Source organism: Chelonoidis abingdonii, chromosome 1, assembly GCF_003597395.2.
Source record: "Chelonoidis abingdonii isolate Lonesome George chromosome 1, CheloAbing_2.0, whole genome shotgun sequence".
Lineage (NCBI taxonomy): Eukaryota > Metazoa > Chordata > Testudines > Testudinidae > Chelonoidis > Chelonoidis abingdonii.
The window spans coordinates 100,980,503-101,114,850 of NC_133769.1; the positions used below are offsets into that span (position 1 = coordinate 100,980,503).

At 45.8% G+C, this 134,348-nt stretch overlaps 1 protein-coding gene across 2 annotated transcripts; it reads left to right on the top strand.

The window, feature by feature from the left end:
* The first annotated feature begins 21,728 nt into the window (after positions 1-21,728).
* Positions 21,729-121,425, top strand: MYH9 (myosin heavy chain 9). 2 transcript variants are annotated; one of them, XM_032781744.2, is made up of 41 exons: positions 21,729-21,929; positions 41,608-41,957; positions 49,321-49,477; positions 64,997-65,024; positions 65,873-65,966; positions 72,951-73,043; positions 73,801-73,864; positions 74,577-74,675; positions 76,444-76,587; positions 78,582-78,677; positions 80,702-80,820; positions 87,481-87,633; positions 91,551-91,724; positions 92,326-92,499; positions 93,086-93,200; positions 96,204-96,397; positions 96,884-97,005; positions 97,500-97,569; positions 101,495-101,655; positions 102,537-102,645; positions 103,612-103,743; positions 104,375-104,581; positions 105,458-105,595; positions 106,689-106,812; positions 107,667-107,838; positions 108,444-108,656; positions 109,109-109,253; positions 109,852-110,058; positions 110,620-110,724; positions 112,636-112,788; positions 113,187-113,435; positions 113,930-114,142; positions 114,908-115,120; positions 115,491-115,652; positions 115,973-116,101; positions 116,415-116,503; positions 116,696-116,819; positions 118,383-118,591; positions 119,091-119,199; positions 119,559-119,731; positions 119,926-121,425. In XM_032781744.2, the coding sequence occupies exons 2-41, from the start codon at positions 41,625-41,627 to the stop codon at positions 120,041-120,043; spliced, it is 5,883 nt and encodes a 1,960-aa protein (XP_032637635.2). In that variant the 5' UTR covers positions 21,729-21,929; positions 41,608-41,624; the 3' UTR covers positions 120,044-121,425. The 2 variants fall into 2 exon arrangements, with proteins under 2 accessions (XP_032637635.2, XP_074924627.1); XM_075068526.1 differs by lacking the exon at positions 21,729-21,929 and adding an exon at positions 22,029-22,179.
* Positions 121,426-134,348: the final 12,923 nt, after the last annotated feature.

Here is a 134,348-nt window from a genome sequence, read left to right on the forward strand (position 1 = left end):
GTGAAACTTGGGGGTACCCAAGACAAATCAGACTTCTGAAAGGGGTACAGTTGTCTGGAAAGATTGAGAGTCACTGGTTTGCTTCACAGTGGATACCTTTGTGTATACAGAGCCACCACCTAATCAAAATTAAGTAATTAACAAGCGATTGCAAAATCTACAGGAAGGAACAAACAGCAGTGCTGGTTTATGGACAAAAGAGCACAGGATTGTTTTGACATATCTGGGGTTGCAAAGGGCCATTCTGGTGTGCTTCCCCAGGGGGTCAAGCTGCCAGCTGGCTTGTTTTATAAACGATGGATCACAGCCGGTCTGGCTGTTTGACGCTGGGAAAGGAACCTTGAGTGAGTTAACCTTTACCAGAGAGGGTAATGCCTTGTTCGTTAAGTTTCGGCTCTAGTGTACATGTTATTCTTTTATATGTACTGTATATTCATTAGCCCATTCGTTTATAAGCTGACCCCCCAAGATGGATAGGTAAAAATAGCAAAAACTGTATGACCCTTTCATAAGCCGACCCCATATTTCAGGGTTTCGCAAACTTTGGCTCCTGGCCCATTAGGGTAAGCCGCTAAGGGGCCTGGACATTTTGTTTCCCTGGAGCGTTCACAGGCACAGAGCCCTTCAGCTCCCAATGGCCATGGTTTGTTGTTCCCAGCCTGTGGGAGCTGCAGGAAGCACTGTAAGCTGAGGGACGTGCTGGCCGCCACTTCCCGCAGCTCCCATTGGCTGGGAACGGCGAACCTCAGCCACTGGGAGCTGAGGGGCGATCCAGGTAAACAAAACAACAATGTATTAGATATTCAATTCAATAATTCCATAGAGCTTAAAATCATCAGATTTTGGTGTAGACCCGTTGATAAGCCAACCTCCACTCTTTGATACTTCACTTTTTTTCCCAAAAATATTTGCCTTATGAAGGAGTATATACGGTAATCCTTTATTTCCAGTATTTCTGCTACTGTCATATGAGTCTCTGTTCTTTGTTAAATAAATGTAGACTTATTTTTGCTATAAACAGATCTCAGTACTGTGTTTTAAGTGGAGCTCTGTGGTGGAACTGGTAAACTGGAGTGTGCTATTCTTCCTTTGGGAGTAGCAGATCTGTGGATTCCGTGAGTATCCAGTGGCCCAGGGGCTGGAGATGCTTGGAGGACTTGGGGGTTAGAGTGAGACTATTGCTAATCTGTGAAGAAGGAGCAGGGCCTGCAGAGGCCTAGAGAGGAGTGCTTGTGTTGCCAGAGGCTGGTGATGTTGGGGAACAGAACCAAGGCCGGCACAGACACTGGTTTTTCACACTAAGGGTAGGTGGCAGTGAGGTCCCCAGGGTCCCCCTGGGAAGCGGCACAAAATGTGGCACGAGCAGATACCTTCAATCACTCTCTCTTCCCTGTATCTCTCCTCTTCTGACTCCTTCCTTTTGTTGCTGTTTCACTGGCGATGTTTTCCACAGCCTTGGGGAAGGATCTGCCTGCTGCTTCCTGTTTGTGGGTGGGAGCGAAACGTAGTTGTGATCCAACAGCACAACCTCCAGCCTTGATCTTCCCAGCACAGCAAGTGCACTGCGGGGCATCTTGGCTGAAAAAAGCAATCTCTGCCCCCAGCAGTTTTCACTCCTGAGTCTGTTTCTATTGCTCCTTTCCCGCTCCCCTATTGAGGAACTAGTGTGTTCACACCCAAGGACAGGAACGTAGGTCACTTCCCCTCTAAAGAATGGCCATGTAGTTTTGTTTCCTGTGATAGCGGCAGCGCTGGCTGTTGGGAAGGGCATCTGCCTCACCAATGTGCCCACCTTCCTTCTGCTAAGATTCCCACCCCATTGGTGGCGTGCAGTGCACATAGGATTGTAGGTGATGGGCATGGCTAAATGTGTCAGCCAGGTGGTTTGAGGACACTGCATATCAGCAGGGAGCAGGCTGTTGTAATCCCACAGAGAAATCCCTGGCGCAAATTCAGCCTTCTGGGGCTGACTGCTCCTAACTCACCTGTGATTTCATTGGATTTTGTAATCCGAGGCTGAGCCTAGCCAATACTTGGTGGAAGATCTGCAAGGAAAATTCAGATGCGGGTGATTTAGTAGGAGCGTCTCACCCCATTGAGTCAGTACTTATGTCCTAGCATGGTGCTGATGTGCCCTACTCTGCATAGGGTGCCATGCTTCAAATGAGTCATAAAAACAGAGACTTGTGACCACTTGCAGTTGTTTCAACTCCTATGACACTTTTTTGGCAAGAGGTGGATGTGTTAACCTTGTTGTCCTGGCTAAGTTTCAGTGTGGCTACTATTTAGATCCTGCCTCCCTAAATGCAAGTGCAGGTGGATCGGGTGGTGGTCTCTCCCTGTGTGTGCTGTTACTGTAGGTAGTTAAACAGCTGCCTTGTCTCCCCGCCACCCCCCAGTGGTGGCTGTGCTACATTGATCAGCGAAGTCATTCCTCCAGGTGTGTCTCTGTAGTTGTTACTGTACATTGAGCTGGATGGCGGTACAGAAACGTTAACTATTATCTCTAAGGGAAGCAGATGAGAGAGAAGGGGGAGGAGAGGATGGTAAAACAGTCTCTTAGGTACAGCCTAGTGAGAGGGAAACCATGCCCTCCCACCCTCAGTCCTCATTCATGCAGAACCAACAGGGGTCCACTGCAGATTGAGTTTCTGCAGACCCCATCAAAATAATGTCTCTTGTTTCACTTCTTTTCTTCAGGATACGAGTGATCCATTCTAAGGACAAAAACAGCTATTTAGAGCTAGAAGGGGCTTTTCTCACTCTCCTGTAAAATGATAAATTAAACCTGTTTTCTATATGAAGGGAGGGAGGCGATAAAACAACATTTAGCACTGACTAGTAGTATGCAGTATCACCCACTAAACCCCCCAAACACTCCTGTCCAGTAGGCTGAGGCACAGAGAGATTAAGACCCCGATTTTTAGAAGTCTCCGCTCAATTTGGGCGTGTCCAGGTTTGGATGCCCCACTGGAGACACAAAGACTGAGATTTTCAAAGTGACCCTTGGTTCTGGGTGACCAGCTTGAGACAACTCAGAGATCTGATTTTCAGAGGTGCCAAGCGGCTCCTCCTGGAGTGGTGGGTGGACAGCACTTCCGAAAATTAGGCTCAGAGCTTCTCAACCTGGGCTCTCAGAAACAAAGGCTTATCTAACCGAGAAACCTGAACCAATTTAGTGAAATCAGCTTGGAGACGCATTTAGTTAACTCAGTGCATCCCACTTGCATGGAGGCTCTTATTTTGGTTCCAGAGTGCCTTATATCAGATTTGCTTACCTCAGTAAGGAATCAGCTTATGCTAAACAGATAAAGCATTGCTGAACAGAAATAAGAGCATTCACATACGTGGGTTGCACTGATTCAACTGAATCACATTTTAAACCGACTTGGTTAACTTTTCTTGTGCAGACATGGCCTGAGGCGCTTAAAATTGGTGGCCACTCTTACAAAAATGTGGGCCCTCGGACCTGATTTTCAGAGGTGATGAGCACTAGCTGAAGTCAATTGGAGCTGCAGGTGCTCAGCAACATGGAAAATCAGGCCTTAGTATCTTGTACACACTAGTGTCCCTCTAGTCCAGAAATGGGACAACTATACTTGTGCTAGCATTAGTGTAGAAAAACCTCAGGCCCTTCTGCCACCATGTCATACAAATCTGCTCAGATTTTTGTGCCATGATTGGAAAATTAACCTTGGCCCTGTCTGAACTAGTGCATAGTGCCCCTGCAGCTGTGCCGTGACTGGAATAGATATGCAAAGGTCTTTAATTCATACACACCCGGAGGCCAGAATTTTCCAAAGAGCTCAGCTCCTTTTTAGGCACCCAAAGACGTGGTCAGGTTTCCAGAACAGAGCACCATATTGACAGCTGAGCACTTTTGAAAATGTGGCCCTTATTTTGGTACCTTAAAGGGACTGGAGCTCTTTTAAAAATCTGACCCTGCTTGTGGGTAGTGAGCATTTGAAGAGTTGGCCCTAAATGCCTTAAGTTGGACACAGGGCCGGCTCCAGTGACTTTGCCGCCTCAAGTGGCAGGGAAAAAAAAAAGCCTCGATTGGCAGCAATTCAGCGGCAGCTCTACCACTGCTGCTTCGTTCTTTGGCGGCAATTTGGCAGCAGGCCCTTCCCTCGGAGAGGGACTGAGGGACTTGCTGCCAAAGAGCCAGACGTGCCGCCCCTTTCCGTTGGCTGCACCAAGCACCCGCTTGCTGCGCTGGTGCCTGGAGCCGGCCCTGGTTGGACACCCAAAAATAGGGGCAGCTTTTGAAGAGTCGGGCTGGAGGGATCTGTGGCAAAGTCAGAGTTAGGAGCTCTTAGTTTCCACTCCCTTTTATTACTAGCCCTTCTGTCTGAGTGCATTTCTAAATTATAGTTGCAAACTTGTGCCTCACCCTGACTGTGGGAAACAAGAGACCCTGGAATGGGGGAATTCCACTGTATGGTACTGGCAGCTAGAGAGCTTCCAGCACCAGTGAATGAGTGTCCGTCTCTCTTCTCCCTCCGTCCCTTGTCTGAGATGGCTCTGCCCTCTCTTGTGTTTGGGGGATGGGACAGGAAGGCCCTCTCTGCTGGCAGCCCACTAATTAGATAGGAATGTCATCTCCAGCACAGATGTCGACTCTGACCTCCCTTTAACCTCAGTGAAAATCAAAACAGAGGCAATGGAGCTTGGTTTTTAAATAATAATAATTAATAACGAGAATTTGGGAGAAGGGGGAAATCTGGCTCTCGGACAGAGGGGGTGCAGGCTGTTCAGCACCCATTGTTACTGCCTGAGCTGAAGAATTGGAAGGGGTTGGCTCTAGCTCCTGACCCCATCCCCAGGACAGGGAATCAGCACCATTAAATGTTCTGGTGATGGCTTCCAAGGACTGGTTCTGATGGCTGGGTGTGTGGCCGCTGCCTTCTCTCTCCCAAACAGCCATCCTGGTGTAGTCACCCTTTGCAAGAGATTCCCCTGGTTTGTGGTTATTGTGCAAATACACTGGCTCCTGCAGTCCATTTTCTGCAACAGATGTTGCCCAAGGTGATTCATTGTGGCCTGAAGTCTTGCATTGATCCAGTCCTCCACCAAACACAGTGGACCTGGTTGATCCAAGACATGGGACAGTGTGGGCATTTGGAGCTAGGAATTCCCTCTGTGCCTCACATTGTTGCTGGTTAAAGGTTCTTGGTGTGAGGCATATGGCCACTGTGCCAGGCTTCAGGTTTGGCACTTCACACCTGAACTGCGTTGTTTCTCCTCCCTCTCCAGCCAAGCTGAACTGCCACAAGTTCAGCAGCCGGTGTTTCTAACGTATCTGGATCAGACTAGAATGAAGCTGTTTGCCTGCATCCTGAAGAACTTCTCTGAGTCACTTGTGAAACCAGTGTCATGTAACTTAGCTTTATTGCACTATTGTTTTTCTTCTACAGAAGCTTCCTATCAGTTCTTTTCCGTCCTTTCCCAGGTCTGAACTGGCCAAGAGCCTGACATGCCGCACCTTGGGCTCCCTAGAACTGCGTCCCTGCATCCTTACAGAGGCCAGTTTAACCTGGTTCTCATTTTTAAAAAGTACCCGCTTCTGCTTGGCTCTGAGCTCCAGATAACCTCTACAATTTTTACAATCCCCTTGCCAGCACTTTGGTACCAGTTTGCTCTGATTCCAAACTCCAGGTACTCTGAGACCTGCAGTCTCCCTGCCCTGTCCAGCCTCTGCCCACCTGGAAAGACAGTCTGTACCATCTTGTCTAGTTCTATGCCATGTCCATCCCCCTAGTATCTAACAGCCTACAATCCCCACTCTGCATTCCCTCTGTCCTTCTCACTCTGTGCTTCCCTTGCCCTGAGTTCCAGCTCTGAGCTCTTCTCAGCCTTCCCAGTTCCCCACTTTGTCCTCTCTTGCCCAGAACCTTGACCCCAAGCCTTTCTCCACTGATCTCACAACCTTCCCCTTCCCTTGAGCTTGTTTCACTAACCCCAAGTCCCTCCCATCCTTAGCTTCCCTGGAGTCAAATTGCCTAGGTTTCTGCTAGAGAAATGAGAGAAAAATCTTTACAATGACGTTGTGTTTGCTTTTCAATCAGTGATCAGTAGTAGCTCATTCTCTGTGCTGTTAGGGCCAGGACATCACAGGAAGCACAACTGCTTTTCATTTATTTATCCCACAGCCTCCCCACCCAGTGAGTTAGAACCTGGGACAAGTTCTGGGTTCTTTCTTTTAAAATTATGGCATTGAAATTATTAGTTACTCCACGAAACAATGTCCCTCTGCCATGTACATTGGCCAAACCGGACAGTCTCTATGTAAAAGAATAAATGTATACAAATCAGATGTCAAGAACTATAACTTTAAAAAACCAGTTGAAGAACACTTCAACCTCCCTGGTCACTTGGTTACAGACCTCAAAGTCGCAATATTACAACAAAAAAACTTAATAAACAGACTCCAACAGGAGAGTGCTGAACTGGAATTAATTTGCAAATTTGACACTATTAAATTAGTCTTGAATAAAGACTGGGAGTGGATGGGTGATTACACAAAGTAAAACTATTTTCCCATGTTTATTTTCCCCCCCTACAGTTCCTCACACCTTCTTGTCAACTGCTAGAAATGGGCCATTTTGAATACCACTACAAAAAGTCTTTTTTCTCTCCTGCTGATAATAGCTCACCGTAGCCCACTGTTTCATGTTCTCCGTGTATATATATATATATATATCTTCCTACTGTATTTTCCACTGCATGCATCCAATGAAGTGGGCTGTAGTCCATGAAAGCTTATGCTCAAATAAACTTGTTAGTGTCTAAGGCAGGGGTACCCAACATGGTGCCCGCAGGGGCATCTAAATGCGCCCACATACTGTCTGGTGGTTGAGCATCCGCCGAAATTCAGCGGCATTTTGGCGGCAATGCCTCTGGATGACGCTGCTTGCCGCTGACAAGCAGCACCATCCAGAGGCATCACCACCGCAATTCGGCGGCATTTTGGCAGCTGCTCGACCGCTGCCACAGTCCTTCGTCTGGTGCCTGCCAGACGGAGAAGGTTGGGAACCACGGGTCTAAGGTGCCACAAGTACTCCTGTTCTTTTCATGAATCATTTGTGTGTCTTCTATGACATCACAGTGGTGATGTGTCACTCTCCAGTGACACCATGCAGAGAAGACTGTTCTCCCCCACCACTCCACCCTACACCCCGGCCACAGTAAGGCATGATCTGTGTCTCTGAGCTTCAGAGTTGTTGGAACATAGTAATAACTGACAGGTGAGTAACTGAGAAGTTACCTGACTAGATCTGAGCCCGCATGGAAACATACCCCCAGGTAACAAAAGAGAACTGGATCTCTGTGTGTTCAGCTGCAGAACAGCCTGAAAAGAGACAATCTGCACAGACATTCATATATACACATACTGAAATACCGAATGCATTCACAGCACCCATAGGGACAACGCCTCAGCTGGCATAAACCAGCACACCTCCACTGACTTCAGTGGAGCTGTGCCCTTTTACAGTCGCTGAAGATCCGGCCCAAGATTTACAGTGTATCCATAAACACAGACTCCTACTATATCAAGACGGAGACCCGTATAATGTATACACATAAAGAAACACATGTCCATGCACACATACAAATACAGTGTATGCACACGCTCAAACATATTCACAAAGACACACTCATGCACATATACAGGCACATATGCTGTTAGGCAAGAGGAGATGTATACCAAAAATTATTTACGCCACTTCTCTCGTTTTCTGTTCTCGCAGAATGGTCCTTATGTTTCTCTAGCCCCATCTGTTTGGCATTAGACTCTCCTTAATTCAGATATGGGTCTCAAACACCTTTCCACTCCAATGCTTCCATGAACAGCTCTGGGGCTACAATCCACATTTCCACCTGCAGAATTTGACTCTTTCTGTCACCATTGGTGACAGCACTCTTTGAAGGAATTTACACATGATGCCTCTGGAAGGCATGCATGCTACCGTAGAGTATCCACTGCAGGTCCCTCTTAGCCTTTATTTGTTAGAACAGTCGAAGCACAGATTCATTGGTTTAAATTTAAACCGATCTGGGTTATCTGCAACTATGGCGTGTAAACCTGGGTAGCCATTAAAGGCTACAGCCTGCAGCATAAGAGCAAGTCCTGGACAGATGTAGTGTTGAGGTAGCTAGAAGAGAAGTCTGTGCTAGCACTTTTACTGTGCTTCGGTTTCCCCATCTGCAACATGGGTGCTGAGGATCAATGAATGTTTGTAAAGCACTTTGGCTGGAACTTTAATTCCGTGCTTCTGCTGGCCTTTCCCTACCCCCTTTACCAAACTATCGCCAAAAAATATATTAGACCACCCTCAAACTCCCCTTCTGCACAAGCTTTTCACCACTCCCTACACATTTAATTGTCGGTGTTTGGTGTACTAGTGTGTTATGCTGGGAGAGGGTTGTTTGGTACAGCTAGGGGGTTGAGTTAAGGCTGCAGTATGTGGTTTATAGCATACAATAGTTATGGTAGGTGTGTGCCTGTGGGTGGAGTAGAGAGTATATGCTGTTGAGGTGGTTTAACTTTTCAGTCTTTGCTTTTGTGCCAGGCACAGGGTTGCCAACGTTGCATTTCAAAAATAGGGGACTGTTTTCATAGCACCCCATCCCATACCGCCTGCCGATATTATATTATTAATAATAATGGGCAGTGTGTAATGGAGGTGCAGGGTAGCCAAGCCTCTCCAAATCTCATACAGCTGGGGGCGGGGCAGTGGCAAATTAATGCATGGGCCCTGAGCAATTTGAGGGCCCCGGAAAAATCTTCCCTCGCCATGGCCCTGGGGCTGGCCTGGAGGAGCTCTCACACAGAGCTTTTCCAATCAGGCTGCAGCAAGGAGGACCCTGGGTGGGGGAGGAGGAAGAGGGGGATGGAATGGGGGCAGGGCCACAGGGGAAGGGGCAGAACAAGGGTGAGGCCTCAGGGAAGGGGCAGAACAGGGCAGGGGCTCTGAGCTTGGAACTCTGCTGCTGCCGCCCGCGGCCAGAGGGAAGGGGCTCCGCCACCCATGATAATAATAATTAATTAATTAATTAATTAGCAGTGCTCACCTACATTTGCCAGGAGTATGTCTTGCTGCTTTTTGCAGCACTCAGCAACTCCTGATCTTGTTGGACAGAGATAAAAAAGAAAGGACATCCCTTGTAATGGGGGACTGTTGGCATGTTGCCAGTGGCAACCCTAGTCTGGCATGTTCTGTGTGTAGCAACAGTACCTGCTTCACTATGACTGTTGTCTTTATAATTTACTTGTAACTAATCTCTAACACAGTTTGGTCAGCCAGCAGTAACAGGGTCAGAGTGTGCATAATGGCAGCTCTGCCCAGGGAGATCATGAGGCCCCAGCATGCACGTGCCAGGAAGGTTTGGATCAGCTAGAGTGCAGGTATGTGATCAGATTGCCAGCTGCAGCCTTGCACGCAGTGTCTAAAGAGTAAAGTTTTCCTTCTGATTGTTAACGCAGTATCACGACCGGATGGGAATTGCTTTCCGATCTCTGATGCTGGGGCTCTCCAACCCACTTCCCCAGATACTGTGCAGGTCACAGATGAGGTCATTTTGCTGCTATGTAGCTGCAGTCTGCTGGAGGTATGTGGGGGCAGAAGGAGGGGAAGTAGGGGTGGGCGGTTTCTTTGTGTTTTCAGAGATTTGAACAGCTGGATTCAGTGAGGGTTCCCAGGGCTTTTCCCAGGAACTAGCTCTCAAGCATGTAGCATGGGAGCAACATGTACGAATAGTGGCCCTCAAGGCTCTGCCTCTGCTGAGCTCTGTGAAAGTCTCCATTGCCCATATAAGGCTACAGTTGTCACAAAGAACCATAAATAGTTGTGTTGTCATTACCTGCTGCCTTATGAGTATGTACTAATTAGGGCATCTTTGCAAGTCAGGTCCTCCTTCCTGTTTGGAGTGACCTAGTCTCCTCTCTCTACCAATGCTCCATGAAGATAGTATTTTCCAAAATAGCACGGATGTCTATACACACACTCACACAGAGCCTGATTCTCTGTTCTCTTTGCCTTGTGCAATCATTTCACACACAGAGAGCCTGATTCTCTGTGCCCTTTGCCTTGTACAATCATTTCATACACACAGAGCCTGATTCTCTGTGCCCTTTGTCTTGTGCAATCACTTCACACACACACACATACAGCCAGATTCACTGTTCTCTTTGCCTTGTGCAATCATTTCACACACAGACACACACACAGCCTGATTCTCATTCTCCTTGCCTTATGCAATAATTTAGAACAGAGCAAAGTAGATTTAAAATGCTACCAAATCAGCAGGCGCACTGGGGTCAATGCGACAAGGTGGAGACTCAGGCCCCCACTCTCTCACGGGATTAGTGTTTTTATTCAGCGACTGTGGTGCCTGTTGCCCTTTCGCCACTGGCAAGGATGGCGCTTTTGTTCTTTAAGTGAGCTGTTTTACTTGTGGGGGAGGGGACAGGACAAGAAAGGAAAAAGCTCAGCAGGCACAAAATTAAACAGCAGAGAAGAGAGAGAGAATAACAAGCCCTTAAGTCCTGCAGAGGAAAATATGCTCCCCAAAGGCTTATCCCTCTTTTGAAGATGCAGTGTGTTCCCGGTGGTGTGGCCAAGTACAGAGGAGACCAAGTACAGAGGAGACCTCCTATATGCATGGAAAGACACACTCCAATAAAGAAGATGATCCAGTGGTTAATGCAGTAGCCTTGGGCCTGGGAAATTGTTACAATCCCTGCTGTACCACAGATGTGCTGTGTAACCTTGGGCAAGTCACTTATCCTCAGTTGTTCATTTGTAAAATGGGCTACTAGCACTGCCCTACCTCACAGGGGTGTTGTGAGGAGACAGGCACTAAAGATTGCGAGACACTTGGATGCAATGGTAGCAGTGGCCAGATAAGTGCCAGATCCAGAAACAGAAAGGCAGTGTAGTCTGAGAATCAGTGTGGTCTAGTGGACAGGGCACTGGAAGTCAGGAGACCTGGTGGGCCAACTCACTGGCCAATATGTCAAATATAGTTCCCAAGAGCAGCAGAACTTCTGTCCTCTTCTTTGGGGTTTCTTTCTGTAACAAAACAGTGTCAGTGCATCTCAAAACAAATCTTTCCTAGACTCTCTTAATTCCTCCCTGAATGTCAGGGCCTCCTGCCTGATCTTTCCAAAAGCTCTTCTGGATCCTTACCCCAGCCTCGCATCTCCCTGCCACTATGCTGTTGTGTGACCCCTGGTTATCTCACTCAGCCAGAACCTTGACCAGGCCGTTGGGTCACATGCATGTGTCCCATGATGAGGGCACACTTACACCTGGGTGGTATTCCCGGTCTACTTATGTTTTGCTGGGTGACCAAAGGCAAGTCACTTCCACTCTTGTGCCTCTGTTTCTCCTCACACCCTTTATCTGTCTTGTCTGTCTAGACTGTAGACTCTTTGGGGAAGGACTGTTCTCTCACTATGTTTGTACAGCAGCAAGCACAATGGGGCCCTGATCTTTGCTGGAGGGTCTCTAGATGCTAATGTAATACATATAATAATACAAACCGGGATAGAAGTGCTCCTGTCATAGGTGCCCTAATACGAGGAGGAATGGGAAAGCTCCTGATAGGGGGAGGCAATGGGTTGACCTTCTGCTCAGGGAAAGGCAGGATTGTTCACAATGGGACACACCCCAACTAAACGGAAGGATAAAGATGCTCCCACTTGGGAGTTCTGATGTTGTGGATGATGAGTTTGCCCTAACCTTAAATAACAATCCTTTCCATATCCTCTTGCAGTCCAGAAGCCATAGACTCTATTATGACCCAGTGCCCTTAACCAGGCTGAAGGCCCTGTTGTGCTGAATATTGTGTACACACATACTCTCCCCCTCACACACTCCTCCTCTGATTTCTGGGCAGCTGCATGGATGAAAAGGGAACTTTTTGAGCCCAAAAAGTCAGATGTGGGCACATTGCATCTACTTGTGCTGTTTGGGGCATCCAGATACAGGAGTCTTTGGAAACGTGTCCTTAGAGGAGTTGGGAAGCAGGGTGTGGTGCTACACGTCCTCTCTTCCTGACTGAATCATGAAGCAGCTCCCTCATGATTCTGGGTCAAAGGGTGTCACTCCACCTTTCCTCATAAACCAAGGTTGGAATACACCTAGCATTAGGACCTGGCGGTTTTCATCCGGGTTTCCTGGCTTTGGAGTCACTGCTTTCAGGTGAGAGGAGTTAAAATCCCCTTTGAGCACACAGGCAGCCCCACCCTCTGCACCACTGTGAGCCCAGTTCCTCGCTTGGAGGGAGGGGAGGTGCTAATGTGTGTGTGTCTGGCACTTCTCTTCTTAGACAGTCTGGTGCCAAATGGTGAGGTCATCGTATGTTATCAGGATTAAGCATTAGTTTGCAAGGGGAAGGCAGAGGCCACTCCTTTCCGTGTTGGAGCTCTATGCTGCTGTGTGCCTGAAGGTGTGCTGAGCAGCCACTCAGGGAGCAGGGAAGATGAAAGGAATACACTGGGTGCCAAACAGCCAATTTAATGGAGAGTGATGGGAGGGGTCACAGCTCTCAGTCACCCTTAGTTTTCTTCCTCTCCTCCCAGGGGGCTGCACCGAGGCCATCCCAGGTGCACAGAAATCCAGTTCAGGTTCTTCCCTTCCCCACAGAGTCCATCCCAGGAAACACAAAATCAGGACTCTCTTTTGAAAGGAGACTTTTAAAGGTGGCCTGCAAAGAACCTATATCCTTTTGTCCTTTATGTTGCAAAAGGGAATTTTGAAATTTTTCTGTCCTTTCTTTTTCTGCTTGATTTTTACATTACAAATCCCGGTCTCGTCTGCCCTTGGAGACTCTGCGGTGCGTGGAGGACTAGTGGCATAATGGCATGACAAGAAAGTCAAAGTTAAGCTATTAAGAGGGGAAAGGATACTCTTTAAGAGTCTTTGGGTATTTGTTAATTCCGGTGCCTAATTAACACTCCACAAGGAAGCCTTGTTAGAGGTTCCACACTCCACCTGAACATGCTCCGAAATATCCCAAGAGATCATCCAGCACAATGGTTTTCAACCTGTGGGCCATGGACCGTTGAGGGGTCCACAGACTATATCTAAGATTTCAAAAGGGGTCTGCACCTTTATTTGATATTCTTAGGGGTCCACAAACGGAAAAAAGTTGAAAACCACTGCTCTAGCGAAACCAGATCACAGCCTCAGCATTCCTAATATTCCTAAGGTAAAAAAAGAAGTGGAATCCACACACACTTTTTTTTCTTTTTTTTTTTGCAGGAGAGGAAGAATCCTTTTAGACCTTTACTTTCTTAAGCAAAAAATGGCACAACTCCAATGTTTTACATATCCCTTGCGGGTCCCGTTTAACACTAGGCTCATACTCTGTGATGTGTAGGAACTCATACGGTGGTGGTTGTGGGGCTGTGGATGTTTTTTTGGATTGTTGTGTTTGGTAGGAGAATTTTTGCAAAAAAGTTGAATCACTTGTTCATCTTTCTGCTTCTTCCTTCCCACATCTAAAGGGGTAGTTTTTTGAAATTCAAAAGCTGTGCAGCAAGACAATAGGTCTTTATACATCTACATTCATTTATGAAGACTCAAAGAGCAGTATAGGCCTTTGGGAAGTACGTGCAGGTACTTAGACTTCATAGCTGTAAAACTACATTTCTAGGAAGCAGAGCAGCAAAATAAAAGTGGTTTCAGCATGCTTTACATACATTGAAGTTATGAATAAACAGACAATGGAAAGAGGGAGTGGAGAAGAATATTTCCTGACTTAGATTTATTGATTCACTGGGTGGAGGGGAATTGGCTTATCTTTTTATTTTGTGTTTTGCATCTTCACCACATTTTTCTTAGCCCCAAAAATAATCTTCCAAAACACCTTTATCATAAACCAGAGTAGAAAGTAGCAGACCTTGGTCCCAGCAGGAGTTTATTCACCTCCTTCCCCCAGTTGTGGAATGTCCCAAGACCAACAAAAGGCCCCTGACTCCATCTTTTCCGTGGCCTTGGTTCATCCAACACTCTCATACTTCCTGATATCTGAGAAATACATGTGGAATTGGTGTTGGCCCCAGGCTCTTCCAGCCCAGGGACCAATGGGTGCCTCACTACTCCTTACAGGGGCTGTGTGTTTATTAAAACACTCAGGATGCTTTCTTCATTCTAGGCTTGTCACTGGAAATGGAAGCCGCAGGTGCTTTGATAAATGGAATTAAAAGGTCAGGTGGTTTAACTGGAGCTTCTATCGGCCTCTCTGCTGAAAGATAACTTCCTGCAGGGAAGACACCTCGGTATATCTCCGTCAATATCACCTATCTCCTAAAGTGATAACTCCTCAGTGGGTCTCCAGAGCTATCTTTCCACCTCCCACAGTGCTAATGCTTCTGACTTGAATGGCAATACTGTCAGTTCAAGCATCTGTTGTCCCCAGGCTGCCTCTGCACATCTGACAGCACACACTAGTTGAAGAGAACAAGGAACAGTTGCCTCAGCTCAGCTGTACTCAGCTCCCCACTCTAGCCATGTGTTTCAGAAGGAAGGGAGGGAGAGGAATAGACGACTGGGCAGTATAGAATGGTCTAAGCTGATAGTGGGAGGCAGGAGAAGTTGGCATTGTGGTAGGAGATTAGAGGAGGCTTGCTAGAGAGCAGAAGAAAAGTCCCAAATGTGGGAAGAAATCTTGGCAGAGAAGCAGGTAGGATACTTGAACAAAGCATGTAGTGACTCCGGATGCATAAAGCTTGCAATGTGTGATACCAAGTGTTGGTGGGAGTGTTTACAAGACCTGCAACATAAGCAGTTCAGCTGCATGCATAAAGTATGTAGCATCCACTGACAAAGAATGCAGCTTAAATCATTCCCACAGTGGAGGGTGAATACTTACTGGGAAGGAATACTGAATCACCCTTCCACACATAGACACTAATTGGTTACCAGAGTTGTAGCTCTACCTTTGGGACTATACCCAAAGCCAAAAAGAATGGCTTTGATTGGACCAGTTTGATTGCTGGCAGCCAGAGGGAGTCTCTTTAATTGAGGATAGCTGTGAACTACCAAGGTTGTGATCCCCAGCATGACAGCAAAGTCATGATAAGACTCAAAATGACTCCTACAGTATTGGAAAATTCCTCACTCCTGGGACCTTTGGGGCACACTAGAATATTTCAGGCTAGTCTCATTTTGTCCTCGTCAATAGGATAGAATGAAAACCACAGAGCCATTTTAATGTGTGCAAATATTTGGTCTTAATTACCACTGAAGGTTAAGCCCAAGGCAAACACCAAACCTAATGTTAGCTGCGAAGGCAGTGTCAACAGAACAAATGGTCATATGGCAATCTAAGAAAGGAGAGGTGCCATACCAAATCTAGGGGCACCCTTCCTTCCACTCCACTGAATCCCAGGACTAACTTATTTTCCTCTGCTCCCACTGTTTGAACCTTGGGAAGAAAGAAAAGAGATTAAAAAACAAACAAACAAACCCTTCTCCAATTAGATTCCTTTCTTAGCCTTTCAGTCATAGGCCCATAGAAAATAACCGAGAACAGTGTAAGAAATCGTTAAACACCATTCATGTTACTGGGTTATTGGACTAGAAAGAACACAGTTATATCTGCCAAATGGCACCACTTCAGTCAGTTCTCTGAGTCTCCCTGTCTAGTGACTGGACTTATTGTGCTGCATTTTACCTCATCCAAGACTCAGCCTACAAAGGAAGGTAGTGGCTCTCACAGAAATCTCCACATAGCCCAACCAGGCTGAAGAGAGAGAAGCAGCATTTAGCTGGATCTTACAATTACTTTAGAGTCTGTCATTTTTCTCTGTGTCCTGTTAAGGCAGGCAAGTTTGTTTGCCATCCCAGTTCCATAAACATGATGGCTGGGGAGTGGGGGAGAGGGGGTTGGAGGTTGGGAAGGGATATTATTCTGCTTTTCTCAGCTTTATCCCTTTGCTGAGTAAGAAGAATGCCCCCACATCCTTCTAAACTCAGGAATCTGAAGCATTTCTTACCCTCTCTGAGAAAGGGGAGGAGGAAGAGGAGGTGTCTGAGATGCTGAGAAAGATCCTGAAACAATTGTAAAGCCACAGAACTGCGAGACAGCAGTGGTGAGATGAGGATATGACGTACAGGCCTAAGATTAGAGTGTTTCTCACTGGCCGATTTGCTACTGAAATAGGTATTAAGAAATAAAGAGCCACTATTCTTGTCTTATGTTATGTAGTCAACAGGATGTGTTCTAGAGATGTTCTGGGTGAACCAGAGGCAGGTAGACAGCTCACAGCCCAGGTCTAGTCTTTGGCACATAGATGCCTTTGCTGGGTGATCCTTACCTTTGTTGGCCCTTTTGTGCAGTTTCACTGGATGACAGCCTTGCATGATATTGAAAACCAGGTAGCAAATGCCGAACAGCAAGAAAATGGGGCAAGAGGAGCTGGAAATGAGAATGAGGGGGACAAACTGAGGTAAAAAACAAGTACTGTGCATGCTCTTAGAGCTTACAATAATGGGCACATTAGAAATCTGTAGAGTAGGTTAGATTGTAAGCATGCTCTGAGACATTCTTGTTAGTGCGTAGGTCAGGAGTGTGGTCTCCCCAACTTTACATCATGCGGATATAATCCCAACACAGCATTTGGAGGAAATCATAAGCTCCAAGAACAGATTTCAGGTCATCAGACCTGACAAGATTGTCCTCTGCCTGAGATGGGAATACAGCCTTCATTTAAGTGTATTTCTCGAGAAGATAAAACCATGTTTCAGTTGTGTCAAGGTACAACTGTGCTGTAACATTAGCCCCCAAAATGGTAGTTTCTACACTGTAGTATCTGTGCCATCTGCTGGGGAGGACTGCTGGGGTACAGGGGAAACACTCTGGATGTGTGACAACAAGGTTCTCCTGTTAATTGCATCCCACTCGACTGAGAGCAGAGATGTTGGATGCATGTGATATTCTGCTGTGGACTTTGTCACTAATGTGTTAAGAAAATGACCACAGTTTTCTTCTTTGTTAAAGCGGAAGCAAGAACTGTGGTGATGGGGTAGGAGTTTAGCAGGTTATGAAGAATCTTTCTATTCATTCACTTAGCACAAAAGTGAGTGGATTGCGGGGGCACATTTGATAGGATTTTACCATAGACTGGCATGAAGCCGCTGTATTTTATAGGCAGTATGCTGCATTAAAACTACAGCACATCATGCACATTCCCTCTGGCCTCAGGAGTGACACACTAGGACAAGCCATTGAGCCCACAATTTCTGTACAGCTTTGCAAAGTGCTCCTGGCCCCCCGCCATAACTCAAGTGACCAGAACCAAAACTCAAGCTCAGGTGACCAGAAGTCAAACCTAGGTCATCTAAAGTGCTAACCTCTAGGACATGGAATCAGTCTTGTTTTTAAGTTCATGGTTCTCCTCTGCCAGTGATCAAAGAGCTGAAATCTGGTTCTTGTACTGGAGAGGAGTGGAGGGGCATGGGCATATATAGGAAAGGGAAGTTGTGTACTCTCTAACAGTTGATGACTTTCCCCAAAAGATTTGGCACTGAATAGATACAGTTCAGGGCACATAGGGAAAGAGAGAGTAGCAGTAAATGAAGAAGTTCATAATGCATGTTGTTCCGTTCTCCCATGCATCTGCCTCCAAAGTCCTGTCTCCTGTTGTTATCGTGTGTGAACTCAGGCTATAACCTGCACCTGTAGCAGCCACCAGCACTTGCTATAGCTTTATAAAGCCAATACTGAGCATTCTTGAGGGACCTTAAATTTTAGACTTCCAGTGAAGTTCCCTTTGTTGGTATTTCAGACACCACAGAGCTCTTACCAATACTATGTTGTGACATTCTGCAGCTCTGTACACGTGTGGTTTCTTTACAAAGTCCCTGTGGTTAGCATTTAGCAATACGCCTTCTCTGAGGTAAACAACTTTACTCCCTTGTCTCTTTTCTTCTCTTATTCTATCAAATTTTGGCTAGTAACACTGCAAAATAAAAGCAGAGATTTTATCTGCAAAACATTAGGAAAATGTTTTCATTATTAAAGTGTACTTAGTTGCTGGTCAAAGATGCTGGCCTATTTGACAGGCTTGGAGACTGAATCACCTGTTTATCTCAGGAATGGTACAGCTTGTGCAAGAGAAGTTCAGGCACACACACACACTCTCTCTTTCTCTCTGCCTTGCCAATGAGCCTCAATCCTGACCTATCTTAGATTAGCTTAAGAAAAAAGGTTGCACTTAAAATATTTGGCCCAGTGCCTTACATGCCTGACACAGCACATTAAAGCCATTGAGATATCTGAATATCTGACCTGGTGCAATATATGCACAGAGCATGTCTGGCAGCCTGCCTCATTACATGCACTGAGCACACTTGGTCCAGAGCATAGTCACGGACTTCCAGAGAACAATCAAGTGGTTGCAAAGCAAAACACCCCCAGAACCGTGTGCTTCTAGAGTTGGATCAGTCACCATGGTGCCAAATCCATTAAAGCAAAACGAAGGGCAAGCTTAAAGAGAAATCAGAGTTGGGCAGGATTTGTGTTTATAAGGGAAGGAAGAAGGGTATTTCCATTTTTTATGCAGAGCAATACTTCAGTTGAAAAACAAATGACCATGGAGTACCCCTTGACAGTCAATATGTATGGAAGATTACATTCACCACATTAGACAGGAAATCTTTCATAGATGATGTGATTGCATTTCAAAATGTACTGGGTTGGTGCTATTTGGGAGACCTGGGTTTGATTCCTGAACACAGGTGAGAGGAGACAGTGTTTTCAACAATCCACAATCCCTGATAGAGTGAGGTGTCCTGGAAGCTGATTGGTTGGTGAGGAGACAATTGTAACTCTGGGTGCTAATTGCCTAGGAGAAGATGTGCTTCAGAATTCTAAAACCTGAATGCTGATTGACTAGGAAAGAGGTGTTTCCAGACATGGGGTAATTCTGGATACTGCTGGTTAGTTGTTGAGGAGGTGATGACGTAAAATTCAGATAAAGACAGTGGCAGATTGTTCTTCCAAAAGGATGCTGTTTGCACAAGTTGTCCAGCAATAAACGTTCTGATTGGAACTAGTCAGAAGGATCAAATAAAAATTGCATGAGCTTTTGTGACATAACAGGTGCACTCAACTTGCATGGCTTCGCAGGAAAACTTTTTGATTATACTTTTGTATGGATTCCTCCTTTTCAGAATGACTGCTGCCACCACAAAACAAAAGTCTCTGTACAGTGTAACTGGCATGCATAATCTGGTGCTAACAAATAAACAAGCAAAGGAAACTAGCCATTTCAAACCTGAATCACCTTACACACAGAAATATTAGCATTAGAGAACAATTAAGAATGTTCAAAAGAAATTCAACATTTTTCCAGGAGGGAAAAGAGGGTGCAAAATTGCAGTAACTGTGGTCCTAACTACTCTCCTCTCTATAGTCTTCTCCTTTCTCAGCCAAGTGGTTGGGAAGGCAGCTTCCTCTCATTCTTTAATAGCTTATTGAACATTAGTATCTTTGACCATTTTCAATCTCAGTTTCACTCCAGCCATAAAATTTAAATTACTTTCCAGTAGTAAACAGCCTTTTTTTATGCTGCTACTGATGGCTCTTTCTCTTTTCTACATGCATCCTTGGACATAATGGACCATTCCATCATCTTGGGCTACATGAATACTGTTGATTATGCATATGTCCCTGGTTTCCTCTTGTCCTACCTCCCTTGCATTCTCTGTCTCTGCTGGTAGCTCTTTTTCTATACCAAGACCTGTCCTGTATGAAGTCCCACAGAGTTAAATTTTCAGCCCTCCTATTCTTTTCCACCAGCATTCTTCTCACTCATCTGTATCTTTAACAATACCACTTTTATATCCCTGTTACTTAGCTGCACATATCTTTCACCACCTTTACTCACTGCTCCCACTCCACCTTTTGTGGCGTGATCAAGTTATCTTTTTGTAGCTTTGTTTCAACTTCCTTAGATAAATCTAAGACAGAAGTGCTTCTCTTGGGCAAGAAATGCTTGCTCAAACACATCTTCATTTCTTCTAATTCTTTTTTCAGTTGAAGTCTCTCTCATTTGCTTCTTCTGTAGATAAGCTTAGTATGATCCTTGATCTTTCTTTATTTTATATTGTCTGTGCCTGTGAATCTGCCTACCTCACAAGGCTGTTATGAGCTCTATATGGGTAGTAGCTTGTATTTTTATTTACCTGCAAAGTGACTGATGCATATATAGTAACCCCAACCCTAATAATTAATAGCTAAGTATTCCTATCAACACTCCTGCAACATTGTTCATGGTTCACTGACACTGTTTTCTGAAAGCCTTAGCCATTCTTTCTCACCTCTCATCTTGGCTATTACATCCCCCTTTTCTGTGGCCTCCCTGTATCCCAGGTCTCTAAATTTCAGCAAGTGAAGAGTGTTGTTGTCTATGTTCTTGCATGCACAAGAATGCAAAACCACATCACCTCCATCCTTCCACAGCTCTGTTTCTCCATTCATTTTGTAATCCCTTTCAATGGTCCCTATTTTTAAAGACCAATTGTAAAACAAAGAAAAATTGATTTGTGCCCTTTCCTGCTCCTTAAAAATGGGTTAAGAATATCTGATATATAAAGCTAGTTATTTTCACATTAGAATTAGGCTCTGCTTTCTTTTTCCTAGACAATTTTGGCAAGATCTTTGGAGGACCAGGAATATACCCCATCAGAGGAGGCTGAAACCTGGGCTGTAATTCTGCCAGCCCCCAAACGAGAAAGAAGGCAGGAGATATTGAGGCATACACTGTATAAGAAAGGGAAGACACTGGAAACCACCCAGTGAAAGAAAGGGTCTGCTTAGGCTGGCACTGGCCAGTGGGTTGTAGTTTTTAAAGTGACTGGCAGAGAATTGTAATTTTTACAGATGAAGAATTCCAGAATAGCCTGGAGCTGCCCAGCATGGGCCCAGTACCCCTGGCCCAGGGATCTCCCAGCTGGCCCTGGCGAAGGCAGGGCTGGATCTAGCAATTTCGCCGCCCCAAGCACAGCGGCACGCCACGGGGAACGCTCTGCTGCTCGCCAGTCCCACGGCTCTGGTGGACCTCCTGCAGGCGTCCCTGTGGAGGGTCCGCTGATCCCGCAGCTCTGGTGGACCAGCCGCAAGCGTGCCTGCGGATGCCCCACCGGAGCCGCGGGACCAGCGGATCCTCCGCAGGGACGCCTGCAGCAGGTCCACCAGAGCTGCCTGCTGCCCTTCTGGCAACCCCGCAGAGCGCCCCCTGCGGCATGCCGCCCCAAGCACGCGCTTGGCGCCCTGTGGCCTGGAGCTGGCCCTGGGTGGAGGAGATGCCAGAGGAAGGGTAGGGCCATGGGACAGTCCTGGCGCTGCCACCCAGGGGCTCTGTGGGGTGGTGAAGGGGATTGTGGGAGCGTAGCTGTGCCTGTGCTTCACAAGGGCTGTGGTGACTGCGGGGCATGGAAGAGAGGCTACTCTCTGCCCTCCCCCTCCCCCGCCTATCACCTCCTCGGATCCTCCCCGCACCAGCAGGAGACACTCGGCAAGCCGACGCTAGTCCTCATTGGCTGGCCAAGTTGTCAATCTGCGCCTTCCCAGACTGAGCGCCCATTGGCTGGGCTCTTCAGTCTCGAGCGTTAGACCCCCCCTCTTCCTAGAGGCGCCTCCTCGACCTCTGTTGGTTGTGGGCGGAGTCAATCAGAAGCAACCCGTATTTCTATTGGTGGATGATATGGAAATGGGGCGGAACTGTGCCTTGGCCGCGGCTGCTCCGCCCGGCTTGAAACCTCGCAGTGCCGGGGAGTTGGAGGTGTTAAAGCCGGAGCAGCGCGGCGGGCTAGGGGTGAGTCTGTGCAAGGAACGGGCCCCGAGGACTAGTCTCTCACCGTAAGGAGCAGGCGCCGCCGCCGCGGCTCTTCCCAGGCTTTGACCGGACTCAGGTGAGGTGCGGGCGGGGGCGGCGCGGGCGGGGACGAGGAACGCAGCGCTCGCGCTTGGTTCTCAGGGTGGCGCTGGCCGCTTTGAGAGTAGGCAGGGTCGGGCGGGTCTGCTCCGGTGCCTGGGAGCCGCTTGTCTCGCCAGCTGGCTGGGGCCCGGGCAGTGGCTTTGCCCGGCTTGGCGGCAGAGCTGTTACCTGCCGTCTTCCCCCCGGCCGGAGAGCGGACACGGCGCAGCCGCAGCGGCACGGAGGTGCCCCCCCAGCCCCCCCGGGCAGGGCAGCGCGCTGGCAGGCCTGGGCGGGCGGAGCACTGTGTGCCGCGCCTCTCTCGGGGGGGGCGTGTGGCCGCGGGCCGGTGCCTGCCCGGCGGTTTGGGTGGGGCCGCTCGCGCGGGTTACTTCACCCCCCCTCCCCAGCGCGCGAGTAACGGGCGGGCGAAGGGAGCGTTTGGCAGCTGTCAGGGCTCCCGCCTGAGTCACGGGCTGACAGTCCCGCTGCAGACATTGCAATGGGCTTGGCTTCCGCCCTCCGAGCCAGACTTCCTCATTCGCCGCGCTCCGGCTAGCCCAGCCGCGAGGCGGGAGTGACGGGGCAAGATGAAGCTTGCAGTGAGCAAAGGCTCGGGGAGCGCGGGACTTTCCGAGCCCGTCCCAGCGCACCAGAGGGAAACCCTCCAGCTCTGTTACCAACCTGCCTCCTCTGGGAGTAGGAAGAAACAAGCTGCCCGCCCCCCTTGAGGTTGAAACGTACCCAATGGGTTTAATCAAGAGTGCTCCTGTCCTGACCTGCCTCGCCGCCGTGTGAAATGAGCCTTAAAGCAGGATCTTGTTCTGCCGAATACACTGTAGTTTCATGATGCACTGGTCAGGTTAAGGAGGCAGTTCTCACAATGGCTACTGGTACCCTCTTCCAGCGCCATCCTCCTGCTGAATCGCCTTTGTGCTTATCTGTATTGCTTTCTTCCTGTTTGTGAGTCTTTCTGGCCCGGCCGCACCCAGAGTGGCTTAAGAACCTTAGGGTTTTTGTGGGAGAGACTTTATCAGGTCTGTCTTATCTACACTGATGTGCTAAGTAACGCATGATAGGTTTGAACTTCGAAACTGAACGGATGTTGTCCTAGAAGGAGTCCAAACTAGCAAGCCATGAGGTCCTGCCCTTTTCTGTAAAGAGGGTGCAGAGTAATTTTCATAGAGGTGTGAAGCTTTATGAACCTTGGTTCTAAGATAAAGCACACATCCGTAACTCTTCTTAAATACAGTTTCTTCCCTTAAGCATAGGTGTGATGCCTTTTGAGTTACTTTTGAGTTAAAAGTAAAAGGTGTGTAATCAGTTAGTGCTTGTGTAAAGATACTTTCTAACTTAGTCACCAGGTAACAATGTGATTAAGCTAATATATCTGTGGCATTCCAATGAAAGCTGCAAACCTCGATGCAGCCTTGTATTGATTCCTATGCCCACTTTCTGGAGTTCTGGAGATGTGACAAGCAAATGTTTCTGCTTTGTGGGGTGTTTAGAAGGGTAATATTTGGAAGAAAAGACACTTAATTACTAAAGTACCCCCACTTACTTGTATTAAGTACTTTGAAGTTGTGCAAGGTAATGCTAACAGCCCATGATACTGCTGGGCTATGTGAAATTGCTTCTGAAGTTACATATGTGGTAAACTGTACAGTTTACCTAAAATCATGGAAGCTTTGCATCAATAGAGGCAAGTTAGGGTGCCTTGTTTCTCCTGAGCCGTCTGGATTACTTCAGTATATGTGTATAGTCTGCAGGCAGATGCTACAAAAAATTATTTTGTCTAAGATTTTCAGTAGTTTTGTTGGAATCAGTGTAAAATCATGAATGGTACCAGATAAATCATTGTGAAATTTCTTGACTTTTTTTAACTGGATATGACTACTAACAAGGTTGAATTTCTTATGTAGCGTCCTCTCTGTGTTTAATTTGTCTTGCCAAGAGCTGATATCCTACATTCTTAGGAGAAGGTAGTGACCTTGTCCTCAGGCTTGCATGGCCATATAGCACACATCTGTTCTTATATAAATAATAGGATGACTGATACTTGTATTAGGTTTTTCTGCTGATTACTCTTATTCCAGAGGGACAAACCCAGGTCTTGATGAGTTTCTGTTAGAGCAGTCTTATCTCACTCTCCAGGTTATTGATACTTGGAGTATGGTTCTGCTTACTTAATGTCTGGTTCAAGTTAAACTTTCAGTAAAGTAGTTAGACCCTTGTCAGCTTGACATCTTTATTCTAGGAGAGGTGGTTGTGGCTGTTGAGACTATACAATTTTTCTCATCCTTTCTAGATCTCTTCTGATTGGCTGCCTTAAAATGGGCTAAACAAAACAAGTCGATGTACTGTCACAACTAAGCCTACATTGTGAAGCAGCTTATAAATAATGAGAAGGCCAGGAAATGGTTTATCCGCTATCAGAGGGGTAGCTGTGTTAGTCTGGATCTGTAAAAGCAGTGAAGAGTTCTGTGGCACCTTATAATCTATAAGGTGCCACAGAACTCTTTGCCGCTTTTATCCACTGTGTAGCACTAGGGAAGACACTATACATATCCCTTCACTTTGGAGACTTCAGTCATCTATGGATATGTCCACACTGCAATTAAAAAACGCAGCTCTAGGACCGTGTGAGGGTTCCAGAGCCTGGGCTGCAGCCCAGTGTCTGCACTGCACTTAAACAGCCCCTTAGCCTGAGCCCTGTGAGCCACTGAGTTTTTAATTGCAGTGTAAACCTACCCCATATGTCCTCCTAAGCATTTGTTTCCCTGGTATGAAAAATGCCAGGGGACTGAAGGTCTTGTGTTAAAACTCTGTAGTAAATGGCAACTAGTACCTCTCTAAGTTGCAAGTTTTTCTAATGTTCTCTGTGTAGTAAAAAGCTGCAGGTGTTTAAAGCAGTCAAGCAGGCTGATAATGCAAATGCTCATAGTCTGACTGCTGAGGCCTAGCATTAGTATTGTAACAGGCAGGATGAAAGCACAAAGCATGATTTTATTGGTCTTGCTTTAAAAATGCTATATTAAGTGATGCAACAAACCCTATTTCATAGTATAATTCTCTTCCAAACCATCTCCATGAAGGTGAGAACATGAATGTACATGCCTGCATGGCTAGCTGTTTGAAAATGTGTGAGAGAAAGCTGCTATAGTGTCTAAAATATTTCAGACACTGATTGGATACCAGTCCGTGGGAGGTGTCTGTCTGTCTGTCTCATGACCTTCTCAATATGCTGAGTTGCTAGGAGATGAACAGTGTGTCTAGTTTGTTCTGAGTTTTGCTACCTCTAACCTTCTGATTAGGCTGGAATGACTTTAAGACTCTTGAGTATGAGTAGCCTTCTGAACCTTTCTTTTGCCCAGGATTATGTAACTTTTAGGAATATATATGACTTTACCATGGTGAGATCATAAAATGGACCTGCTTGGAGGTACAGGCACACTTTATGGCTAATCTGGGATTTAAAGAGGAATTAAGATTTATGATGCAAAAACCTTTCTGTAGTAGGTCTACATTCTTGCAAGGCAGTTTCAGGTTGTCTTATAGGAGAAGCTTTCTAACAGCTAAACTTCAAGGTCCAGAAACTGGTGTGAATTTCTGAAAGAAGTCTGAATCCTCAAGACTGAATATAAGATTGACCATGGTTTCATTCATTGTAAGTGCAGTGATTAATCTGAAGGAATGCTAGATGGCACTGAGGGTTCTTCCTGGCTTCTAATGTGTATATTTTGTTCGCCCACTTGCTTTGTTTGTTTGCAATTTAAAGCATACATGCAAACAGCTGCATTGTGAAGTACGTGTTAGAGAGAAATTTTCCTTGTGTTCATGTTCAGTAATTCCTGTGGGCTGGGATAAAGCTGTAATAGTATTATATTGCCTGCAGCAGCATTGTTTTTGTTGGCAATCAATCTAGTTGCGTGCTGGCTTGAGGTGACCTTGCATCTTCAGTTTCTTTTTGGTCTGAGCATGCTGTCCAGTAGGACTAATTTAGTCGTCTTGTGCAAAAGGATGTGGAAACTAACAACCGATTTTGAAGTGGTATCCAATAACACACACTGTATGTAGTCACATGCAAATGCAAAGTCTACCCTGGAAGCTGTTATGAATGGGTGTGTCCTAGTAAATTAGGAGTACATTAACTACAGGTTTGTTAATCTCTATGCCCATGTTTAATTATGGTTTATCCCTTTCATGCACACTTTCCCTTTTAAGTCATTTGGTGGCTGTGGGAACTTGTATTGAGTTCTCAAAATGTTGATCTTCTCAGCACTGATTCCTGTTGCTATGCCACTACAGTACTCTTGGATAACATCTGATCTGACACCACCCCAGATTCTCTCCACAGCATACACCATGTACCTGCCTTCAGTCATTGCCTCTTGAATCTGTTACTGTCCCAGGCAGCATGCTGCTTTTTCCCTGAGCTTCTTAAAGAATACCAAAGGGGTAATGGAGTTTGCAATTTGCCATTACTAAAACTCTGAACAATTTCATTGCTAGTTACTTCAGAAACTAGTTGTTTTGCTCTTGCATTATGTATTGCTTTTGTCTAAGCACAACAAACTTGTAACTATAGAACTCCCTGGCATATTTATCTGAAATAATAGTTTCCCCACACCTGAGGAAGAGCTCTGTGTAGTTCAAAAGCTTGTATCTTCCATGAACCAATGTTGGTCTAATAAAAGATGTTAACATACCTTGTCTCTCTCATATCCTGGGACCAACACGGCTACAACAACACTTCATACAGTAGCAGGAAACACAGGCAATATATATGCATTATGTTGGATGAGGAAAGGTATTATGGTATGCAAAGGCATATTTCATAACTCCTGTGGGATATGTGTTGCTGGAGCTCTGTGGTTTCATCTTCCTTCAAAAGAAAATTAGTATCTAGTTACAATGTACACAAGCAGCTTATTTGGGGACTTTACTAAGGAGTAGAGGAGTCTAGAGCCAGGTGGATGGGTGACCAGCAATAATCTGTAACAAATGAACAATAGTATATGTTGAGAGAAATTTAACAGTTTAGAAACATTTGTCATGATCAAAATGGGCATGGATTCTGCTGCTCATCAAAAGCTACAGTTTTACTAATCAATCTCAGCAAGAAGTCCATATGATTTAGGTTAAGACACAGGAACTACAGTTCTCATTTGAATGCATGCAAAGCAGATATTCAGATTTGTAAGGCAGGTTCTATTTTTGATAGAAAAATCTTTGGTGCAGACAAAGCTTAAAACTTTGATTTCTTGTATTTGGCTAGGAACTGCATTTCTTGTCAGATAATCAAGATTGCAATTTCCTGTTTGTTCTTAGGTAAAATGTATTCTTGTAGTTTGTCTCTGTATTTGGGTTTAGTGATACAACACAATTTAAAGTAATGTGATCTTAGCTTTCTTTAAATGCACCTGTTTACTTGAGTTTATGCTATCTCTTGACCAACCTGGATGTCCAGGATATGCAGGTGGCTTTACTATTAGAATTCAGGCTCTTTTTATCTTAGGAGGATGGCTGCTTTTGCATCTGAGTGATTTTAGTGGCATGCTTGGTGCTGCTTTGAGCAGAAGTGAACTGGAGTCACCGATCTGATTTTACAGCAACGCTGTAGTAGTAATGGTGGTTTAATCTTGCACTCTGAAATGTGACTAAAACAGTTATTTATTAACCCCCCCCACCCCAAAATGTAGCTGGTAACTGTCTATGAAACGGTATGGCTTCCCAAGTGAACTTTAGGATGAAGTAGTGAGGGTTTTTTGGCTGTAAACTCTGTTGGACAGGGACTGTCATGCTATGTCTGTAGAAGGCCTTGCAAAATGGGGTGCCAAACTGGTTATTGCCTTTAGGTGCTATTGCAGTATGAATGTTAATACTAGAACATCATAAATGTTTAAACTTTCTATTGCATGCTAAAATGTTCTTTATCTGCTTTATTTAACTTCCTGACACAAGTCTTGTGCAGAAGAATTGAACTTGCAGTTTAAGATATTGTATGGCAGGCAATGTGACATGCGCACACATAGTATTGACAGTCATGTATATGGTCATGATTCAGCCACCTAAAAGTGGAATTCCCAGACAACTTCATTTCAAAAGTCACATATTAAGTGAATAACCGTTACATAGATATATTCAGATATGTATTGCATTGTAAATATTAAATCTGGAAATATGTGGATGTATCAACCATAACTCTGTCTAGTTCTTTCTCTTCCACTTACTGGTAATTGCCATGTAAAATACTTTAAATTTTCCCTTGTGCACATCTGATTATGACAATATGGACTATGATTCTTTGATATAGGCCAAAAAGGCAGATGCAGGTTATATCAGAAACTGATATTTTTGACTGTATTGGCAGAATATGGTGGGGTTATGTCTCTACTGCGACAATTACTGCATCTACCTTACAAATACAGTCTCTTGCTTGTTTGGGTACTGGGAGAATTAATTGTGTAGACTTAAGTGTGGTAGATGGAGTAAGTTTATTGTGGCCCATGTAGGAAGGCTATTACTCACTGATTATGAGGAGTGAGAATGCGCTCATACTTTTTTCTTCCTCTTGTTTTGTTTTTTCTCATCACTGAAACTTTGCCTGATACATTATATTTTCCAAATTATTGCTCTTACAGTGAGGGGAACATGCAAATTCACTCTTACAGGAAGTATCAGAGGGGTAGCTGTGTTAGTCTGGATCTGTAAAAGCAGCAAAGAATCCTGTGGCACCTTACAGACTAACAGACGTTTTGGAGCATGAGCTTTCGTGGGTGAATACCCACTTCGTCAGATGTATTCACCCACGAAAGCTCATGCTCCAAAACGTATGTTAGTCTGTAAGGTGCCACAGGATTCTTTGCTGCTTTTACAGGAAGCTATTTCCTGGTGCTTGAATGGAATCCCTCCCCGTTCTATTGTACTTGGAGACCATTACTAATGAGCAGCACTAGCACTTCAGACTAGTAAAAGAACATGTCTCCTGCTCTGAGGAGTTTCCAGAGTAAAGGAGACACAAAAAAAAAAAGGTGAGAAAATGTGAGGAAAACACTTAAATATTTATGGTGATAAGTGCTCTAGAGCAGTGGTTCTTAACTTTTCCAGACTCTTTTTTTATACCCCTTTCAAGGGGGTCTGATTTGTCTTGCATATCCAAGTTTCACCTCACTTAAACTACTTGCCTACAAAATCAGACATAAAAATACAAAAGTGTCACAGCTACTATTACTGAAAAAGTGCTTACTTATTTTCATCATATGATATTTATATATTCCAATCGATTTTTTTTATGTTATACTTAGTTTTCAGTGTGATACTTGAGCCTGTTTTCACTTATGAGCCTTGTCTGAAGTCACAGACCCAGGTGGTGGCGTTGAAGCCTGAGACCTGTCATCACCCAGAGATGAAGCGTATAACTTAACTTCACTGGGCCCTGGGCAATTGCCCTGCTTACTGCCCTGCTCTTGGGACCCCCCTCTAAATTTGTCCCATGACCCCCATGGGGGTTGCAACCCCTGAGTTGAGAAACACTGCTCTAGAAAGATTTAAGAGGAGGGTTTGGGAGGACAGGTTCTAAAAGATTGAGAGGTTTATTGTGTGCACAACTAGGCTCCTTATTGAAAATGAATAACTTCCTCTTTGGAAGGAGGGGAAAAAGTGGAGGTTAGGGCTGAAAGACTAACCAGAAGAAGCAAGTTAGCTTAAGGTCATGGCAGACAAGGCAGGGGAAAAAGCTCAGTGTAGCAGAAACAAGTGGAAACAACAAAGTGTGGGGTGCACGCAGTTCAGCTAGATAAGTATGCCTAAATTACATTGACATACTGCAGTAACTGAATGGGTTCTACACATCCACACTACACTCTTTGTGTCAGCCTCACCAGGATTTAACTGCCAGTGAAGGGCATTGTGGGACTGTTTTTGAAAGGGAGCAACAGTCAATGTAAGCAATGCAGTATCTACACTGACACTGTGTTGGCCTAACCATGTCAACCTAAGAGCTGCACCTCTCTTGGAGGTGGAGTTAAGTCAGTGTAGTGGGTGAGTTACATCAATGAGAGCTACGTTTTAGTGTAGACGCTTACAGAGCTGATCAACGTAAGATGCCTTAGATTGTCTGAACTCTGTAGTGTAGGATCAGGCCTCAGTATTTATAGGTCGTGAAGTTGTTTTCACTTCATCCCTACATACCTGTTGAGCCTCAGGGCTGCTTGGTATTTCTATTAAAATGTCTTGGCTGTTTTCCTGGACAGAAGGTACTTAAGGAGTCCTCTTTGGAGCTTACCTCTGCTTCCAAGGGAGGGTCTCCCAATCCTTGACTGCATGGGGAGTGGTGTTGAGAATCAAACTTGGATCTTGTAAGCCTTAGCTACACTAGGCTTTTCTGTCCAACATTTGCTATAGCTGGTGGAGCTGAACCATTTGAAACACAGATGGGCAACTTTTAGCACAAAGACCTAGTATATAGACTGTCATAGTGTAGTAGAAATAATTACAAAGCCAGCCATAGTGTTTCTGGTGAGGATGTAGACCCTGTTTTCATTGTAGAAATCACATTTGAACATGGCTGCTAAACAACTTCAAGTTTTCATTCTATATGGATAGGGAAAAATAATTAAAATATTTGAAGTATTATTGGTATGGAAGATAAATGCATGTTCTCTTACATGCTGTTGCATTGAATTTCTGTACCTAAAGGCCAGGATGATATGGTTGTACCAATATTTTCCTTGGTAAGGCCTTGTACCCTACAACTCCACAAAAAGTAGCCAGCCCTATTTTTCTTCCTTGTCTTCAAACTAGATGTAATTAAGTTAATCCCTGCCCTCTCCTGTGACAAGCAAATGTGTGTATTTACTACAATAATGTGAGTAGCTGGAGGGTTCTCATATTTAAAGCATCTGACTAAACTTTTTTCAGCACCCCAAAGAGTCTCATTAGCCCTAATGCAAAGTATTGGAGAAGGGAGAAAAGTGACCCTGAGATAACTAGCTGCTAAAGCTGTCTGAAAGTCTTTTCACCCTTTAATGCAATGTTCCTGAGGAATTCTACATGTCTGGTCAAAGTTCTTGCTGTTTGCTCTGACTCCTGAGGCAACAATCCTCTAGCAAAACTGTTTGTTTGAGCAGCTGGGATGGGCTGTAGTTTTCTAAACTACTGCTATCTCCGTAAGTGGGATTACTCTGTCCAGTGGTCATGAAGTATGTGTTCTTCCTCTGGAATGTTTTCCTTGTGGGCATGCTGTCTCTGGGAGAAGGATTCTCTCCTTTGCTGAGAAAGCATGTACTGTATATCACTAATAAGAAACAACAGTTGCAGAAAGCATATAATGCAGGATAGTGATCTTGGAATATTTTATTTCAAGTGAACATTGGTAGGTGGCAGCCAGCCTAGATTTGCTGGATTTAAGACTGATCTTAAAGTTACGATAAGGCCACCCCCTGCAAGCAGCAGTTGATAAGCCCTAGTTAGCTTTATTGAGTCAACTATAAAGTGTAATATTTAGTTTGAACAGTGTTATTGCATGGGGTGGGAAATGTGCCTGACCACTGCCATCACACAGATAAATTGTGATCATAGTGTCTTACTATTGTATGATTTGTGTTTTGGGAGAATTCCCACTTAAAACCTTTATGTCCCAAAGCAACCCTCCTGTGACAAGGACTATACTAGAGGGTGGAAATGCTGCTTCGTGCACTTACCAGATAATGCCTGAGATCAAATTAAGAGAATTCTAAAGCTGGTCATCCAAAAGCATGTGTCCCCATATTCACCATTCTGAATATACCTGCTGGAGACCTTTCAAGGGGACTTGTAAGAGAGACACTAACTCTTGTCTTTCTAGCTCATGATTGACCTTGACTGTAGACTAGTTCAGGTTTACTTATCAGAGAAATTCCCCTCTGTACCGTGCAACAAGGAAAGGTAGAAAGAGGTCTCTCTTTCGGACATCATAATCTACTTCCAGAATCCAGTTCACCATTCACTATCTAAACCTTGTGTAAATCAGGTAGTCGCATATGAAATGAACTAATTTTCCAGCAGGGTAGGAATGGTTCAGTGTCTTGAAGTTGCCATATTTGGACCCTAGAACTTAAAATTTCACATCAGTGTTTAATTTACCCCTCTCCTCCAGGTAGTCCAACTCCCTTTAACCTATTGTCACTAAGATTCTTGATACCTCGCATATTTGCCCCATTCACATGTACTCTGTTCAGCTGAATGTGATGCTAAAATGCCATCAAAGTTTCTGGATTACTTTTTCTCATGGCCAGCAGGGCACACATTAATGCTGTGCGTTTTACTTAATGTACAGTAGTAGAAATATTGCAGTTGGCAAGTCTGGGCAGCTATGTTTGGTGATTTTTGTTAAATTCATTGACATCTACTTTCCAGTTGTGAAATACATCATTGTCCAATGTCTTGGATGAGTCAGGATGTGACTAGAAAGGAAAACAGTGAACTATATACTCCTGAGGGAATTCTGTGCCAAAAAATAAAAATTCTGTACAAAGTATTTTAAAATTCTGCATATTTTGTCAATAAATAAATATAGAAGCTCCAGCATGGCAGTGGGGAGTACAGGTCACTGGCTGCACAGGGGTGGGAGATTTCCCTGCAGCTTCCCGCCTGCCTCCGGACATGGACTTGGCAGTGAGGCTGCACTTGACCCTGATGTAGTGCAAGGGCTGGGCCTGCCCCAGAAACACTCTGGGATCCTGCCCCTTTGTGCCAGGTGCACCAAGATAGCAAGCAAGAGGGACAGAGTCTCGCACACATGCCTATGTGTGGAGCAAACAGGCTCAGCCTGGCAGGCTCCAAGTATGGAAAGGCTTAGTATAGGGGGGGATCCAGGTGTGGAGTGAGAGGGTTCTGTGTGGGGCAGTATGGGTGCAGGGTCTGGATGTGGTGAGGATTTGGATGCACAGGGGCTCAGGGGGTGGAGGGGAGGTCGCCCAGGTGCAGGGGGAATGGGACTCTGGGTGAAGGTGATTGGGGCTCAGCATATGAGTGGCCTGGATGCAGGGTTGTGGGTCCAGATGCAGGGGGAATAGGGCTCGGTGGGGTAGTCTGGGTATGGTGGGGTGTGGGTTCAGGTGCAGGGGGCTCAGTGTAGGGGTTCTGGCTGCAAGGGATGTTAGGCCTCGTGGGGTCTGGGTATAGGGAGGTCCAGATGCACAGGGGTTGGGTGGGTAGGGGAGCATCTCCCTCTGTAGTGAATCCTCCCTTGGTGGTTGAGAAGGTCAGGAAGCAGGGGGTCAGAGCTTCCTGCAACCAGTGGAGCTTTCTGGGGGTGGGTCTGACCCAGCTCCAGCCACTTCTTCCAGGGGAAGAGCAAGTCCCATCCTTCACAACCCACATCCAAGCCAGGACTAGCAGCTGAGCCCAGCGCAGAGTAGGAGCTGCCAAGGCAGCCCGCAGCACAGCTGTGCACCCCCACCCCCGTGACTTACCTCTCTGCTGGCTGCTTTGGGTGCCCAAAATGATGCACCTGTGCTGCTGGGGAGGGACGCAGGACCACTTTTGCAGCTTCCCTTTGCTTCACCATCACTTTTCTGTAGGGAAGCAAAGAAATCTGCGGGGACATGAATTCTGCATAAATGCAATAGTGCAGAATTCCCCCAGGAGTAACTATAGCAAGTCTAGTAATGACTTCTGGTAGTCTTAAGTAAAAGTTCCATTAAAAAGAACAAAGCTGTGTAGCAGCACAACCTCCAAAAAAAAAAAAAAAGTGAAGATGAGCATAATGAACGTCTTAAATTCTAAGGAGGCTGTGTAGTAGGGTCAAGATGGAATTCCTGCCTCCACCCTGACCTCCACTGTGGTCTATAGCATTAAACAGTTGGTTGAGTGCACTATGACTTTTGGCTTTGTCTGTAGCATCAGGCTTATATATATGTTATAGAGCATACTGGATTTGATGGGCTAGTAGTTTAGATCCAGAAAACTGTTCTTCTAGGGACAGACATGAAATATTAAACTTGCTTCTTCAGTGATAACTGAGGTTTCAAGCTACAGTCCTACCTACAAACTAGGGTATAACCTTGTTTTTGCTCTTTCCTTGTTCATCTTCCCACTCATTTAGCCACTCACTTAATCAGTCCGAAGGAGCTGAGGCCAAACAGTTCCTCAGCAAATTCAGAGGAACGTTCATTCATAGTAGATGCTGCAGTCTTGCAAGAAGCTGCTTTCAGTTCAGTCACATGATGCATTTTAACAATCTCTCCATTTGCTTAACCTACATACTGCACTTTCCAGTTTGGCACCATCTGCTATATAATTAGATTTCTTAAATATGGTTATCTTTTAGTTGTTTTTTTGATAAACTGCTCAGATGGCTGGGGAAGGAGAAATAGTTCTATCAGCAGAACTGAGGCAAGAACAGACTGCTCATCGCATACGTTTGTATGGGACTCTCTCGTGTCTATTGACGAATGTTTCAGATCAGCCAGGCTATTCAAGGCCAGATTCTTTAAACATCTACATTTGCAAAGAATATCCAAGTTCTCTAACTGGGAAGAGATTCTTTGCTGTGATTGAATTGTATCTTCATCAGCCAGTAATACTAGTTCTCTGACAGAATCTTGTCATGTCAACAAGACATGGAGTTTGCCCTTCTTGATGGAAGGTCCTAAGCTGATGTATTCAGTGGGTTGTAACTACAGAGTAGTTTGTGGGACAGGTCAACAAAACTGACTTGCATTTGTGAACTTTATTCAAATATATGGCCAACCTAAAAATGTGAACTTCATACACAAAGTGAGTCTGTTTATCTAGATAGTAACTCTTACCTAAAACAAGCTAATCTTCGTTTCCCTCTCTTTCTAATATTGCCTCTACAATAGTGACCTTTATGCCAGCGCAAACAGGTCAGGATAATTTCCCATGAAATTTTCTTAGTCATCTAGTAAAACATTGTAAATATATCAAAAGTTAAGCTTCCAGACAAATCATTCCTGCATGTAGAAAGGGAAGCACAAGCTCCAATTCTGAGCACATACACTGATGTTCTGTTACAGTAAAGCTGTTTCAGACACTACATTACTTCTACCTAAGTATTCTATGGCTTCATACCAGCGCACCTCACAAACATCAATGAAGTTATCTTGACAAGACTCTAAAGTAGGAAAGTAGTATTCCCATTTTACAGATAGAGCTGATGTAGCCTGTGTGGCTTTGGGAGGGTCACAGATATCTGTGGCAAATCCAGGAACTGGTCCCAGTCCAAGACTTGCACTATAAGACCAACCTCTTTCCCTTTAAATGCTGTTCTCCAATAAGAAAGGAGATAAATCTGCCTCAGCATGGTAACTCCTTTCCCCCAGAAATTCTGTTTTAGTACCTATGGGACTAATCTGGGAATCTCCAGTTAGTGAAAGCTTTGGAAGACTCAAATCAGAAGTCTCCTGGTTTAATACCAACTGTTTAACCAGCCCTCCAAGCCCCCTACAGTAAATCTGATGCAAAACTCCTGTAAGTGCTCTTTGACTATATTCAGTCTAACATTACTACTTCTTTTACCTAGATGGTTTAATGTAGTCCAAGCCCATCTTGCTGAGCAATGGCTCAGCCCCCACCCCCAAATAATTCTGTGGCTGCTGATAAAGTAAACACTGGGGAGAGGAGGTTTTGCAAGTGGTTCTGGAAGATTAAATTACAAACATAATGCTGGCTTCTTTTAAAGGTCTTGAAACAGTTCTTAGTTTTGAAACTTAGAGGCAATGGCTTTCAGCAAGGGGGCAACTTTTAGATCTTTTTCAGGTTGACCAAGGTGAGTTTCAATTTGTAGAATTGTTATAGTCCTACTGGGGTAAAAGGGTGTGGGGAAGAGAACCTCCTTAACTCTCAAACAATAAAGCTGGAAATCCATGGGAAGACTAAACCTATGGCTACACTATAGAGCTTACTGCACTGCTAGTGCAGATGCTCTAAGCCAATGGGGGAGAGCTCTCATGTCAACTTAATTACTCCAGCCTCCATGAGCAGCAATAGCTCTCCTACCAAGTACTGGTGTGGACAACATTATGTTAGGTCAGTGCAACTTACGTCGCTCCAGGCGTGGCTTGTTCACATCCCAAGCATGTACGTTATACCACAGTAAGTGGTAATGTGTACAAAGCCTAAGGCAAACTTCAGTCTGTGATTCCCTTGTAGACCAAAGTGCTTAAGAGACAAAATGCATGTTTCCTCCTAGTTCCTAAGGGGGACGGATAGTGTCTTAACTAAAAAGCAATGTTTGGTCCAGTCAGCTCAGAAGAATCTGGAAGGAATTGCATAAATAAAGGGTTCTCATACTTTTATTTCATAGTGTGGACTATCTTAATAACTTGTGGGCATCACCCCTCCCATTCATGACTATGGAGACCACTTCTCCACCACTTAAAATTGCACCACATCCTTGTGGTGATCACACAACTACTTACATGGAAAAGAATGTGTTTGTAGACTTCTTGCAATGGCACCTGGATAAAAGAAAGCGAACAACACTTGACTTACCAGCTCTCCAGACTACTATGTACCACTGTTTGGGAGCTACTGTGTTAATAGATCTGTAACATTCCCTTGTGTACCATTTCTGAAAACAATATTAGGAAGGAGAATTTTAAACAATGTTTTAATAAATTTTGATCTTGCCACTTCTTTTACATTGTTGCAATACAGCTCGGACAAAAAACCAGCACAATTATCTTATCTGAACTATCGCCCAGTGTACATGTCTATATAAATGTCCATGCCTCACACAATCATGTCTACACCCAAAACAAACTACCGAGCAAACCAACCACTTGCAGAGCAACACTAGTAGCTGGTGTCGTTCCCAGAAAGAATGATTACCTGCTCAGCACACCCATTAATTGTTTGGCTTTTAAGCATTACTGCCTGTGTTGATGCTCTGTCGCTAATGACCTGATCAGCTTCTCTGGCAAACAGGATTCAGCATGTGGAAATCAACCTATAGTCACAGCAGAGTGCTGATACCCATGCTCATGAATATATAAAACTTCACATCTTTCATACTCATCCGTGTATAGGATTTCTTAGTATTGTAGTTCATTCGGTACTTGTACATAGCTGGCTTCAATAATTGTATCCCTCTCTGGACTAGGATCTTCTGCAGACACTTGAGTAACTATGAATTTATTTGGCCCATGACCTCACCACCACTGCATAGAATTCAGGAGCTCAAGGCTCCCAGGGAATAACACTGGCACAGGGGACCTCTGTATTATCACAGGTTATGTCTACACTACAACCGGGATCGACGCTCTGAGATCGATCCACCAGTGGTTGATTTAGCCGGTCCAGTGAAGACTCGCCAAATTGACAGCAGATTGCTCTCCAGTCGACCTCTATACTCTACCCCGAGAACAGAAAGCAAGGTAAATTGACAGTTTCTCCAGTATAGACCCTGTGGTAACTTGATCTAAGGCAGTGGTCCCCAAACTTTTTTTGTCTGGCAGGCGCCAGACGACAAGCCATGGAGGACTATGGCGGTGGACGAGCATCCGCCGAAATTCCACCGACTGGCAGCAACATCAATAGGCGTCCCTGCCGAAATGCTGCTGACAAATAGCGTCATCCAGAGGCGTCGCCACTGAAATATCACTGAAAACTGGCAGCATTTTGACAGCGATACCTCTTATTAATGCAGCTTGTCCGCAGCATTTCGGCAGATGTTCGTCCGCCAGCCAGTACATGAGCGCACTTAGATGTCCCGGTGGGTGCCATGGCGCCTGTGGGCACTGCACTGGGGACCCCTGATCTAAGGTATGTCAACTCCAGGTAAGTAGTGTAGGTCGACTTACGGCGGTAGCGTAGACATCGCCGCAGAGGTCCCAGGTGCAGGAGGTACTGTGAAGCTTGTCAGAAACAGGCTGGAACAGTGAAAGATTGGATTGGGGGGCAGTAGGTGATGTGACTGGGTAAGTCTGTCTAGGCAATTCCCTCTTACTGTGAGCCCCATGCTTGTGGTAGGAAGCACAAGATAGGGCAGTGCTAAGGGTTGCCCAGGAATTAGAGGTGCAAACAACCTCTTCTTAGTCCTGGCACTAGTGTTAGCACCAGCCCAGGAGGCCTAATTTTTCTACATGCCCCTCCTGGACAATACACAACCCAGAATGACTGATAGAGGCAGAAGTGTACTGTCAGTGCTGAAGCCATGGGCTAGGAGGGTTAGTTATCAAATGGTATTGTGCATTCCAACCATCTCTCACTGCTGAAGAGTGCAGTCTTACTGTGTGTGAGATGGAGGAGGAGAAACCCTGAAATCAGTGTTTTGACCAGTCTCCTTAATGTGACTGTCATTTTCATTGATTTGTGAAAGGGTCCATACCTGGGTGAGGTATCTTGACCTGTGGTCCTGTTTCCTAGCCCAAAGGTGTTCATCTCTACCTCAAAATGTGAGGGAGAAGAATCTCCAGACTGTAGCAATGTATGCTCTGAGTGGAAAGGAAGTCAGGAATATGTATTTTAGGCTGAATGTAGAGCTCTTCAGAATGTAGTTACGTTCAGTTTAATCATTTCCCGAGGAATCCTAATTTAGCTGAAGCACTCAGCGTCTGGTGTCCTGCTTGATTATAGCCAAAAAAGGAAACTGGTTAAATTCTTGGGAGTTGCATTTGCAGGAAGCTGTGTAATGGAGGTTAGAATACATCTGTTGCCTTGCCAAACCTGATACGATCATGAACACAATGAACATTTTAGTTCCTTTTTTTCTCTCTTTAACCCTTTGGCTGGCCTACAATCTGTAGTAGATATGCAAGACCACCTGAGATTTGCAGGATCTCGTACTGAATCACCAACCCATTCTTCCAAGATCCTGGACTACTTTTCTCCTTTGAGTATTCTCTCAGGCCAGATGTCCCGGAGTGTGGTATAGTGCTAGAATGGTCTGATAGTTGGCTCTCATTTTAGTGGTGGCCTCATTTACAGGTGTGTGCTGTCCAAGCACTGTAGGATTACAAACATGGTTGCTCTACCTTTGCTCCTGCTGCTATCTAGCTAACAGTGGATGTAATGGGTTGCTTCCTTGGTGCCCCTGTTGCAGGTTGTACCTGTCTTGCTGCAGAAATAAGGTCTTAAATACTATCAAATCACAAGGGCCCTGCTTGTGTCGTCTTAGTCTTCTAGCCTCAAGTGTGTTCTTAAAACAAGCTTGTTTAATTCCTTGCATTTATGGTCTAAGACAGGGGTAGGCAACCTATGGCACGCATGCCAAAGACAGCTTGCAAGCTTATTTTCAGTGGCACTCACGCTGCCTGGGTCCTGGCCACCCATCTGGGGGGGCTCTACATTTTAAATGAAGCTTCTTAAAAATTTTAAAAACCTTATTTACTTTACACTCAACAATAGTTTAGTTATATATTAGACTTATAGAAAGAGACCTTCTAAAAATGTTAATGTATTACTGGCACCCGAAACTTTAAATTAGAGTGAATAAATGAAGACTCAGCACAGCACTTCTGAAAGGTTGCCGACCCCGGTCTAAGATGTAGATTTTAAATCTGAGTCCAAGTGATATTGCTATATGTGGACTACTTGTTCCTTACTGATGGCTGCAAAACTTGCAGAGCAGGAACAAGTACAGCATTCAGTACAAAGCAGGAGTACAGTTATCCATTTTGTTACAAAAAATTTCCCTGCATGCGCACACAGTGCTGGATTGGGCCTCTGTGTCCATCTATACCACAGTTGGCATTTTTCCAGACTTCTCTTGCTGTTGCATGTGCCTGATGCTAGGCTTTAAGTTGATCTCCATGCATGTTTGGGCCAGATTCCTTCTGCAGTGAAGCTCTTAATACCTGTTGTGTCTCTGGGAAACTGTGCTGTGCTGGAATGCTGCGCAGTTGGCTTTGCAGGCTGTTTATATACCTGAAGAGGAATGGTTGTAACAGTATTTGACAGCCTCCTATTGCATGCACAGACCATTCTGCCTCTTCTCCTTTTTTCTTCTCTTTTCTGGCTAACTGAAAATTCTGACAGTTGCACAAAATCAGAATGATTTAAGTGACTGACAAGTTGGTGAGCACAGATTCTAAGGGGTAAGGTTGTGTGAAGTGTTTGGCTTTCTCTGGTTTAATGAGCCCTGGTGCATGTAGTGCACTAGAATCTTGATTCGCCAACCAAACGGTGCCTTTCATAAATTCCATTTTAGCAACCGGAAAGCGCTTGGCGGAAGCATTCCTGATAGTTTTGATGAAAGAATAAATCCAAATTACTTTAGGGATTTCTAGGAGTGTGTATAAAACAATGTTCTCCCAGGTGCAGTGTCAATGATCTCTCCATCACTAGGCCTTTGTTATGTCAATGCTACAAAAACATGATGATCTTTAAACAAGATAGTGATCACAATATTTCTTAATCCAAAAGGGTTCTGCACCCTGATAACCAACATCTTCAACATTATTTTCCTGTAAAGATGACCTGCAGAGCGCAAATCAACTCCAGTTAAAGCCCAGATTTGTGTTCGGTATCTACCATAATCTGGCTATGGGGAGTACTTAGCACATTCTTAACCCACCTTTTAAATTCTCTTGAGACACTTTGGGATATCTTCAAGGAATAAGGGGGAACTGCCAGCTCAACCCAGGCAATCCATGGCATTCATAAATGCTGAAGTACATCACATATCACATTTTCAGTGAACCAGGAAATACCAAAAGAGGGGGATCGAGGAGAGAGCTAAAAAGCTTGGTTAAAACTGTTCTGTAATGAATTCTGTCAACCGCTTAGATCGGGGTGGGCAAACATTTTGGCCTGAGGGCCACATCAGGTTTCTGAAATTGTATGGAGGGTTGGTTAGGGGAGGCGGTGCCTCCCGAAACAGCCAGGTGTGCCCCTGCCCCCTATCCACCCCCACCATTTCTCAACCCCTGCCCCATCCACCCCTCCCTGTCATCTGACTGACTGCCTCTTGCCGCCCCATCCAACCTCCCCTTCTCCCTGACCCTCCCTGGAACCCGTGCCCCTGACTGCCCTCTGACCACCACCCCCAACTCCCCTGCCCCCTTCCTGCACTACCTGGAGAACAGGTGGCTGGTGGCACTGCAGCCACACTGCCCAGCGCATCGGGTCAGGCTGGGCTCTGCAGCTGCGTTGCCAGGCAAGAGCTTACAGCCACGCTGCCCAGAACATTGCGCTGGCAGTGCAGTGAGCTGAGGCTGTGGGGGAACAGTGGGGGGCAGGAGCTCAGGGGCTGGGCAGGAGGGTACCGCAGGCCAGATGTGGCCCACAGGATGTAGTTTGCCTACCTCTGGCTTAGATAGTGGTGATATTAGTACAAAAATCAGATTTTTAACGGCAGTGCGAAACAAGTACTTATCTAAGTGTTTGTCAGTAACTTACTGTCGGGACTGGTGCTTCTGAATTGTCCAACATGTTTACAACCTTAATTTCAGTTTAACTTCTATTTTGCTAGGGAATAGAAAATACATTTTTTACAAATGCTAAATAATATTTCAGAAGTCTGTTCTGTTCCTGTCATTTTTAGGAAGATAAACCCAGACCTTGCATGTAATTCCAGCAAGCCACTTGTGATTTATTGAAATAAAATTAAGGTGGGAGTGGCCCTGATAGCCAGAGACCTAAGCCAGTGTAGGAATCCATTTGCCTCTAGGAGTTCGTAATGCCGCTTAAATTGTAAAAACTTAACTTTTTTTTTGTTCTGGCAGGTCCCTCATAAGTCACCATGGCTCAAAAAGACGTTGATAAGTACCTTTATGTGGACAAAAACCTCATCAACAACCCCCTGGCTCAGGCTGACTGGGCAGCCAAGAAACTGGTGTGGGTCCCATCAGAGAAGAATGGGTTTGAGGCAGCCAGTCTGAAGGAGGAAGTGGGAGATGAGGCCATAGTGGAGCTGGCAGAAAATGGAAAGAAAGTGAGAATAAACAAAGATGACATCCAGAAGATGAATCCACCCAAATTCTCTAAAGTAGAAGATATGGCAGAGCTGACCTGCCTGAATGAGGCCTCTGTGCTGCACAACTTGAAGGAGAGATACTACTCAGGGCTCATCTATGTAAGTCTCAATCTTCTCTACTGGCGTGGGGGGTGGGGGGAGGATTTTGTGGGGATTACATGTAAACTTGCTGCAACCCAGCTTCTCCGAAACATGCACAGTTAACCTTACACTGCCCCATATGAAAGTCTTGTGACACTGTTACTGCTTCAGCCCCACAGCTCTCCCCTGGGTAGAATGGATTCCTCAGGGAATGCTGCGGTGAAATGGTTGTATGTTGGCATTTGAGTGTCGTTCAGAGTATGTTTTGCATATCATCAACTTGCATTTGGCTAGAAAAAAGACTTTGGAAAGCAGTAAACGGGAATCCTGTTTTATTATTACAACAGTACTAAATAACACAACACCATTTGGGATGTATACCTAACAACATCTGGGTTGCTTTTCCCACATCTGGAACCTCAATGGCAGGGAATGCTAATGCCAAGCTAGCTGTCTAATCTCTCTCTGAGATTCAGGTTTTTATCACATATGCCCGCTCCACGTAACAAACATCCTGTACCTCAGAGTGTCTTTCTGTGGATGAAATGAGAAATAGCTATCTGAACTGGCAGGTTTTATTCTCTTCCCACCCACCAAAATTTACAAGAGCAGCATAATCCTTTTACTGGGCTGTTGCCATGGAAACGACAGTGATATCTGTAGATAATTATGGCAGTCATGCACAATCACAAGGAACATGGTACAAGAGCCAGGCTCACTGACATGCTCACATGTGCCCAAAGGGGGTGTGCTAGAGGTTAAGGATTTGGAATCTGCATTGGTTCTGTAGTTCCTGTTTGTGACTTACATCAAACAGTGCACAAAGTTTATCCCTTAAGTCACTGTTAAAGCAGAGGCTGTCGAGGGGCGCAGGATGAACTAGGCTCAGTGGTAATGTGGTGGTTTTTAATGCACTGGTTGCTTACATCTGGAGAAATTTGTTCCAGTTTTGTTTGGTCCTAGTCCTTATTTAACAATACAGTATAGCAGCAAAATGGTCAGAACTGGAATTAGCAGGAGATATTACTATTAAGGCCTGATGTTCAGTGTCTCTAGGCAATGTAAAGTAGATTCTTTAGTGTTATGTCTGCTGCCCAATGACCTATTGAGGACACTAATGTTACTGTAGTTCTAAAGATAATCTAGATTACTGATTTTTTTTTTTCCCCGAACACCCACCAGTAACATTCAAATCTCTCATGTAACTTGTCTGACTGCTCCAAATGTCAAGAGCATATTTCTAACAATACATCTCACATAGTCTCTCAGGTACCTGCTACTTAATCACCCAAAGAGGCCTAGTCCTTTTCTTTTCCACTTCTGTGGCAAGACAAAGATGATCTCTGTAGTCATTAGCAGAGATGCCATTTGCTGCCCTAGATTAGATTGCTTATGTTCACTCCTGGCATGTACCTCTGTAAGAACTCCTTTGAACTACCAACTTCTTGGTCAGTGGTTTTCAATCTGTGGTCCTCTGACCCCTGGGCATCCACAGACTGTCTCGGATTTCCACAGGAGTCGCACCTCCATTTAGAATTTTTTAGGGATCAGCAAATCCTAACCTAGAGTTTTTGGCTCCACTGCTGGCTGATGCTGTGGCCACCTTTATGCTATTCCAGAGGCGCAGGAGACATAGGCAGATGCTACAGAATACCATTGTTAAAGTGGGGGTTCTTTAAGGTATAGAACTGGTGTAGAAACTCCATGCCAGCCTTCTCCCTGTCTGATGTGAGGGGTCATGATGAGGAGCTCAGTACATTTAGTTATTCTAGGCTGCTGAATAGGTGATTGGGGGCAGGTGTGGTTACACACAACCACCACCTCCCCAGGCTGTGACTTCTGAATTGTGCAGCTCAGAATCAAAGCAGTACTTATACCCATTTCTCAACAGTACAAGGCACATTTTCTCTTCCTAATAAAACTATTACACTTTATTTTTAAATTTATGTATCCTAGGTAATATCTCCCTCCTAAATTAAATTAACAGATCTTGAAACTAGTAGTAAGTAGTCAATTTTAAGTGACTTAAATATTTCACTTGCCTTGCGATAGGCTGCCATTTCACAGGTGTTGAGATGTCACCTCAGTGATGCATCAGACAGGTGGTCACAACCAATTTCACAAAGGGTATTTGTGGAAGTAAGATAAACCTAACTAGTAATGCATTATGCTAGAGAGAAACTTGGTCCTACCAATCCATCCAAAAACATGAGTCTACCCATTAATGAAGTGAGCTGATCAGATTGGCCAGCCGCTCTCCCTAGTGAGTAAGGTGAAGGGCTAAAATCCTTCCGCTGGACACTAATCTTCTTGACAGGAAGAGAGCAAACACAAACTATCTCTGGAAAGGTCATAAATGCAACACAACTTTGTTCTTGACTTCTGCCTCTTCCTGCGGGTGCAGGCTCTGTTTCTGAGAAGTGTGTGTGGGGTGGGGGGTGTTTCCCCTATCCTTCCTGTGAAGAGGAATGGGAAAACTTGACACTAAGTTTACAGTGGGGACTCTGTGGCTGTCTACACTACCACTTTCAGCACTAAAACTTTAGTCGTTCAGGGGTGTGGGAACCCCTCCAGTGACAAAAGTTTTAGCATTGAAAAGTGCCAGTATGGACAGCATTTTATCGCTGATAAAGCTACCACCCCTTGTTCCGGGGGATTATTTTTTTATTGCCGGGAGAGCTTTCCCTCGGCGATAAAGCGTGACTACGGTGCCCATGTCACTATACTGCCCATGTCACAGCATTGCCGCAGCCACGTTGTAATGTGGACAGTGTAGATATATACCCTAAGATGTTTGATCAGGGAGTGGCAGACATTTCAGGAACTTGGGGTATGGCTGCACTCCCAACTGTACAGCGCTGGGAGTTACAGCTGTCTTCGTACAGCTGTGTAGGGAAAGCGCTGCGGTGTGGCCACGCTTGCAGCATTTGCAGCGCTGTTGGGAGTGGTTGAACAAGCATTCTGAGATACCTCCGAATACTCTGGAGGCCACTTACAGTGCTTTTGGTGGCCACACTGGCGGAGCAGCGCTGCAATTGTTATACCCCAGGCAGAGCAGGAGTACAGCCAGCGCTGCAGCCAGGGAGATGCAGTGTTGTATGTGCCTTGCAAGTGTGGACGGTGAGTAAGTTGCAGCGCTATAAACCCACCACCAGTGCTGCAACTCTCCAGTGTAGCCATACCCTTGGAAACAGCAAATCAGTGTCAAACTGAAGAGATTTGTTTCTACCGTGGTGATTTGTTTTAGATGACTTTGCTGATGGTTGTGATTATCTGCTTTCAGTCTCTAAATTGAGCTTGACTTTAACCCTTCCTGAACTAAGCGTGTTCTGTAGCTCATCTTTGTAACTTTTCCCCACCGCTCACCTTAAGTGTGCATCCTGGGTCCAGAGCAGAATGTAAATCCAGAACCTTACAAATATTCCAGTCCAGCAACCACATAAGCAGAGGGTAGACCCTGGGAAAAACTTCTTTCCTTCCTAAGTTGTTCTTGTCTCCTGAGTCAAACATGCTTGATTTACTCCTATCAGCCTTGTAGAGATAAGTAACTGCTAAAGAGTAAACCTGATTCTAGTCTGCCCTGTGCATCAACCAAAACACCAGTGAGGTTTAATTCCAGAACTGTGATATTGGGCAGTGATATCTGAAGCAAAGCACAGCTGAGTGGAGACAACTTGTTAGGTCTCACCTTTGTGCATTAGCCTTTAATCTCTGGAAACTTGGGTTCATTTCCTAGACTGGGGCAAAATGAAAATAAAATTGACAATACAAAGAGACTAAGATGACTTTTGCACTCCTTGGTAAGACTGGCAGATTGAGTGGAGTAGCGAAGTGAGTGAAAAGAAAGAACAGGAGTACTTGTGGCACCTTAGACTAACAAATGTATTTCAGCATAAGCTTTCTTGAGTGAGATCACCGTGTTGGGACTGCAGATCAGGAGGGACATGCATTGGTAGAGCTGTGTAATAAGGATCTCTTCCGTGAACCTCAAATACTTAAAAGGATAAAATTAACTATTGTCTTAGAGAATTACTGCTCTGGAAAAGAGACTGCCCTTAGGTCAGTGGTTCTCAAACTTTTGCACTGGTGACCCCTAGCAAGCATCTGAGTGCGATTTTCCCCCCCCTTATAAATTAAAAAAACATTTTTTAAAAAAAATATTTAACACCATTATAAATGCTGGAGGCAAGGTGGGGTTTGGGGTGGAGACTGACAGCTCGTGACCCCTATGTAATAACCTCGCAGCCACCTGAGGGGTCCCAACCCCCAGTTTGAGAACCCCTGCCTTAGGTGTTCTCTCCCCTCCCCGTTGCTTCATTGGTCTGATAGCAACAAAAAGAACATTAATGCTAAGTGCTGCTCTTCCTGTGCTGCAGACTGCTTCCATTTAGCTTCAGACCTCCAGGCTATTCTTGCTTGGAATATGAGCAGTCGTCCTTCACCAGCCTACACTCCTCTGTAGGAAGCTGTACTAATGCAGACTCTAAATCCATAGCTGAATCTTTCAGCATTAGTTGCTGCCACTTCACTTCACTTTTTTTTTTTTTTCTCTTTACTCCTGGCCCCTCCCTGCAACAGGCACATTCTCTTCTAATGTTTCTATTTACAATATCCATGTAGTGGCTATAACCAGCAATGGATATTCACAAGAAAAGCAGCTGCATAGTTTACAGTATAGCATCTCTTTGAACTCCAGCAAAACAATTGTGCAAGTTCCAGTTAGACTATAACTTGTCCCTTAATGGCATGGTTGCCTGCTGCATCAGCCACACCTGGTATAGGGGGGGGAAAAGAGGGTGTCAGGGGCATTCTGTGGGCAGGTGTGGTGAAACAGCTTCACTGCATCTGAGCCACCATTGGCATAAGGTATGCAACAGACCATACACCACTAGAAGAAATTAGAGCAAAATGGGGCCTATTAACTTCCACTTGCATCTGGGAGCCATGCCAGCTCTCTATAGTCTCTATGCCCAAACACTATATTGGACATCCTGGAGAATCAGGGCCAATGTCTGCTGGTATTACTGTGGTAGAGTAACTCACTTGACTAAATCAGCTCACTAAAATTCAGTGAACCTATCTAGGCATGGCGATGATTGTCCATTTGTGTCAGTTTTCTCTGCCTCACTTAAATACCTCTCAACATTGAGCTACTAACCAAGCAGTTAGCTCAATTTATCTAAACCTTTTGGTAGGATCTCATCTTGGACAGATGCTTTAATATTAGGGTCTTCTCTTTTGGAAACTATTCTTTAGTGTGCAAGTTGTCTAGTGTCCTCCAATGCAAGACTAATTCTGAAACCACCTCCATACACACAGGAAAACTTAGTTGGTATACTTTCCTTTGGGGAGTGGTGTGTGTCTAATTGGCACACAGACTTGCATTATAGCCATGTGAAAATGGGTGCGGATGCCCAGTGAGGGGGTGTGGGATTAAAATCGCATGCCTGAACTTCTTTGTTTTGAGTCTCAGAGACACAAGTAGGGCTAACTATTCGAAGTGAAAGCAACATCCAGAAAATGAGGGTTATGACCACAAACTATGTAACAGATGCCATCTCCACCCTTCTAACTGCCTGTAGTCTAATCTTTACCCTGATCCAGCTGAAGAGGCTAAATCTGATCAAATGCCCCCTGTGCTTAGAGTAGAGGACTCCTTACTACACCAAAACAGTTTTCTTTGAGAAAGTGGGGGGAAGTGTAAGATGTAGAATGTGCCAGATATGCCCTATTCTTCTAGTAGAATTTCCGATAGGAAGAGAGACTGGCCTTATGAAGCAAACACATACCAATAAAATCTATATGCTCTTTGAGTGACTGCAAACCTGAGGAGCAAAGCTTGGATTCTTAGAATATCTAAGAATACATTCTTCCTCCTGCCCAAAATACTTTCCAACTAGAAAGTGCATTCTGAGACTTGGATACTAACAAACCTGCAATACTTTCTCTCTTCCTCTTGTCTTGGCATCTCTTTCTCAGGTAAGTCTCACTTTTACTGCAATTTTAAAAGAATCTGGGCATTTGTCTTGCCTCAGAACTCTGCAGGATTAAAGCCAGTTGAAACTAAAATTTGGGTTTGGTTTGATGGATGCTAGCGATGGTGACAAGTATTCCCTTATTGTTAAAATGGGAGCCTCCAAGAGTTTTACATGTTGATCAATGCCAAGCTACGTTGAACTTGTGATGCTCGTTTTAAATGCAGCCCTAGCTAAGTTTGTGTCTTGTATGTGAGTGAACTACAGTGGTTCCTCAGAATATTTCCTCTCACAAACTAACTTTGGCTTCACCTCTGAATCAAAGCATTGTTTTGAATGAAGGGGTCAGGAGGAAGTATCAGCTGTCCATCAAATAATCCAAAGAATAGTTTACTGGGTACTACTTCAGGGATTTAGTATGGGGGTCTTCTCCTGATCTCCTATCCCTTCCCTTTTTAATAGAGGGAAACTGCTGAAAGTAAATCCTTGGTTACTCCCATACAGGGAATTCTACTGGAAGTGATCAACTTTTAGGATCCTAACCTAAAGCCATAAAGGACTGTTGATGGTCTAGTCTGACATCTTGTATAATACAGGCCATAGAACATCCCCAAAATTCCTAGAACAGATCTTTTTAGAAAAATATCTGATCTTGTTTTAAAATTGTCAGTGATGGAGAATCTACCATGACCTTGGGTAAATTGTTCTAATGGTTAATTATACATTTTTTAACTCTGAGTGCCTCCTTTCCAGCTGGACATCAGTTTGTGATACATGACTCCTGTACGGCACGCTTCTTGGCAAAGGATAGCTCTGCTTAAGAACTGATGAATTTGAGCAGGGGAATCATATATGCATGTTAACGGGTGTTCTGTGAGATATTAAGAAAAAATTCATGGCTCCCTGCTCATGTTTCTTAATGCAACACATTACTACTGCTCATTCCCCTGTGTAGCTTATCGTGGGGGTCTCAGTTATACTCTGGACAACTATAATAAGCAGGCTTTACAAATATGAGCTAGCGCACAAAGTGTGCTCCCAAGCTTCTGGGAGGTGAACATGTTTTCTACAGTAAAGTTTAACTTGGTTTAAACTTCAGATCTCTGAAAGCCAGGGAAACTAGTTAACTGGAATGAGCTAGCTAGTGTAGATCAGTTGCTGCACAATAGCATCCTGATAGCGTGGAGTATCTAGTAGGGTACCTTGAAGGTGGTTATGTGCCATAATGGTAAACTTGGTATTAGCTGTTGTCCAGTTTCTAGTATTGACTTGTGCCTTCCCATCTCTCTTCACTGCCTCAGTAGAACCTCTCAAAGGGTGACTGACTCCAAGCAAGAAACCCTTAAAAGAGCAAAGATCTGTCTGACTTTAACCACTGTTAACTGATGTCTCTCTTTTTTCTGCAGACCTACTCAGGCCTTTTCTGTGTGGTTATAAATCCCTACAAGAACCTGCCCATATACTCGGAGGAGATTGTGGAGATGTACAAAGGCAAAAAGAGGCATGAGATGCCTCCTCACATATATGCAATCACAGACACTGCCTACAGGAGTATGATGCAAGGTGAGTGCCAGCTATGGGACAGTGACTTTGTTAGTGAGATCTTGAAGTCAAAATGATATTCGAGATGTGGTGGGCGGACTTATTATAAAAGAGAGCAAACCTCTCTGAGGATATGTGGAGGAGTCACTAAGCAGTGTAACTTCCTGCCCCCCTTCTAAGGAGGGGGAGATATGCTTGGGTGTGTGTATGCACATACTTGTAATAAAACTATTGAAATTCACTGAGGACAAACCTAGAGCTGTTTTTGGTGCCGGAAGCAGAGTGTGGTTTGAAACTCTACATCAAGACTTGTTTGAGTTTTCATGCAATAAAAAAGTTCTGTCCTGTCAAGGAGGATAAACATTTATTTGCTAGTACTACACAATGTATTGGCTTTTCATAAATTTGGAAGTAAATACATTGACCAGGATCGCTTCCTGGATATACTTAGCGGAATGTATACATAGTGTCATCAGATATAAAGAATTTAATGCAAAACCAGGTGTGGTTTATGGGTTCCTGGTAAACTGCCAGTGGATTTCTTGGTGTCAGTTGGGGATCTTTTATGTAAAGCTCTGAAAATCCTGTGTGCATCCCATCTCTCAGTAAGGTGATCTCCTCCTTTTAGAGAATCAAAGCTTCAGCTGGGGAATCCTGTGGAATGCCCAGATGTATATAGAGTTAGCGCTATTCTGTCTCTTTCTATCTTGGTATCTGGATTATGGATGCAGAAGTAGCAAAGCTAAAAGGAGTGCCTAAGGGAGATGGTGGAAGTCTGAAATGACACTTTGGGACAAGACAGCATGAGAGAGTTGAGGCTGAAACTCCCCCATCTTGTAAGCAGCTGTTCACTATTAAAAATCTGGATTTCTGTCACTTTCCCTAGAAGGGCTGAACTTGTATCTCCCATTTTTTAAGAAAATTCCGTTTGGTCGGTTTCCAGTTATCTGGCCTTATCTATAGGGCCCTACCAAATTCTCATCCATTTTGGTCAATTTCATGATCGTAGGATTTTAAAAATTGTAAATTTCATTATTCCAGATATGAAATTTCAGATTTAAATAGTGGTCTAACTGTAGGGGTCCTGACCCAGAAGTGAGTTGTGGGGGTGGGGAGAGTCATAAGGTTGTTGTAGGGGGGTAGTAGCATTACCTCCCTTACTTCTGCACTGCTGCTGGAAGCAGCGCTGCCTTCAGCTGCCCAGCTCTGGAAAGTGGTGGCTGCTGGCTGGAAGCCCAGCTCTAAAGGCAGCACTGCCTCCAGCAGCAGTGCAGAGGTAAGGATGACATAATATGGGATTGCCACCCTTACTTCTGCACTGCTGCTGGAGGAGCATTGCCTTCTGAGCTGGGTGCTTGGCCAGCAGTTGCTACTCTCCAGCTGTCCTGCTCTGTAGGCAGCGAAGAAGTAAGTGTGGCAATACCATGATCCTCCCCTCCCACCCCCGCTCTCACAATAGTCTTGTGACCTCCATTTGGGTTGGGAAATGCTGGTCTCCCCCTGTGAAATCTGTACAGAATATGGTAAAAGTACACAAAAGACCAGATCTTGCGGTCCATGTGGCATTTTTCATGGCTGTGAATTTGGTAGGGCCTTACTTATGTAGCTTCATTTCTCCGTGCCCCAGCAACCTATCAAACTCTCCTGTCATAGCTTCACTATGCTGTAAGATAGCGTGAAGGAAAAGGAAACAGGAAGAAACTGCTTTCTTTGTGCCCAGATCAGTGACTCAACAAAACTTAAGTGGAGGGAGGAATGCCAGTAAAGTCTGCTGGAGTACAGTCCCACAGGAGACTTGGCATGACAGATAAGATGAAATGGAAAAGCTGCTTTCTGGAAGAGTGTAGGCAGGTCATAGAGTGGTGGAAGCAGGTGGCAGTGACTTCCAGGAGTCGGAAAGTAGTGCTTCTTCTTAAAGAGCATGATTCCCTGCTGAGAAATACAAATACCTTTCCTAGCTGTCACTCTAAAACTTCTCTGCTGCATCCAGAGAGCACTGTCTGGAACCTGTCCTTTAAAGAACCTCACTTCCTCTTTAAACAAAGGAATTCCTAAACTCCTTGCTCAAATGACAGGACAAATGTGCCTTCTGTTTACTACATGGTAGTGTGACTGCCCATAAACCTCTTATCTCCAGTTCACTTCCTCTATTACTTCCTTCTCTTCCCTGCCTACTCCTTGTCAGCAACAGTGCCAACAGCTGTTTTCTTTAAACAAACTACTGACTTGTCCTAGCAGAGTTTCTAGTTTGTGGGAAGAACCTTCACTTCTGTGCAACAATGGAGGCAATTCCTTTGATGCTATTGTAACATGATTCTGGAAGACAAGGCTTCCTCTGATTATAACTAACAGCAAAACCACTTGACGGATGTAGAGCAAGCATCCTGTATGGAATCTCTGCCAGTTACACAAGTTGGTTCTGCAGACAGCCACACCATTGTGGCTTAGAAGTGATAGGTGAAGTTCCCTTGCACCTGGTGGTTTGTAGGGCAATGGTCACTAGTATCTCTCTCTCCATCTTTCTCCCTGATTTTGAGGCAGTGTTAACTGTGTGAAATCCCAGACTTGCATTGTTGAGTCACTGCAAGAAGCTAAAGGATTAGTCTAATGTCTGTTTTCTTGGCACTGGTGGGGGGAGGAAGGGAGGGTTTGAGCTCTGCTTAAGTGCTTACCTTGCCTACTGTAAGGGAAGAGGTAACTGGTGGAGGAAGAAAGAGGGTTACAGTCCTGCCCAGGCAAATAGCTCTCAGCTGTTGCCCCTTTCCCACAACAAATCTAACATGATGAATGTGGCAGTCTTGTCCAATTAGCTGATTGCTCCTGGTCTTCTTCATCTAATCCAGAATAACTATGGCCTATAATCACCCTCCTTTGTGCACTTGCTGGGCTTGGAAATCACTCTCAACTGATGGGCTAGCTGGCTGTGACCACACTATCTATTTAACAAGGTTTTAGTGGGCTCTGAGTGTGGGTTTGTGTCTTGTAAAGTGTATGTATTGGCAGCATATTTACTCTAAAGCAACAGTCTCCTTTTTCAAGGATACCAAATGACAGAAACCCTAAACTGCAGGGATGACTTTGGGGTTTGGCATTGGGGGTGAGGGTGGGAAGGCTGTTAAGTTTCTGGTCCCAGCCGCCTCCTGGACAATGGAGAACAACATTCCTGTTTGGCTTTCTCCCATTTTGATTAGCCTGTGTGGGAGGCTTGATGCAGCAGCCCGTGATATGGGAGGAATCTGCACTGAGAACAGAAGATGAAAGAGCCCAGTGCTCTGCAAGGACTGGAGGCATTTAGGATTAATGGTTGTGCCTCTTTCTCCGTTCAGAGCCCAATATTCAGGGAATCCTTCATGGTATGAATGCTTTGAGAGAAAGATGGCAAGCTGGTAACTCTGAATGGAGTACAGTTATCTCTTGAGCTGATAAAGCAGGAAGCCCTACACATTTGTTTGGATTCTGTATCTTTTTGGTTTCACTGAGTTTATGGTATCTGAATAAGCAGCCTGTTCAGGTTTAGGTATGGGGATAGAAGGATTGCTTTTATTCTGATTTAAACAAATCCCGAAATTGTTTAACCCTTTTGTTTTGTGTTCAAGCTGCTGCACTACCTTTCAGAACTGCGCTTTCTGGCAGGCTGCTATAGAGGCCCCTTGACCAAAGGTGCACTGGTGCCCATACATTCAGTAGGATTAAGTCACTTGTGGGAAACTTAATCCAGGGCACTGCGATGACCTAGAGGCATTGTGGAAAATTTGCCATATATAAAGTGGGGCTGTTTTTATCCCCAGTCTACTCTGCTATGGGGCCTTGGAGGGACCTCAGAATTCTGCTCTTGTTGACAAACTTCAGAAATCCTCCTGTACTACCATATATTTGTGTGTGGGAGTGAAATACCCAGGGTGCCTAAGTGCTGCAATTCTCCTTGTGTCTGGCACCTTGAGTACCTAATGGTTTGAATGCTTTCAAAAGGAAGTGGCTTTATTGCATTGAAGAGTTGAGGGATAATGGTTTCATATCGAGATGTCTTAAGCATGCATAGCATTACTCTAATGCAGCAGAGGTGCATAAAAGGGAGTGGGTGTTTGTATGTGTATAAATTATTTTACCTGCGATAAATTTCTAAGTAGTTGAGGTAGTATCTTCAGTAGATCTATTTGGAAAAGGCATTTCAGAGCTGTAGGAATGGAGTCTGTTCAAGCTAGTTGGGAAGCTTTCTTCTCCAGCATCTTGAGCAAGTGAACAATCTTCTCTATGAAATACTGGTGTAGGGCCAGACTGTCCAGACGTAACACCGATGTCTAAAGAACCACACAAAACAGCTGTCAAAATGTGTCACTAAACCTCAGCAACAAAACTTGGGGTCAACAGGGAGTACAATTAATCTCTAATGGCTTCTTCAAAACTTCTCCTTAGAGTGCTCCCTCTTCTTGTTCAGCCTCTCTGCTCATCAGTTCGAACTCTGCTGCCCTGACCTCAGGTGACCTGCCCTTTAAATGGTCTGGGAAGTTTAAAAATCCCCTTCCTGTTTGCTCAGCCAGGTGTGGAGTGCAATCAGTGAATCTTTCCAGGTGACCATGCCTCCATGTGCCAAACGAGCTCCAGCATGGAGCAATGGCAAGTTGCTGGACCTCATCAGTGTTTGGGGGGAAGAAGCTGTGCAGTCCCAGCTGTGCTCCAGCCATAGGAATTACGATACCTATGGGCAGATATCAAGGGCCATGACCAGGATGCGCTGCAGTGCAGGGTTAAAGTGAAGGAGCTGCGGAGTGCCTATTGCAAAACCCACGAGGGAAACTGCTGCTCCCACAACCTGCTGTTTTTACAAAGAGCTGGATGCGATACTTGGGGTGACTCCCCCTGCCAATTTGAGGACCATGATGCCCACTTCAGAGCAGTGGGGTGGGGGGAGAGGAGGAAACAGAGTGAGGGTACTGGGGTTGGGGAAGACACCCTGGAGTCCCAGGAGGTATGCAGCCAGGAGCTCTTCTCAAGCCAGGAGGAAGGTAGCCAGTTGCAGCAGCTGGTACTTGGTGAAGGACAAGCAGAGGAGCGGGTTCCCAGTAAGCAGCTTTTATTTTCAGGATGGAAATGTTTCAGAAGAGGAGGGAGGGTTAGGGCTGCATGCATGCATGTAGATGTGATAGCCCATATGATGTGGTCTATCATGTCACAGTAACGCCTCAGTAATCTCTTCAAAGTTTCAACCAGAGCATGGGCAAGTTCTGCGCAAGTTTATTGGGAGAGCCACTGTGGTCCTTGTCCCAGTCAGGCTAATGTGTCTGTGCCACGAGGGGGTGGGGGACCATTGCTGCATGGGGCCAGGGCAGAAATCTGCATTGCTGTAGAAGACCCTCCCACTCTTCCAGGTGACCTGCAGCAGCGAGATCTTCCAGGATCAACTCCTGTGAAAGTGTTGGAGAGTGTTCAGTGTAGGTGCCTCCTGCAGCTGTTTGCTTTCCCCAACGCACAGAACCCCAGCACAGCCTGAAGCAATCAGTCCCCTTAACCACAGGAGCCCTGAAATGATGTGTGGGACAATTATGCTAATATGAAACTGTAAACTCCTTCACTGTGTGGGAATAACTGTCTGAATATAAACATGCTGCCTCTGTTAAGTGTTGCCTTTTTGCCTTTCCACAGCAACTTGAGTTCTCGGCTGCCCATGTTATCAACAGCTCAAAGACTCCAAAACCTCCGAACAAGCTGCAAAAGCAAAGCACCTGCTGCAAGCAGTTATGGATCACTTGCCAGAGAGAATCAAAGTGCAGGACTGGAGGGAAAGGGAAAGCAGGATCTATCAGAAACGCAGCGGCCAGGAAGAAAAGCACAAAGCAGTTGATAAGCATCCTGGCGTGCCAAGCGGATCTATCCAGGCACTTGTAGCTGTAGCAGAGCACTACCGTGCGGCCCCACGCCATCCCAAAGCTCTTTCCCTTGTGCCCAATGTCAGCTCAAAACCCCCTTCCCAGCATCGAGGTTCTTACCACCACCAGCTGCCTCCAACACCTGTACATTCACCAACCAGCCCTGGAACCGACCCTTACCTCTGCACTCAACCCCCATCACCATGCAGTATAGGCATCCTGAAGTGCAGCAGTCATTGCACAGCACTCCAGATAGGACATATTCAAACCTGTGACTGTACAGTTCCCCACCACATCCCCCTGCCCTTTTAGTTCCCAAAATGTTGTGTGTCAGGAAGTTATTTTCTTTTCATAAATGAATTATTGGCTTTGAAAAAGTCTTTATTAATGCGAAAGTCACATACCTTAGCCCAGGAAGAAACAGGCACTGCAATCAGCTTAGGAAAAGAGAGATTCCTATTAACATGGTAACCACTGCACTTCACTCCTGTGCAAGGCACCAAACATTACGGTTGGTTTTCAGCCTCAAATTCCTCCCTCAAGGCATCCCTAATCCTTGCAGCCCTGTGCTGGCCTCTAGTAGCCCTGTTCTCTGGCTGTGCAAATTCCAGCCTCCAGCATTGAAACCTCAGAGGTCCATGCCTGACTGAATGTTTCACCCTTTCCTTCACAAATATTATGGAGGGTATAGCACATGGGGGGGCGGGGAAAGCAGCATCCATGCTATTATATCCAAGTCTAGCTTCCCAAACAGATCTCCAGCGTCCTTTTAAACGGCCAAAAGCACACTCCACAGTCGTTCAGCACCGGCTCAGCCTGTAGTTGAACCGATCCTTGCTCCTGTCAAGCTTACCTGTATATGGTTTCATGAGCCAAGCGTTAACAAGTAAGCAGAGTCTCCAAGGATCACAATGGGCATTTCAATGTCCCCTACTGTGATTTTTCCGGTCTGGGAAAAAAGTCCTAGCCTGCAGCTTCCTGAACAGGCCAGTGTTCCGAAAGATGCATGCATCATGCACCTTTCCAGGCCGGCCTGTGTTAATGTCAATGAAATGCCCATGGTGATCCACAACCACCTGGAGAACCATAGAGAAATACCCCTTCCAATTAACGTACTCGGATGCTAGGTGGGATGGTGCCAGAATAGGAATAAGCGTCCCATCTGTCGCCCCTCCACAGTTAAGGAAACCCATTTGTGCAAAGCCATCCACAATGTCTTGCACATTCCCCAGAGTCACGGTTCTTCTTAGCAGGATGCGATTAATGGCCCTGCAAACTTGCATCAACACGATTCCAGTGGTCGACGTTCCCACTCCAAATTGGTTCCTGACCGATCGGTAGCTTCTGGAGTTGCCAGCTTCCAGATTGCAATAGCCACCTGCTTCTCCACTGGCAGGGCAGCTCTCAATCTAGTATCCTTGCACCGCAGGGTGGCGGCGAGCTCAGCACACAGTCCCATGGAAGTGGCTTTTCTCATCCAAAAGTTCTGCAGCCACAGCTCGTCATCCCAGACTTCCATGACGATGTGATCCCACCACTCGGTGCTTGTTTCCCAAGCCCAAAAGCAGTGTTCCACAGAGCTGAGCATTTCTGTGAATGCCAGAATCAATTTCGTGTCGTACGCGTCAGGCGACTTGCTATCATCGTCGGACTCCATCATTTTGTATCTTAAGGAATAGCTCAACTGCCAAACGTGATGTGCTGGCGAGACTCGTCAGCATACTCCTCAACAGTTCGGGCCCCATTTCCCACAGAAATCGCGCTGCATAGAAACTGAGAGTCAAGATGGCGCCAAACGTGGACGGAAAAACAGGGATTGCTGGGATGTGAAGCAATGCATCACAGGGCTATGGAACAGGAAGCGGAATGACCCACGGCACCAAAATGGGACGAGGTGCTTTGTGGGATAGCTGCCCATAATGCACCACTTCCAACACCGCTGCAAATGTGGCCACACTGCAGCATTGGTAGCTGTCAGTGTGGCCACATTCCAGCGCTTTCCCTACACAGCTGTATGAAGACAGCTGTAACTCCCAGCGCTGCACACCTGCAAGTATAGCCAAGCCCAGAGACTGTTTCCCACATGTGCCAGCAGTCAGTTGTTGGGTTTTTAGCATATTAAACACGCCTTGATCTCCATAGATTAACCCCCAGTGATTCTTAAATAGTCAGTTTACTGCTGGTAGTCACTTGGGAGCTAGCCAATCTAAGGGCTAAAGGAAATGGAACCTCTCAGGGTACATCTGCACTGCACAAAAACCCAAACCCATGGCAATGAATATTAGAGCCTGGGCCAACTGACTGGGGCTTGTGCTATGGGGCTAAAAATAGCAATGTAAATGTTCCTGCTCAGGCTCTGAGAGCCATCCCCTTCTCTGGGTCTCTGAGCCCAAATGGGAACATCTATATTGCTCTTCTCTCTTCTCTTTCCCCCTCCACCAGTGTGAACAAGTCAGTTGATGCTCACTGCCACAAAGGTTTGTCTTCAGTGTAAATGTATCCTGAAGTACTGAAGCTTTGGATACAAATAATTTATCTTAAGGGGAGAAATGCCCCTAGATATTCTAAACTGCAATAGGACAACTTTAGGTTCTAGAAGTATATGTAACCTCAAGATTCTATAGGGAGTCTTACCAGAGGTGTGCAGAAGCTTCCTTTTTAAAGAGGACACTTGCATGTGGCTCACTAAGAGGCACAAAGTAGGTGGGGAAAATAGCCTGTCCAACTGGATTGGAGGAGAGCTAAACTGATCAAGTAATGTCACTCTCTTAAACTCTAGAAGTGCCACAGGTAATGTCAGTCCAAGAAAATACTGTAGTGGCCCCTCCATGGATTTGAATAAATCTATGATTAATTGAATCACAAGTGTTTAAACTCAATATTAACACCCTTATCCCACTCTGGGAAGGGAGATAGAGGCTCTTCAGAGGCCTTTCCTCAGTTGCTACATTTCATAGGAAATACCAAGTCCCCTTGATCTGATACTATAGAACTTGAGCACGAATTTAGTTTATAACTCTCAGATGTTTACATATTTTCTAAGTTTGAGTAAACAGGACGCTTCTGGTTTTGCTTAGTTTTGACTGGACTGACTGAACCAGCATTTCATCTTTGTCAGATTTGTACGTGCTGGACTGTCTGCTCTGTCCTGTATGTCCCTGGATGCTTAATGCTTGGCAACTGCTATGCAGTAAATATCTGAACTGGTTCTCCACCAGCTACATAGCCGTTCAGTTGCTAGAGGTGGCAGCAGAACTGTGGGTTATGGGAGACCGAGTTCTGATGCTATCCTTGTCCAAGGCCATCTTCATATTAATTCTGGTTTTGGATCTTAGTGTAGACAGTCGAAATCCAACGTTTTACTTCCAAATTTCTTCCCAGTTGGAGTGCTAAGAGAATGTCTGCTGGCTTTTTAACCACGGTGCTTCTAACCCTGCTTGCAGCATGTCTAGATGGCATGCATGTTCAACTATCAGTAGTCTGTCTGTGCTGGCATTCCCAGCAATGGATTGATTGATTATAATTCAAATCCATGGAGGGGCCACTACAGTATTTTCTTGGACTGACATTACCTGTGGCACTTCTAGAGTTTAAGAGAGTGACATTACTTGATCAGTTTAGCTCTCCTCCAGTCCAGTTGGACAGGCTGTTTTTCCCACCCTCTTTGTGCCTCTTAGTGAACCACATGCAATGGTGTCCTCTTTCAAAAAGGAAGCTTCTGCACAGCTCTGGTAAGACTCTCTATAGAATCTGAAGAGGTTACATATACTTCTAGAACCTAAAATTGTCCTAGTGCAGTTTAGAATATCTCGGGGCATTCCTCCCTTTAAGATAAAATTTTATTACACCTCTACCTCATTATAACATTACCCGAGAGAGCATGAATTCGGATATAATGCAGTAAAGCAGCTCTTCAGGGGGCAGGGATGCACACTCCAGTGGATCAAAGCAAGTTTGATATATCGTGGCTTCATCTATAATGTGGTAAGTTTTGTTTGTTTTTGTTTTTTTTTTGGCTCCTGAGGACAGTGTTATATCGGGGTAGAGGAGTATTTGTATCCAAAGCTTCAGTACTTCAGGGTACATTTACACTGCAAAATACACTTCTGTGGCAATGAGCATCAACTGACTCCTTGTGGGGAGAAACTTGAATTAAAATGCAAGTGTTGATAAGGCCACTGAATAGAACCCTTAAGGAGCCTGCTTTGTGTGTGAGGCAAAGGCTGTAATAACTTTACATAGTAAAATCAGGTGTGTGTGCGTGTGTGAAGAGGATGCTTGACTGAAATGCTTCATGGATAAAGCTTTTTCTTTTAAGGCTAATTCAGTCCAGCTCTTCGGCTCGATCCTCTTTTGGTCAGCCAGTCAGTTGCTTAAATTGGACTGTATGTACTAGCAGCAGTGTCAGAGGAGCATTTTAGTAACTGAAACCAAGAGGACTAGGCATTTTCTCTGGCCTCTCTCCTACCAAACATTATGTTCAGTGGTTAGGAGGTAGGCGGTACCATCTAGCAACGGTTAAGCTTTTTGCCTTAATGAGTCAGCTATAGGCAGGGGATTGCAAGCCAAGCCTTTGCCTTTCAGATACACTTCCTCTTAGCTGGAAAGATGATGTCACCATTGTGTGAAAGCTATATTACTTCTCCTTTTATGGAGATGTACAGGCTCAAAATAGGAGTTGCTCATGCAGAGGAAGTGGGTGATAAAGGCCTTTTAGGATGTTCTGTAACTCAGTTTGCGCTAAGCATCTTAATGTTCTGTTCTAGCCTTCTAATTTCTCTTCCTCCCCACTCCCAAAGCCACCTGAGCTGGAGTTGTAGCCATTTGCCCATTGTACTAGCATATGCAAAAACAGTTCCAGAACTCGTACAGTCCATTTGCTATCTCACAGTACAATGTTACATGATTTTTACAAGAGATGTATGTAAAAATCAAGTCAAAAGTTATTTTTGTGCAAATGCTTTCAGATCCTGGAACCAACCTAAATGTACACTATCTGGGGACTACAGAGGTTAAGAATGGTTTAGTTTTTTGCATAGACAAAAAAAAGCGTGTAATATGCAGTTAGAGTGTTACTCTACACCTTGAATTGAAGGCTGAAATACTTTCTGGATCCTTGAGATTACTTTTTGTTTGCAAGTACTCTGATACTGTGATAATAACTAAATAAAGCTTAGATAGAAATATTTCTTTGCCAGCTGGTCTGAAGTACAGAATTGTTGCTGCAATTAGACTGTTGGCTTACTTATTAAATATGTAATTCAGAGGAGTGACTCTGTCTGAATAGCAGATTGTTTTCAATTACTTTTTTTATTGTCCTAAACCAATTGAAGTTGTGGTACCCAGTATGAGTAACTTGCATGTGCCACCAGTTTTGGAGATGTGGGAGGTGGGCCTTTAAGAGAATAGGTCCTTTTAGTTCTGGCAACTGAAGTTTGACTTTGGCCATGGTTATACAAGAGAGATCCGAGGGTTGTATGGAATATGTAACATCCTGGAATTTAGAGTGTCTCTTAAAGTGGAACATCTTCTAAGAGCTGCTTGTGTGGCAGTTTAACAACTCTTTGGTCTTCTGCTAGGATCCTACTTCCTGTGGCTCAGCACGGCATTTTGAGTAGTCTGTCTGCAAGCAATTAGAAGAATTCCAGCTATCCCAGTGATGGCTGTTTTGCAGTGCTGGGAAAGAATTTCTCCTTAGATTCCAAACTGGAATGTTTCCTTTTATGGTAGTGTCTGCACATAGCTGTGACTTGCCTGTACTCACAGGTACATTCCTGATGGCTTAAAGGGGAGGTGACTCACAGCTGCAGCTGGTCATGGGGAAAGCAAATGGGAGGGGGTAACATAATACTGAAAGGGTCCACCTTTATTGTCTTGGGCTTTTCCTATATGTTCACCCATTGGTATGTCTAATTTTGTAGTAAGGTGTGAAAAGGAGAAACTCTACTTACCATCCGCCTATGGAAGATATTAACTAGACTGCTGCTGTGTGTCCACCTCCCTCCCTCATATGAGATTCTAAAACATTCTTCTAGACCAGCGGTTTTCAAGCTTCATTGCACTGCAACCCCTTTCTGACAACAAAAATTACTATGTGACCCTGGGGGAGGAGGGGAGAGCCTGAGCCCCACTGCCCAGAGCTAAAGCACTCAGGCTTCTGCTTCAGCCCCGGGTCCCAGTGAGTCTAATGCTGGTCTTGGCAACCCCATTAAAATGTGATCATGACCCACTTTGGGGTCCTGACCCACAGTCTGAGAACTGCTGCTCTAGATGAAGTGTCAGCCAGGGCATTTGATTTGTGTATGTTTGATTCTAGTGTCCATCTTTGTTCTGTTTGACATCTGGCATGTATGGCTGTTTGCCAGCGTTTTATCACGAAGGATAGGGAAGTTACCTTTTTGTCTCAAACGTGCTTCCTACATGAGCCCCCAATTACCCAAATGAGAGTGTAAGCTTTTCCGGCAGGTGAGCTGCTTGTCGCTTAGTCAATTTTTCAAAAGGCCATAGCTACATATGAATGTGCTGCAAAACCAGCCAGGTGTCTGCCCTACTGAATACAACACCTGGGGCTATGTGCAGATGAATCATTAGTTATTCCCCAATGCACCCTCCAAGTGCCCAGTCATGCAGAATCCTGGCGCGCGCCTTGGTGATCCATTGACCGACTGGAGACCTTAATGGGTGTGGCCTTCTGAACTGCTTAAAGTCTGTCTTTTTATACCTGTCATTCAGCTGTGGATTTCTTAAAGAACTACATTGAACATATTTTAAGTCTTCAGTGACTGAAGAGTCTGCCACTTCATTATAGGTAGTAATATCTATAGTTAAGGTTGCCAGAGGCTTAATTTTAAGACCCTACTTCCTTTTTTTTTTTTTTTTTGACTTCTGCCATTTAGGCAGAGACTTTCCATGCCCAGTGTCTGCCTTGCACTAAATATTTTTGGCAAGTTTCAGTAAAATGGTTCAATCACTTCCATGGACAAGACTGGGGAAAATACATTTTTTGACTAGTTTAAAAAAACAAACCCACAAATCTCTTGCAACAGTTTCATTAAGAAGCCCTACCACTTCCACGTTTTAAAGCAGGGACCTGAAATTTGCCTGGGATGATTGTCCTGGTATCTGATGTGCCGTTTGCCTATGGGTGAATTTTTTACAGGAAAGGAAGGGCTAGATCCTTGGATGTATATCCAGGAGTAAAAGTATGTATGGTTGTTCTGTTTGTTTTTAAACCTCTGTGTATGGCATTGGTGAAACTGGTACTGGAATACTGACCAGAGGGCTGGTGTCAAATTTTTAAAAGGATATTGAAAAACTGGAGAGGGTGCAGTAAAGAGCCACAAAATATTTGAGGCTGGAGAAAATGCCTTACAGTGACACTTAGAATGCAATCTGTTTATCTTACAAAAAGAAAATTGGGAGGACTTGATTACTGTGTACAAGGGGAGAAAATACTAGGTACTGCAGAGCACTTTAGTTTGCTTGAGAAAGGCATCATGCAAACAAATGGCTGGAAGCTGAAGCCAGACAAATTAGAAATAAAGGCACAAATTTAACAGGTTGTTTAAGCACTGGAACATATATCAGGGGAATTTGTGGATTCTCCGTTTCTTGATGTCTTCAAATCAAGACTGGATGTCTTTCTGGAAGTTCTTGTCAAAAAGTTTTTATTGGGCTAAATGTATGGGTAACAGGGTGGAGGGATAGCTCCATTGGCCTGCTAAATCCAGGGTTGTGAGTTCAATCCTTGAGGGGGCCATTTAGGGAACTGAGGTAAAAATCTGTCTGGGAATTGGCCCTGCTTTGAGCAAGGGGTTGGACTAGATGACCTCCTGAGGGTCCCTCCCAATCCTGATATTCTATTCTATGAAACAGAATGGCCTGTATTACAAAGGTCAGACTAGACCTAATAATCCCTTCTGCTCTTAACCTCTGTGACCTTGGATTAATTCAGAGCATCTGAAAATCTCAGCACATCATGCTCAGAGACTTGATTGGCAGCTAAATTCTTGAAGATTCAATCTGCACAGAGCATACTGCATCCCCATAGCTCCTGTGTGAAGACAGACTTCACAGAAGCAGTAATGCTGGCCCCACAGTAACTGAGCATCTTCCATTCCTGGGCTAGGACTCTCCCTGCAATTGCTACTCCTGGCTACTAGGAGCCACCATGGCACTGGGCTCCAACTGAGCATGGAAACTCTGTCCTGTGCTGTCTCCCCCTACTGATGCCCAGCTAGCATGGAGGAGGAAGCTACTTGAATTAGGAACAGAGGAGGGGAAAGTGATTAAATACTAGGGTAGCGGGGTGAGGGGGGGAAGGATAGGCGTTGGGGGGAGAGGGAGCAGGGTGGGTGGAGTTAGGAATGGTGGTTGGAGGAGGATAATAGTAGGAAGTAGATATGGGGATAGGAATGGTAGGACTGGTAGGGATTCAGGGGAAACCTTGAACAGAAGCCAGGGAAGGAAGGTAGAAACTGGAGGTTGAGGGAGAGGAAAGGGAAGAGGCTCGGACATAGGAGTGTTTGTGAAGATATATTCACTAATGGTTTTTAGAAATCTAAGATGCTATGACAGCACCATAGTGTTTAGGCTTTACTAATAGTTGGGTTTGGATGATGCGCAGTGAATAATACATGCGGCCACATACTGAAATGTTAAATAGTTACCCATTCAGCGAGCACCATCCATTCTAGACTGAATGAGGCAGAAAGGGTGTGGTGTGTGTGCGATGGAGAGCGAGGGTGGTATTTGTTCATGTAACTGAATACTCATAGTGCATATACACAAGGGATCTAAATCTGGGTTTATGGTTGACCTTAATTCTGGTACTTCCTGTATTTGACCTCGCAACCTTAATGTTCTTTTAATGTGGAGGGCTTTTGTGTGTAGTAGTGCAGTGCCTCAGTCCTGAACATGCCACATAAGAAATGGCTACAGCAAAACCCTTGAGCCACTTCTTTTCTCACTCTAGCATCCCCATCTCAGCTAAACTGTAGTCAGTGCTTTGGCCTCCCTTGCTTTAAAGGACAGGTCAACATCCGCAGTAGCCTTGTGGCAGGGCTTGAGTTGCATGGCATATTCTGCATTTGGTAGCAAATAGTTCAGGAGGCACAGGAACAAATCGGTGGGGCGGGGGGGGAAAGGAGGGGTTTCTATTCACATTCTGGAAAAATCAAAATAACAATTACATCTGGACAGGTGAAACTGAAATGATGATGATGATGCTACCTTTAGGACTTAGCATAAGAATGGCCGTACTGGGTCAGACCAAAGGTCCATCTAGCCCAGTATCCTGTCTACCACCAGTGGCCAATGCCAGGTGCCTCAGAGAGAGTGAACCCAACAGGCAATGATCAAGTGATCTCTCTCCTGCCATCCATCTCCACCCCTGACAAACAGAGGCTAGGGACACCATTCCTTAGCCATCCTGGCTAATATCCATTAATGGACTTAACCTCCATGAATTTATCCAGCTCTCTTGGGGAGAGGGGAGGAACGATACCAAGGTTTAGAGGTGACTGCTCATTCTTCTGAAGACACTTGCATGAGGATGCTTAGTGGCTTCTGCTCTCCATATTTTGGGGAGTGCCAGCATACTCTGTAAACTTAATAGCTTTTGTGGTGTAGGCAGAAATGAGTTTTGGCCTATCTGATCCTGTTTCTTTTATTTCAGATCGAGAGGATCAGTCCATTCTGTGCACGTGAGTATTTGTTTTTCAGCTTGTCTTGCTGTCAGCTCTTGTTAAAATCCTGCTGGAGGGCTTAATTGGGGGTTTACTGGAGTCAGTATGTCACATGATAGTGTAGAGGCTAGGGAACATTTACCTGTTTAAATCCCACTATTAGTATCCCTTCCCTGCCCACGTCTCCCCTCTTTCTGCACAATGATTATCCCTGGCATGAAGGAGCAGGAAGTAGGTGATCTTAAGGTGATGCCCTAGTGGAGATGTTACTCTATTGATGCTTGGAAAGGACTGTGGAAGACCTGGGGTGCAGTGGTGTATATACAGTCATCAATGCAACTAGGAAGGCAACAGCCATGTGCTCTCATTCGTGCTATCTAGGTTGAGGTTGTAGGGAATAATGTGCCTACTCAACATAAGTTTCCTCTTCCGAGCCTAAAAATAAGACTGATCCCCCCCCCCCCCCCAAACCCTGTTAAGTTCTGCTTCTGAAGGAGTTAACTACAGATCTTTGCTTAGGGGAATTCCTTTTAAGGAATTCACTTAATTGCCTTTGTGTCTTCTTCCTCCCCCCATTATTCCTCAACCACTTGTATGTGAAGGCTGCCAAGTGACTGAAAGCAAAATTTCCTGCCGTCAGTCACAAGAGACTGGCTGAGCAATAAGACTAAAGCATGATACTGGTTGCTCTACTGTTCACTTAATGTGTTGAGGTTCTCTGTTAGGGCAAGTATCTCAAATCAATGTTTAGTAGCAAGAATGCAACTAAAAGGACTGTGGTCAGCTGAAAAGCATATTGGGTTTAAAAATGTGCATGCATTTCCCCCATCTTGTTCTTGAATGAATCCCAGGCTCTGTCTTTGCAGAGGTGAATCGGGAGCTGGTAAGACAGAGAACACCAAGAAGGTTATTCAATATTTGGCTCATGTTGCTTCCTCGCACAAGAGTAAAAAAGACCAGGTAAGTACCTGTGTTTACTACAAGGAAGCTGCACTGTCATGCTGAGCACCTACAAGCCATAGTACGCTAGGAGATATCTTGGTTAATACTGGCTGAATAAACACTAGCTACCAACTTGAGCATAGGGGAGTCAGGAGACAATGAACTATAAAGCTACATGCAAAATTGTCATGGCTCCAAACACCCTACAAGTCAGGGGCCATTATTCTCTCCCATAATTCCATTAACTTCAGTGGAGATACACCAGTTCTTCAGTGTGTCTTGGTTTCATAGGTGGGTGTGTTTAGGGGCACAGTTTACAAAAATCACATTAGTCTTCTGACTCACTCATAATTTGTGACCAATCCAAGCAACTTAAGTGATCCTGGAGACATGGTCTCCTTTATTCTACTCCTCCGTATCTTGGGACTGATTGTGAAGTCTGCTCTATAAGCACAGTCTCCAATTTGGAGAGGCTCATAGATATGAGCTGAAGACTTGACTGAAACTATAACAGAATTTTTAAATGGGTGAAAAGTATCTAAATACATTAGATCAAGGGTCTCTTTAGTTGTCTCACTTATATTTTTTTCCCCTCCCTCTCCCCTTGATGGATTATGACCGAACTCATCAGTTGTGTCCTCTTAGGTGAGCTGCACGTTTACTGCACGTTCTGCACCAGGAATGCATTTTGTTCCTTTGTGTGATTTGAGCACCTTTTCACTTCACACCAGTGTCACTTCCTGCAGCTAGAACAGTCCCATAGACAACTCACAGTTCTGTTTTTGTCATGCACAGTAACCTTTTGTGAGATGCTGTCAATTAGAGATTGCAGATATGTCAAGTTCACTCATCTAGTCTGCATTCAAGGTCTTGCTTGTAGAACTTCGCAAGTGCACTCTTGAAAAACTATTCCTGTATAGTGAACTAACCAAAGGGAGTTGAACTGAACCTGGCTTTCCGAGAACTGCATACAGAGCCTCCGGTGTGCATGGTGTTCCTAACCAGTTGGAATTGACTGGCTGTCTAGCCTTCCACAACAGCAAGTTAGCTGTGAGTGCAGTTACTGGGAAAGGTCAGGAAGCTGCTGCCCGAGTGTACTGGATGTTCCAACACAATGAGCTTGTTAGTCAGAGGTGCACACATGGGAAATGCAGTTAACTTCTGAGCTTTATAATGAAACCCAGATGCCAAACACATCTTCAATATCTCTATGTAAAAACCTCCTCTTAGTAACTTAACAATAGCCATGCTCTGTGTGTGTGTATAGGGTACATGAAAAGGATACTCTTTGCATGCAGATGTGTATATGTGTAAGCACACCATTCTAATGAGTGGTTTGTGGAATCAAAACGAAAACCTTGCCTTCCATGTGCCCGACACTGAGATCTACAAAACCTTTTGCCATGGGCTGTCAGTAGCTGTAGTTAGAAACAATTTTGTTTTTATATTTTTTTCTTGGCGTGTGTGTGTTTTGGAGGGGGAAGGATCATGGGATGGGGAGTTAAGCATTCTTCCGCTGCTTATTCTCAAGTGAAACTTCAGTCATCTAAACAGACCAAAGATCTAGTTACAGTATAAACCAGCCTTTTAGCTGGGCTTAACTCATGACTTCTCTGAGTTCAAGCTCCATTTGGAAGGTTCTCTTAAGGAATCCTGCAGCTCATTTTGTAACTCGGGTGGCTCCATGTTGGTTACCAGCCTTACCAATGAGGATTAGGACTATTCAGGATCTTTAATGTTAGATGGTAATGAGCTGTCTCTGCAGCCCGGCTGACCTTCACACTCCCACGGCCTGGCTCTGGATTCCAACTCAGGTTGTCTACAGATTAGTTTAGTAACTTTGAGACATCTGTTCACCTGTTACAGGGCTGGGCAAACTTTTTGGCCTGAGGGCCACATCTGGGTATGGAAATTGTATGGCAGGCCATGAATACTCATGAAATTGGGGTTGGGGTGTAGGAGGGGTTGAGGGCTTTGGCTGGGGGAGAGGGAGCTCCGGGGTGGGGACAAACGCAGAGTTCAGGGTGTGGGAGGGGGCAGGGAGTGCAGGCTTTGGGGTGGGGCTGGGGATGAGGGGCTTGGGGTACAGGAGGGTGCTCCAGGCTGGGGTTGAGAGGTTTGGAGGGCAGGAGGGGATCAGGGCTGGGGTAGCGGGTTGAGGCATGGGAGGGGCTCAGGGATGCAGGTTCCGGGCAGCACTTACCTGAAGCAGTGGCATGTGCCTCCTCCGGCTCCTGTGTGGCCAGGTGCCTCTGCTGGGGCTGCCCCTGCAGGTCCCATTGGCCACAGTTCCTAGCCAATGGGAGCTGCCAGGTTGGTGCTTGGGCCCGAAGCAGTACGCGGAGCCCCGTGGCTGCCCCTAAACGTAAGCGCCGGAAGGGGGATGTGCTGCTGCTTTCGGGAGCTGTGCAGTGTGGTGGCACGCGCATGCCAAGTGGCCCCCGCCCCGCTTCCTGGGTGGTGCGCCAGAGCAGGACAAGCGCCAGACTCTACTCCCCAGCGGGAGCTCAAAGGCTGGATTAAATTGACTGGTGGGCTGGATGTGACCCACGGGCCGTAGTTTGCCCACCCCTGACCTATCACTGCCCAAGGGAACAAGTCTGCAAACTGCTTGTGCTAACCCCCAAGGCCACTAGATTAGGCCCCACTGCTGGCACCATTAGACTGAGGATGAAGCATGAATCTTGGTCTCCCGCATTGGCAGTGTAATACAGTAATGGTGTTACATTTGATAGCCTAGAGACTTTTGCATTTCTGGTATCTTTTGATCAAGAGATTAAATTTACAACTCAAGTCTCTGCTTTTTCCTGCTTTTTCAAACAAAAACAGGTTTTCTAAAGCCCTTCCCTCAGCTGCAGTGGGGGGTGGGGAGGGACACCCCTTCCACTGATTTCTATTGACTTGGAAGGATTCTAAAGCAACGATTAATGTGTTAGGTGATTTCTTTTTCCCCCAACATAATTCACTGCATTTATACTGGTAAGTACTACTAGGCAAGGTGAGGTTGCATTTAGGGCATAGAGCATTCCATTAAAATATCTGTTTTCACTTAATCAAATTGTGTACTGGGAAATGAGGCAAGTGAGTTGTGGTTGAAGCTTTCCATGTTTGCTGTCTGTCTCACTTCACCTGTCTCTAATAATAGGAGAGCAGAGTACTATTTTCAAAACTAAAATTATAACTTTTTGCCATCAGAAATGCAAATGCCGTGTTGCAACTCTGGAAGTTTTTATCATGAGTGATGTGGTGCCTGGTGCTGTTTTCTTAAAGCTTCAGCTGTTGGAATTGTTTGTTTTTTCCTATTTTTAAAGAAAGTTTGTAGCTCTCATGGTTGTAGAGAAAAGCTTGCAATCGTGAACCATAAAGGCTCAAAAACCAGAAAGAAAATAGAAAATAAAAAGAAACAAACTTTTATTTTTTAAATTGAATGATTAACTTAATCTCCTGATCTTTAGAGGCTTGCCTCATGATTTTTATTTTTAAACATGAGACTGGCAAGGTTCCTATTTTTGGCATATGGCTCCTCCTTTGGAAAGAATCTCTTAGACGTTGGGAGTATGAGGAGAGATTCTGAGTTTTCAGTGGGCATCAAAGAGGTTGGTAACTTAAACTGATATGAAGTCACGGGGTGGGGGGCGGTGCTAATTGCCACTGTGGGCTAGCAAGCAGACCTAGAAGCTGAGACTGCAACAGTTTGCAGGGGAGGGAGGGGGATGCTGTATTCATCTCGAATGCATACAGAATCTTTTTTTTAAAATTGTTTAAAAATCGGCTCAGGACCTGCAACTACAGGTACAGAAAGGTTGGCGGTGTCTTAATTACAGGATCTCAGCAGTTAGTGCTGAATTCTGCAAATTGTAAGGTTTTGTAGCTTAGTTTTTCCTATTGGAAAGATAGTCCTCAGTATGCGGCTGCTTCTACCTGGCTAATGGGCCATGCAAAAACAGTCTTCAGTCAAACAATGGCTGCAGAGGTGTGAATGCTGCTTCCTCCTGTGAAGTATAACCTGAAACCCTACATGGACTATTTAAATACCAACATCAAAAGCACACTTTTTTCCTACTTAAAACTAACACTAAGGTAATGTTCAGGTTACATATTCATACATCAGTGAGGAAAGGAGCTTTCATGGTAACATCAACCTTTTAATCAGATGCAGCATTATAGTAGCATACTGAGAACTTGCTTCTTCAAAAGATTTGGTATTCCTGCTGCACTGCAACATTCTACCAAGCTGGTTCCTATGATTAGTCTCTGATTTGCTTAACTTTAGCCTTTCCCTATTCCTCTCGCGCCCCCCCCCCCCGGTCCCTCCCAGTCCCTGCTTACCACTGTGACCTGCTTACAGGCAGCTGACATGCTATATGCCTACTACTATTGTGGGTCTCCTTACCCGCTAGATCCCGCTATCCTAGCCCTCCCCTTCTCATTGCTTCTGACTCCACCAACTTCCATGTGTCACTAATTGCACCCTTCATTCTTGAGGTTAAAAAAACATGAAGGAATTAACTTGCCCACAATGCACATGTTGCTGTGAGACTCTTAACTGTCATTTTCCAGTTCTTGTGCAGCTAAATTTGGCCTTGCCGGTTTGATTTTTTTTTTTAGCTGAATAATTAAATCCATTAAATACCAAAGTCTAAGTGCTGTTTTCTTCTGAATAGTCTTTTGATCTTTACCCATGGTCCTGCAGTGAGGTTGTAATGTTGAATTTGTGACATCACTCACTTCCATAGTAACAGATTGCAGTCACAAACAGGATTAGGACTTCTGTCCAGTGATCCTGCAATGAATGGAAACTGTTGGAGAGTAGGCGTGGGTGTTGCAGCTCACATGTGTTTCAGAATAGCAGGAGACATGCGAAATTACTGACAGACTTTTTATAGCAAGTTTTGAGGTTTTCTTCTTAGCACAGCCAAGTGTGACCTTATGGCAGGGGTTGGCAACCTTTCGTAAGTGGTATGCCAAGTCTTCATTTATTCTCTCTAATTTAAGGTTTTGCGTGCCAGTCATACATTTTAATGTTTTTAGATGGTCTCTTTCTATAAGTCTATAATATATAACTAAACTGTTGTATGTAAAGTAAATAAAGTTTTTAATGTTTAAGAAGCTTCATTTAAAATTAAAATAAAATGCAGAGCCCCCTGGACCGATGGCCAGGACCCAGGCAGTGTGAGTGCCACTGAAAATCAGCTCGCGTGCTGCAGGTTGCCTACCCATGCCTTATGGGATGGATGGCTGCTGTCCCAGCCTATTCCTTCCTGTAACTAAACATCTTATGTGCACTTGTGACAAAGTGAATAAAAACTTAATTGTGGCTGTCTCTTCTGTGTGTAACTGCAGACTAATAGAAATGATTGACTCTGTACTTCAGGCTTGTAAAGGAGAGTTGTGACCTGAACGCAGCAGTAAGAAGTAGAAATGCCAGGGTTCTAATTCCAGATTTTAACCTTGGGCAGGTCACTTCATATCTCTGCCTAATTTTTACCATCATTAATGGGTATATTTATTTTACCCACCTCTAGAGGCAACATGAGGATTGACTAATGTTTATAAATGCACTTTGAGAATGAAATGAGCTGTAAAAGTACTTTTTGTCATGTAAACACACCCTCTGCAATCTAATTTCTGGGATCAGCATTCATGGGCAAAAATGTTGGGCTCTGTTTCCATGCATCAGGAAGTCCTGAAGGCTTACTCTCCACTACTACAAGGAGAAACCTTAACCCACTTGTCAATTTCAGTATGTGGGATGGAGTGTTTTTTGCATTTGGCTTATTTTGAAATACATGGGACTCCCTACTTCCAGCACAGAGAAGGGACAGTCAGTTCAAGGAACCACCTACAGACTTCTGGAAAATGTGTGTATGCTCCAGAGATTGAACACTTAGTAGGGACAGCAGTTCTGGCTGGTCTCTCTACCCTGGAACTCTGTTGCCTGTGAGGACGAGGAGTGTGTGGAAGTGGGAAGACAGCGGATAAAACAGTTGACTCAAATACCAGTGGTTGCCTTTCGTTGCATCCCCACAGAGGAAGCTTTTGCTGGTCTGTGTAGAGATGAGAGCCTCAGTGCAAGCAAAGATTATTCTCCCAAAACCCCACTGTGACGCAGTAGGGCGCGGAGTGGGTTGACCTGGGAACGTCTGTTTAGTTTTACTGGAACTGTCTGCATGGGGGATGGGAGAGCAGGGGATGACTTTAGGTGAAGGATGGTACCTGAGTCAGGAAGGGGGGTGGGGTGAGCTGACACCTTTGCCTGGGAAACTGGACAAAGGGAGAGGGGGAGAGAACCTGCTGGAGGGTTTTTTGGTTTCAGTTTTGGGCTATCTGGGAAGAAGCAGGGAACACCAAGTCTAGAGTCTAAGATCTTTGCCCCCCAGAGGGACCTGGCTGAGGGGTCCTGGTTGTACCTACAAGCCCCTGCTTGGAACTGTGTTCCTTTCATCTAATAAACCTTCTGTTTTACTGGCTGGCTGAGAATCACGGTGAATTGCAGGAAGTGAGAGGTGCAGGGCCCTGATTCCCCTACACTCCGTGACACCCACAAACTGATCTGTGTTCTGATCTTTCATTACTGGTGAGCTCATCCTGTGCAGAATCCAGGGCTCCCTCCCAACTGGGAGGCAGGGTGCTGCTGGGATGTGGATGTGACCTGGGGGAAGAACATTCCTTTCTCATTGCCCCCAGAAAGCCTGGGGGATGTGCTTTAGGCAGGGAAGCTTACAGGACTGCCTACTAGTAACTGAAATCCAGCACCAGAAGAGAGAAGTATTGCACTGATGCTGACTGGTTGGAGAGGAGAAAATTTCTTCATACTGAAATAAACTCAGTCTTGCCAAAAGAATCAGTGGCACCCTGAAATGTTTGTTTGGGGGAATATTGCCAAAAATCTAATGTGGCTTCTCTACATAGATGCTAAGCTGATGTGAGATGAAACCTGGACCCTCTCGGCTAAGGTGTTAAAAGCTGCTGTCTTCATCTGCTTTTTGGTTTTCTGTCTAGGGAGAGCTTGAGAGGCAATTGCTTCAGGCTAACCCTATCCTGGAGGCTTTTGGAAATGCCAAGACAGTGAAGAATGACAACTCCTCAAGATTTGTGAGTATTGTCCTGCATGAGTTCTGGTGTCCCCAGTGTTCCAAAGAGGAGAAGCCACTAGTTGAATGAGTTGTAGGAGTCTTGCTTTACTTTTGTGCCTGATCTGCAGTCCTGGGATGTTCTTTTCTGTAACATGCTTTTCTTGAGTGAAACTGGGACAGTTCTCACTTGTCACTGGATTATCCACAAAGGACTGTTGGGATTGAAGATGCTGGAATGCAAGATGTTGAACCTTTCCCAGAGCTCCCTGTGCCATTGTTTCAGTTCATCAAATGCATTTTTCTCCCAAGGAGAGATTAGTGACCCATATTGCATTAATTCGGGGGGGGGGGGGCAGTAGGAAGCTTCTAAGGGATGGGGAAGCTACACTTGAAACCAAGTTGAAGTGTAAATGGTTGAAGAGTGGTTGAGCTGTGGTGGTGGTCAATCTAGAATGCTGTCTATTTATGGCACCTGGAACTGAGGTGGAGGGGATCCACTTCAGATTGAAACATAACATGTTTCCTGATGCCAAGGCAATCTGAAACAATGTAATTTGATGGACCTTTCTCTCATAGGAGTAATTTATGGTGTCACGGATGTTAAATTGCTTCATAATCATTGAGTGTTGTAGCTGGCTGGGCTTGTGGTCTGTTTAAAACTTGTCTTAGCTGGTAATTGTTGTTTGCAGCTGAAAGACCTGTACTGAGTCCTCTACCATTTTGCTCTAGCTGTGATAGCATAAGATAACACTAATATTTCTGCTAATCTTTCTCAGGGCAAGTTCATCAGAATCAACTTTGATGTCAATGGCTACATTGTGGGAGCCAATATTGAGACTTGTATCCTTTGCATGGAACCACTTAATAGAGATAATTTACAGGGCGTGGGGAATGGGAACATGCATATCTACCTACCTACCTATATACAGCCAGATAGTCTCTTCCACCTCAACAGCAATGAAGTCAGAGGGCTCCCTAGACTTCTGTCAGCACCTATTGTCTTAGGCTAGAGAGATCCCTGTTAAGATCTCTAGTTTTGTCTGCAAGTGAAAAAGGAATCTCTTTCTTTATTTAAATGGTACAGCATTTCAGAACCTATGTTTGGGGTTATATCAAGAATCCCTTCTGGATGAAATAATTGTAATGTTATGGGATAGAAGTGGCATTTTAAGCTGTGACATGCTGAGTAGACTTGGGATTTCATGACCCTTTCATGTTTTAACCAGGGTAGATGAGAAATGTGGCAAATGTCTTTCCTCCCTTTTATTCACAACTCAGTTTTGCATCCCGGTCCTACCCTTAGAATGAGGATTAACTCATGAGTCCAGAAGCGCATCTTAAACTTAATCAGCCACTGAGGTTGTTGAAGGGTGTGTTGCTGTCGGCCTATGGTAGTTACCCAACGCTTTGAAAGGTCAATGCAGAGCACTAAACTGCCTGTCATGCCAACTAACTTGAAGGGCACTGACACCAAATAGAACCTCTTTTCTCAGATGAGAGTGGAATGGAAAGTTACTTGTTAGTCTCTCTGCTGTTCCTTTACTCTGTAAAGATCTCTTGGAAAAATCGCGTGCAATCCGTCAAGCCAAAGAGGAACGAACCTTCCATATCTTCTACTACCTATTGTCTGGGGCAGGGGAGCACCTGAAGAGTGAGTACCTTGTGCTGTAAATAGGGTCCCTTTCCCCTAACTGCCAAATAGTTCCAAACACTTGCAGTCTAGGCCCTATTAATTCCCCTCTTCCAAAGCCTAGAACTGCCTCCCACTGTTTGCTGACCAGGACCTCTCCTTTCAACCATCTCCTTAACTCCCCCCCACCCTTCCTGCATTGGTACCCCTGCCAATGATGTCTCCACACCCTTCCTTATTGTCCCGTCCCATGTTTAGTCTTGTCTAATACAGTGCAAGTTCTTCAGGGCAGGAACGATCTTATTGTAAACTTGGCAATTAACAAAATACAGAATAATATTTGGCACCTATGTAGCACTAGGTGTGCCTGTGCTTTGTTAGGGTAACACCTCAAGATCTCAATCTAAGCTTCCTGTTAAGTAAGCAGTTTAAACTCATGCCTGTCACTGCCATGGGAGAGGGCAGACAGACTGGAGAGGTGAAGGGCAGGGAGAAGCCTCACTTCATAACCATCTGCACAGCATTAATGGCAGAACATACTGTTCCTAGAGCTGCGTGGTGACCTCCATAATTGATTTGAAACAAACAGGATACCTGAAACTGGACGCAGTTGCAGGGCAGTCTTTGCTTCTAATGAAAGTAGGATCGAAGAACCACTGGGGCTGGCTTGGCAGTGTGCCAGGGGGATGGGATGGAGGAAAGAAAAAATAGTCTGGGCAGAGGAGCATTCTGATCTGTAACTACAGAAATGCTGTTACAAGAAAAACGTAAGACAAATGATCTAAACATAAACCCTGGTTCTCCCTGCAAGACTGTTTGTTTGTTTGTCTTTTTTTTTCACTTTCTGGGGACAGGAAAAGAATTAATGGACAGATCTTCAAAGGTAATCGGGCACCTAACCTGCTTAAGTGCTTTTGAAAATCTCACTAGGCTCCTATTTGCATCTTTAGGCTCCTGAATACCTCTGAAAATCTGAACCCTGAGTCTGTAGTGCAGAGGACCCCAAAATATGGGGAGTGCCCCCCAGAAGGGTGTGGAGGAACATTTTGGGGAGTGGTGCAGTGGAGCCCAGGCCAGCCCCCTCCCTCATGGGGGTGGGGAGGAAATGCCATCCAGCCCCTCCCTGCCCTTTCTCTGCACCGATCCTGCCTCCAGTTGCATCCCCGGCTCCCAGTCCTGCACCTGGACCCATTCCCAACCTCGGCACAGCTCTGCTTCTGGACCAGCGCTGGCCCCAGCCATTAGCCGTGGCTACATTCCTGGGCCAAGGCTGGGGGCAAGGCCCCTAGCTGCCATACCCCACCACAGTCCAGCTGCGGCTTTGCTTCTACCCCCAGCCTTGCCTTCTGGCCCTGGCTCCCTTCCCAGCCCCAGACTCACCCCCAGCTGTGGCTCCAGCCTCAGCCCCCTTGCCTCTGTCTGTGGCCCTGTCCCCCCAAGCTGCTGCCCAGTGGCAGGAGGGGCATGCACAAGGGTAAGGGAGGCATGACCTGCTAACATTTGGGGACTGCTGCTTTAGTGATAAACCAGAAAAACAAAAGCTGTCTTGTCTTTGTCTCTGCTGGATATTGTTGACTTCCATGCTGAAGGTTTGGCGGGGGTCGGGGGGAGATGGTTGGAAGTGTTTTTAAAGAAGCTGGGACTGGTAAATCAAGACTTCTGGTGGTTATAACTGATATTCTTAGAAGCTTGTACAAAGGAGGTAATTCATTCGCAACTGCCTAAGAATGCTAGCTTGTTACCTATAATGAAGGCTACAATAATTCCTTGTCTTTTCCTCCCCCTTAAGCTGATCTGCTGTTGGAGTCTTACAACAAGTACAGATTCCTTTCAAATGGGCATGTTACGATCCCAGGTCAGCAAGACAAGGATATGTTTCAGGAGACTCTGGAGGCAATGAAAATCATGGGCATCCCAGATGAAGAGCAAATAGGTATGGATCCTATGAAGGGCTTGGAAACGCATGGGAGAGGATTAAAAAGAATGGAACAGTCTGGTCATATTCAAAGTACATGAGGAGAAGGCAGTCTCTAGTATACCAATTACACAAGTCCATTAGTGGTATCTGAGAAGCAAGCTGGCTGGTGGTGATATGGGAGTGGCCCATCTCAAAATTCACCAGTACAGCTTCAGCTAATGCAGAATGCAGCAGGTCACTGTGCACAAACTGCCATGTCCCAGGCTTGTTCCCAATCTGTCGTGAGTGCTATACATAGTGTTTACCTGTAAATTTCACATTCAGTTCTCACATGGGTGCCTTTCATGATATTATTGCTAGAATTTCCTCTACTCTGCAGTCTGCCAGAGGCAAGACTTGGTCTTCTGTGGGATGTATTGCAAGACATTTGTTTGCTCTAGATTTCTCAACTTGGGCCTATAGCCATAGGGGTATCTACTCTACCAATGGTTGGAGTCGCTTAGTTGTGAACAGTGGCACAAAGCAGTGTACCTCTCTCCAGCTTACTGCCCAGCTTGCTAACCAGAAACTAATATTGTCCAACATCTAGATACAATAGTGATAGGCTCTTCTAAGGCACTCTTTTCTCCTCCATCTGCTTTCTAAGAGTGGCCAAAACTCAGTTATTTTGTCTTCTCTCTAGTTTCAAGCGTCTCAATTTTAGTATCCTTTGTTCATCTCAGGGTGTCTACACTACCCACCGGATCAGCAGGTAGTGATTATCTATTGGGGATCGATTTATCGCATCTAGTGTAGATGCAATAAAATTGATCCCCAATCGCTCTGCCGTTGACTCTGAAACTCCACCGCGGCGAGAGGTGAAAGCAGAATTGACGGGGGCTGCCTCCTCACGGCCAGGTAAATCGACCTAAGATACGCCGAGTTGCGTATCTTAGGTTGACCCGCCGCCCCCAGTGTAGACCTAACATCTAAGTCCTCCTCTAGTTCCTGAATCAGTCAGGGAGGCTGGAACCAATGTGTAGGTGAAAAGACACCTCTGCATTCTAGTTAGGGATTTGGCAACCTAATGTATGGCCAAAGAAACCTGATGTCCACTTCTTAAATTATGCTGTAGGGCACATCTTTACTGGCAAATGGAAGTGGTTCCAATAGCTCACTTGCAGACATGTATGGAATGCCATTTCCTCTCCGTTCAGGGTGTGAAACACGTTAAATGTTCTTTTAGGCTTATGAGAAACATACACATATGGCAGCTGGTTGAACAGTTCATTTATTTGGTTTGAATGCAAAGTCTAAACATCTATCTTTTTAGATGAGAATATAAAAATAAGCTTTCTGTTTGAGTGCCAGGGCTCCAGATTCAGTGGGTGCATGTGTGCAGCTTTCCTGATAGTCCTGAAATAATATCTGTGGAGGCTTTGTTCACTGTGGACATGTGGGCCAGAGATCCTGTAAACTAGCTAGTGCTACAGTAGGTAGAGAGGGAGACCACTTGAAGAGAAAGTAGAATAACCAGTTAGTAGCTAACTATTTAGTACCACTAACAAACTTGCTGTTCAGTGAGACTTGAGATGAAGATGGCATCAGATCAACACTTATTTCAATATTTAGTATTAAAAATTCTCCATCTCTGTTCTAGCATCTGATGCTGATCCTTGAAAGAGCTAAGGAGGGTTGCTTCGGTATGTTGTCTGCAGTGGTATAGGTACTTCAGTGGACATCCTGATACCTGCAGTCTATGCTACATATGTTCCAACAAATGGAGACCTTGTAGCACTTGTGCCAGGGAGGTGAAAGTGTGCTGGGTGAAAAGAACAAATCTGCCCAACCTTAACTGGCTCACACCCTAGTACTGGCGTGGCCCTTTCAATGATTACTGTTACACAATGGAAATTTTTATCCTCTTAATCTGATGCCTGAGGTGAACAGGAAAAAAGTCAGTGCATGCTGCTCATACCTTCCTTACATGTATTGCTAATATGCAATTTTAATTCTTTGCTCTATAAAAGGTCTGCTGAGAGTGGTCTCAGGTGTTCTTCAGCTTGGCAACATAGTCTTCAAGAAAGAGCGCAACACAGATCAAGCCTCTATGCCAGACAATACAGGTAACCAGTCCCACAAAAACAACCAATACTTCTCTCTCTAAGAGCTTCTTACCACATATGCAGGGGGTAAGGGATCATATTTTATAAAGTTCTCTGCTTTCCAAAGCAGCCCAAGTTCGTTAACAAAAAATAAATGTACAAATCATTTTATTCAGTGCTGAACTGCAGCCACCTTTGGGCAGGAATGTGGCAGTGTTGTGGTGTTGGACCAGAAATGAACATGGTAACTAGTTGAAACTGTTATACTATTGTCATGTGACCTGAGTGTGTTCAGCTGTGGTCAGATATGTGAAAACACCTATAAAACCTATTCTCAGCCTAAATCATGCGCCTTGCTCAAAGGATTTAAGGAAATATCCCTTCTGTAGTCTGTTTCAGTTAAAATCCTGCTTGATAAGGCTTGAGTGGGCAGATCAGTGATGGGTAAATGATACATTTACCTTAGCTACAGTGTTCTCTCTAAATAGGTGTAATTAGCATGCTGTTGGTGCATGCCTGGGAGACTTCTCTCCATTGCCCCATATAAAAAGGGTACAAGTAGGTGCATTTTCTAGTGGTGTCCCACAGGGATCTGTTCTTGACTCTACAGTTATTAACACTTTTGTTAATGACTTAGAAGAATACACACAAGCATCATTGTTTGCATGTGGCCCCAAAATTAAGGGAGTGGTAAATAATGCAGACATTTCCCTGATAGAGCAATCTGGATTGGTAAACTGGGCATGAGCAAACAATTGGCATTGTAGTATGGCTAAATGTAAACATACATCTAGGAACAAAGAATGCAGGCCATACTTACAGGATAGGGGGCTCTATCCTGGAAAACTGACTTTGAACAAGATTTGGGGCATGTGGTGAATAATCAGCTGAACATGACTTCCCAGTGTGATGCCATGGCCAAAAGGGCTAATGCGATCCTAGGATGCATAAATGGGAATCTACAGTAGGAGTTGGGAGATTATTTTACCTCTGTATTTGCAACCACTACTGGAAAACTGTCCATTTCTGGTGCTTATAATTCAAGGAGGATGTTGATAAATTGAAGAGGGTTCAGAGAGGAGCCAAGAGAATAATTAAAGGATCAGAAAACATGCATTTTGAGCTCCTTGAATCTATTGCTCTATCTAGCTTAACAAAGAGAAGGTTAAGGAGTGACTTGATTACTGTCTGTAAGTAACTACATGGTGAACAAATATTTAATAATGGGCTCTTCAGCCATTGGATTATATTGTACCATTCTTGCTAGTTTGAAGGTTGAAGCTAAACAAAATCAGAGTTGAAATAAGGCATAAATTTAATAGAGTAATTAACCATTTGAACAATTTAGCAAGGGTTATGGTGATTCTCCATCACCGACCACTTTTTAGTTTATTTTTTAAAGATAATTTTAAGAATAATTTTAGGAAGTTCTATGGCCTATGTTACTTAGGACGTTGGACTAAGTGATCATAATTCTGGATTTAGAATCGATGAATTGTAGTAAGAGGCCGGTAGACAGGAGGCTGCTGAGGACAATAAAAAATGGCCTTTGGATTATACCTTCAACCATTATGTCGCAATTCAGCAAATCCACTTCAAATGGTTTCCCTCCAGAGAGGGGAGGGGATTGTCTCATACCAGATGAAATGCTCTTGATTACAGTTAACTGAAGAGGCCATCCAGCCAGTGCAGATATACAAAAGGAATCCCAGCTAATCAGTCTATTTCAGCTGCTTGGATGCATCCTCAAAATGGGTGCAGGCAGTTAACTTGAGGTGCCACTAGGCCAGTGGTCCTGTAGTATCACCTAAAATTTACTCTTTTGTGTTCTCTGATGCAATTGAACACACTCCAGTGTTTTTAGATCTCTTCTTTGATTGTCTCATTAACCTGTTCAATTAAGAGCTATTCATTGCTGGTATTTGACTCTCTAAGGGATAGATTGCCAGGAATATCTTTCTTCTTTTGTCATTTTCCCTGTGGTGAGGCAAAAGGAGCATTAATCTTAAGGTGAACATCTCTTTGCTTCCTCTTCTCCTTTCTAGCTGCTCAGAAAGTATCCCACCTTTTGGGTATCAATGTGACCGACTTCACCCGGGGAATCCTAACCCCTCGTATCAAGGTGGGACGAGACTACGTCCAGAAAGCTCAGACTAAAGAGCAGGTATGTGTTCTGCAGAAGGAAGTGAGCCCTTGTAGTAACATAGCACTAAGATTAACGTAAGCACTAAAGAATTCCGTAACCTCAGATAGCATCTTAATTGACTCAGATAATTGCAATGAGATATGTAAGCAGTGGAATGTGGAAACTGCTTTAGTATTTGCTCCACTGATCTACAGTATATAGAAGATTGTGGTGATGGTGGTGCAGAGTGAGGTAGCTCTTATTTCCCATGTATACTGACTGTGTGGCCTGTGATAAGGAAATGTGAAAATGGCAGTTGGCTGTCTCCAGGGAGTGAATTCCCTTCAGGGCTCTCAGCGTCTTATCCAAAGCTAGCACATGGCAGTCAGCCTCTGGGGTAACTCCTTGTGGCCTGCCATGGCACTGTTCACCCTGTCCCAGTTTCCCCCTGGGAAACTCCCTGGCAGTCATGTCTCTGCATCACCTGGCAAGGCACCCGTAACCAATTTAGGTGATAGTCCCAAGTGCAACATAAACAAAAATGGTCTTGTGCCCTCCGGGGCTTGGTTCTTTCCCATTCTCCTGCAGAGCTCTGATTCTCAGGGCTTGCTCTCTCTTCCCAGGCCAGCCATAGGAGCAAGCTAGCTATCCTCCTGTAACTATCCTCAGTCCCCCTCCAGGCTGTCTATTTGAGAGTTATCCTTTTCCAGAGCCTACTAGAGGAGTCAGCTACCCTTCTGCAGCTCCTCTCTCTCAGGCCTTTATAGATGCACCCTGCTGGGAAGGGGCCAAGGGGTAACAATTAAAGGGAGCTATCTGTTCTCTAGCCCAGTAAAGGGCCAGTCAGCTTGTAACAGGACATTTCCTACACATTAGGTGCAAAGATAGTGATGCTCATACTCACCCTCAGTGTTGACAAATGCCCTGTGGCATTCCTGAATGCAGAAATTTAGTTGTAAAATGGAGGAGACCATGCTAGGCCTTTTCCATGGCTATATGTGGCAACTGACCTAGAAACTGGCTGCCTCCTGCCAAAGGGCTCTCAGGCCTGCACTCTGTGTATTTTCATTTCTTGTTCGAGTGATTGCTCATGTGTATTCCACAATAGGTGTGCGTGCTCACCACGTGCACCAGTGCCAGAAGTACCTGTAGGGGAGCGCCCCCGTGACCCCTGGAGTGGTGCCTCCATGGCACAGTGTAACGGGAGCTGCGCGCTCCCCCCACCCTCAGTTCCTTCTTGCCGCTAGTGAAGGTGCATCGGAACTACCCTGCTCCAGCTTTGCTGTAGCTTGTCCCCAGAACTGCTTGTTCATTCAGTGTTAGTGACTGTAGTTAGTTTGCTGTTCAGTCAGAGTGTCCGGGCCAGGGCATGCCCCGCGTCCTGGGTTTTAAATCATGCAACACTTGTAGGCGATCTGTGCCAATGAGTGACCCGCACACAGACTGTTTACACTCCTTGGGAGAGACCCATATCAATGATTGTTGCAAGATTTGCAAGTTGTTAAAATCTCAGACTGAGAGATATCAGGCTCCGGACCATTCTGATAGTCAACATGGACCCCGATTCTGGTGCGCCACTCCCAGTCGTTGCTGGGCACCGTGGGGTCACTGTGCAGCGACCTTCTGGCACCTTTGCTGGTTGGGTGCCATCCGACCAAAACTCTCGGCACCACTCCATTCCAAGGGGTTAGTACCGACGGGACCAAGGCAGATGTTGCCAAAGGCCCTTGTCTCAGAGGGGTTACTGCAGCTGGCCACGGCACAGACGTCGACGCCGTTTCCACTCAGAATCCCACTCCAAGACCCCGCTAGGACATCGCCTCCAGAGCCCCTGACGTCTATCGCCGGCTTCTTGCCTGCGCTGGTCTGCCCATTGGAGCTGATCACAGAGCAGCTGCTACCAATGGTACCGATCCTCCACGTCGAGATCGCGGTCTCGTGGTTGGCTTCGTTTCTGGCACCGCCGCTCCTCCCGGTCCTGAGACAGTGGCAGGTCGTTCGTAAGCCGGCCTCTGTTCGCGGTTATCCTTCCATGGGCCAGACCAACCAGGTCGAACAACTGGGCCTGCCAGTGCAGTGGCACTGGGCCCCGTGGCTGGCCCAGTGGTACCAGTGGGCACCGTGGCCCCGACGCAGCCGTGGTTGGGGCTCGCTCGATAGCCGGACCCTCCGAGGCACCATTGGCCTCCCTCTCCAGACCTCCAAGGAAGGGGTGAGTGGGATGTACATCCTTGGTACTGTGCCTGGAGACAAACCAAGTGGTGGACCCTCCAGTGGAGGCGGATACCCAGAGTATCGTACCAGTCTCCTTGCCCTCCACAGATGAGGCGATAACAGCCACACCCCTTCAGTCTCGCAGGAGGACTTTAGGGACACCAGGAGCTTTTAAAAAAGGTGATGTCAAACCTCCACCTCCAAGCAGGAAAGATGGAGGAACCCTTGGACTCCCTGTTCAGTGTGCTGTCCTCTTCGGCACAGGGCAGGGTAGTTTTTTGTCTCTCCACGAAGGGGTGACAAAAATTTCAGTGCCTTGTGGCAAACACTGGCCTCATTGACCTCCATCTATAAGAGAGCGGAACATAAGTACTTTGTACCTGTGAAGGGACATGAGTACCTATACACCCACCCGGTGCCCAACTGCCTGGTGGTCAAGTCAGTCAACCACAGGGAATGGCGGGGCCAGCCAGGCCCTACCCTGAAAAATAAAGGTTCACAGAGGCTGGACTCTTTCGGAAGAAAAATGTATTTGTCCTTGAGCTTTCAGTTGCAAGTGGTAAACCACCAGGTGCCCCGGGCAGGTAGGAATTCAATTTGTCAGGTTCCAGGACTCCCTCCAGGAACGCGATAGGAAAGAGTTCAAGGCACTGGTGGAGACTACAGTGGCTGTCAGGACAACCCTGCAAGTGGTTTTGGATGTGGCAAATATGACTGCGTGCTCCATGGCCTCCACTGAGCCCATAAGAAGGGCGTCATGGCTCCTGCTGTCCAGTGAGGCACAGGCGGCCATTCAGGATCTCCCATTTGATGGGATACAAGACTGCATGGCATGAGAGACTCCCACACGACCCTCCAGGCTCTGGGCCTCTATGTCCCTGCTCCGGCAAAACCTAAGTTCAAGCTGCAGCAGACTCTGCCCAGGCCGCCCTCCCGAAGTATGAGGCTGCCCATAAGGAGCAGTGGGACTATAGGAGACGCCCTCAGAGGCAGTCTTGGCCTGCCCTCCAGCCTGGGTTCCCCAAGAGCAAGGAGGCTGGGAAATGGCGCTTTTCACGGGATGCTTGGGAGCACACCGCCAGCCCTCATCAGGGATCCATTTGGACCGATAGGTCATCAAAACCATCTCCCAAGGTTACACTCTCCAGTTTACTTCCTCCCAGTCCAACCACCCCAACCTCTGTCCCTCTTGAGGGACCTCTCGCACAAAGCTCTGCTTGAGCAGGAGGTGGAGCGGCTCCTGGGATTAGGAGCAATAGAGGCAGTGCCTGAGGAGTTCTGATATTTCCTTACCCCGAAGGCCAAACGGGGGCTCAGCTCCATCCTGGACCTCTGAGGTCTGAACCAGTACATGGTGAAACTCAGGTTCCATGTGGTGTCCCTGGCCTCCATCATCCCCTCCCTGAATCCCGGAGACTGGTACACTGCTCTCAGTCTCCAGGACATGTACTTCCCCATCCACATATTGGAGGGGCATGGGCGCTTCCTCCATTTCGTGGTGGGACAGAATCACTACCAATTCGCAGTCCTCCCATTTGTCCACTCCACTGCCCCAGGGTGTTTACAAAATGCATGTTGGGAGTAGCAGCCTACCTCAGACGCCGGGGGAGTCCAGATATTTCCCTACCTGGACGATTAGCTTGTCAAGGACACCTCACCGTCTCAGGTGAGGAATCATGTGGTGCTCCTCTCCACATGCACCACCTTGGGCCTGTTGGTAAACAACACCAAGTCCATGTTAGTCCTGGTCCAGTGCTTACAGTTTATTGGGACGCACCTGAACGCAACGTTGGCCAGGGCCTCTCTCCCTCTAGATACATTTCAGACCCTGAATGGTCTCATGGACTCAGTCACAAGGTTCCTGGTGACAACAGCCAGGACTTGCCTGCAGCCTTTGGGTCACATGTCAGAGTGCACGTACGTGGTCCGTCACGCCAGACTCAGGATGAGGCCCCTCCAGCTCTTGTAGGCCTCGATGTTCTCCCAGGCCATGGACAGGATGGACAATGTCCTCACCATGCCGGACTCTGATCGCCTCTCTACGGTGATGGTCTGCCCCAAGCAAGATGTATAGCTCACAACATCTGCCTGAAGGCCTTCCACCTGCTGGTTGCCTGGAACGTGAGGACAGATCACTTGAGCAGGGACTTTTCCTCGTAGCCAAGTGGTCTCTCCACGCAGACGTGGCCCAGCAGCTCTTCCAAAGGTGGGGAACTCCCCAGGTGGATCCCAGGGAGAACCTGGAGAGGGGCGCTATCTCCAATGCCTTTGTCCTGTTCTGGTCAGGCTGGCTTCTCTACACGTTTCCTCCATTCTCTCTAATCAGCATGGTTCTGGAAAAGAGAGACAAACAAGGTCCGCATCCTGCTCATTGCCCTGGCATGGCTCAGGCAGCAATGGTACGGGACCCTTGCAGTAGCTCCGCATTGGCTGTTGCCGCTCCACGAAGACCTGCTCTCTCATGACCAGGGCTGCTGCCTCCATCCTAACCTAACAGCTCTTCACCTCACAGCGTGGCTACTCAGTGGCTAGGTGGCGAGGAAAGGACATGCTCGGAACAGGTTCAGCATGTCCTCTCGAAAGTAGACAGCCCTCCACTTGCTGCTCTTATTTGGCGAATTGGTCCCACTTTTCTAGGTGGGCGGCAGACCAATGTGTTTCCCTGTAGTCACCCTGATCCAGCTTATTCTGGTTTACCTCCTCCACCTGAAGGCCCAGGGCCTGGCGCCTTCGTCAGCCAGGGTGCACCTGGCAGCCATATTGGCCTTCCGTCCACTAGTGCAAGGGCACACGCTATTTTCCCATGCTATGACTGGCCGGTTCCTTAAGGGTTTGGACCGACTTTTCCCATATTTTAGATCCCTGGGTCCGCAGTGGGACCTGAACCTGGTGTTTACCCATTTCACGGGGGCCCTCATTTGAGCCACTAGCTACGTGCTTTTGGTCCTGTCTCTCGTGGAAGGTAGCCTTCCTGGTCACAATCACGTTGCCCAGGAGGGTCTCTGTGCTCAGGGCCCTGACCTCCAAGCCCCCATGCACAGTGTTTCATAAGGACACGGTCCAGCTCCAACTGCATCCTGCGTTCCTCCTGAAGGTCGTCTCCACCTATCACATGGGTCAAGACCTTTTTCTGATGGTCCTCTGCCCCAAACCGCACGCGGCCAGTGAGGAATGCCACATCCAAGCTCGACATGTGACGGACTTCAGTGTTCTACCTCGAGCGGCCTAAGCCATTCAGGAAGTCCTCCCAACTGTTCGTTGCCTTGGCTGAGCACGAGGGGTCGGTTGATCTCCACTCAGTGCCTCTCCAACTGGATCACTTTGCATCCATAGCTGTTCTGCTCTGGCGGATATTCCCCCACCACCAATTGTGAAGATGCACTTGACTCGGGCGCAGGCCTCATTGGCTATCTTCTTGGCCCACGTCCCTGTCCAGGACACTTGCAGGGCCACCACATGGTCTTCGGTTCACACGTTCACCTCACACTGTGATCGTCTCCCAAACTAGGGATGACGCCGGGTTCGGCAGGACTGTACTCTGTCCCGAGAACTTGTGAACTCCTACCCACCTCCAACAGATATAGCTTGGAATCACCTATTGTGGAGTACACATGAGCAATCACTTGAAGAAAAGACAGTTTTTCCGTAACTGGTGTTTGAGATGTTGCACATGTGGAATAGACATCCTGCCGTCCTTCCCCTCTGTTGGAGTTGTCTGGCAAGAAGGAACTGAGGATGGGGTGAATGCGCAGCTCCCCTTATACTGCACCATGGAGGCGCCACTCCCAGGGTTGCTGGGGCGCTCCCCCCTACGGGCGCTGCTAGGGGAAAAACTTCCAGCACCAGTGCATGTGGCGAGCATGCACATCTATTGTGGAATAGACATGAGCAACACATCTTGAACACCAGTTACAGAAAAGGTAACTGTCTTTTCTCAACTTGTCCTGTGACGAACACTTCAGTGTGGTCTCTGTATGATATAAAAATGTCCTCTTTAGAAGTGGGGTGATGGGAAGAAAGGATACCAATCAGTCAAGGATGATTTACAGAATCTGCCCTCCCATTTCAATATATAACTCTCTGCCTTCGATGCGGGAACTTGACGTTCCAGGAAGTGAGGCACTGAGAAAACAAGCCCCAGACTCCACAAATACCTATGGTTCTCTTATGGAACCCTGGAAAGTCACTATGGTACAGCCATTGACCTTTTTATGAGGACTAGACAGAATTTCCTCTTTGGAGTACCGGTATGGCTCCTGCCAGAGGCAAGATGCTGGAATTGGGACTTCTTTGCCTCTGATCCAGTATGACAAGTCCTCCATTCATTATTTAGTCCCTCCTTTTCATCTGAAAGAGTCTGCAAAATGACCAACTCATTCACCAAGGCAGTCAGGTCACTGACTCCAACCTGAGTCTCCAGTGTGCCAGATTACTGAGCTATTCGGTTTTAGATTACAATATAACTCTTGTTTCCTTTCTCCTCAGGCTGACTTTGCCATCGAGGCACTGGCCAAAGCCACTTACGAACGTATGTTCCGTTGGCTGGTGATGCGCATCAACAAGGCCCTGGATAAGACCAAAAGGCAGGGGGCATCCTTCATTGGAATCCTTGACATTGCTGGCTTTGAGATTTTTGAAGTAAGGAGGTATTCTATTCCTGCATACAATGGAACATGTTCCTGTGCCCTTGCTCCCTGGCAAAATATCACTGAGGTCTGGGGAGAGACAGATTAGCCCCTTTTTAAAGTTGAACTGGACTTTCTTAGTAGGGAACCTCACTGTCCCACTAATTAGGCAGTTTCTAGGTGTTATTTCAAAAGGTTACATTCTTTAATATTTCAAGTTTGTTGCAAATATTTAAATGTCCTAACATTATCTAAAAGTTGTATCTGTTCTGAGGGTCTCCTCCTTTCTGGAGTGTGCATTGTAGATACCGCAGTAACCATCTGTATGGTTCTGTATCTCTTGATTTCCTCCCATAGATCAGAGTCCAAATGTTTGTTAGCTTTAGGCTGAAGTTTAATGACTTTTGGTGTGTTTCTTGCAATGTGGAATTTAAGGGCCACTGTCAACTTGAATGTTTTGAAATTGACCAAAAATGTTTCAGAACACTAAAGGAGGCTCTGAAGTTTTTCCAAAAGAGATGCTTTAGGAGTTTTTGGGAAGTTCTGTGGTCTGTTATACAGGAGGTCAGACTGGATAATTACAATGATGAGACACAGTAATACCAGGATACAAAATATATCGGAAGGACAGAACAAGTTGTGCTGGTGGGGGAGTGGCATTATATGTGAAAGTGTAGAATCAAATGAAGTAAAAATCTTAAATGAACCAAACTGTGCCATGGAATCTCTATGGATAGTAATTCCATGCTTGACTAATAAGAATATAGCAAGAGGGATATACTGTCAACCACCTGACCAGGATAGTGATAGTGACTGAAATGCTCAGGGAGATTAGACAGGCTGCAAAAATAAACTCAATAATGATGAGGGATTTCAACTATCCCCATGTTGACTGCGTATATAGCACCTCAGGATGGGATACAGAGATCATTTCTTGAGACCTTAAATAACTGCTTCTTGGAGCAGCTAATGCTGGAACCCATAAGAAGAGATGCAGTTCTTGATTTAGTCCTAAGTAGAGCACAGGATCTGGTCCAAGAGGTGAATATAGCTGAATTGCTTGGCAATAGTGACCATAACATAATAAAATGTAACATCTCGGTGGAGGAGGGAACACTAAAGCAGCTCACCGTGGTAGCATTTAATTTCAGAAAGGGAATGACACACAAATGAGGAAGTTAGTCCAACAGAAATTAAAAGATACAGTGCCAAAAGTGAAATCCCTGCAAGCTGCATGGAAACTTTTTCAAGACACCAAAATAGAGGCTCAATTTAAATGTATACCCCAAATTAAAAAACATAGTTAAAAGGACCAAAAAAGTTCCACTATGGCTTAACAACAAAGTAAAAGAGGAGGTTAGAGGCAAAAAAGCATCCTTTAAAAAGTGGAACTTAAATCCTATTGAGAAAATAGAAAGGAGCGTAAACTCTGGCATGTGATGTGTAAAAATATAATTAGGAAGGTCAAAAATGAATTATAAGAACAGCTAGCCAAAGATTCAAAAAATAAAAAAAACCAGCAGAAATATAAGTACACTGGAAGCCTGCTAAACAACCTGTAGGGCCACTGGACAATCAAGGTGCTAAAGGAGCACTCAAGGAAGATGAGGCCATTTTGGAGGAACTAAATGAATTCTTAGGGAGATTTCTAAACCTGAGCCATTCTTTTTAGTTGACAGATCTGAGGAACTGTCCCAGATTGTCATTAGACAAGGTTTTGGAACAAATTGATAAATTAAGTAGTAAATATAAGTCACCACTATGAGATGGTATTCACCCAAGAGTTCTGAAGGAACTCAAATGTGAAATTGCAGAACTAACTGTAGTGTATAACCACCGTACCAGATGACTGGAGGATAGCTAATGAGACACATGTTTAAAAAGGGCTCTAGAGGTGCTCCTGATAAGCTTACTGCCTGTAATTATCTTCAGTACCAGGCATATTGGTTGAAACTATAGTAAAAAGCAGAATTATCAGCCACATAAATGAACCAGATTTGTTGGGGAAGTGTCAACAAGGTTTTTGTAAAGGGAAATCATGCTTCACCAATCGAGTAGAATTCTTTGAGAGAATCAACAAACATGTGGACAAGGGTGATTCAGTGGATATAATGTACTTAGTTTTTCAGAAAGCCTTTAATGAGGTCCCTCACCAAAGGCTCTTATTCAAAGTAAGCTTTCATGGGATAAGAGGGAAGGATCCTCTCATGGATCAATAGCTGAATAAAAGGTAGGAAACAAAGGGTAGGAATAAATGGTCAGTTTTCAAAATGGAGAGAGGTAAATAATAATGTCCACCAGGGTTCAACATAAATGATCTGGAAAAAGGGGTAAACAATGAGGTGGCAAAATTTGCGGATGATACAAAACTCCTCAAGATAGTTAAGTCCAAAGCAGACTGTGAAGAGTTACAAAGGGATCTTACAAAGCGGGATGACTGCGCAACACATCGGCAAATGAAATTCAATGTTGATAAATGTAAAGTAATGCATATTGGAAAACATCCCCACTATACATATAAAATGATGAGGTCTAAATTAGCTATTACCACCCAAGAAAGAGATCTTGCAGTCATTGTGGATAGTTCTCTGAAAACATCTGCTTAGTGTGCAGCAGCAGTCAAAACTAACAACATTGGGAATCGTTTGCAAAGGGATAGATAATAAGAGAATATATTGCCTCTATAAAAATCATGGTATGCCCACATCTTGCATACTGCATGCAGATGTGGTCACCCCATCTCAAAAAGGATATATTGGAATTGGGAAGAGTACAGAAAAGGGCAACAAAAATAATTAGGGGTATGGAACAGCTTCCATGTGAAGAAAGATTAATAAGACTGAGACTTTTCACCTTGGGGAAAAAAGATGGTTGGCGGGAGGGAGAGAATCTGGTAGAAGTCTATACATGACTGGTGTGGAGAAAGTAAATAAGGACATGTTTACTTCTCATAACACAAGAACTAGTAGTCCATAAAATGAAATTAATAGGCAGGAGGGTTAAAACAAAAGGAAATATTTCTTCATACAACATGCAGTCAACCTCTGGAACTCTTTACCAGAGGATGTTGTGAAGGCCAAGACTATAACAGGGTTCATGAAAACTAGATAAGTTCACGGAGGATAGGTCCATCGATGGCTGTTAGCCAGGATGGGCAGGGATGGTGTCCCTAGCCTGTGTTTGCCAGATGCTGTGAATAGGCGACAGAGGATAGATTGCTTAATGATTCCCTGTTCTACCCATTCCCTCTGAAACACCAGGCATTGACCACTGTCAGACAGGATACTGGGTTAGATGGTCTGACCCAGTATAGCGGTTTTATGTTGCTTCTGGCCTTGGATTCTATGAAGTGCTGCTAAAAATATTCTTAGAAGCAAGGGAGAGTGGGTCAGATGCAAACATCAGACATTTTGTGGCCTATGTGCATTCCTGTCTATCAGCCTGTTCAGCAGCATGCAGGTAAGATATCCCAACTCCAGAACTTCTTCCTAGGACCTGCAGAAGTCTCTGGAGGTGAAGAATACCCTCTCCCATGTCACCCCATGCTTCCTCCAGGGTTTTCATTGCTTCTTGAGCAAAAACTTGATGGGGAGGGTCAGGAGAGGAGGGAAGGGTCTAGGCTCCCATTGCTCCCTAGACCTATTAAGGGAGCTCCCAACTTTGAGGTTGTGGGGAAAAGGAGAAACCTTCCTGGTCACAGATTGCTGAAGTTTCTCAACACTTCTGCTATATTGTGAAGTATATATGTGGTGCTCTTGTACAACTGAAAGTGATTGGCATAGTGCTACCAGATGTACTCCGTACACAGAACATTTTTGTCAAATTCTTCCCTTATAGAAGTGGGAATAGAAAAATAGTAAGTAAATATTCTAACAAAGGTGACCATTCAAGTTGTGTCCCTCTAACTTCTTCCCTTTTTCTCCCTATTAGCTGAACTCATTTGAACAGCTGTGTATTAACTACACAAATGAGAAGTTGCAGCAGCTCTTTAATCATACCATGTTCATTCTGGAACAAGAGGAGTACCAGCGGGAGGGCATAGAATGGAACTTCATTGACTTTGGCCTGGACCTACAGCCCTGCATCGAGCTCATAGAGAAGCCGGTAAAAAAACAATTTGCACACCCTTTCTGAGCAGCAAGGAGAGGCTTCATTATATGCTTTTTGCCTTCTATGCTATCATGGATAGAGCCTCTTGAACAGGTCGGAGACTGGCCATCCAGTTCCTGCAGTCCTTCATCTAAGCAAGTGATTTTACTTAGACGTGAACATGGGCACTCCTTTCCATCTTACTTCCAAATAATAGCCTGCTGATCAGATGTACCAATACCCATTTCTAAATTAATATGCTTTGTAAAATCCCCTGCAATGACCTTCTGTATTTTAATGTCCTCTGTCTACACTTGTAAGGAGAATGGCCAAGTAGCTTTTCTTTTTTCCACTTAAAAAGCATCCTGTCACCTAAGGCTCCCTAGACAATCCTAGCCTCATATAGGGGTCCTACTAGTGAAAGGAACACTCCAGAATCCAACTGGGGAATTACAGGCGATATTCTGTGATTAGCCATTTCTGTATTATTGGGAATCTGATTTTAATACAGCTGCTTTTGGTGGTTGGGTATTTTTCTTTCAAAGTGTTTAAATGTTGGCACTAGCGTAGGGCTGATTTGTGTCTTTGAGATGTTCTGGTATATCCCTTGTTTTAGGCGGGACCCCCTGGTATATTGGCTTTGCTGGATGAAGAATGCTGGTTCCCAAAAGCGACTGACAAAAGTTTTGTGGAAAAGGTGATGCAGGAACAAGGCAACCACTCCAAATTCCAGAAGCCAAAACAGTTGAAAGACAAAGCTGACTTCTGCATTATACACTATGCTGGCAAGGTAAGACTCATGGCTGCTGTGTGAAGTGAATCCAGAACATGCTGCTGGATTCTTCCACAAATCTAACTGGATCTAGCTGCTGTTAGAATTCTGATGCTTCACATACCAATGAAAGAAGTTTCTATAATTACTCAGGTACCTGACCCAGGTGATCCTACCAAATGCATCCACCTTGTGGGTTAGGGGAGGACTTGCCTACAAAACAGTAGATGTAAACACTGCTGGACTCAAACTCCAAACTGAGATTAGGATGACCTAACTCGAATATTTATTCACCAAGAGTCAACAAATTGAGCGATACTCCATTGCTGTTGAGTGACACTCCCAAGGTGGTGCATACTGGTATTGCAGCCTCACTCCTAGCTCTTAACAGCACATACTATAGCAACTGTTCAACTGCATTCTGCAGGTGTACTCACTAGATACCTCAGAGCAGGCAGAGTGGGGAATAGAGGGTCAGACCCACAAACAGTGTCTTACTACATTCTTAATGTTGGTTTTTAGACTTGTGCAGGGTCCTACTAGATCCTGCACTTTTGGAAACCCTCAGTCAATTTCTTGGTGATGAACATAATTTTTTCCTTAGGTGGATTACAAAGCAGATGAATGGCTGATGAAGAACATGGATCCTCTGAATGACAACATTGCTACTCTTCTCCACCAGTCCTCAGACAAGTTTGTGTCTGAGCTGTGGAAAGATGGTATGTGTTTAAAACTTTTTCCTGTTGGCAGTTTTTACTAGAAGAATTGACACTTAACAACATTTGGTATCTGATAAAACTCTCTAACAAGATGTGCTGCTTTTCCCCCCTTTAGAATGAGAACAGAGATCAGCATGATCTGGAATTGACCCCTGAATGGGACTCTTTTAATTCTGACCTGCAATACTGCCGTCCCCTCCTGCAATGTTTCTTGCATTCTTATCCTGCTCCTACCCACAAAAACCTTAGATCCTGCAAGAGAGACTGATTTCCCCCATGCTACTAAAAACCAAAACAAAAAAGTTGGTTTGTTTATATATATATATATATATATAAAAAATAAAAAATGCAATTCAGAGTTTTTTACCACTAAAATATCTTGCTTAAACCATGTAAAAATACTTTTGCTGTCAATTATAAAAGGAGTTAATCTTTCTATCCCTCTTAGATTTAAGTATTAAAACATTTGTTAAAAAAAGAAAAACTTGCTTTACATTGTCACAGAATTTCAGCACACTGACTAGAGATTTAGTATTTACCATAGTCTTGTCTGTTTTTGTCTTGTGTGGGGGTGGGCATATATTTTTGGCCCATCCCATCCCGCCTACAACAAAGTATGTTTTACCTGCGCCCACTGTTATGGCAGTGGATTCTGTGGGACCCAAGGGATCCCAGTCCCACTGCAGGGCTCTAATCCAGAACTTGCTATCCGCTTGCTTTGCTTAGGCAACAATAGTGCACAAGAGAAATATCCCCTCTAGCTGAAATGAGGGGTTGACATTCATTGGCCTATAGCCTGGTGCATGCACTGCAGCTGCTTCTCTAACCAAGGAATCCCAGGCTAAAATCCGAATCTACCAGTATGTCCAGTATGTAGCTGGTAGCTACAGCATTCAAACATGACATCTCAGATGGTGAAACGATATAGTTAATTCTGTCACTAGTGTGTTCTTGCTGCAGTGTCATTAGATATTTTACTCTTTCCTCTTTGGATGTGTTTTCTGCTTTTGACTCTTACTGTTACTATCGCTTTTTTCCCTTGGGTTTTCTTTGACGTCTCTGTCTGTTGCAGAGATGCAGAACGTTCAGAGAGCCTATTTCTATCAACACTTTCCTATTCTTCATCTAGAACCAGGTGACTGAGAAAACCGGCTGTCGTGTCATGTGTAATGCATTGTAGAGCCATGCAAGAAATGCTTCCATTAATTCTTCTGTCCCTTTGCCACTCCTGCTTCTTTGTTCAGTCCCTTTGCTTCATGCTAGTAACTCCCCTTGGACTTGAAAAAACAAAAGCAACGCTCATACTTTGCAGTGAGATACTTGAAAATACAGGAACGTCCATATGCTGTCCATGCCACTCCTAAGACCTGCATAGGAACAGTTAGAAAGGAAACCTAGGAATAGTCAAAAAGCAAACCTTTCCATCATCTGTTTGAATACAGACCCAGTGATCCTACATTTCAGTGTAGGATTTTGAGGGATGGTTTCTGAGATGGTGCCTATTAAAAACAGAACTTCAGCTGAATAGTACTCCAGTGGAATGATTTGACTTCAGCTGCTAACCATTTGAGAATGACTTAGTCTCTAAGTCTCATGTGACTTGTTCTGCATGGAAAATGGCCTGCCTAGTGAATGCTGTACTGCGTCAGGCTTGCGGAATTCATTCAAAAATGCAGTTGAGCAGTCCCCATGTACTGTTCCTAGTTGAAGCTTCAGTCTTAAATGATTGTCATTTTTGCTGTTTTCATGTAGACTATAGGGATCAAGATTTTAAGAGAATTGTTCTAACCAGAATCTGGAATACTCGTCTGTGGCTTTCCCTGTGATGTCATCCAGAGACATAGCCTTCTTTTCTCCCTAATTAGAAAGACTTGACCCTATTTTTAGCAGCTATTGTAGGGATGGCAGATTGTAATGTTGCCTTAGCTGAATAGCAGAGCCTGCCTCTTTGTGAGCTGTCTCATCTTAACAGGTTTTTTACCCCCAAAGCAAGGCTGTGCTCAAGTTAAATATATCCTCCCNCCCCCCCGCCCCCCATTGACATGGTGATAGTTTAGATGCCAGGTAACAGCTAAGATCAGAGAAGCAATGATGCTACCAAGCCAATGTGATTAGGAGCTTAGGAAATTTGTGTCTTAGTTTTGCAGGCTGTTAGAAATTGGGTAGGAAAGTTGGGAAGATAAGTGCTATAGCTTCTCCTGGCTTCTTCCCCCAAAATTTGGCCAGTACCTATTGATAAAATAGCCCAGTTCAAAAATGGAAAAACTCAGTTAATCTGTGTCTAATGGCTTCTTCAATTCCTTGGAGCAGTGTTTGTGGTACAAAAGGGAGATGGTAGGATCTCTAACAACTTTTTCCACCAAGGCTGTTGGAAGTGTAGCGCACTCATATCAAAGTTAGTGTATTTGTATTCTGAAAAATGACTCAAATAATGGCATTATGGGGTTCCAAGTTTGTGGCGTTTCCATTCCATGTTTGCTTAGTTTACTGGTTAAGAATGTGGCTTCTCTAACTGCTAGCCTTACAAGGTCAAGCAGAGTTATTACTGTGCACGTAACTGGCTGAACTTGTACCATTTGTGTCAGGGTTGCTGGTTGTTGTGTAGGAAGGAAAGATACCAGGTTGAATCTGTTAGAAGTGCCATCTTGTTACTTGGAAGCTAACCAAGCCTGGTATGGAATTTGAGGTAGTAAACACAAAATCCATTATGCCACTTTTTGTTTACTCTTCAGAATACAACTGCTCTATTTTAAACTGTTAGTTGGGTCCATCTCACACAACAATTCATCACTCAGACTCAGTAGTGAGCGGCTGCTTGCTTTCTTTCCTTCCTGCCCCATTCCTGCACAAATGCTGGACAAGACTTCTACATCTGTGTAGAGAAGAAGCAAAAAGGATCCTGCAGCTCCTCTCTTATCCTGCTCTGCCCAAATATTCTTTGCAGATGCTCACCTACTAGACTATTGTGGAAGTTCTAACTCTCTCCCTGTGTTTTTTCTTTAGTTGATCGTATAGTGGGGCTGGATCAGGTGGCTGGTATGTCAGATACAGCATTGCCAGGAGCCTTTAAAACCAGGAAGGGTATGTTCCGAACAGTGGGACAGCTCTACAAAGAACAGCTATCCAAACTGATGGCTACCCTGAGGAACACCAACCCCAACTTTGTCCGCTGCATCATCCCCAACCATGAGAAGAAGGTGAACGTTCTCTGGCTGGGCTAGCAAAATACTGGGAGTGAGGGGATGACTGGTAAACCTGCTTGTTGTGAAGGACACAACTATGGCCTTCAATCACTTGCAAGGCTTTGTAGAGGGGTATGAAGAGTTTCCTTCCCTGATGACTGCATTTGTTGCACAGCAGAAGTAGTACCTACCTCTCTTACTCTTATATCTGTCATTTTAATTATAGTCCACTTGTAATACCTGCCTGAAGCTCACAGATGTATGATCTTCTTCTTTCTAGATGGATTTGTAACATTAAATACCAGCCAGGCCGTTTTTAGGGCACTAAGAATGAATCCTGTAACTCCCTTAACTTTGGAGGTGGATCTCTGTTTGCCTCTATAAGGCCTTCCTTATGGCTTCCCCTGGAGTGGGCACTTTGAATTTAGTGAGCAGAGTAGGAGTCCCTCTTTACAGCTCTTATGAAGTTTTATAACATTGCTAAATGCCTTCCCTCATTAGGCTGGCAAACTGGACCCCCATTTAGTCCTGGATCAGCTCCGCTGTAATGGAGTGCTGGAGGGAATCCGTATCTGCCGACAGGGCTTCCCCAATAGAGTCGTCTTCCAGGAGTTCAGACAAAGGTAAAGTTCTGATCTGAGCATAAAAGCAGCCTCTCAATCATACCAGTTTAAATGTATATTCAGTACGTAAGTCACTTTGTTTTAATCATAATTTGATTGCCTCTGCTTCAAATGGCAGGGGACTTAAATATCAAAGGCAGTGATGTAGGAGTTTGCCACTTGTTGTTGTTATGGGAGCGAGGTTTCTCTAGAGGTTGTAGTAATCTGTTGGATCTGGGCTGCTTTGCTTCTCTCACAACAGCTGTGACTTGTGCGGTAAACCTGTAGTTGGCACGATGGGTAGAAGACCTCAGCCAAGACTGTGGCTTTATCATCTACTACCAAAGGGCATAAACACTATATTCTGTAATCCACTAGAGTTACAAACTATACAAATTCATAGTTCCATAGGAATATGTTACAGCCATTATTTTCTTCCAGACTTCTTCATCAGAGTGTCTAGTGCAACTTCTATATCATCTGTCAAACTGGTCTAACACATATTGTCCCTGCAGATACGAGATCCTGACTCCAAATTCAATTCCTAAAGGATTCATGGATGGAAAGCAGGCCTGTGTGCTGATGGTAAGCCACATCCTAAAGCAGGGGTGGACAAACCTTTTTTTTTTTTTTTGGTTGGAGTGCCGCATTGGGTTTCGTAAACTGTATGGAGGACCGATTTTAGGGGAGAGGGTCATGGCCTAACCACCAACCTCTTACCTGTTCTCTTGCCCTATCCAACCCCCCTCTTCTCTGACAGCCCCTCTGGGACCCCTGCCTATCCATACACCCCCACTCCCTGTCCTCTGACCGACCCCAGACCCCCGCTGCCCCATCCAACCCCTCCTCTCATTCCTGACAGCCCCCCCAGAATCCCTGCCCCCATTCAACCCCCTATCCACATTCCAGCCCCAATTTCCCCCTGACCACACTACCTGGAGCACCAGTGGCTGGCAGTGCTGGAGCTGAGCCATGCCCACACCACCACCACGCAGCACAGAACACCATGTCAGCCCAGGCTCTGCAGCTGCGCTGCCCCAGGAGCTCGCTGCCCTGCTGCTCAGAGCACTGCGCCTGTGGTAGAGCGAACAAGCTGAGGCTGCGGGGGAGGGGCTAGGGGCTAGCCTCTGAGGCCAGGAGCTCGGGGGCTGGGCAAGATGGTCCCACAGGCCGAATGTGGCCTGTGGGCCATAGTTTGTCCACCTCTGTCCTAAATCTTAATTGTGTGCGTTGGGGCTGAGGAGGAGAGTGAGGGAAAGTCTAAATCAGACCGACCGACCTTCCTTTCTCTAGCAGTATTACAGAATACATCCCATGTGCTCACAGGCCTAAATTCTCCAACTGGAACATCTGGTCTGTTATGGGGGAGAGCAGCAGAAGACTATAGAAAGTAAAAGCCCCTATGATTGATGCTGCTGAACCTTCTGCTAGCCAAATGACATATTGGGATTTTTCATGCTGGTGAGCCGAGACTCAGACACATGGCACTTTGTAAGATGGTAGTGGTTCTGGTCTGAGTGAATCATAGACTCAGACTCATAAATGAGGGTTGGAAGGGTCTCAGGAGGTCATCTAGTCCAACCCCCTGGTCAAAGCAGGACCAGTCCCCAGCTAAAACATCCCAGCCAGCTGAGCCTTATAAACCTTTAAGGATGGAGATTCCACCACCTCCTGAGGGAACCCATTCCAGTGCTTCACCACTGTCCTATGAAAGTGTTTCCTAATATCCAACCTAGACCTCCTCCACTGATCCTCGTTCTGTCATCTGCCACCACTGAACAGCCGAGCTCCATCCCCTTTGGAACCCCCCTTTGGGTAGTTGAAGGCTGCTATCAAATCCCCCCTCACTTTTCTCTTCTGCAGACTAAATAAGCCCTGTTCCCTCAGACTCTCCTCATAAATCATGTGCCCCAGCCCCCTGATCGTTTTCATTGCCCTCCGCTGGACTGTCTCCAATTTCTCCCCATCCTTTCTCTAGTGGGAGGACCAAAACTGGATGCAATACTCCAGGTGTGTCCTCAACAGTGCTGAATACAGGGGACTAATCACTTTTCTCAATCTGCTGGCAGTGCTCCGTGTAACCTGGCCCTCGCCAGCCTAGGCCCCAAAAATACCTAGAGACCAACCGAGGTGCAGCACCTGTGTCCTTTTATTACTGTTCACAAGTATTTACAGAGACCAACACTCTTGGAGACTATAGCTTCCCAGCCAACAGGGATCTAGAGCCCATGTTCCTCCCTCTCCTGTCTCCCTCCTTTCCTGTCTCTTAGCCAGCTTTATAGGGCAGGCTGGCTTCCCAGGCCTGCAGGTGGATCCCCTCTGGTAATTAGGGCATGGCTCCTCAGCCAGCCCAACTAGTACCCTTCTTCCTCTGGAAGAGGGCTAACAGGGTCCTGGCTTATTTCTTTTAGCCAGCACCCTGTTATGCCCCTCTCCCTGTAAGAGGCATAAGGTCCAGCTGCTTTTGGCCCTTTCGCCTTTTATTTTTACTTCGGGTGGGCCTCTCCGCGGGAAGGTCTTCCTCTGGAACCAGTTGAGACCCAGTCCCCTCCACCAGTGTTCACCCCATTTCCCCCACCCACTGAAGGTACACTGCAGATCCTCACAGCAATCACATGGCGGGTAGGGTCCCAACCCTTGCTCATCCTATTCCTGAGGGACAGGGTCGGGAGTTAGCCTCTCATCCAGCAGGATCTTCCCTGCCTCATTTTCCCCCACACCTGTGTGTGGGTTCGGGGCTTTGTCTGCGGATGCCGTCTCCCTAGGGCCCTCGGCGGGGCCTGGCCCTTCTCCTGCGGGGCCTGAGCCAGTGAGCTCTCCCAGGCAGGCCTCCCGTGGACCTGCCCGCTTTGGGCTCAGTTGTCTAGGAGTTGGATGGATCTAGGTCTGTCCCCAATTCCAATAGCCTCCTGGCTCAGGCAGCATGCCCCCCTTTGGGGGTACCACCTTGCTTCATTCCTGGTAGTGAGCCCCAGTCCCTGCCCACCACTGCTGGATACAGTAACTGCTCCAGGACCCCCCTGTCTGACCCACTACCTGCGTCCACCCACAAAACTCAGCCCACCCACGCTCCATCTCCAGGCAGTCCCATTTTGTGTGCCCCGGTTTGCTGCATTGCCAGCAGGTAAGCTGGGCCGGTTGATTGGGTGTCCCTTGAGGCTCGCCATTCTTCCCTCAGGCCACTCTGGAGAACGGCTCCGGTTGCCTCCTCCCCAGCTCCCTATCCTTCTGGGGCCGGTCCTCCCTCCGGGATCCCTCGGCCTCTATATACTCTTTTTGGCGTGGATTGTTCACTGGCAGTAAAATTTTGTTCTTGATGCATATTTGAACATGTACTTCAAGACAAATTTCTTTGAATGACTTGTAGTGATAGCCACAGACAACAACTTCTCATAGTGCCGGTGGGTGCTCCCCTCATCCCCGCCCTGACTCCACCCCTGTCCTGCCCCCATTCCAACCCCTTTTCGAAAGGCCCCACCCCAACTCCGTGCTCCCCTTCCTCTCAGGTTTGCCGCCTGGTGGGGAGCGCTGGCAGCTGTGGGGAGAAGCGGCATGCTCCGGGCAGGAGGCAGACGTGAACTGGGGGGCGGGGTGGGGAGCTGCTGGTGGGTGCAGAGCATCTTCCAATTTTTCTCCGTGGGTGCTCCAGCCCTGGACCACCCGTGGAGTCAGCGCCTATGGTGATAGCTGCTTTTAGTGGAGGGTGCAAGTGGCCAGTGCAGGAATGCCTGTCGCAAAGTGGCTATTTAGCATTCCAGCTGAAACTGAACTTAGTGGATGCCACATCCACTCCATCACATGCAGAATGTAGCTGATTTTTTCCCCAGCTGTTAAATGCTTAATGCTAGGCAGGTCCTAGGGGAAGAGGGAACTGGGTGAAACACTTCTTCTGACAAGGAAAAAGAAGCTGGAAGAGTTGTATCATTTATGGGAGGGATCAGCAAGTCTGCTGTTTAGGAAGGGAAGAGGAAGGTTAGGCACAGTATATATTTAAATATATTGAGTTAAACCCAAAACTGGCTACAACCTCTAGCAGAGAGTGGGAGCACAATATTATCATTGTAGCTTCTTAAACTGACTAGTAAGATGTCTTTTGTGCACAAGTGATCAGACCTGGACATATGTATCCCCTAAAGCACTTTTGTGGACTTGAATGCTCTAGTATGATGTACTAAACCTGACTGCATGCTTCCCCTCTGCCCCTCCATCCCATCCTATGCTTGACTGAACTCTAAGAATCCCTCTAGAGCAGTGGTTTTCAACCTTTTTTCATTTGCGGACGCCCAGAAAATTTCAAATGGAAGTGTGTAGGCCCCTTTGGAAATAGTCTGTGGAGCAGGTTGTAAACCACTGTTCTAGAGCCAGCTGTGTCAACCGACCATATGATTTTGGTGCAGTTCTTCTAGCATGGCAAACAGTTGTTTCTTGTGACAAATCACTCGGAGCAGTCCCAGTGCAGGGATGTTTTCCTATTTCTAATGGGTGCATCCTCCCTCTTTATCCTTTTTAGATCAAAGCATTGGAGCTGGATCCAAACCTGTATCGAATTGGACAGAGTAAAGTTTTTTTCAGAGCTGGAGTCCTTGCTCACCTTGAGGAGGAAAGAGACCTGAAGATCACAGATGTCATTATTGAGTTCCAAGCATGCTGCAGAGGATACCTAGCCAGAAAGTAAGGACCATACTCCATGATGTACGTGTGTGTCAAATGCATACTCATCCTTGTTGAGTCAAGCTTATATTCTACGAAGCCAACTAAAAATGATTCCCTTCAGAAAGGACTAATTCTTGTCTGAGGATTCAGTCACAGAATGCAACAGTTGATGTTTAAGGCATTTACAAAACTCAAGTACAACTTAAGAAAACTTGACACCAGAGTGAAATTGCAATACATTGACTAAATCCTGGTAAAGACTTCTGCAAGGAAGTGTTTGAGCTAGTATTCTACATCTTCCTTGGTTTTTATTGGCTGTAAAGTATACTCTTGTCTATAGGTACTTCAAGCAATGGGGAAACCTTTTGTCAGAGCAATCACAACCACAGATGGCAGATGTGAGAATTTGAAAAGGGTTTCTGCCATCAACATAGTGACAGCGTAGTGCAATAAAAATGTTTTTTGTGTACGTCTGCCTCTCAAAACTCTAGAGTTGGGACTGAGGCAAGAACAGTAAAAACCACAGCACATTTCCGTAAACATATAAATGGTATGGTGAGCAAACAGACATCGAACCAGTAGTGAAGGGAGACATGAGCAAAGGAACAAAGATCTCTTGATGGTGAGTAGTGAGTCACTGAGGCTGAGAGGATTGTTCCTCATGGGGTAGAAGTTGGAGAGAAGGCACTTCCTCACTGGTGAGGAAAAGGAAAGAAGGAAGACAGCCCATGTATACTGAGTAGTGTAGTCAAGGTCTGAAGTAAAGAAAAGCTCATGGAATGTTTAGAAAGGACAATCTGGAAATGACGACAGTTGGAGATGGCTGAGGATTGACTTGATGTAGATGTCTGTGTGGAACCTGTGGCTTCGTTGGTTGTCTGACAGCTCTTATTTTTCAGGGCCTTTGCCAAACGTCAACAGCAGCTAACTGCAATGAAGGTGCTTCAGAGGAATTGTGCTGCCTACTTGAAGCTGCGTAACTGGCAGTGGTGGAGGCTGTTCACAAAGGTACATCTTCTCACCTGGCTATTTGCTAAAGTGTTAACAGCTGTAACTGGAGCTTTCCATGCTCACAAGACACAAACTTCTCTGTACAGGGTCTCTACTCCATGTTGTAGCTGGATAATACCAGCAGAGCTGTCCCAAGTGTAGTTATGCAGGATATCTGCATGCCTCAGGTGCACTGCTGCATAGGAATCTAGTAATGCTGTGGAAAATGCAAAAGTAATCTTCCAAGCCCAGAAGAGCCTTATCCTCTGCACCCTTCCAAGAGGAGGGCTGTTTGTTGTATAGCTGAACTGTGCTGTTGCTGGAGGAGTTCACTGTGGTGAGGGGTTCACCATCCCTTCCAGAGCAGTAGAAGAAAAGAGGGGGAGTTCTGATCCTCTACCAATAGACTCAATCATTTTCTGGCCTATAACTGAAGTGGGCATCAGCAGGAATGAGGCTCTTGAGCTGATTTAGGAGCAAAGTAAATCTTAATTTTCCCCTACTGTGAAATGAGATTTCTGATTGACCTTTCAGTGAAGTATCCCTCACCAGCATGCAGATGAACTTGCACTCTTGCTCTTCTCTCCTGATGTCTTTCCTGGCTTAGCACCAGGTCCACCATGCACCTAGACATTACCTACATCTTTCCTGCTGTATCCTGGCCTGAAGAAAGGGGTGGGTGGGCATTGAGACTTAGTGGTGGGGTATACGGAGTCTCCAATGATTCTGCCTCCCAGCAGCACCTCTCCTACCATGGCATTCTCTAGTGTCACAACAAAACCCTGGCAATTGACAAGTACTTTAGATCTGAAACAAACCTTATCTAAGCTTTTGTTGGGACTGGCCTGTTTTCTAGTGTAAGTGTTTCTTTGTTTTTTTTGTTTTGTTTTCCTTCCAGTGCCCATTTACTGAATACTAGGGCCTCTCTATGCTATTTTTCTTGCCATTGACTCTCTATACATTCCATTAATTTTCTACTTGCAGGTGAAACCCCTGCTGCAGGTAAGCAGGCAGGAAGAGGAGATGATGGCCAAGGAAGAAGAGCTGGTGAAGGTCAAGGAGAGGCAGTTGGCTGCAGAAAACAGACTGACTGAGATGGAGACCCTCCAAACACAGGTGAATCTCCCTTACAAAACCCCAGCCAGTCAAACTACTAGATGGCTGTTCTTTCACATAGCTGGCCCATGATCTACAAATGGCAGGATTCCTGCTTAAGTGTGTTAATTAGTTCTCTGTGGCTTAAATACCCCAGCTCTCTTCTCTTAGTTCTGCAATAGTGAATAGCTGTTGCTCTGCTACAGCCATCATTTGGATTAAAATCTCCATTGACTGAGTATTGTGGAGAGTCACAGAAACAGAACGTGATCACTAACAGATTGTCTCTGGCTTGGAGTAGAGAAGGATTTTTTTGTTTAGGAATAACATCTGTGTGTTTTCTTTGAGGGAGGAGGAAATTTCACGCACTCAGGAAGGGCATTCCCAAGACATCTCTTAAGGGTTGATGTAACACATGAGATTGTGCTAGACAAGTTTATGCAAGGGGATAAAACTTAAAACATAACATTCCTACTTTGGCTTGTGACTAGCAGCAGGAAACGCCTGGTCCTGCACTGAGAAGAGTCCATGTAAAAGGAAGAGCATATGTGCGAAATATAAGGAAAGGCACCTGGGGTTTAGCACAAAAGTAAAGTCACCAAAAAGATCAGTGATTTGGAACTTAAAGATCCTGGGTTTGTCTCCTATGTAGCTAATAGCAGAGAAGCTGCAGCTGCAAGAGCAGCTGCAGGCAGAGACTGAGCTCTGTGCCGAGGCTGAGGAGATAAGGGCCCGTCTAACGGCAAAGAAACAAGAGTTGGAGGAAATTTGTCATGACCTGGAGGCCAGAGTGGAGGAAGAGGAAGAACGGTGTCAACATCTGCAGGTTGAGAAGAAGAAAATGCAGCAGAACATTCAGGTAACATCCTGGGAATGGCACCCGTGTATGTGAATAAGGTTGGTGAGTATCAGAATAGTGGTGCTGTCTCAGTGGGAAGGATAACAGAACAGGAGGCAAAAAATAGTGGTATGGAAGGTGGGGCTGAACTCCAGATTAACTTGTTAGGGTCTGTTACCCTGTGGAGACAGGAATAGGACAGTTCTAACTCTAGGGTCAGCTAAGACACACACCCCTTCTGAGATAATTTTCCCAGTTCTTAGGCGATTGAATCTCACGTTGCTCCTAGGTGGCTGGGTGGATCCTTAGTTAAAATGGTAGTCTGGAGACTATAGATCAGTGGTCCCTAACCTTTTTTGTGTGGCGGGTGCCAGACAACGAGCCACGGAGGACCGTGGCGGCGGACGAGCATCCACCAAAACTCCACCGACAAGCGGCAACATCAATAGGCATTGCTGCTGACAAGTAGTGTCATCCAGAGGCATCGCCGCCAAAATACCGCTGAAAATTGGCAGCATTTCAGTGGCTACGCCTCTGGGTGATGCAGCTTGTCGGTGACATTTCGGCAGATGCTTGTCCCCTGGCCAGTACGTGGGTGCACTTAGACACCCCAGTGGGTGCCATGGCGCCCGCGGGCACCGCGTTGGAAATTCCTGCTATAGGTCCTCTTCAGCAGAAGCAGCAGTACCACTCTGCATATAAGTTTATGTACTTGATTATATCTATAGATGGGAATGCAGTGTGCTACATCCAGCTAGTGGCTACAGAATTCCTGTATATTGGTGATTGCTTGGAGGATGGGGAGACCCTTATTTTGAGGGTCAATTTATAATGGTTGTATTAATACTAGTGATGACATGTGAGCAGTATGAATAACATGCCATGGGCCTTATTCAGGAACTGGAGGAGCAGCTGGAGGAAGAGGAAAGTGCAAGGCAGAAGCTGCAGCTAGAGAAGGTGACCACAGAGGCCAAGCTGAAGAAGCTGGAGGAAGATCTGATAGTTTTAGAAGACCAGAATCTCAAACTGGCCAAGGTAAGGTGCACACACAGCTCCCTATACAACAGCATTGGGGTGTCCAGCTGGTCTGGTGGGTACTGGAAGTCCAGCTGTAGCCACTCCTGGTATGTTGTGTCAAGGGAGGGGCTAAACTGGGTTTTCAGTGACTTCACTGACTTCCTGAAATTAGTTGCCAGTTTACAGGTCGATATGCAAAGACTGGTACTGTGCTCAAGCAGTCTTGAGTGGGCCTGTTCTGTCTGATTATATTGCCTAGGGTGAGCAGCACATAGCCTAAAGAGCTCTCTTCATTTTCAAAGGGCTATCAAATACTAGTCAGCTATTTTTAAAATAGCTAGTATTTGGAATCTACACTGAATCCTGAAGTCTCCGTTATCACCAACTTGTATCTCCCTTTGATCAGTGTAAAATTCCTTCCAGGGAATGGTCCTGTAAACCCGGAGATTGGTCTCTACTCCCACTCTGTCAGTGAGCCTTTCTCTGAAGTCAGTGAGCACTCATTCCTTGTGTCCTGCAGAAGTGGGGTTGCTAGAGTCCAGAAGACTCCAGCCTCTGCCCCCACCCACTCTGAGACTCCAAGAAAAGAGTGCTTTATTTTCCCAGCTTCTTGGACTAGAACTGGGGTTACATGACTAGTTCTGAGTGTGGTTGGGGGAGCGAGGGGGGTAACGGGGGTGTCAGATTCCTTTACTTATAATCAGGTATGCATGAGGTAGTTGGTCTTGATACTGTCATTCAAACATTGCCATCCTAAAATGAGTTGTGAAGCCCACTGAAAGAGCCATGGAACATTCATTTCCTGGATTAAGAATTAAGATACTGTCTAATTTAGGCCAAGAAAGTGTAAGGGTTACACTGTCCCTGTATCCAGCCTGTTGTGCTGTAGCCTCAGAAGATCTTTGGTCACAGGATGATCCTGGGTTTTCCAAATTCTATATATAGGAAGTGTGGGTCAGTCACCGCTCCAGCCAAATCCAAGACCGGGTTTGAGGTTTGTTTCTGTGGCAGGAGTCAGCGCACATGAACACATTTAGCCTATTTCAATCTATACAAATGAGTTCATCCAAATTCCAGCACCAGATTTGACACTGGCTTTTAAATCCTGCAGGAGAAGAAACTGTTGGAAGACAGAGTATCTGAGTTCACAACCAATCTAACTGAGGAAGAGGAGAAGTCTAAGAGTCTGGCTAAGCTCAAGAACAAACATGAGGCCATGATCACAGATCTGGAAGGTAGAGAGAGGGCTTGGGAAGAACTTGCTTATTTAGTATTGACGTTCCTGTCAGTCAGGATTTCCTAAATCTCAGTCAGACTGATTCTAGGTCTATGGCCTCATTGGGATTCCAGTTACCAAAAGGTTAATACTGTGGGACTGTAGTGGGAATGCTATTGATCAGTCTGATGGAATCTTTCAGTGGCGGCTGGCTGAAGGTTATATGCCTTGTCAGCTGAGCTTTGATGTAAATAAAATCCTCTAAACCAGCAGACTAATGGCGAAGAAAGACTGGTTCCATTTCTTTTCATGCTGTGGGAGTGTCTCTGCTCTTCTGCTTCCAGTGGTACCTGTACACGGGGGTTAGTGCTGCTGCTTATCCAGAGTCTCCTTGTTAGTGCCATTCAGGATGCAGATTTAAAGATTTTATTCACCTCTGATTGGTCTCTGTGGAAAAACTGCTAGGAGAAACGCTGCCTGGAGCAGCCCATTCCCTTTCTGTGGAGGGAGGGAAGCTATTGCTGAGCATCACTTTGTAGCTATATGTGCAGTGAGATGTAGGTTGGGAGGAGCATGGCACTGTCTTCCCTGGCAAAGGCCTTCTCACGAGAAGGTGAATAAGGGAAGCTGGCTGTAAAGTAAGAACCTGAAACATCTTCCAGATTTCATTTCTAATAGGAGTATCAGATTGGGGGAAGATGCTACAGGTCATTGAAAGGACATATAGTATCCAGCAGGGTGGTGGTTAGATGCTATATTAGAAAAGATTCAGTCACTCAGTTTTGCTCTCTTGCTGATGCATCGAACGTTGTCTTAAGAATAAATATCTTTATTTATGCTACTGTGTCCCTCTTCCCTGTCTGTCTCCTTCAGAACGTTTGCGTCGCGAAGAGAAGCAGCGGCAGGAGTTGGAGAAGACTCGCAGGAAGCTTGAGGGAGACTCCACTGATCTGCATGACCAGATTGCTGAGCTGCAGGCTCAGATTGCAGAACTCAAAATGCAGCTGGCCAAGAAGGAAGAAGAGCTACAAGCAGCTTTGTCTAGGTGAGGCCTCACCACCTGAGCAGAGTTTCTTGTCCTGTGTTGCTTATCGGGGTAGGAACTGAATGGAACAGACAGCTCTTGTAAACTAGCTTATTTGACTGACTGTAAAATCAATGCATTTAACACTATAGTTTTTTGACTGCTGATTCCTGCCATGGACTTGTGCACAGCAGTAGAATATGAACATGCTGTGAAATGCCCATGTTTTCCAGTACAGCAGTACATCCAAGGAGGTTAGCATGGGCAGCTTAGTTTTACTGAACAGATACAAAAATCAACCTTGAAAAGTCAATGCTTAAGTTACATCTACATTACAAATTAACATGCAGTATGTGACCCCTTTTCTTCTGTTGTCTTCCACCTTGTCAACATTCCTCTGTCCTCCAGTTTGAACTAGCTAATCTCACCTCTCACTCAGTGGCAGACAGAACTAGGACCTTTAATTGTGGAGAGAATAAGACCAGAAACTGGGACCTTGGCCTCACAAACCAGTGCAGAGCACTACCCTCTTTCCTAGTCACTATTTTGTGATCACTTTTCTGGAGACAGGTGGTGAGTCACTCAAGCTTCACGTGGCTAGAACTGTATTGCTGTGCCTTATGCAGGGTGGAGGAGGAGGCAGCCCAGAAGAACATGGCTTTGAAAAAGATCCGGGAGCTGGAATCTCAGATCACTGAACTGCAGGAAGACCTGGAGTCTGAGCGGGCAGCTAGGAACAAAGCAGAAAAACAGAAGCGGGATCTGGGAGAGGAGCTGGAGGCACTGAAAACAGAGCTAGAGGATACGCTAGATTCAACTGCTGCACAGCAGGAACTCCGGTAACTGCAATACTCAAAAACAGTGGTGCTTGATGAGGTAAACCAGGTACTAGCATCCTCACAATGGGAGGAGAAGACTGAATACTTCAGTAACTGCAGAGATTTAGAGACGCTAGTGAAATGTCTGGTTAAGACTGCAGTCTCTCACCAGATGATACCTTTCCTGGTTTGTGAAAACTGATATTTTCCTAATCCTAGAATAAGGCTCCAGAACTGTTGTTCTTGCAGCCAATGGGCAAAATCGACTCAGTCTGGAGGACACTTGTCCAAGCTTTAGAGTAGCAAAATTTAAAGATGGGCAAGGCTGGACTCTGATAACTCAAGGATTGTTTTATCTTTTCATAGCTTGAGTCTCTTAACCAGTACCTGGTTATCTCTGTCAAAGATGCCAAGCTACAGGGGAATGCATGTTCCTTGGTCATGTCCATTAAAAATGTCTATGGTTTTTGCAGGTCAAAACGGGAACAGGAAGTGACTCTTCTGAAGAAGACCCTGGATGATGAAGCAAAGACCCATGAGGCACAAATCCAGGAGATGAGGCAGAAACATTCACAGGCATTGGAGGAGCTGGCAGAGCAACTAGAACAAACCAAGCGGGTATGTAAGAGAACGGGAGTCATAGTGCTGCATCAGACAATCCCTCTGGAACAGTAGCTGCTGTACAACAGGGGCCAATATTTAAAGCTTCAGAAGACTATGGAAATACACTTGGTCAGTTATCGAATGTTTTCGCTCTCCCTCCTCTCCCCCTGCCGCTGCTGCCTCTTGCCCCCAGTAGATCAGCAGATTCCCTGAAGCATTATAATTACCCTTAATATGTTGCGTTCAGTGCTCTCCCCTCTCGCCGCCCCCTCCCCCCCATAACTGTACTGCATAGCTGTGACACTCTAGTTCCTTTCACTGATGGTACTTGCTGACCTCTGGTCCCTGCTCTTACTGTGACTGCAGGGAGTTTAATTTCCTAATCTGAACTACAAGACCGTCCTCACTTTTATCTTCTCTTCATGACTGTTACTACTTTGAGTAGGTAAATGTCTAGCTTTTCAGTGGCTGGGTGCTGAATTCTAATTATGGGATCTACTTTCTTGAGTAAGCAGGCAGGGACTAAGTGTGGAACACTGTTTGTTGGCTATTAGAATAAACACCTCAGTGATATTAAAGACCCACTACATCTAAAATCTGCTTTCTCTTTCAGGTAAAAACAAATCTTGAGAAGGCAAAGCAGACTCTGGAGAGCGAGCGTGCTGACCTGTCCAATGAGGTGAAAGTGCTTATGCAAGGCAAAGGGGACTCTGAGCACAAGCGAAAAAAAGTAGAGGCCCAACTCCAAGAGCTACAGGTGAAATTTACGGATGGTGAAAGAGTGCGGACAGAGCTGGCCGAGAAAGTCACCAAACTCCAGGTGAGGGTCCATGAGTTTTCCTTAGCTCCTGTGGGGGCATGTTATGGGAAAGGTGGAAAATGACTGCTTCAGCTATTGCCGCTGACTCCATAAAGGAGGGGTAAACCTTTCACTCCCTCCAACTTAGTGGACACTGCCTCATGGTGCCTTCATGTAGGGATACCTAGTGAAAATAACTGCGAGTGGGAGGCATACTGTGATCCAGGAAAGAGCAGAGACGTGGTGCTGAGGAACTGGCATATCTAGTATTGGGGCAGGTGGGTGTAAGAAGGCAAAGTATCAACAACTCCTCTCTGTAACCTTTGAGTAATTGTATAAAATCTCCCGTGGGCTGCGGCAGAATGGATGGCCAGTGCAGGCCTTCACAGATGGGGAAATTTGAATTGAGGTTCCGTTAATGTCTTCAAGGATTCCATCCTTGGCACTCTTAGCCGTATAACACATCCTGTTTGCTGTGAAGACGGTGGCTTTTTCACAGGTCAAAAGCTGCACATCTATTCCTAGTTTGTTTGTTTTTTGTGGTTCCATTTGATAACTGACATGCTTTAACTCTTCTTGCAGGTCGAGCTGGACAATATTACAGGCCTTCTGAATCAGTCTGACAGCAAGTCAATCAAATTAGCTAAAGACTTCTCTGCTCTGGAGTCACAGCTTCAGGATACCCAGGTGAGGTGTGGGAGTTGCAGCCTTATGTACTGTACTGTATTCATCATACTTGCCACAGTAGTAGAGCCCAGAGCAGATCTCAGCACTAAATACCCATGGACTTCTGTGCCATCAGGTGTTTCTGGCTGATGTGATATGCTGAGTGGGTCCCTTCAGGAATGAACCCTCTGTCCTCTACCTGCTCCATCAGCAGATGGAACAAACTTAACTTCCCTTACTCCAGGATTAGCATCATTCCCATCACGTTCCCACTTGAGTGCTGTGTGCTCCAGTGCAGTGTTCTCACTTTAAGATCAGTGGTGGTTTGTGGTGGACACAACGTTTTTCGATTATTTTCCATTTGTAACTTCCTGTGAAGTCCATAGTGACTGCACAAAGTAGCCTTATTTGGTAGTGAAGGGGAAAGCAGTACATGAGATACATTTGAATGTTTCAGAAAACCTTATGTTTAGATGAGCTTGGATATAAATGCCATTTAAGTATATAGGCCTGCAGCCAGAGGGTTGAGTTGTGGGGATACTCTGCAGAATGATGAAAGTGGTCAGATTGGACCCAGTATTCATCTGACAGAGTAAACAGCATGTAGATGGAATATAACTATGCTAAACTGGAAGGTACTGAACAACAGGGAGGACACATCATAATCCAGAAAGGATTAATTGGGAAGGAGCAAGTTAGAAAATAGTCTTAGTATTTGTTGCTTCTGGTCTTAGATTATAAATTCTTCACCACAGAGATTCTCTTATTTGGACAGCACCCTGCACAATGTTCCCAATCCTGTTTGGGACCTAGGTGTTACTATAATACAGATAACAAACAGCTTATCCAAAGTTACTGTTGAAAAAGTTGATAGTGGACCTCTGATTAGAACAGAATGTGTGGCAGCAAAAGGCCAGTATAGTTTGGGGCTTTGTTTGTGGAAGCAGCATATTTCTATCACCTCACTGCTCTGACATTCCTCTGATGCAGCCATGCTTAGACTATTGCCTTCAGGTCTGGGCATCTCGTTATGAGAGAGACTGACCAATTAAAGATGGCTCAGAAGAGGAACTGATTAAGGGGCTGGATGGAATCTTTTCTGTAGAACTTGGCTAAGTGGGGAATGTGATGAGCCTACAAATCTGGGAGTGTAAATGCCAAGGAAAGGAGGATTATTTAGTGGTCCATGGGTATAACTCTGAAATGGAAGGGGAAAGCTTGGGTTGACTATCTGGAGGCTGACTGTAAGACCTGTCAGTTTGTGGAATAAGCTCCATCTCTTATTGACACCTAAACTAGACCCAATATTAATACACCACAGAATAGTTGTGCATTGGCAGGGAGATTGAAGAGATCAGTATCTTTAGGTCATCTAGTCCAAGTAGTGGCAGCATGATTTAATCAATGTGGATGCTGCCCTAGGACAGTTTGTAGATCACAATCACTCATCTGAGCAGGAGTGTTAAAGGCTTCAGCTGCTTAAGAGAATTATCATCATTAACTTGCTCTGATTTTCAGTATTAAAGTCCATCATGAAATGGGGATGGCAGAATACAGCTAACTGCCAGCATGAACCGTTGAAAGGAGTTGAAAAGCTTTGTGTGCTGTTTGCAGAGAACCCTGGAAAGGATTATAGGGTGGCTGAGCCAGAAGGCAGTTGCTAGCACTTGTGCATCTCAGCTATACATAGTAAAGGAGTGTCCTTCAATGGTTAGAGTAGGACTGGAAATAGCAGTTGTGGATGTTCTCCCTGGCTGTACACTGACTTGGCTGAATTACATTGAGCAGTCATTTAAACTGTTTTCTCTTTTGAAAGTAGGATTCTTAAACTGAATCTCATGAGTTGACATCCATGTTGGGTGGTTGGGGCTTGTAAAATTCCTTGGCTTCCTTAAATGAAAGGCTCTAAATCTCAGTGTCTTTGCTGTGTAGGAGCTGCTTCAGGAGGAGACTCGCCAGAAGCTGAGCCTCAGCACCAAACTGAAGCAGGTGGAGGATGAGAAGAACAGCTTCAAAGAGCAGCTGGAGGAGGAAGAGGAGGCAAAGAGGAACCTGGAGAAACAGATCTCTGCCCTTCAGCAGCAGGTACAGAACCTGCATCTCCTAGAACAAACCTTCCTGTTGGGGGGGGGAAATAATAAGCACAAAGCTCATTCCTAGGAAATCTAGATTCAGATGGAGAATGCTGGTGCAATCTGGATTTGTTAGCAAAGGAAATTATATCCTGAGGGAGCAGGGACCTTGCAGGGCTCAGGCAACAAACTCCTGATACAATGCTAAATGTTTTTAGATTTCTATCAGAGAGAATCTTCTCTAGAAACACCTAACTATTTGAGGAGAAGGGGGACTCTTTATCCCACACACCTCCATAAGTCTGACTAACATGATCAGTTCAATTCTAAGGGAAGAATTTCTCATCTCTCCCTGCCCACTCTAGGGGTCTCTGTGGTTTGGCTTAATCTGTTCTTTTCCCCCTCCCCCAGGTAGCAGATACAAAGAAAAAAATGGATGATGGCCTGGGCTGCTTGGAGGCAGTGGAGGAAGCCAAGAAAAAGCTGCAGAAGGACTTGGAGGCCATGAGCCAGCGTTTTGAGGAGAAGGCAGCTGCTTATGACAAGTTGGAAAAAACAAAGACCCGGCTGCAGCAAGAATTGGATGACCTCATTGTGGACCTTGATCACCAGCGGCAAATAGTCTCCAACCTGGAGAAGAAGCAGAAGAAGTTTGATCAGGTAGTGTCAGTCATGGAATATACAATGGGGAGGATCTTCCTTCCCAATATCGCCTACCACAATGTAAACATCTATTTAGGGAATGCATATTCCTTTCTGAACCATAATGGGGGTGAGGAGAAGGAAGCTGGCACTGGTGGAAATTCATGTTCCTTGCATGTGAATTCTAGTTTCACCTCTTGTCCGGGGGACTGAAATTTTCAGCCTCATTTAACTTGTATAAGTGTTTGGGAGCAGACCCAGGCCATGGGAAATTTTGCAGCCGTCTCTTTGGACTTGCATATAAGTAGTGACTCTTACTACTGTAGAAGACTACAGTCAGTAGAGTTCTAGTCCCAGCCCTGCCAATCAAGTTGGGAGCCATATGCTTGGCTCTCGAGAGCCATGTTCTCTGCATTACCCTTTCCACCCAAATCTGAGACACTGTCTGGAATGGCACTTAGAGATAAGCCGAGCTCAGCAGACCTCATAGCAGTCATTCTTTCTCCCCTCAGCTGTTGGCAGAGGAAAAGAATATCTCCGCCAAGCATGCAGAGGAGAGGGACCGAGCTGAGGCAGAAGCCCGTGAGAAGGAGACCAAAGCCCTGTCCATGGCCAGAGCCCTGGAAGAAGCCATGGAGCAGAAGGCAGAGCTGGAGCGGCTCAATAAGCAGTTCCGCACAGAGATGGAGGACCTGATGAGTTCCAAGGATGATGTTGGCAAGAGTGTAAATATACTGTTAAAACATCTCCCTGTCAGTGTGTCACCTGGATCCCAGCCTATTGAGCAGTTTCATTGAGAAATTTGCAGTGTAGGAGCATTTGTAAAGGAATGCAATTGGGAAAACTGAACACATGCAGTGGGCTTAGGAGTAGGAATAGATTGTTTTGTTTTTACTGGGGTTGAATGAAAGGCAGGAAGGAGAGATAGGATTTGAATAGTGTGATAAAGGCGCAAGCTGGGCATTGGCTTAGAGAAACTCACTGTCCATTGAGGGGAGACAAGAGGGTGTCAGGTGAGCCTGGCATTTGAAATATAGGGAGCCAGCCAGAGAATAGGAGACTGACTCAAATATCAAGATGTTAAAGATAAATGATGGGGTGTAGGGGGTGTTGAAGGGGATTTTGAAGCACTTCCACATCTTCAGCAATGTGACGTGTTTCGTGCCGCAGTGAGATCAGGACTATCCGAACACATGCTTCCCCTTTAAATTTTCTCAGCATGCCTGATCAGAGGGAACAGGAAAATGCAATAGCTGAGGTCAAGGTTCAGATTAAAGGCTCTCAAGTATGCAAGCAACTTTATTTAGCCTTAATAAGGAGGCATCACGGTGCTAGTACAAGGAAACTGAGGGTGATGCGGCAGGAAGGGCAGCAGAGTCTTTGCGTCCTTTCCTCAGTGCGCTGCTGCCCTATTGATCTGGATGCCTCTCTGTTCTTGGTGGGTGAAGTTGGTGGCTGTTTGGGTAATCTGATGTGTGTTCATGCTGCAGGTTCATGAGCTGGAGAAGTCTAAGCGAGCCCTGGAACAGCAGGTGGAGGAGATGAAGACCCAGCTGGAAGAGCTAGAGGATGAGTTGCAGGCCACAGAGGATGCCAAGCTGCGGCTGGAAGTGAACCAGCAAGCCATGAAGGCACAGTTTGAGCGTGACCTCCAGGGCCGGGATGAACAGAATGAGGAGAAGAAGAAACAACTGATCAGACAGGTCTGCATCACTCCACAAATCCTGGAAGTTGTCTGCTCAAAGGGAACTGCTTCCCTTCATCTGCTCTCGGACAGCTGGACACTGCCTGTCCAGATCTAGCCAGTGCCACTCCAGGAATTCCTGTTATCACTGGGAGGCATTGCTAGTTACAAATCACTCCCTGGTGTGTGCCCCTCATGTACCATTGTCACAGTACTTGCACTGTCCATCAAGCCAAGAAACCAGAATAGTGCTTTATTGCAGAGGGAACGCTGTCTGAACTCTCTCTCTCTCCCTTGTTTCCTTCCATCCCCCATCAGGAGAGGGAGTGAACTCTGATTATCTCTTTGTGGGAGATGAATGGTTCATGCTTGCTTGTTTGTCCTACCAGGTACGAGAGATGGAGGTGGAGCTAGAAGATGAGAGGAAGCAGCGCTCCATGGCTGTGGCTGCCAGAAAGAAGTTGGAGTTGGACCTGAAGGATCTGGAAGTCCAGATAGACTCTGCCAACAAGAATCGTGATGAAGCCATTAAACAACTCCGCAAACTGCAGGTGAGGGATTTCAGTCCTGTGCCTGCTGCCTATGTGGGAGCATGGGGTGGAGATCCGGTTTTCCCTGTCAAAATCATGCATTTTCATCACCCGAGTGGTGTGGCACAAATTAGAATCTTGATCTGTGCAACAGTTAGTTGGAAAGGTTCAGTGGCAATTCAGATGTCCTCTCTAACCCCAATCTGTGTTAATCCATTAATTTATTCCCCTATTGGTGTTGCAAAACCAGAGCAAGCTTTCCTTCCTTTGTACCACTGCTTGTGTAATGTAATGACAGGAATGAGAGAGGTTCTCTGAAGTCTGTTTTGTTATCTCTGTAGGCTCAAATGAAGGATTACATGCGGGAGCTGGATGATGCACGCACCTCCAGAGAAGAGATTTTGGTCCAGGCCAAAGAGAATGAGAAGAAGATGAAGAGCATGGAGGCTGAGATGATACAAATGCAGGAGGTAATGGAGCCTGCATTCAGGCAGGAGGGGCCTATTCACTTACTTTAGCCAAGAAGTAGGCTGCTTTGTGGCTGCATAAGCCATCTCTGAGCACAGCAGTAACCTCTCCAGTACTAGGTTCAGTTTCCTCTGCATAGCTGGCCCTTTCTTGCCAGTTGAATAAGAGTGACTCACACAGGGAGTCCATGTGGAAGTACAGAACACTAGTCCTCTTACTTCTTGGAATCACCCACTACTAGTAGCTGTTTGTCCTCTGATCTGCATTAATTGCTAATTTCACATTACATCATTGATCATCTCATTTTCATTCCAGGAACTTGCAGCTGCTGAACGTGCCAAGCGCCAGGCCCAGCAAGAGAGAGATGAGTTGGCTGATGAGATAGCCAACAGCAGTGGCAAAGGGTGAGTAGTAGCTCCCTTTGTTGGGGAGTAGAAGCTAGTTTGAGGAGGTGCCCTACATAAGCATATACCCTAGCCTGTATTGTAATAGTCTGTTAGATGCTTACTGTTGTGTAAGGTTATAACTGGTGGGCTTTCTGTAGAAGGGCACTGCATCACCAGCATCCAGCACTTAATTCTTATTGTCATTGTTAGAGCCCTGGCCTTGGAGGAAAAGCGACGTCTAGAGGCCCGGATAGCTCAGCTGGAGGAGGAGTTAGAAGAGGAGCAGAGCAACACAGAAATGGTCAACGACCGGCTCAAGAAAGCTAACCTTCAGGTACCTGCTCAGGGTCTTCCCACCAGCTGGCTCTGTAAACGCCCAGACTGAGTTCTGGATGAACTTCCTCCTGTCTTCCAAACAGTACAGATTCACAAAGTGCTTTACACAGCAATGTCTGTGCACTGCTGTAGATAAAATGGGATAGCTATTCAGTGCTCACTGATGGCTCATACTGACCCTGGAATCTTATAACTCCTTCGTAAGAGAAGGAAAGTAGCTGGGACTGTCCCTCACTCTCCAAGAGTTCTGTCTGGTCATCCTTTGTATTAAGGGGTGACTGATCATCCCTTATCAACATTAAAGATTTTGCTGCTTATCCATCTCTGTATTGTATTGAAACAGTTCCACTCTATAGAAAATCATTTTCACTGCATCCTCCAAAATGATTAACCTTACCAGGTGCATTAGTCCATTATAGTGTCTTTAAATCAAGACCTTAATCTGAATGTTCTTGACATATATGATTGTAAGCTTTCTGGGGCAGGGACTATCTTGTTCTGTTGGTACAATGCCTAGTATAATGGGGTCCTGGTCCATGACTAGGACTCCTGGTTGCTACTGTAATACAAATGATATATATTGTCCACCTCACCTAGAGGGTTAAAGTAACCTGCCTGATTGCAAAAGTGAGGTGAGATTAGTAGTTTCACTAGACAGATCTGCAGGTTCATTCCTAAATGGGAGCCGGGGGAGAGGCACACCAGTGAGAAGGGAGAACATGACCGGCCATAGGAGGAAGGGAGATTACAAGAGAGCGGATGCTAGGGCATGCTCAGAACCTAAAAAAGGAGGAGCAGCTGAGTTGGCCATTACACAGGGACTAGGGGAAGAGGGCAGCCACACTTACTTCCAGTATGGGCTGGGGAGGGGGTGATACAGAAGCCAAATACTAGCGTTCTATCTGGTTCTTGGCCCAATAGCTAGTCAAAGTTAAATTGTGGTACATCTTTACCAAGGAGCTCTTTCATTTCAATGGACTGATGTAAAGCAGAGCTTCTGACCTTCAGAGGCATTCCCCACTATGCCATGTAGTCAACACTGACGATGTATTGGGCAAAGTCCTGGGCTGGAAGTGGCTTCAGTTTCTGCTACTGTTCCCTTGAAAAGAAAATCTTTCGAGGCTGCTCCTGGGTAGCTGAAATGTGAAGCTATCCTAAGCATGTGACTCTGGCACACGATTTCTGGCAGATCTTTCTTATGGGGCAGCTGGATGCTACATTGTAGGGCAGACTGTCACTGCCACAGCACATGGCCTATGGCTGAGTTTGGCTGGCAAAACCAGCCCCAGAGAAGGGGACTTACCAAACTTAATTCTCAATCCGTTCAGCCTGCCCTGGGGGTTTCTTGAATGAAAACTTGAGCAAACCAAAACAGGCTTCTAGGAGAATTTCTTTTTGTGACTATGGAGAGCGTTATGCTACGTTATACAGTGTTAGTCAAGCTAGACTTGTACAACATAAGCATTTCTGCTCACGCTGGAGGTCCTTCCTCCAGCATCCATTGGTGAGTAGTCTTCCAGCCCAGAACCCTCCTGGTATGCTGAGTCTTTTGTCTCCCCAGATTGATCAAATAAATACTGACTTGAATGCCGAGCGCAGCAATGCCCAAAAGAACGAAAATGCTCGCCAGCAGATGGAGCGTCAGAACAAGGAGCTTAAGGCTAAGCTGCAGGAGATGGAGAGTGCAGTGAAGTCCAAGTTCAAGGCTTCCATCACTGCCTTGGAGGCCAAAATAGTGCAGCTGGAAGAGCAGCTGGACTCGGAGACCAAGTATGTTCTAGCAGAACCTCCTGTCATGTTAAAAGCCGCGGCCCCTCTGATGTATTAGCACAGAGCAAAATCCTACTCTTGAATGCTGTGTGCCAGCCTCTTGGAATGAGTACTCCACCTGGTTATCAGGAAAGAGTAGCTCCACTGACCTCCCCCATTCTCGCAGCAAAGGCCACTAATTCCTAGCCTATCAAGCTTTGCCATTCTAGGAATTGTAGCTCTACTTCAGTGACCCCTTGGCATCCCCCTCAAACTCTGGCAAAGAGGTCAAACTGACTAGCTAGTGCCTTTTGGGCATCCCCAGGCAAAGCAAAAGAGACAGAAGTCAGCTTTCCAACTCCCTGCGTGGAGTTCTTGTCTCCTTTCATTCCCCTGAGGTGTAATGACTAGTGAAGTCTTGTTCCTAACCCACATACATGAGTACTTTCTCTCGGGGATGGTGCCCAGAGGGTCACCGGAGATAATCTGCTACCTGAGCTGACACTGTATTTCCGGACAGGGAGCGCCAGGCTGCAGGCAAACAGGTGCGCCGTGCTGAGAAGAAGCTGAAGGATGTCTTGCTGCAGGTGGATGATGAGAGACGCAATACTGAGCAGTACAAAGATCAGGTATGTTCAAATTACAAAGCGTAGCAGTGTGGTCTCCTATATGGTGGAAGGAGAGTGGTGGCATCAGGTGCAGGCTGGTGGCCTTGTGTGTGAGCCCAAGCTGAAACATCTGACCCTGTTGTATGAAAGAGGCAGCTTGTACAGTTCTTCCTGCACTAACAAGCTGAAGCAGAAGGAAAAGTTTAAAACTAAAATAAATCCAAGTCCTGCCAACTAACCTCAAGGAGCAAAGAGTAAGAGTAGATGCCATCAGGGACTCAGCTTCCTTCTGGTGTAACTCCCTGCTGCAGTGCTGGAGCCCCCACGAAGGGCTAGGAGTGAGCTTTCTGAAAGGCTGACTTCTCCATTCTGCTCTGCAGGTAGATAAGGCAAACGTGCGCCTGAAGCAGCTGAAGCGCCAGCTTGAGGAAGCAGAGGAAGAAGCCCAGCGAGCTAATGCATCCCGCAGAAAGCTGCAGCGTGAGCTGGAGGATGCCACTGAAACGGCTGATGCAATGAATAGAGAGGTCAGCTCCCTCAAGAGCAAACTCAGGTAAGGGCAATCAATCATGCATGAGAAATCAGCTCCCACCCCAGCAAACTTCTGTCCTAGCCAAAAGCAGATGTGCATCTTCTTTAAGGAAGTAGTTTGGCCAGGTCCTTCTTTGCCCTCCCTCCCCCAGAGCATAATGTCTGACAGACAGTAAATGAATTCTGTTGCCTTGATTTGCTATTCATCCCTCTTAGGCGTGGGGACCTGCCATTTGTCGTGCCACGCCGGATTGCCAGAAAGGGCACAGGAGAATGCTCCGATGAGGAAGCAGACAGCAAGGTGGATGCTGGTGATGCCAAAGCTACTGAATAAATCTTCTCAGCTGACCCAGGTTACACCTGATCGAATGACCTACCCACCCCTCCTCCAGTGGTCTTCCTGCAAACCACCACCTGGGGAACACAGAGCCCATCCAACATGTGTTTTTGTGTATCTGGAGCCATTCGGCACCTGTGTTCCTCATTTCCTCCTCTTCCCAGCTTCCAAGTTCTCTTTGTATTTAATGCCAAAGAGTTGGGACTCTAAAATCTGACCAGCACACCTGTAGAACTGTCCATGCCATGGCTGCTGGTGAATTTTTACACTTGGAAAGAGAGGGGTTAGGGGGGAAAAAATTTTTTTTGCTGTACATCTATTTTTCTTCAGACCCTAGTTTGATAGATGCAAAGAGAGCCTGCACCTCTATTCTCTTCCCCCACCCCCCTCCCCCTGGTTTGCTTTTTGGCAATCATGTTCAGTGACCTCAGACTTCTGCCTCTTTAATCTGCCCACCCAGATGGTTTGGAAGCAGTTTCAGGAATAACGGGGTGCTTTGACCATGGCAATTCACCCTTTCTTCTTTCTAGAGGCCACACGTTCACAGGCAGGGGTGAAGGAAGGAAGCATCTTTCAGAATCACCCACCTGGGGGACTTGCCAAAGACTTTTTCTTTCTTGTTCTTACTGTCTGGCCAGATCTCGGAAGTGCAATGATGTCCTGGCAGTGTCTCTGCTTCTGTCTGCTTGGCTTTTTAGCTAAGGTAGTGTGGACCAGTAGCTGGTGACAGGGTCAGAAAAACCAGAAGAATCTCTGTGCTTGTCTGGAATCTCTTGAGGACCAAATATATTGAATGGTAATAGATCGAATCTAGTGGAATTTAATGTGTCGGTGGGAGGGGTGAGGAAGGGAGGAGAATCCCTCTTTTTATTGACATGTCCAAGCCTTTTGTGTATCTGCTCTGTAACCAGGGGATGGGGTTAGTTATTCTGCACCATTGACTAAGAGTATATTAAAAATTCTTTAATCTGCACAGATACGTAAAGGGCCTTTGTGTCTCTTGTAATAAGTAATTAAAAAAAAAAATAAAGGTCTTTATCACTGCCTTTCTATTGGGACCTTGGTTATATAGAGATAGTCTTTACTTTTCTACATCATACACTGGTTGCTGGATTTACCTGTATTCTTAACCATATTGTATATGCCGCATTTAGGCTTACTTATGAGCAAAGAAAAATAATTAAAAATATGAAACTCCAATACTGTATGCCTGAAAGCGCTCTAAATTCAGGCACTGTGTCCCAATTGCTGTCAAAGGATTTAAAACCTTTTTTTATATAAAGTGCCTTAGCATGTGCCTCAGCTGTCACCACTACAGTCAGTAATGGTTTACTGGTGCTCCACTGATGTTACCAATAAAGATTATCCATGTGCTGCAATCCGTGTGCTTGTGTTGCTGTTCCACCTTTCCTGAATGCAGTGGAGGAAGCCTGTGGAGCTGCCAAAGGAAGCAGTCATATGGAATCAAAGTATCTGTCCATCTATCAGTATTGCCTCAGGAGCATGTAGGCACCAGGTGATATTACTGAGCCCAACTTCCTATCAAGTATGAACTAGCATCACAGTACCCAAAGAGACTTCTGGTCTGGAAGACTTTCTCCAGCAGTGGCCAGAAGAAGACATAACACCTTAACTATGCAAGACTAGATCCAGGTGGAGAAGGTGTAAAATTTTACCTGACCCAGCTGGCTCTGTTCATGGCCTGCAGAATGAGGATGTAATTGCTCTAATTGTAGAAATGCTATGTCTAAGCATTGAAATAACATATGTATATGTTACCTACCTCCCCACTTCTCCCACAGGGCTGCGGGGTGATAGGAAGGTCAATTCAGCAAAGGAGTAATAGAGAGGGCTAGAATAACCTTTCTAGTGTGATGAGTGTGCTCTGTAGAGTCCCCACTTTCCTTTAACTTTCTCTTCCCTTCCCTCCCCTTCCCTTCCACCCTGCCTCCCAAAGAACCTATTTCTTCCAACAGTTCCAAAGGAGATGCACCTTTATACCCCTTTCCCAGGGTAGGGCTCCAGCACTTGTGGCCATCTTTTTTTCTTCTCCCACGCCCTCCCAGTTGCTCTGGCTGTTCAGATACCAGTGGATGGATGTGATACGAGAATCTGGAGGATGGGGTCAGTGTCCGTGCTACAACTGACTGCCTTCTCCTTTGGGGTTGAATTGAAGGTTTGAATATTTCTGCAGGTTGGGGGGGATTTACTGATGGACATGGTACATCCAGGTGTGCGAAGGGAAAAGCTATCCTACAGCTTGGCACAGGGACAGAAAATAACATCAAAGACGACTAGTCTCCATCCAGGTAGGTACTAGGTATGCATGATATCTGGAAGAGTTACTCTAAAGTCACTGTTAGTACAAGCTGCACTTAAGAGGTGGGCTTACACCCTGAAATGAAGTGTACAGTGGCGGCTGCAAAATCCAGGGGAAGTGCTTTGTTAACCAGCAGATGGTGTTTAGAAATTGTCAGCTGCTGCTGCAAAGAGGGAGAAGTGAGTGGGGTTAGGACAAAGAGGAGGGAGGAAGCAGCTGTCACTCAGTGGAGCACAGGAACCTAGAGCCCAAGGGCAGGAGCGGGATTCTTGTCGATGCAAGTGCTGAAAAGGAGTGGGTTGATCCTCCTACTGGAAAGAACAGAGGCAACCAGTGGAAGAGGCAATAGGTCTGAAAGCAACACATCTGCCACTACAGAAGTGGGCCCAATCCCACAAATCACTACTGATTGTAAACTAGTTTCTATACTGTTTAAGAAAGTTTGCAACCCCCATTAACCTTCAAAGCAAAACATGTTATGCTTGCGTTTTGGATGAGAAGTTCCTTTGTGAAAACCAGTTAAAAGCATCCTTCACGCTTGCGTTACTGGAGCCTTGTATGAGAAAAGACAAGACATCTGGGAGACCACGCTTTAGCAATGCATCTGCCACTGCATTCTCAACCACATGGCTAATCAGATATTTCAAATACAATGAATACTTACTAAGCATAAGCAGGAATTCCCCATGAGAGCACCTAGAGCAAACACGACACAACAGTGCTAATGCTATATGAAATACAAGCTTTGCAGCATGTGAAACACTTGCTGATTTGCTAATGTCTCAGGGGCATTCTGTTAAAACCAAGACTTCTTTCTTTGAACTGATTATATTATGCAAATAAATACATAGCTGTGGCCTTCACCAAATTTAAACTGCTCACTGCAAAATGAGATTTGTTCATAGCTACCTTAAGCATATGCCCTCAAAATGTCTTTGAAATACACATTCAGAGGTGGGGTTCCTCTTGGGGTTGGAGTATTCTTTAAAACAGGGAGGTCTCTATTATTGAGAAAATACCTCTCACAATTGCATCAGTTCAATGGATTAACCAGATTCACTGTCCCACTCAGGTAATTGCTAGGACCTGCTCCAGAATTCTCACAGTTGAGCAGGTAGGTGTTTTGAATCAAAGGGTCTGGGCCCATCTCTTAGCTATGTGGCCGGAATGGCTATAGCTGAATTAAACTGTCTCCACTTATTCAAACACATGAAGGAATTTCCATTTTCCTGCTGTATCAATGCTTGGACTAGGAAGAACCAGGTCAGCAGCCACCTCTACTCAAAGAAAGCTGATGCTGTGGGGATAGTGACATGCCCCCAGCTTTGTCTGGCAGAGGATGCTTGCATGCCATGCTAACAAGTATAGCAGACCAGAGGCAGCATGCCAGTACAGGTGGTTTTCAGGTGGGCTACCTGACTAGGAGTGCTGGGAGTTGCTATCAGTCAGTACTGGCTGCTGCCAGCAATGTATGTGCATGCAAGCCAGGCTGGAGCCTATCCACCTCCTCCAGATGCTCGTGTAACATGGGATACCTGCCTTGGCCACACAACTCCCTTCTACACCTTTTCCCCTATTTGTACACTAGCCCACAAAGGGGTAGGTTTTAACCCTTAGCATGAAATTTTCCTGTCATGTCTACTGAATCTTGTGGAGTGCAACCTTGATCTACCACACTCCTCCTTTGCTGCTGTGGGTTATGCTCCCTCAGCCTGCACATGCTGAAGTTCTCTATGTGCAGATTTCCTGGAACCCTTTAACAGCTCATCAGTCCAGCTTTCGCAGGGCTCAGGGTGTTTGTGTTTGAAGGAAGGAGCTCTTTGCTTTTCTCTGTGGAAAATAAATGTAACAGTCCCTAATGGCCTATTTCACTCATTGGTTGATATCCCACTCAGGTAGTGCAGTGGTGACTTCTTGCTGATGGGGGAAAGGGTGGAGAGGTGATCAGTGCTACACCCCTGCCCAAACTTTCCTACTAAGTGAAGCTCTGATCTTGTCAAGGTAGAGGGGAGGAGCCTTAACATTCCTATCCTTAAACTAATTGGGTCTATAAGAGCAGGGCTCTGGAATGGGGCATAGTTCACCCCTCCCTGGACTCTGAGGGAAAGCAGTTGTCATAAGTAGCCCTTGGTACCCTAACTCCTTTAAGAACATGACATGGGCTATCTAAGCAATGTGGCGGGTCTCCCAAAAGCAGGCTCAAAGGCAGGGCCACTGGAACAATTTGTATAGTCGGGGGTGCGGAGAGCCACTGAACCAAACTGTAAACCAGGGATACGATGGAAACCACTTCAAGCCTGGGGTATGGCTACACCCCTAGTTACAGAGGGAGTTTTGCATGTAGCTAGGGGTCACTTTCTCTTTTAAAGTGTCCAGTCTGGGACAGATTCTGGTGGTTATATGGGGAATCATGGTAACTGGTTCACTAAAGCCCCAAAAATACAGCCCCCAAGGGCCTCTCTCCTGCTTCAGGCCTGCAGGGCTCAAGTGACAGGGCTGTTTCATTGCTATGCAGACTTAGGGGCTGGGCCGGGCTGCACATCTACACAGCAGTGAAACAGCCTGGCCTCATGAGCCCAAGTCAGTTGGCATAGGCCAGCCACAGGTGTCTCATTGCTGTGCAGATATACGCTAAAGCTACCATTTGTTTTCAACGGATGAATGGTTACCAGTGCCTTCGTTGCTTTATTACAGCACTAAGATGAAATGGGGAAGACTTGGCTCAGCTATTGTGGAAGGCTAGACATCAAAATAGTAGGACACTCTCCAGTATGAGTGACTTGGCCTACTTCTCTGTCTGCACTGGGAAATATTAGAGAAACTTCCTGCCATTACAACCACCAGCTCAACTACATGGGTGAGAGCCCCAGCATTGACAAGGCTCTGCCATTGTACTATAAGGCTGAACTTGAGAATATCAGAGCCTCATCTGTGCTAGGGCTTCGGGGTGGGGGCAGTTTAATGGGGGGTAGCACTCGGGGTTTACAGTCCTTAGATAACCATAATGAGTTGTTAAAGGGATATAGATGAGGAATTTGAACAACCTCCATCTTCCTCCTCTTCTCCCCCACCCCATTAATTCAAAAGGCGATATTGCTTTGGAATATACTAAGTTACAAATGATTCTCCTTTGCTTAAACTATAGATTCCAGTCTGAGTGACACACATCTTCTGACTGCTATGTATAACGGGGAAGGGGAAGGAGAATGAGTGATATTTGAAAACCTCAACACAAGATACTACGTGTCTGAGGAGAGGTGAGGTGTTAGGGTGATCAGATGTCCCAATTTTGTAGGGACAATCCCAATTTTGGGGTCTTTTTCTTATATAGGCTCCTATTATTCCCTACCCCCATCCCGATTTTTCACACTTGCTGTCTGGCCACCCTAATGGGTCTTGACATGAGCTGTGAAGCAGAGCTCTGGGTTGGACTCAAACACACACCGCTGCTTAGCTTGAGTTCTGTAAGTGACATAGCTGGGGCAAGTTAGAACTGATACGCTGTTTGCTTTTGCCAGCTCACTGTATGTGCCACTGGGTTTTCCCTTCCCTCTGTGGTTGTCCAACCCTGCCTTCCTCTTGAATCCAACCCAGTTCACTTTGTCTCCTAGCCACTGTAACAACTGTGTTCCACACATCCTCATCCTCCCCTCCCTGAGTTATGTTTGGGGGTGCCCCTGGCCACACCTACAATCAGGATTGGGGCCTGTTGGGGTAATTGCTGGACAGCATGGTTGACAAAGCATAGGGGATCAGCGAAAAATGCCGAATGATACTTGTCCTAGAGGCTAATTTCTGGCCTCTCCTCAGATTAAAAGGAGTTTGCTCCAGAGTGGGCAGCAGCTGCTCTTCCCCCATCTCCAGCACAGGATGAGAACTGAGAGTCTCTCATGCAGCTCCTTGCAGCTCTGCCAGGCAGAGGAATAAGGCAACTTTTGCCCTTAGGAGCAGTCTCTGTGCACTCCAGCTTCCAGCCGCTCACTTATTGCACTTTGGCATGGAGCCTTGCTGGGTCAAGCTCTGGTGCTGCTTCAGCTTTGCTTATGCTGCTGCTAGTGCTACCAGATAGAAGTGGGTGGAGGTACCATTGGCCCAGAGGGGAACCCTTGGCTGAAGCTTTGCAGACAGCACCCCAACTTCTGAGCAGTGGGAGGGCCAAACAGCTCTATTGGCTCTAGCTCTGGTAGGCCCACCACATCCGAGAGAGATCCCAATGAGGCTGTACCCTACAGGCCCTGGCCCAACACCCCTTATGGAAGATTAATGGGCCCTTTCCTGCCTCTGTGGCCTTCATCTCAGCAGCTGCATGAGCCACCTCCACTAGCCACCAGTGCTGCTTAGCAGCTGGGAGTAAATTCTCTCCCCAGCATGCATTGCAGAAGCTTGCAGTTGTCTCTAGGCAGCAGGATGTGATCCTTTTTCTCAGCTCCTCTAGCCACTACCCTCTCTCCTCATTGGGGAGCTGCTCAGAAACTATGCTTGAGCCAGGATGCCCTAGCAAACAGGGAGCGGAGCCCAGGAGTCCATGGCAGCTCAGAAGTGGGGCCTGTCCTCCCCAGTTCCACAAGGAGTGCTAAGTATCAGAGGGGTAACCATGTTAGTCTGTATCCACAAAAACAACAAGGAGTCTGGTGGCACCTTAAAGACTAACAGATTTCTTTAAGCATATGCTTTTGTGGGTAAAAAAAATCACTTCTTCAGACGCATCAAATTAATCTGTTAGTCTTTAAGGAGTGCTAATGTCGTAAGCAACAGCAGTAGGTTTTGAAGCAGACCAGCCAAAGAGAGTGTAAACAAGAGAAACCAATTAGCAGCACTTTTTCAGAAGCACTGTGCACCCTGCTGTGGAAAAAAGACAGTTTCCCTGTGTGTAAGGGATGTGATCAGCCATTTAACCATGTTGTACTTAGAAGAGTAGCTCACTGTTTCTCCTGTAGCCAGTCTCTGATCTGGGGAATTTCTGATTTGATTTGATTTAAGCAGGGGTTCTCAAACTGGAGGTCAGGACCCCTAAGAAGGGCATGAAGTGGTTATGTGGGTGATCACAAGCTGTCAGCCTCCACCCCAAACCCTGCTTTGCCTCCAGCATTTATAATGGTGTTAAATATGTTAAAAAGTGTTTTTAATTTATAAGGGGCATCACACTCAGAGGCTTGCTGTGTGAAAGGGGGCTCCAGTACAAAAGTTTGAGAATCACTGGATTAAAGGATATTCCCTATGTCTGAGGTGGTCTGTGCTCAGTAAATTCTGCAGTTGGACTCCATACCAGAGTAGAAGGAGACCTACAGGGTGGCTATCTCAACAGGATTAACAAATGTATGTCCTGCAGAGCCAAATGCCCCCAGGATTGAATTAGGCCCTATATACGTGATGTAGGAGTTAAAGCAACCATGGACCCTTCACTGGTGAGTGGCCTGACCTTGGTGCATTGCCTTGCTCCCACTGGTGGGCTTATGTGAGTTTTTTGCATCAAAGTTCCTTTGTAAGAGAGAGGTACAACCTTATGGAAGGAGTGAGTGGTTGTCCCCACTGCAGGCTGTCAAAGCAGCTGCTCCTGGGAGGGGGATGGCACATTCACATCACATTTTGCCCACCTCCGAGTCCAGTAACACTTTCCCTTGGCATGGAGGTGGGAAACCGGGGGATGGTCCAAGAGCAAGGTCACCATAACTGCTGGGGCCCTTTTCAGACCCAGTGGGCGAGTCCTAATCTGACATCACGTTCTACAGACCCAGCTAGCCAGGCACATTCACACTGAGCTCTGGCTGACAAAATCATCATCTAAACAACAAAACACTGAACGAGCATAGGTTTCCACAATGGCAAATGGTGCAGCCTCCTCTGGATTACTGTGTGCGCCTAGGGTGACCACCTGTCCTAAATTGGGTGGGATACTCCCAAAATGCAGAGTTCAAGTTCTGGTCCCAGTCCCAGGCTGAATGACTCCAGGACAGCATTTGTCCCGGATTCCCTGCAGCACTGCTCCATGTCTGCCTGAGGCTCAGGGGCAGCATTAGCTTCTTCCTAGTGGTGGAGGCTGAGGTGAGCCTTAGCCCTTCCTTCCCACAAGGCCCCAAACCCTGTCCAGGGCAGAAGCTGGAGCTGGGCAGAGAGCTTGGGGAACTGCAGGCCTTCCATCTGCCCTGGGGGGGCGGGGCCTTGGGATGAAGAGGAGCAGGGATTGGAGGCTCAAGGGAAGAAGAGAGGCAGAGGGCAGGCCCATGGACAGTGGCGGGGCTCCTGCATATGTCCCGCTTTGCCTTCTGAAATGTTGGTCACCCTATGTGCACCCTATCTCACAAACGATAGTGCAGAATTACAGGGGGCTCAAAGAACGATCAAGGGCTTGGAACCGTTCTCCTATGAAGAGAGAAGTTGTATAAGATGGGCACGTGATAGGAGTGTGTCAAATAATGACTAGCCAAACAAAATAGATCAGGAGCTTCTGTTCTCCCTGGCTCAGCACCCAAGAAAAAGGGGCCATTAAATGAAATTAAAGGTGGGACACTCAGAATGAATCAAAGGAAATGCTTTTTAATACAGCATGTAACTAAACTGTGGAATTTACGGCCACAGGATGTCACTAATCCAGGTCTTTAATTACTGTCAAAAAAGGGATTGGCCATGTATATAGATAACAATATCCAGAGCTGTTATAATTTCATGATGATAAAAATGTTTGCAGAGGTATAAAAACCTCCTGCTTCAGGGCTTAAACCACTCTCTATTAGCACTCAGAATATGACTTAACATAGATAGTAGATTATCCCAGGTCTGCCTACTGCCGGGTACTTACACCTTGCTCTGAAGCATCCAATCCTGGCCACTGTCAGAGACATGATACTGGGTTAGATGGGCCTGGGGTCTAATCCAGCGGTTCTCAAACTGTGGGTCAGGATCCTGTTTTAACGGGGTCGCCAGGGCTGGCTTACACTTGCTGGGGTCTGGGGCCGAAGCCTGAGCACCACCGTCTGGGTTCGTAGCCGAAGGCCGAGCCCCACCACCTGGGGCCAAAGCCCGAGGGCTTCAGTGCTGGGTGGTGGGACACAAATTTACAGGCCCCCTGCCTGAAACTGAAGCCCTTGGGCTTCAGCTTTGGCTCCCCCACCCTCGGTGGCAGGGCTTAGGCTTCAGTTCCCTCTCCCTGGGTCATGTAGTAATTCTTGTTGTCAGAAGGGGATCTCGGTGCAATGAAGTTTGAGAACCCCTGGTCTAATCCAATGTGCTACTTCCTGTGTTCCTAGAACCATCCCTGACCATGTGTCTGTGGGAAAAACAATCTGTGACTTAGATGTGCACAAAACCAGAAAGAGACAAAGCACCTTCCTAGCACTGAAGATAAACAAATTGGGGCCAGCAGCACCAGCATGTGCTCAGATTCCAGCACCCACGAAATGGGGAAAAAACCTGCTTGGCAGCCTCGCTTTCACTACAATGGAGGTTCCTTGTTTGCTTGGAGTTTAAGGCCAGAAGAGCCCATTAGATCAGTGGTTCTCAACCTTTCCACACTACTGTACCTCTGAACCCTGCCACCCAGGTCTGAAGCATGTAATTTAGCTTTGTGGGGCTCTCTGTGGCATGCAGCCTCAGTCAATTGTCCTGCTTGCAGCCCCAAATGCCGACTCTGCACATGGAACCCCCCCATAACCCATTCTGTGACGCCCCCCAGGGGGTTGCAACCCCCAGATAGAGAAACTGATCTAGACGAGTTAGAACCACGGCAGTAGATCATCTAATCTAACCTCCTGTATAACATAGGCCCTAGACCCACACCCAGCGACGCTGCCCCTTGCCCAATAACTTGTAGGTGGAACTTAGAGACTATCATTCAGAAAGCCACCCAGTCTTGTTGTAAAGGCTTTAAGTGGGGAGCATCCACCGCATGGCTTGGCAAGCTGCATTAATGACTACGGCTGGTAGGGAAAATTTTGACAAATTAGTCTTTCATCTGAATTTGCTGATTCATCAGAATCAAAACAGACCATGGACCCAATCAAAATCAAAGTGTTCTGTGGGCCCAAACAGGAACAAAACCAAATCTAGCATCTCTATTAATCCTCCACAAAACAGAATTACTGGTCTCCACCCACTTCTACTAATGACAGACGACTCCACTTTCCACACACTATCAATTCAGCAAGCGAATGAACCTCTTCTAAATCATAATGACCCCACATGCTCCCCCATCCACTCTGTGGCACGTGTACCAAGCTTACGTCTGTGAGTTTAGAACAGCCCAGACTTCTGAAAATGAGAGGGATTCCCTTCAAAATCAGCTAGTGAAAGAATAGCAAGAAAACAATATTTACTTATATTGTCACTTCTTCGGGACTGTCTTTTTGGTCTGTGTTTCTATGGCGCCCAGCACAATGGGGTCCTAATCTGGGACTAGGGCTTCTAGCGTTACGGTTGTACAAATAACAATCATATATTTGATCTCTGTTCCTAAAATCTTGCAATGGGAAACTCCTGCTAACACAATGTGGATTTTCTAGCTTCTAAAACAGCTAATAAATATTTATACAAAAGAGAAGTGCTTTGAAGTTGGGAACAAACAGAACAATTTTAACAAGAAGTTCCCCAAACCAGGTCCGTTTTTGCCAGTGACAAGCTCTGTGTACCAGTGGTATGGCTATTGTAGGGAGGGACTGGGGAAGGGACTCTTTTCCCCACTTGCACTGAAAGTCTGTCATTACAATAGGTAGGGAGGAGCAAATAGCCCTTGGCAAGTACATATACATTAAGTGCCTTTGCTGGAAATACTTACGCTTTGTTCCTGGAAAAAAAAAATGACTAGAGCTGAGTGCCCTCCTTGTGTTATCTGAATGGAGAAGGAGATGAAGAGATTAGAAAATCCTTTTCATTTGGTCCAATCTAGGCCATTCCAAAGACCAGAAACTGCTCTCTTCTTTAGCAGTATTTGTTTGTGCTGGAAGGGTAAGTCATCCATGGCTGGTTCGCTTTAGCAGTCTCCTGATGCAGTGCATGCATACCAGAGGCACAGAAGTCATCATAAGAACAGCCATACTAAGTCAGACTAAAGGTCCAGCTGGCCCAGTATCCTGTCTTGTGACAGCGGCCAATGCCAGGTGCCCTACAGGGAATGAACTGAGCAGGGCGATTATTGAGTAATCCATGCCCTGTGGTCCACATCCCACCCTCTTGCATGAGGTTTGGTGGTACAACTAGCCTGCATGTCTGCTGGGTGGTGAACTGTCTTTCCAACCCCTGTGAAGGCAGCTTCCAGGAGCCTTTGAGAGCACTTCCAGCACATCACTGGCTACCTCAACAGTTGCAGCTGTTTAAAGTGCCTGATGCTTGCAAATGTCATGTATAAATCATTAAATAATGGTGGTAACCACTGCCATCTTGAGACCTCTTGTTGTAACTGCATACCAGAGACTGAGAAATGCACAAGTCTTACCCTCCCAAACAAAGGCACAAGGCCTGGTCTATACTTGGAGTGAGCATCGATTAAAGCCACCTAGTTAGTCCACCAGTGGAAATTACTGCTTCCTTTGTCTACACTTGGGGTTTGCACTGGTGCAGCTGCGCCAATGGCTGAAATTCGGGCTAATTCCAACAAGTGCAGAGAGGGCCTAGCTGCACTTAAACGTCCAGTTGTGGCTGAAACAGGCAGCACCGCTGAGCAGTGTTATAAGCAGGTTCAACCAACAAAAATCCTGCATTAACCCAGGCTTTTTTTCAGTCTGGCTGTCGTTAATGTGCTGTCTTCTTTTTGTGCCAGTTATAACAGGTTTGGGCCCTGTCCCCACAGGTTGTACCAGGTTGGGTTGTGATCTAGTTTGGCCACAAGGAAGGTTAACAACCACTGTTTCAGCTGAAAGGTGAGTATATACATGGCTAGTCATTTTTACTGCATCACCAACATCTAAACATATCAGGGAGATACATAATAATGGCCATACAGGGTCACATCTCTAGTACATCTCGGTCAGGGCTGTAAGCAGGATGGGGCGAGCAGGGCAGACACCCAGGGTGCAAGGCTGCAGGGGTAGGAAAATGGTATGGTGTTGGGGAGACACATGGGGTCACCTTCCTCACCCAAATTTCTGCCTTCCATTTAGCACAGAGGTTTTCAAACTGTGGGGCGCCCCACAGATTGAAAACCATCACCTTCTGCCAGGAGCTGGCACGTTGGAAGCTGGTGGAAGCCAATTGGCCTGCTCAGGCCCCTGAATCTCTGTGCTGTGGGAGCCCTCTGCACTGCCAGGTGCTTCATAGGCAGGGCAGGTGGCAGAATTCTGTTCCCCTGATGTGTTCTTGCTTCTCCCCTAAGGAACCAGATGCAGCTTGAAAACCTCTGTGCTAAATGGAAGGCAGAAATCTGGGGGGAGAAGGGCATGTGACCTTGCATGCCCTCTCACGCGTTGTCTCTAGGAGGTGCAAATATGCTTGCTCGCCCTGGCCACTAAAATGCCTAGCTATCACTCTGCGGTAGCTTGTCTTGCAACAGCTGCTGATGCCACATGCTTCAGAGGGAAAGAACAGAAAGGGCCAATTTTTGACTGATCCATCCCCCGTCATGCAGTCACAGATTCTGGCAGTCAGAGGTTAAGGGAAACGCAGAGCATGGAGTTGCACCCTTGACTATCTTGACTAACAGCCCTTGATGGACCTATCCTCCCTGAACTTATCTAGTTCTTTTTTTAACCCGGTAATACTTTTGGCCTTCATAATACTCCATGGCAGTTCCACAGGTTGGCTGTGTGTTATGTGAAGAAGTACTTCCTTATGTTTGTTTTAAACCTGTTGCCTATTCATTTCATTGGGTGACCTCCTAGTTCTTGTGTTCTTTGAGGGGTAAATAACACTTCCTTATTCACTTTTTCCACACTATTCATGATTTTATAGACCTCTATCATATCCCCCCTTAGTTATGTCTTTTCTAAGCTGAACAGTCACAATTTTTTTTTTGTTCTCTTCATATGGAAACTGGTCCATACCCCTAGTCATTTTTGTTGCCTTTCTCTGTACTTTTTCCAATTCTAATATATCTTCTTTGAGATGGGGCAGGAGGAGGGGGACCAGAAATGCACACAGTCAATATTCAAGGTGTGGGCCTACCATGGCTTTATATAAGGGCATTATGATATTTTCTGTCTTATTTTCTATCCTTTTCCTAATGGCTCCTAACATTCTATTCACGTTTTTGACTGACGCTGCACACTGAGCAGATGTTTTCAGAGAACTATCCACAATGACTCCATCATTTTATATGTATAGTTGGGATTATATTTTCCAATGTGCACTACTTTGCATTTATCAACATTGACTTTCACCTGGAATTATGTAGCCTGTGAATCAGTTTTGTGAGATCCCTCTGTAATGCTTTGCAGTCAGCTTTGGACTTAATTATCTTGAGTAATTTTATATTCTTTTTCGACTGCTTGCTCATATCCATTCCAAGTAGGTGTGCGCGCGCCGCGTGTACGTTCGTTGGAAGAATTTTCCCCTAGCAACACCCGGCGGGTCGGCAGGCGCCCCCTGGCGTGGCGCCCTTGCGGCACCGCATATATACCCCTGCCGACCCGTCCGCTCCTCAGTTCCTTCTTACCGCCCGTGTCGGTCGTTGGAACGTGGAGTGTGGCTTAGCTGACCTCCACATCCCTAACATTTCACCCATTCTACATAGTTCTTAGTTAGTTAGTGTTGTTTAGTAGTTGTTAATAGTTATAAGTATAGTTGTTAAACGCAGTTGTATATAGTTAGTGGGCTGAGGTATACTCCTCCTCGCCCGCTCCGGGACCCGGGCTCATGCCTGGCTCTCCCGGCTTCAAGCAGTGCTCGGCCTGTCGTCGGCCGATGCCAACGGGAGACCCCCACGATCGTTGCCTCAAGTGCCTGGGGGAATCCCATCTGACGGAGAAGTGCCGCATCTGCAAGTCCTTCAAACCGCGGACAAAAAAGGAGCGGGACTCCCGTTTAAAGCAGCTCCTTATGGAGGCCGCCCTGACTCCG

Excerpts from the sequence above, each read along its gene's own strand:
- MYH9 (XM_032781744.2), top strand. The coding sequence starts at position 41,625 with ATGGCTCAAAAAGACGTTGATAAGTACCTTTATGTGGACAAAAACCTC. Across the intron at positions 101,656-102,536 it reads AGAGGATACCTAGCCAGAAA|GGCCTTTGCCAAACGTCAAC; the intron begins GTAAGGACCATA and ends CTTATTTTTCAG. Across the intron at positions 105,596-106,688 it reads AGAATCTCAAACTGGCCAAG|GAGAAGAAACTGTTGGAAGA; the intron begins GTAAGGTGCACA and ends TAAATCCTGCAG.